Source organism: Passer domesticus, chromosome 10 (assembly GCF_036417665.1).
Source record: "Passer domesticus isolate bPasDom1 chromosome 10, bPasDom1.hap1, whole genome shotgun sequence".
In the NCBI taxonomy this organism is placed as follows: Eukaryota; Metazoa; Chordata; class Aves; order Passeriformes; family Passeridae; genus Passer; species Passer domesticus.
The window spans coordinates 11,691,741-11,813,636 of record NC_087483.1 but is presented as its reverse complement, the minus strand read 5'-3'; the positions used below and the strand labels follow the sequence as shown (position 1 = coordinate 11,813,636).

Below are 121,896 nucleotides of genomic sequence, written 5' to 3'. Positions count from 1 at the left end.
TCCAGGAGCTCATAAGGAAAAAAAAATCTCTTTTTAGTTTAGCAGACATGCTCAGTGCCTATTTGCTTAATTAACATCCTCTCACCCAGCTTCCTATTTCAACCTTTTATGTGGGCACTGCGAAGGAAAAGTGGCTGTTCCTGCACAGCCATTCTCAGAGCTGAATTAATTTTGGATTCTCTGCAACTGTGTGTGGTCCCAGGTGGAAAAAATGGACCTACAGGAAACTTGCTGCTGCTGCTGCTCTGAGCTTCCTTTGTTCAGGAATTTGTCTGGTGACTGAGGGTGTGGCAGATCACAAATTCATTCCCAAATGTTTGCAGACATGAGCTTTTAACAAGATATAAATTATTTGGAGAGGAATAGTTGAACCAACTTGGCAGCTGGAACATTTTAAATTAGTGTTGATGATATGAATATGCACAATTATTCATTTATAAAGTTCTGGGGGGAAAATGTGTGATAAAAGCTTTCTTGAAAATGGCTCCAAATGGGGAATAACATGTGGAAATTAATTGTCTGTAGTATATTTAGATTAATTACTAAGAAAAATTAGGGTACACAATAACATTCATTTCAGAAAAAATATAATCACAATCAGGATTTCCTTCTTAAATGAAGGTTTGTATTAATTTGTTTTATCTGAGTATTATATATTATATACTTATACCTGAGTATTTTCTTGAGGAATTGTGTCCAGCAGTAACTCCTGCAGTCTTTAAAGGTTGCTACACATTCTTCAAACTGTAAACAAATTACAGCCATTGCCATCAACCACTGAACATGGCATCTGCTGTTCTGCCAGGGCTGAAAATGTGTGCACAGATGACACAGAAATGTCAGTCTATGTGGGCTCTGCAAAACTCTCAAAAGCAGTACCACACAGGCCTGGTCTGCATGTAAAATTAAAATCATATAAATTGCAATGGGGTATTTTACTGTCAGTATTCTTCTCATATTTTCAAGGTGTGTGTTGTGCTTTTGTGTCCTGTAAACCTAGTTTTAGCATGTCCTCTGTGTTTGTCAAGAGGGGTAATCATTCAGCTTTCGGGAGGTTTGTCAGGAAGATGCAGCAGGACAGATTAGTTCTAGGTGAAATACCTTGTGAGAAGATGGGCAGCTGACAGCACTAACCTCAATTCTTTATGTAGCTCAGACAATCTGTTGATGAGAAGCTCCTGTAAATACTTTTTCAAAGTATTGTTCACCATGTTCTTGAGAATGCCTCAACCGGCGATTTAAAAATATTAATGTCAGTACATTAATATGTAATTAATGCAATAAAGTATTAATGTGTTAGCAATTCATTTACAAACTAACTAATGATCAAAACCCACATCATTCAGGTGTGCAGAGAGTCAAAGTGGAGTGGTGTAAATGCAAATTACTTCCAGACACGGGCCACCATCTTACCTGAGGTGGCTACAATTCCCTAAGGTGGGAATTTGAAAACCACTCAGTTGCCTTGTTCCTGTAATGACACAGCTGTTGTCACTAATTTATCAATGACAATAGATTAATTTGGAGCTGCTAGGCAGGTGCAGTGATCCCTGTGCTGCTATCCAAGTGCAGGTATCTGGTTTTACAGGGACTAGGGTGTGTTGGCTGCAGGGTGTATTGAACATGGGTTAAAATCCATGTTTGGGCTGCTGCTGTCGTGTTTCTTACATCAGGTACAGCTACTGTGACATCTGTGGAAGTTGTTAATTAAACCAGAAATTTCAGATTTTCATCTTTTCTGTCTCCTTTATTACGCTTTTCTTTAGGTTAACAAATTCTCTACTAGCAAGCCAGGGACTCACTAGTTTGGAGTTTTTCCGGAAGTGTCCACAATCACATTTACTACTCACTGTTTTAGCAATAAAACACACTCAGATATGCCTTTATCGTGACACAAAATATTGCTGTCACCCACTCACACAGGTGAGCATGACTGGTAATCAGAAAAAAAATGTAACACTCAGATCAAATTAGTCTAATAATACAACAAGGAAAGAAACTCCAGCTCCCTGAGAATTTTCCTAACCTGAGGACAAGATGTCACCATTTTCTACAGCAACGTGGCAGCCATAAAGTCTAAAATATTTATTTCTGGTATGTAGAAATTTCTGTTGGAAATCAGTTTTATGGTTTTCTAGTCTGTGACTAGATAATTTTTCTTGCTTGTGATTACAAGATTTTTTGACTCAAGATGCCACTTGAGGTGCAAACATAAAAGCTGTGTAAATGTAAGGTTTTTGAACTGAGCACATAATTGTGGAGTACAAACATATACTGTGAAAGATTTTCTGGTGAATTAAATACATTTTAAAAAATACACCTAAGGGAAAAAAAAAACCTAAAACCAAGCCTACAGCAGAATTTCTGTTGATTAAGAGGTATTTTATTCCAAAATTCTAAATATCAGAATCAAATCAATAATTACATTTTTCGGTTTACCCAATCATAGTATTTTGAAATTGTATATATACATAGAAAAATACAACCTAATAAAAACACTCAAATTTGCATTAGGATGAAAAGAATGAGTTAAAAAGCAAACCATAGCTATAATAGCTATATATTTCATATCAGTACAAAATTACTGTGCCACAATACCCACTTCTCTGCACAATTTATAATTTAATACAAAATAAGGTGACTTTAAATGTATATTGCTTTCCTTAAATGTACCGAAGACCTTTGAAACAAGTTCATAGTAACTTAAAATATTCCCATTTTTGCTGCAAGTATTTACTGCATGACAAAGAAACATAAAATGCAGCACTCTCGTTAGTATGTTAATTTTCTGCTTGTGCAAATAATGCTCTACTGATTTAATGCACGAGCAAACACAAGAAAAAGGCAAAAAAATCCATTATGAAGAAATAAAATCTTACATTTTCAGCATATTTGTATCATAGTAAATACAGGTTTCCTTCATGGACTAGAAAAGCAAAACCTGTACAAGGATTTTATAAGATGCAAATGCTGCATGAAATCTTCCATTACTTTGCAAAAGCCAAGGGTCAAGTTATTCACCTTTAATGCAGCACATCTGGAGAAAGTCATGGCATGAAAGGTTAGATTTCCTGTGCTATGTTAAAATTCTACACATTGGGAAAAAATAGACCTAAACACCACAATCACACAAAACAGCAGTAGTACTACAGACTCAACCCCATTCTTCTATAGTCTCTAGTCAAATTTTCCACAATGGCCTTCAAGAAGGTGGTACCAGTTCTGAAGAACTCAGGAGTTAGTAGTGGGTAGACTTTAGAATACACACCAAGCTTCACCCAATGTGGGTGATCAAAGACTTCCAACGGCATTAATTCATCACCTCCAGTGAGCACGCTGGCTCTGTCATGTCCTCACACAAAACCAAAAACACCACGGCCCTTCTCAGGCCAGCAAAGCTGGGCAGAGGACTTGGCAGTGAACCAGGTCAGCCCATGGCATGTTGCACCTGGGGGCTGGAGGCTGAAGACTCAGTACCAAGGAGTTCAGATCCCACAGGAGCCAGCAGAGCTCAGCAATAGCCACGATCCCAGCTGTGGAGTCAGGCTGTGACAGGGGCCATGCCAACGGGGCACTGACAGCTCTGCACGCCTCAGAAACAAACCAAAATCATCTCACCTGGGCCCTGCCATCACCTTTTCTATCTTTTGGATTCCCGTTTTTCTGTAATAAAACACTTTTTTTCCCCAACTCATTAACAGCCAGCAGCATTGGGCACAAAGAATCCTGTTCAAAGGGCCACGTTAGTCTGGACCAAAGACAAAAACTGGTTTTCACCGGGGTAATGCTGCTCTGAGGCTGTTTGGGAGGGTGTAGGAAAAAATACTGCAGGGCTCTGTCAGGGTAACCAATAACAAACCCAAATGCTGCAAAAATCTAAGTGCAGCACGATTCCGTCACATCACCAAGAACATGCCGATTATAGTTAAACATTTTCAAAATACCCTTTAAGACTATTTAAGTGTGGACTCAAGTTTAGAAACAACTAAATATTTAATACCTTTGCTTGGAATAAATGTTTTATAAAGAAAGACCACACATAGTAAACTTCAGAAAGTTTCCACAAGCGTTATGTGAATTGGAGATCAATGTGTAGATCAAGATTTAAAACAGAAAAAACCCTGACAACTTGGCAAACAATGCCAGCAAACTTACTCAAAGATTTCAAATTACATTGATAAATATAGCCCATATTTGACTTTAAAGTCATGCTTAAACAAAAGCTATTTCCAAAATTTCATAGTTTCTTGAAAGAAATGAAAACCTATAAATTAGGTTCCTTGCTTTACATTTTCTAAATATTGTCAAATATAGCAATAGATAAGATGCATTCTGTAATATAAATCACTTTTCAATATTGATCATGAGATGCTGCATTAATTGTAAACTGAAGTACTTACATAATTTCATATTTCATTATAAAAGATATAGCTCTTTAAAAATGTTTTTTTTGTCTAAATAATTACATAGCTGTTGATTTTATATTCATAAAAAATCTGCTCCTGAAGCATAGCTCTCAAAAGAAGGCTAATTTTCTGTTACTGTACTTGTATTTTTTAAATGCTTCCAGTATGCACCATGTGCATACCAATTTTGACTCAAAGGCATTAATTTCATTCTAAAATACCTTTTCTAAAGTTTCTCTAAAAGCTTTGAGATCATTCTACAGTACTTGCTGTAAGAATACATCAATGCCTTTTAAGTCAGTATAAAATTTATATTGACACAAGTACATACATAATTTGGAATCTTATTGCTAAATCTAGAACACACTATCAAAAGTTTCCTGCACCCCCATTCAGGAAAATTTCCAGTTTGGAATCTCCCTGAAACACAAATGCTACTTTAAATTGAATTTGAGGTGCTATATCTATGCTCACTAAGTAACCTGTATACTCCATTTACATATGCTACTGTGGTCTTTTTAACCTAACTGGAAATTAATGGACAAGGAAGAAGCAACTATTTGTTCTCATTCTCCAGCAGAAGGCAAGAAATAAAAATCACTTAAATAAGTCTTTATGTAACTTCAAAAATGGAAGATACTTTCTATAGCTACAGTAGTTGTACCAATAAAATGTACCTTCTTATCCTGAAAATCAGCAAAGAGTGTTTCCAGTAAAATTAGGATGCAGTTAGCACTGACATTAGCAATGCTATCCCATGTGAGCAGGAGGGATCTTGACCATGCTTTTTGTTTAAATACTCTTTTTCACCTCCTAATAAAGCCTACACATGCAAGTAGTCTAATAAATTTCAAGTCACCACGGAGTGTACATGTAATGAAAGCACACACACAGGAATTAGAGCTATAATCTGTCTGGCAGTCTCTTAAACCTCTTACCCTACTGAGATTAAGACTGAGTAAAACCAATCTCCTTGCACACAGATCATCAGCTGGCACAGCGTGAGAACCACAAGCCCGTGTAAGGAACTGAAGATGCTGCTCTACCAAAGTCACATTTTGAGGCCAGGATCAAAGCCTGACTCCTGATTCTCTACTCCATTACTAGTAACAATACTAAAAATAAAGACAAAAGCAAACATTGGCCACACCGAAGACCTTGAAAGTTCAGCGAAAGCGGAATCAGAGCCCTATACCCTTTCGTGTAAACTAATTTTATCTAAACAAACAGTCTAAACCCAACCCATGTAAATGGATAAATATGCAAGCCTATATCTGGTGAACATACTGGCCCCCCCAGCCTCAGTGCTCTGTCCCTGAAGGACTCAGATGCCATCATGGATCAGCAAGTAAGAATGGACTTAACAACAAAAGCCATTGGTGGATTTTAAACCTCTGAAAGGATGCAGAAATCAGAGTTGAAACAAACTGCTCATTTCAGAAAATTCTGGGTTTAGTGGGCACTGCTGTATTTATGGCAGAGATGCAGCTATGGACAAAAACCCCAAGGTAAAAAACCAAACCAGAGTTTTTGCCCTTTCAAGAACTTGTCTACATAGAAATCTCACTGGTGTAAGTATAGTGGAAGTCTTCCTTTGTGTACCTGGCTGCACGCAGAGAGTTTATAGTGTAATTTATTCTCTTTTTGGAAAAGAGAATAAACACATCTCATAGAAGGCACCTTAGTAATGGTTCAGGTATGTCCTCTGTAGGATCTGTGCAGCCTGTGGTTGCAAGCTGAACAACCTCCTGCTCTGCAGTTCCTTGTCCACTGAAATGCATAGACAATGCTCGTGTCTCAAAAGTGTAAGAAGCTTCCTTTACTACACCAACAGTGAGGGAAATAAGCTGAGAGTGATGCAAAACTGTGGCTTTAAACCACTGACCTTTTGGTATGTTCAAAAACAGCAATGAATCAAAATTCTTAGTGTCTTTTCTGGTAATGAAATGCATTGAACATAATGAAATGTCTTGTGCAATGAAATGCCTTGTGCAATGAAACATGCAGGGCCTGAAACAATGAATGAATCAAATTAAACAGGCCAATGACACAATGAATGAGTGAAGTGAAACAAGCCAAATCAACCTTTACTTTTTGAACCCTTGTGCACTGCCAGCTCTTCCTTTCCTCACTTGACTCCCTGTTCTCTGAGCACAGGAGGTGAGGGAGGTGTGAGTGTGGCTAAAGTGCAGGTGTAATCCAGATCCAAGGATGTGGCTGGCAGAGAGACTGGTCTGAACAGCCCCTGTGTCACTCCATCCTGCACCTGGGCATGGTCAAGCAGGGAAAGTGAGGATTAACAGCTTCCCTACAGTGCACCAGGTAACCTGTGTCACACAGTGTTCTGCTAGAAACCAAAATACAATCCAACTAATTTACAGCCTTCACCTCAAACCCTGCACAGGTTTGACTTGTGGACATCAAGGTTTTTCTCAGACATGTCTGTTGGCAGCCACAGCCCAGCACCTTGTCCCTGGCAGGGCATGAATGCATCCGTGGTGCCAAGAACTCTGTGAAACACCTGGATCCTGCGCTGTGGAAATACACAGCAGAGTCTTGGGATCTTGCCCTGAATCTTTTCCCCAAGTCCCACAGAAAGTACATCAGCCCCAGATTTCTATCCCTCACTTGGTGCTTGCAGGCTCAATCCCTACAGAAGAGATCCAGGACATGGACAACAGTAAGGTCTAGAGGGAAACCACAAGACACATGACTGAGCAGGCAGGGGAACAGGTGTCAGCTCACTGAATATTTCCTATTTCTTGAGCAGGAGAAAAAAAATCATCATCAGAGCTAATGGGTAAAGAACATTCTTCAGTACTGTAAAAGAAGCTACATTCATTTTTTTTTCTTTCTGTGCAACTGACTTTCAAGAACTAGGCAATGAAATGTAGTGTACTCCAACCAAAACCAACCACGGAATCCAGGCAGCACCTCTGGAGGCTGTTGGCTCCAAGGGCAAATCTGCATAGCAATTCATGGAGAGTCAAGTCAGTACATGAACCAGAGAAGATGATGTGTCCTGTGTCCCAGCAAGCAGAATCCCAGCACTGCTGTCCCTGGAGTGTGTCCCACGGGGTCAGTGCAGATGTGTTAGTGGCAGGCAGGAACGGCGTTAATGCAGGAGGGGGGTTGAAGTGTTCTGCCCTTGTTTTGCACGTGCTGAAGCCGCCTGAGACCAGCAGCTCTGCAGTGGTGAGGGTTTGCTCATGAAAGGGGAAGCCAATATTTGTAACCAAGATGTAGGCAAGTGTACATTTCAGAATGTCTCACAGATAAAACTCTGCTTAGGCTTCTGATGTTCCCTCCCCGTTCTCATGCGGTTGCAGTTGCTCTCTTTCTTGTTCTTCCTGAGGTGGCCTCACTCGTTTGAAAAAGCCCATCTGTGGTTCAGAGAACAATTAAGAAATTGGATTGTGACTTGCAAAACATACACACATCCTTTTTTTTTCCTTCATGATCAGATCTTAACTGATTAAGCTGTTTTTTAACTCTTGTCCTCCACAGACAGTAAATATCAGTTGAAAACTTAAACTGGGTTCACCTCCATCACAGACATGCTCTTTTATTCAGCTTCTTCCTGACAAAGCTGAAAAGCTTTTACAGTCATTCCAAAAACTTAATTGATTCAGATGATTAGGGGAGCAAGGCATTTCTGCAAAGTGCTAGTAGTGTATGAAATAATACATCTCTAGTAGGGAAAAGCAAACGATACAAAACCCCCCAGACACAGAACTTACCCTGTACATGACAAACACTAGAACAGCCAGGAGCAGTAACCCTGCCAGGACGGCCAAAATGATAACCCACACTGGCACAGGCATGGGCTGTGGCTGAATGCCCCATGTAATATTTGTAGCAACCTGATGGAAAAACACAATAAATCACATTTTGCACCAGAGTGACATGCTGAGTTCATCCATGCAGTTTAAATCTTTTATACCATAATCCTATCATGATTATAATCTTAATCCAGTATAAATTACTTTTTCTCTCCAGAATGAATCAAAAGCCATAGATTCTTGGTGACATAAAGACTTTACTAACCCAAATTTAATAGGATTTTAAAGTTAAATTATAGTAGGGGGTTGGGGATTGTTTTGCCTGGGTTTGCCTTTTTGCAGTCAGTGATAATATGGCAACATGTCTTCTGTAATTCTTGATGATGTTCAGTAAAACTGAAGTAATCTGGAAATGTTTTGGAACTAGAGAAAAATAATTAAGGGCTTTTCCTTCTTTGTTTTTTTTTTTTTTTTTCTTAAAAGGCAGTATACTTTGAAACAAAAAAAACAAGTCCACAAGGCTTGAGAGAAAAAAACCCCCAGCTAATAACAGGCATTAGAAACCATATTCAAAAATGAGTTAATCACAATAATTTTCTGCCTTTTCCTTAAGATCTCTTAATCCTATACTGCTTACAAAAAACCTTCAATTTGGCAGCCCAGATAAACAGCCTATATCTTCCCTTCTGTTTGCACCTTGTCTCCTTTCCCTTTGAAACCCCCTGAGGCACAGAAGGTCTTTTTGTTCCACCCTCACATATACAAATTTCGTATATAGTGCTTTATATAATATAATGAAAGTTCATTATTCAAGCTGTGCTACTACAGTTAAAAACAAATTTCAAGCAAAATATTTCTCTAACAACAATGGCATTTAACAGGAATGTGAGGACTGTTCACCAAAATTTTTTTAATTTTCAATTAAGACTTTCAAGCCACAAATATTGTCAGCTCCAGTCTGTTTTGCCCTCAACTGTATGTGTACAACTGAAACAAATACATGAAACAAATAGCTGATAAAATTAAAATTATACCAAGCCATAACTATGTTATTCAACAATAACTGTCTTCGCAATGATTTTGATGTGATTGTATATGGTAACTCAAGCTGAATGCAAATGACTTACAACTGTAGAATTGTGAATATCTTCAAAGGAAAGGTTCTTATAAGGGAACTCTATAACACTGAAGGAAGCAGATGATTTGAGAGAGTAGGAATGATTCTGATTTTCTTTCTGCGTAAGAAAAACAAAATTAGTATTGCATGTGGGTACAAAAATCACTTTTAATGTTTCAGAAGCAGCAACAGAATATTCACAGTCACTCACATTCATGAAAGTTTGGGTCCAAAGGCGTGATTTTAAATACAATATTGCACTCTTTCCCCTCTCCAGGTGGCCAACTTGACAGACAATCTTTAAACAGTCAGCAGTTCCACAGCCCTGTGTATAAAAATAGGAAGGATGTTCCAAGTATGAAAATATTTGAAAAGTCCTTAATGGCATTACTTTACCCATATACCTACACTGGCAAAGCACCACAAACTATTAAAGTACATTAAAAAATCTCCAGTATTGGATAATTACTTACAGCTTGCAGTTACCAAGACAGTGATATGGTAATTTCCGAGTAGAGATTTTTTCCAATCATGTTTAGGGAGGAAAAAATCTTCCTCACACTTGCTTTTAAGGACTCATAGCAGCACAGGATGTAGGTGTGTCAGCAGCTCAGTGCTGGGAGCTCACCAGAGTGTGCACGTCCCCCTCCACGGCAGCCAAATCCCTGCGGCTGACGCGGTGCTCACGGTGATCCTCCCTGCCAAGGGTTTCATTCCTGTCATCATCCTTGGAGGCAGAAATCTAGCACACACCAAGGGAACACAAACAATGACTCAGTACATTGCAGACTTCAAGGTTATACCCAAGAAAATACCCAACTGGAAGTTTCTCTCTTCCTATCCTAGCTATTCTTCAGACACTGGCTGAAAATAAATCACTGCAAATCATAGAGCAGAAGCACAGGAACTTTGTACTTATATATTTACTGAAGTTTCTTTTTGGTTATCAAAGATACACAAGCATTCTTTGTTGTTCTATACACTGAATATGTTCCCTCAGTCCTTTTTTTGCTGTTGAACTAACATACTGATTTCTTCTTGAACTAACATACTGATTTCTTCTTGAACTAACACACTGACTTCTATTACGTGTTCTAAACTATCCTAGAAGTCAACTTCTTACACTCCAATTAAACTTGCTGGGCTTTATCTGGTGTTTCTTTGCCTAGTCCAGCCCAGGAAAAAGGAGTTTCTTCTGCTCTGCAAATCCGATGTTTTGCTGGCAGTGATAGCTAACCCCTATTGTCCTTCGTGACCTTTGGAAGAATTGATAAATTCATCCAAATTGGATGAATTGATCCAGTTGGATACATTGATAAATGTAATATAAAAAAATAATAACCTTTTCTTCCAAGAAACAAAACCCAGAAAATTTACATAAAGAGTCCAGAAGCATTTGGTTTTAGTTCATGACCACATTCATTATAATTCTATTGCTTTGGACTTAGAACTCGTATAGACAGCCTTGAAGTTAAAAAAAAAATAAATTAAAAAAAAAGGAAGAAAACCCCACAATAAAAAGAAACAAGACAAACTGATCTTTGAGTTGACAATTTTCAGCTGCTGTTTACCTTATATTTCACCTGCTATATACACTGACAGGTAGTGTGGAAAAGTGTAGACTAATTTGTCAGCCACAGAGCCACAGATGAAAAACTATCTGAATTTGTCATATTCTCAGGGATTTGGCTATTTTGAGAGCTTACAAAACAACCAAACACACTTCATTCCACTCAAAGGGAAAGTTCTGCTTACCTTAATTTTCAGTGGGTTGATTTCCATGTCAGAAGTGCAGTTCATGGGACCATCAATTTCATACTGCACAATGTACAGCAGCGTGTTGTTTTTGTATTTGTAAGGCCACTGCAGAGTCATCATCACCTTGCTGAATGCACTTGGGCCATTGTTTCTCAGCTGATTATGAAAACAAAATTTACAGATGTAAAAAAATAACGCTACTCTCTCTGTTAATGTGCATATAGCTGTTACTTTATATTTGAGCCACAAATGTGATACTGTCACTACCCCCACCCCCAACCACTTATGGCAACAGCATCAAAACTTTACCTAGAAGTGGTAAAATTTTTAACTATTAATATTCACACAACTCTCTCGGTAAGTTTTGCTTAATTACAAATCTAGATTAAATCTGTTATAATTCTTTAAAGGAAATTGTAAATAATTTTTTTCACAGCAAAAAACTTCAGGGTAGTGATTCAGAACAGATAGAGTACAATAATTAACAGCCTTAAGCCACTGCCTGAGCTCACATTACTTCAAATGTTTCATCTAGATTTCAAAAGGCAATAAAATAAAATATGTGCAGTTATGTAGGTAATCAACCCCTGTCACACTAATTGCAGGCATTCCAACCCTTCTTGGATATACCAGTAATTGGCCCAGCATTAAAAAAATAAAATCTCTCCATACATGCATGACAAAAGAAAAAAAATCATAATTTACTCCAGAGAAAAGCTACACCGAAAGATTTATTTTCCTTTATCACAGAACCATGTCACAGAAATCAGCAGTAATTCCACACCTCATAGATGTGCTGAACTAGAGGCCCAATATCATCTTCTGTTTCAGGATTCTCCTTGGGCTGCCAGTTTGCAATAGGAAGGAATATGTGATCAGGGGACGACACACTAAACAGCAGAGCAAAGGAGTTGTTATTAGCAAGCATGAAAAAATAAATGTGATTCTCTAGGACATCTAAAGGAAAAAGAAAATCAGCATGCTTAAAATACAATCTCCACTTCTTCATCCTCTATATAAATCCTGAAAGAACAGAAGTGGTTTAAATACTAAATGTTCAGTTCTGTTCTCTATGTTAAAAAAATATAAAAAAAATATAAAGGACACATCCAAACAAAACCAGTGTGAAATATTGTGATAATGATAAATATTGATGCTGTACAGCCTTAGCAGTACAGTCCTAAGAGTAATTCAGCCCTGAAAGCAGTGAAGATACCAATCATGCTTTTCCAGTGTGCCATCCCCCAGCTCTCAGATACTGAATTCCTCACAATAATGAATGTAGTGGAAAATTTAAACAATTATGACTCAGGAATCCAAGTTAACTGGTTAAGCAAGAGGACTTTTAGGTGGGAAGTAGAGGTGATGGAGCAACCAATTCATTACATATTAATACTATGCTTAAGACTGAAGGTGAGGACATTACAAACTTAAATTCCATAGAATCTTCAACTTTGGTTCCAGGGGTTTTCAGATAAAACCCCAGTCAGTTTGTGGAGGAGAAAAGTGACCTGCAGAATGTAAAACTGCAAACAATAGGGGTGATTTTTTTCTTCTTCTAAAAAATATCTCTAGTAATGGAGGCACAGTATTCCTTTTCGGACTAAACTTTGTAATTATTTAGAATTATTTAAGATCCAAAAGTCCAAAGGCTGGCTAGAGAAAATACTACTGTCTTTTTGATTAAAAATTCCCTAAACCTTCCTGAAAACTTATGCAGACCTGAAAGGAAGTTCAGTGAACATAGAGAAGCAAATGTGCAAAGCTCCTTAAAAGTGTTTATTAAAATAGCATTGCTTACCCTCTAATTTCAACAGCTGCTGAAATAGCAAGGTCAGCCTGATAATATGCTACTGGGCTCAGGTTGTCATACAGGTTGGAACTGCAGGGAAAATAAAAGGTAAATTCTTAAATGAAATAAGGAAAGTATTTAATTAAAAGAAATCTCCACAGTGAAAGTAATTGTATTTAGCACAGGATGACTCTGAGCCCCTGTGGGAAAGCACAATTGCTAAAAGCTAAGGACCAGAGTACAGCAAGTTGTCACCTAAATGCATGGAGGCCCACCCTCTGCAGAGTCTGGGGGAGCCCCAGCAGGGAGAGGTTGGTGAAGGACACAGAGTTAATGCTGACTCTGCTCTACAGCTGACATGTGAGAAAATACAAGGGACAATCTCCCCTCAAAGTAGTGCTGGGAGCAGAATCTTGATCTCCTTCGACACATCTCATTATTCTGTCCCCCTAACCAAACATTTTCCTTTACAAAGAATCCTGAATCTTCCAATTATTCTCCACTGCTGCTGTAATCAACAAACTCCTGCTCTCCTCCTGACCTGTAAATACCTCACTCTTTCAGAGACTGGACCTGCTCTGCTAGGAGCTGAGCCAGCACTGGAGATGTAGCTTTGTGAGTTTAAGACGAGCAGTGTGATCCTTAAAAGCTGTCCCAGCTAATCCCCTGGTGATGCCTGTCACTGTGAACTGTGATTACTGTGCTCCATGGCACCACTGCTCACCCTTCTTGCACCCACGAGCCATGGGAGGAATTGTCTTCCACAAAAGGCCTGAAACACTACAGGAACTTCCCTTCTCTTCCATCAGGAGACAAGCATGACTTGAGCAATTTCTGACCCTGTGACAGCAGCTGTGACTGCTGCTAGCCTAAGGAAGGTGACAGACACCCCAGAGTAGATCACTTTCTGCAGAGAGCAGTCCCATGCCACTGGCACACCTTACCAGCTGATGGAGAAGGGCAAAACTCAACACACAGCAATGGGAGATCAAAGAGATATTTCATGTGCCAAGGCCTTTGACTGGTATGGGAAAACACTCCATCATTAAAATAGAATGGCAGCTTTAATCTTTCCTAATTCCCACAGATGACAAATGCATATATGGATGAGATTAATTTATTTACTACATTAAAAAATAAAGCCCTAAATGGAAAAAAATAGTGGTTTTGGTCCACCACAGAATAAAAACAAACCAGCTGTATTCGTACTGTCCATTAAAAGCAACATAAAACTGCATTGGGTAAAGATACTCCTAATGATCACATCTCCAACCTTAAATATCATCTCCAGAAGTTACAAATTCAGATTTATATATCATATTTATATGACAGTGCTCATCTGATAACTAACAGGAACAGGAATACTGTTTTGTTCCATTTAGTTTTCGGGCTGGCTGCTGTGATGGTTCACTGCAGGCTGCTTCTGCTCTACTACCCCATACACTGCCTGCCCTGAAAGACTCTCCTCCTCTAAATACATAAAGTTCTGGTTTTACATCAGAAGGAATTCTGAGTTCAAGCATCAGTTTTAAAAGAGGGCTATAAACCCAAAGTCATTCTGTGGCACCACAAGTGTCACCAGAGCACAATGATACGCACTACAAATATTCTTTTCTTCTCCTGTATTTTAGGATACCTAACTCAGCGTGGTTATTTTTCAAGCCATTACAAGGCAAAGACAAGAGAATTAGGCCAGAGTGATACGGTGTGGTTTGCAGGCTATTTACTGTGTGTGTCCTCTCCCAGAGGAGGTTCATCCTCAGAGATTTCCATACCTCCGGATCTGCAAGTCAAACTTGACAGAGGTGTCCATCTCAGACTGCTGGTGCACGCTGAAACGCAGGCCAGCTAAGAGCTGGGGAAAAAAAAATCACTGTGGTTCACTTGGAAGCACAATAAAACACAAAATAAAAACTTCTCAATGCTATTAGACTACAGTGAAATTGCTTGAGACTCCTGGTGATGACAGAACACACAGAACTGGTAAATTCAAGTTGTCCAGTTCATCCAGGCTGGAAATGGACTGCCCTCTCTTTAGATTACAGCCAAGGCATCACTGCCATAAAATACAAAATAAAAAATTGCATCTTGCTCCCCGCCCTTACTTCAGCCATTTCTACACATAACTGAGCCATCCCAGGTGTTGAAAAAAATATTGTAATCTAAAGAGCAGGGAACACATTAATGATTCAAAGTTAATTCCAAGGTTTGGTCTAGGTCAATTCATATTTGCCTTAACATCTGTGCAGTTCAGTTGATATACTTCAAAAGACATTGGAAATACCATTTACTCCTCTATACAAGATGGCTCTTGGAAGAAAAGCATCATGAAATTTTTATAATTGTGACTGATTTTCACTTCATTTCTTCAGAAAATAAGACTAAGACTTACTATGTCATATCACCTTAAAATCTGTCTCACTAATAATTTTTTTAATTCTTCCAATTTCAGCTACATTTGGTGGAATTGTAGAGCTTTCAACTAGACAAAACTCTGTCCTTTCTCATGAAAGTAGGCAGAAAAGAGATTAACTAAAAGAAAGAAATATTGTGAGCTAGCTCTTGATTATGTCCTAAAAATACATATCAGATAAATATAAAAAATTCATGAGGGACCAAAGTCAATTAATTCCACTATTTAATGAATGACTCCTTTTGATTTGCATCCCAAAACTCACGAACACTCCTTCCAGCCTTTAATTTAGCTGAAAAGTTAAATCCAACTACCTCTGTACCTACCAAACATGGGCAGCTAAATGTCAGGTCTAATCTTAAATTCCTGGGAGAAAACTTCCTGCTGTGATTAAGGAAAATGCCACCTGCCCCCTGGGTGAGCTGCCAGACACCTATTGGACCAAACCTTACCTTAGTTCCTGCTTTCATGGGATTTCCCAGGTCACAAACCACCATGCGAGTCTGATTCTCTGTTTTAAAAGCACATGACAGTCTGGCCAAAGCCTGCAACAAACCAGAAAGGAACACTAAGGAATGTCCTTCTTTACATCTGAGCACCTGGATGAAAGTCTGGAGAGAAAACCTAGATATGCTGTATTAATTTTAATATAATTTCTCAGTCAAATAATAAAATGAAATGAAATCTGAGTATGGAAGTCTCCAAGGAGAAAAATATTTTTGATACAAGACAGACCTGATTTCAAGGTTATAAAAGAGAGGGGCTTTGAAAAAAAAACAGATCACTTTTTCAGTGCTTTGCCCTAAGACTGAAATAACAGAAGCCACTAGAGATTTCCAGAGCAGCAGCTGAAATACGACCCCTCAAAAGCAGCTGGAATTTTACCTCGTTGTTGCGAACAACCCCGATGAAATCTGCCTGGGGAGGAACAAGGACGAAGAGTTCTGCTTCATAGGCTCCCTCCCCCTGGTTCTGAGCACTGACAATCAGGGTCAGGGGATTGTCATCACCAATGTAGATCTGCTTCTGATCACTGCAAGAAAACAGCGTGAAAATGAGGAGACATTCTGAAATTTCAGAAAGACAGTGGAGAAATCTGGAGGCACTGCCTTTGTTTCAGGAGTGTCAGGAGAGCTCTAAGGTACTTTTAACAACCCCTGTGTCTATAATAACAAATAGAGTGAGCATCACATGTTCTTTTATAAGAATCTTGCCTGTAAAACCACAAAACAAAAAAAACAAACACCTTTTTCTCACAAGGAACAAATCATTATGGGCAGCTAAATCCCCGTGCACGTTTTGGATTACAGGCCAACTTTGCAGAGGTACAAGCACATATTTATAACAAAACTCAAGGGAAGGCTCAGCTGCACAGAACTGAGCCAAGACCTGTGCAATACCTTTGGTTCCAGACACAAAGAGATTGTCTTAGCAAATAATGTATTTTCATTTCACCAACTACAAGCATGCATCAGGGTATCTGCACTGATGTCAAATGTTACTGAGGTGTTTGCAGGAATTAGTGCTTGTGAAGTGTCCTATCTACAGTGTGCATATGGCTACAATGCATTAAAAACCAGATTATGAGATAATACAGTAAGAGAAGTTTTAGGCCACACAAAGTAAAAAAAAAAAGCTCAGAAGCATTAACAAACTACCACTGAAAACTTGTTTCTTTTTTCCAGGTTTGATAAAAAATACTGCCAATACCAACACAATTTTTTTTTTATGCATGTGACAAGAGAGCCCTACTCCTCCCGTTGCTGGATAAAACCACAGGTTCATGTGTCTATCTGATATTAAACAACAGAACAGAGATACAGCTAGCAGTGGTTTAGTCTCACTGTACATGTCTAGCTAAGCAAATAAATAAATAAATATGTCCTACTTAGAGTGGAGGCTGGGGTGGGAGTGGGAGTGGTGCATTGCATGCTAAAGACATTAGGTTCCAAAGCAGAAAATAGGTTTTCATTACAAGTCTGAGTTTAGATTGCATACAATGAGGAGTCCTGCTTATTTCAACACATCCCTTAAACAAAAGTATTACCAGCTACTGAATTTTAGACTTCAAGTAGGGAAATTGCTTTTCCTTGTGTTTTTGTCAGGTATTTACCTTTCCACTGACACCTCCAGCTTTGGTTTGCAGATATTATCATCCCCACAATCCAGCAGGATATGGGCCTATGGAAAAATCAAACACATACTGTTGTAATAATTCTTTCACCTGCTCTAGCATACATTTTCTAAAAATAATACTATTTCACCAGCACATTAAAAAAATTCCACATAGCTGGTTATGAAATGTTTTCATGTCTTAGAAGAGAACAAATGAGTTTTTATATGTGGGGGACACTGTGCCTCATCCTGCCCTACTGCAGTTCTAGGACTTAACCTTCACCATCTTTCCACAGTTTGAACAATCCTTTCATATTAAGGGATTAATGCTCTTTAAAACAAGTGTAAAAATTTCTAAAAAAGTGCAGAAATAGAAAAACTATTTATATTACCTTGATAGAACTATAGGGGAAAACATAATGTCCATAGAGCAGCACAGTATGAGAATGGATGAAAGCGTTCAATATTAACACTTCCAGGAATACTCTAACTGATTTTCTCCCTAAAATGAGCCAGTGTTCTGAGCCCTCTCATCCCATGCTGTGTAAGCAGTGTACCTGTCTGCTCATGTTAGCAGGAGTGAACTGGTTGAGGATAGGGTGCAATCCTGTTGCATCTGCAGCTGTTCTGTAGTCCAGACGATATTCCATGAAAATAGTAATGGGAGTCAGCTTGTCTCTGAACTCAGATTCATCCTGAGGAAACCAAAGTTTCAATCACAATTCAAATGTAGTAAAGATGCGAAAACATTAAAACTTCTGAGCTCTTTTCAAAGCAGAAAATCTCTTGTCAGAAAACCTGCACAATTTTAGCGGGAACATGCCTGTTAAAAACATGGAAAGCTGGAGCATACAGAAATATTAAGTCATGGAAATTCAGTAGAACCTAAAGGCTACACAGCTCTGCTCTTTCCTGTCAGACCAACCTCAGTCTGCATCTAAGATCCCTCAGAGATACTCATCTTTGGACTTACAATTTTTCCTTCCTGAAATTATTACTTGGAAGTTGCTGACTTTCATGCTGTTCATTTGAAATCATTCTGCTTATCAAATATTGATCCTGCCTTTCAGAGAACTTCCAAACCATCTCTTAGCTTTACATGTGCCACAAATTTGCTCAGTGTAAACTCTGCTTCATTTCTGAGACTAATGAAAACTGCAGACTCCAGCACAGCTCACTTCAGGATCTTATTTCAGAAGATGTCTTCCATGGGCAGAAACTTATTGATTACCCATAGTTTTAAACTGGTTTCACACCCCATTTTTGATCATTTCATACAGGTCATGTGTCATTACTTTCTTTATGAAAATATCAGGTGGAAATGTGCAAAATCTTTATTAACCCTGAGGTCTGAGATGTCTAATTCCATTTATAACCCACTCACAAAAGTCAGGCCAAAGAAAGTATTACCTACCCTCCATGAATCCTTAATGATTGCTAGCATTTTTATTTGGGTTTTTTTAATGGGAAGCAAGTATTGTTTATTTTTTATTTATAAGTGCTCAGAGATAAATCGGAGCTGCATAGAACTTACACAGCTACACACAATGTTTCTTCTACTGATTAAAAATTTTAAATTGTGTTAGCATCTGTTTACATTTGTGGGGATGAATGCAGAAAGACTGAGAAAAAGCAAGCTTAGTACTTCAACATTCTCCATCTCCTCTGCTATTTGCTTATTTTGGCTTGTCAGTTGCAGGTCCATATCTTTCTTCAATTTTTAACCTTTAAAGTAGAGGGGACAACCTCTGCTTATGGACTTTCATGTTCCTTGGAAATTATAACTAATTTGGTGCCAGGATGACTTATTCAGCAAGTCCAGAACAAAGTTCTGAATTGAATTTCCAGTGCATTTAGGGACCAGGACCTTAGCCACAAGAAGGTTCACCATTCATGCTGTGACAGCAGCAATAATTCAGGACAGATGTATGGTTTTAGTAATTTCAGGTCCATCCACTAAAAACAAAATTTCTCTAGCATATTTTCTTGCTTTTTTTTTTGTTTAAACCTAACACAATGAACTTGTAACACACAAAGCACCAAAAATGATTTGCCTAAACGTGAATGGCTACTTACCCTCAAGAAGGCGTCGAGTTCCTCGCAGTTCATTTTGCCCCCCTTTGTAATTGTCATGTTCTTGGAGTGGCTGGGCTGTTTGCTGTGCAGAAACAGAGCTCTCCTGATAGCTCCTTTCTGCTTCAGCTTGTCCAGCAGCAGCTCCACCTGGAAATCTGGCCAAGCCAAAGGGTTTGGGTAAGGGATATTGAAATTGAGCTGACCACTCATTTCAACTACAACACAAACCTAGTGCTTGCCCCTCTTAAAACCTCCAGTCCTTCCATGTAAAATCTGCCACTACATTAGTTCTCAAGCACTGCTGCTGTCCTAAATTGGATCCTGCTTTTTCCTTAAACAGTGGAACTATCTAAGAACACAGATACTTTTGTAATTTGTAATTGCTGTAGAACTGCAAGAACTAAAGTTAGAATTTTTTCCCCTAGAAAACTTAAAACAATCTTGCACATAACATTTGTATTTTTAAATACTATTGCTAATCTAATTATTTGAGATATCTGATATAGATAATAAAACTTATAATACATAACAGATATTCATATGAACCTTCCAAAATCACACCACCTCTGTACTTGCCATAGAAAATAAGGACAAGATTCTGCAAGGAGTAGACAAAACCTGATTGCAGCAGTCTGCTTGTCACACTAAAAAATCTCTTGGAGACAAACACTTGTTTGAAACAATCTTTTCCTGATTCTGATCTGAGAATCTGATGAAAAAAGTCACTGCTGTCAATCAGAAACTGATGATCTCAATAGGATGTGACAAGTTCCCTGTGGCTTGTCTGTATCTCTCAGGCCTGGCAATACAAATACTTGAATATTCTTGTCTGAAATTCCCCTCAATGAGTTACTGTAAATTCTGTAAAACACAAAGGGCTTTCCAAGACTGGTTAACCACAGAGTTGAACATATGTTTAAAGTCTCAGATATGGTAAAATGACTTCTACACCACTACATCCAAAAAAGCCTGCTGAAGAGTCCCATAGATGTACGTGACACCCAAGTGGCAGCAATGGCTGCAAAGGGCACCCAGCTGTTTGTCATGAAAATAACAATGACCAGTGATTTTTTTCGGCAAACAATACAACAAGATGTCCAATTTTTAAATGAGCAGAACTTACTGAGTGAGTTCGGGAGCTTTCCTTTGCCATCTGCCTTTAAGCAGAACTTTACTTTGAAGCTGTTTGGGAGGAAAAAAAATTAATTACACACACTTTTTCTCCAATTTTCTTCTAAAATTCCTCACTATTTATTTCTGTTCAGATGTAGCCTCTTTTTGAGACTCTAGCTCATTCCCAAAAGCTATTTTCTACTGATGGAAGAGAAACTATAATCTATTAACAAGCAGACAGAATTGCAGGCACTGCAAAGCTTTGGAGTCTTGACTCATCTAGGGACAATCACCTGTGGACTGGAATGTTTATTTCTGTAATCAAGTGGGTCTTATTTTTAAAGCTATCATACTGAGCCTGAAAAGAAAGTTAGCAGTAGGAAGGGAAAGTGGGTTTGGATAATAGCCTGAGAACCTGAAGCAAAATCAGTTTACAGAGCAGATCATTGCCCCACTGTGTGTGTTAGTGGGTAAAAACACTGCAAACACCATGTGGTGTGCTGACATCCTGGGAAGACCTTACTCTGCTCGACAGAGACACCTGGCAGTCTCTGCAGGTTTGGGACTCAGTCTGGCATCTACTAAAGACAGTGCTGCTCCTCCAACTGCTGTCAGAGAGTTCTTATTTTGTATTGTATGTTCTTTCAGAAATATCTGTGTTTGTCTTTTTTTTTTTTAATTAGCTGACTAGACTTCCTGAAACCTTTCAAAATTAAAACCCAAAATGTCCCTCCCCTCAAGGAGAAACATAGATATTCTGCTTACCAAGAAACTTTTACATCTCCCAGTGAACAGGCTTTGTTTTCTGGGTTAAGAATGGTTGGATTAACTTCCAGGGCAGCATTTACTCTAATAACTGGTCTTGCCCTGCAAAGAAAACATTCTCTTGAAGAGCACTCAACACCATGTTTGACAATGCCCCCCTATCAAATTGTGCAACATACCCAAACACACAGTATTTAGTGAAACCACAAGAAAAACAAGTAACCATTGACTAGATGAAGCTTTTCTGTGCCCTTTCATTTCCATCAGCCACAACATGGACAACTGTGTAAAGAGGAAGTCCTATCTGCTTATAGCACAGACCAATATGTTCTCCCAAAATGAGCAAGCTGGGATGAGAATATCGGGATTGCAGTGCAATAGCTTGCAGCTGTTGTGTCAGAATCTAGAAAACTGTCACTCAGAAAGCCTTGAAGACAGCTTATTTATGTTTTCTCCTTACCACATATTATTGAGGAAGATGAATTTTAAGCAGCAGATAGCTTTACTCATTAATAAAAGCAGTATAGTGTTTTTTCACCTCCAGAGGTTTGGACAGTGGAGTGGCAGATTTCCAGACTTCCCTGATCCTGCTTTCTTTGGTAGCTCCAGAACTCCACTGAGCTTTCACTCAGGTACAAGCACAGAAGGACCCTTACCTGTACAGAACAGCTGTGTCAACACCAAAGGCTCCAACAATCAAGTCTAGAAAGAGAGGAGACACATTACACATTACAACTTGCTTTGTGAATCGTGCTGTTTCTCAAGGGTGGGGCTGCTACTGAGTTATTGCCAAGTGCCACTTGGAGCAGAGGACCTGGATATCCATTTTTGTCCACGTCTGTGGCTCCTTTCAGTGAGTACCCAAAGCTGGGGGGCATAGTGCGAGCGGCCCACTGCCCTTCCAGGACCTGGGATGGGATGGCATTCAAACCACTGGCTCCTCCATTGTAGATATACACAAGTCCTCTCTTGTCCTCTCCACCATATGGTGCAGCAACTGCAATATCTGAAAACCAAAAGAAGAATCATCAACGTCTCCAGACACAAATTAGAACATATTTATGCTTGCATCAATCAATAATTTCTGGTATTACAGCTTCAATGTGTGTCAATAGGGAGGAAGTGCAACCAGCCTTTAAAATGCTCATCAATGTTTGTTTATTACTCTTTTATTTGTTCTGATTTTTCTTATGTTATTGAATGCTGTTTTTTCTACAAAGTATAAATGTTTAACAAGAACACGTCACAGCCTTTTACGGGGAGAGGAAGGACAGAAACAGTTCTAGAAAAACTTCTCCACTTTGGTGACTTTTTTGCAGTAAAATCACATGGATTTGGGATGCTTTTGAGATTATTAAAACAAGCAGAGTTAGTCACTGTGGGTGCCAAACCACAAAACTAAGTGTAACTCTATTCCCATTCCCTTTACATGCTCGTGTTCCTCCAAAGGGTGGGACATATTAATAATTCTGGAAAATTTAAATCATCCTAAACCAATGGTAAATATTAAAATCCAGACTATCCCAGTCATGGCTTGGCAGCATGCTTTATGGAGATCTTCCCGTTGGTGCAGTTATTCTATCTCTTAAATTTAAAAGTACTCACTGTTAATGATTAATAAATGGCAGGAAACAAAATGCTAATTAGACTATCTGTAAGGGCAGCTTTAAAAGTGCACCTATGATCTAATTTCAACATTTCAACAGACAGTTCAGTATTTTTTTTAATTAGGACCTAATATGAAGCATTACTTGGAATAATCACATTTCTCCTTCTTCTTTTCTGAAATTTAGGAAAGTTTGATGAAAAGAATAAGGACTCAAAAGTTTACAGTTCTGTATTTTTGACTCCTATTTACAAAATTCATGAAGTAAAAATTTCTATCTTGCACCATACTGTGATGGAAGGCATTTTAATTAACACTCCCAAAATGAGGCAGAACAATAAGACCCAAAGCAAACAGACTAAATAAGAGCAAAGCAATTTCAAAGAGGCAGGTTTTGCTATGATTCTCTTTCCTACAATGTATTTCAAATGTAAGTATAGTGGAATCAAAAAATGTTTAGGATAAGCTCATCAAGTGACTGGAATTTTGGCTGTCAGCTCTACAATGTCTTCTGTAAATAGCTGCAGTGGCATTGCATTTTCACACTGGTTCTACATCCAGCAACTAAAAAGGTCCCTTCCAATTTCAACTATGCTGGGAAATTATGACTTCATAAAAAATAAATTAGAGCTACCTGGGAATTTGAAGTAACCATCTATTGCAATTTTTGATCTTACAGAAAACACTTAGCTTGCAAGCAGAATCGAAAAAATGAAGATTTTTGGTGGAACCCAAATTCCCACAACTCTTTAGGAAAAACTTGAGTATAATGGGCATTAAAAAGTGTTCTCCCTAGGATTCCTGGAAATCTCCATCCCAACACTATGTGATTCTTGTCTGCTTTATTGGTTTTGATTCCTATCAGAAAGTAACAAGAAGCTTGGGCAAAGGGTTTGAGAGTCTCAGCTCCAGTTGTGTCAGACTCAAGTTTCTCTTCCAGTTACTCACTCAAGACACTCAGCTCTTGGTACATTTGGCTGTAGCTGCTATGCAGTATTTCCACCAGACTCTTCCATTTTGAATAATAAATTAATAAACCAAACCCTACTCTTTTCTCTGGAAAATCTTTTTTATATGAACATTTTTAACCAGCAATCTGAAATCAAACCTTTTCTGTCATCATTTTGTGTTTCTAGAGAGGAAAATGGTCTTTAAACAACGGAAAGAGGAAAATTATGAAGATGTCTGTGGCTGCATTTCTCCTCACAGAGAAAAGCAAGGCACAACTTCCCAAGGATATTTTCTGGGAATCACAGCGAGGAACTTCAGAGAAAGAAGAAACAATTATTATCTCAGTTTCTGTGCCTGTTTTTGTGCCAAAGCAGAATGCAATATGGAGATTGTTTACCCAAAGTGATGGTGTTTTGTTTCCTTGGCCTATCAGGGCCAAGTGTGTGTGTGTGTGTGGGGACTGTCGGCTGAGATTCTGTGCAGTTGTGTGCAGAGTTGAGTGCTTGGCAGATCCAGTTTAGATGTAATGTAATATAGTGTAATATAATATAGAATAATATAGTATAATCAAGTAATCAATTAGCTTTCTGATATCAGTGGAGTCCTCCTCATCATTCCTCCCTCGTCGGGGGTAAAAATATCTACTATAGGTGTCCTAACAGGTCACAGTGGAGGGTCAGGTATTTTATTGTAGTTCCTACTGTGGTCATGACTTAGAAAGCAATCAAGTGGTCAGTGTAAGAGCTAGAGCAGTCCATGCTGTCGTGTCAGTGGTATAGTCTCAGCTCGATGCATCCATGGAACTCCTGTTAGCATTCCTGGGAGTAGCATACAAGCATCGAAGGGAGTCTAGACCTCAGCGTCCCACACTCGCTCACGGCTACAGCGCCGAGTGTTTGTGTGCAGGATCCACATTCCCTCTGCTGGCTGGGCTCCCTGGATGCCTTGTGCAGGCTGACCTAGAACACAGGCTAGACTGAGCTAAAGAATAAAGTAGGAGGCATCAATGGATCCACCTTGGGTAGCACAAGAGCCCAGCCAGGGCTACAGCCAAGGTGAACTCAAAATGGTCACAAAATGGACAGCAGGTCACAGGGTCTCTCAATTTTATAAGTTTGATCCATTTGCATATTGGAGTTAATTGTCCAATTACAGCTTTAGCTCATAAAGCCCCATCCTTCTTGTTTTTCTCTCTTCAGCCCATGCTGTTTATGCTCTTGAGCCTGAAATTTGGATCATTTGTCCTTGGTCCCCAGCTAGAGAAGGAATTGTTTTGTCTCCCCACTCTCTGAGGAGAGCTCACCATCCCCTAATATGAAGCTCACACTACACACTAAAGCAGCACAGAATCTGAAAAATACAAAAGCTAAGACCTGAGGCATCACCCTTCACAACCAGGAGGTCCTGACCAAGAATCCACATCCTACCATTGAAGCCATCCTGATCCAGATCCCCCAGGGGTGCGATGGAGCTGCCGAACCGCGCAAAGATCTCAAAGCCGTTCAGCTTTGCTGTTTGAAACCCTCCTGAGGCTCGCTGAAGGCAGATGGTTACTTGGCCAACCTCCTGAAGCTTCCCATCTGAACTTCGATCCATAAAAAGAGGGGCTCCAATAAACAGATCTGTGTAACTGGACCAAAAAGGACAGAGCTCTTCAGTAGCAGCAGGAAAATTCATTCTCTTCAGCACCTGTTAGCTCAGCACTGAAGACAACACTCAGATGAAAGCTAATTATCTTTAAATGCAACAGAAGGCAAATATTTATTGACCAAGTAAGCACAAATATACAAAAATTTAATGGACCTTAAGCATGTGAATATATGTATTTATGTAGATAAATACAAAAGCAAACCTACAAATGTTACAACAAATGTGGAGTGGTAGAAGAAGAGTCATGCAGATGTGTTAAACCAGCAATGAAGACAGAAATCTCGATTGTGGGAAAGACCTTTTAATAAAAGCAATTTTTTTCTTTCCAGAAACAAGTTGGGTGGCATTGGTGAGAAGAGGGAGAAGAGGACACTTACTTGTCCCCGTCGATATCTGTGGCAGCCACCGAGTACCCAAAATAGGCAGCCATCTGGAAAAGAAAATTCAAACCAAATCTATGAGTTGTAATGATACAAACAAACAACTTTACACAAATCTGTATACAAAATATATCAGGGAGATGATAATATATGCCACAGATTTTATTTGTTCCTTTCTTTTTTGTTTCTTTTCCATACTCTGATAGAAAGCAAACCCATTGGCTACTTTTCCCATTTACCCTTTCATGATCCAGTCTCTTTCCCAGCTCTCAAAACAGGCAGCATTTGCTTTATTGAAATAAGATTAGAATTCCCACAGGCTTCATAAAATGTTGCTTTGGCAATCAAGCCAGTAATATACAGACTATTATCTAGTACCCTAAATAGTCTTGCAACATAGGAAAGGCTTCCTGGTCACCCACCACACTCAGCAGAGCCACCCACCTGCTCTCCAGTGAAGTTGTACATGGAGGACATGTTTTTCCCATTGTAAATGGACACCTGCACGTGAAGAAATACACATTACAGCATACCAGCAACAGTCACCTTTTCTATTTATTGTAAAGTTTAATGTTGTACTGTAAAGTTTAATTTTTTACCATGCCCAGAGTTCTTGCTGCCCGTGGGACTCCTGACACAAAGTCTGAAACATAAAGCAAGACACAGATAGCAGTCAGATCCCAAGGCACAGTGTCTGCTGAACAGAACAGATTATTCCTAGCACTTGATGCATTTCCCTCTGCACTGTACCATTGAATTTGAAAGATCTGCCCAGCTTATTAACATGATGTTCTTAGTGAAGCAAGGGGCTTACCTTCAATGCCATCACCATTGAAGTCTCCAACAGCCACTGAATAACCTGCAGAGACAAGATGTGGCTTTAAAAACCTTATTGAACCTTTCATTCTCTCTTTACATTGTGTCTCTGTGCACAGTCCTCCTCTCCTCATGTTAAAATGCACTGGTATAAATATTGCCTTGAAGCAGCTTAGACTATGAAAAACTCCAGGAGTGGTTGTAACTCATCAGTGTCCAGGAATTTAAGATCAGAAGATGAAAATTTTAAAATTATCATCCTGGGAATTGTCCTTGCTTTTTTTCTGAGCCTGGTTAGACATACATGAAGCAAAATGATTTCCCACTCCTCATTGTTTTTCTTCTAAATCATAATTCTTTAACATTTTTATTTTGTTTTGGTAGGTTATTTAGAAACAGCTGCTTTTAAATAACAAACAACTACCTATGTGACTAACCTCTCATATAAAAATCATACATTTGCCATTCCCATATTCAGCCTGAATCACAGAGCACATAAAATCATGAAAATACTTCCATTTATTTTGTCACTGGGTGCTTTTTGAATCAAGCCCATGGCAAAATAACTACAATTCCATCATCCATAAATGAGTGCATTTTCAGGAATGTCACTCCCTTGCTATCTGCTAGATGTGGAATTGTTAGATGTGTGATTTAGATGCAAGCAGGAGTGTTGCAGGCGGAGGTTTCTCCTTTCCCACCACGTACCCAAGTAGCTGTCATCAAAAGCAGCACTGGCAGGCCTGGTTGCTAGCTGGTCATCATACTTGGTGCTGTAGACTTTGGAGTCATACTTTGCCACAATCTCTGTCACTCGATCAGAAATCAGCTGGCCTAAAGAGAGAGAGAAAACAGCTGAAAACCACAGCCAGAACTCACTGCCCTCAAAAGCAGCAGCTCTTCCACAACACCGACCAGAGAGGGGCCAACTGCAGCAGAGCCAGGAAGGACACAAGTGAAAATATGGATCCCACTCCAGCAAAAACTTGTTCACATATTGAATCAAAGGCACACACTGCAGAGGCCAAACTAAGGCAAGGCTTAAAAGGCAAGGCTGAGACATCATGATTGTGAAGAACTGAGCCCTCTGGGTGCTCCTTGCTCAAATACCACAACAGGAGAGCCTGTTTTTGCAGACAAGAAGCCAATAAAATGAACAAAAATGAGATGAGCAAGGTGTATTGCCATGTTCTCCATTTTTACTTTCTCAGCCACTAGGTGGTGACTCCTTTACATTCTTTTCTTCGAGTCTAAATGAAAGCTTGGATCACCAAAAAACCCTATTCAGAATGGCATTTACTTCACATACATATTCATGTCTGTATGAAGGGAAAACTCCTCCAGCAACTCAGCATATGTGGAATAAATTTTAGGATGAAAAATCTTGCTCTCAGAAGCATACTATTGTCTTCTATTCAGAGCCAAGTGGGCTTTTTTGGTAGTAGTAGAAGAGGATGAGGTTGTTTTGGCAGAAGGAGTGTCACTTTTGCCAAAAAGCAATAAAATTAATACAGAAAACTAATTCATATGATACTGCATCTGCAGTTTAGCTTTAATCATTCAATTTTGTTTGTAATTTAATACACAGGACTGGAGCAAGCCTCCTGTGCTGCTGCACCTACATGTAGGCTGGCATGATACAGAAAATCTATTAATAAATGTTAGAAGTTCCATTAAAAAGCAGGCAGCAGAGTTTGGCAGCTGTGTCCTGATTACAGCAGCACCAGGGAGCTGCAGTTAAAGGCTGAATAATCCTGAATCCCCCAAGAGCAAAGTATAAAGGTAATGCCAGGTAGAGGTAAAATGTGCCCCACAGCACAAACCAGTTAAGACAAATGCAAAACATCTTTGCCATCTGAGGAAAACAATGAAATTCTCTTTAGAGGGGATATTTCTCATTGAAAATGCACTCTTTGTGTGTCAAATTATGAAACATGCACATAGCAAAGCAAAATATGCTAAAGGAAACTTTTCCTGCTGATGAAAACAAATCCCAGGTTACAGGAAAATGCCTTTATAAGGATCATGGAATTACTTAAAACAGAAAGGACATCTATGTTATTATTACTATTACTACAACCATTATCTCTGGTTGCCTTGATTATTCAGGAAATATTCTTAAGGACAAAGGAATATTTCTGTCAGTTTTATTACTGACAAAGACTCTGACAGCAGCTGGAAGACTGTGGATCAAAATGAGGATAAAGAGAAAAATCATAAAGGTCATCTTCTCTGTGACTTAAATGATATATCTCACCTTGCCAGTAAAAACTTCCAGGTCCTCCAAGCAGCACCCTGTCTCCCTTGGAAGGGAAGAAAAAAAGGAAGACAGAAAGAAAAATTAAAAACACATGAAGCACATCTAAAGCCAGACAGCACATCCTATGTTTATGGGAAGAAATCCCAGGCATGTGCATCACTGCAGCCCTGCTGACCACCACACATTTTCCTTTTTGAAAGAGTGATTAATTAGAAATGCATCTTGCAAAATGCTAACAAAAACCTTCAGTGACTATTTCACCCATTTAGAATTCTAGGCAGAATTCTGCTTTTATTTTAATAGACACTGCTTCCCCCATAAATGTATGGCAACAGGAACACAATTAGGAGAAAATTCAGTGTTACATCATGTTTTAGGGACAGTACACAAAATAGTGCCATCTTTTGCCTCTGCCATTTTCTGTAAGTTATCACTAGAAAAGCTTGATTCAGAATAACTGTGATGTAATTCCCCCACTCCATATTTCTTGGCACAACTGCAATTCACAAACCATTTTATGAAACTTTAACCACATTAGCCATTCCAGGGCTGGGAATTTGCTCTGTAAGTATTGAATTAGGCCATAGGCTTTGCTGCATAATTAAGCCTCGTATTCAGGTTTTAATCCTAAAAACTCCTATATTCACCACTCAGAAAAATCTAGGTCAGACATTTGGAGATACATCCTGGCTTGCCCACTCTAAGGTTTTGGATTAGAGCCCAAAGTTGGTTTTAACCAGGCCTGGAATCTGCACAGTGACCCTGAGGCTGTGTGCAAAATAACCCAAACACTCACAGCCCTCTCCTGCACTTGGCAGTTTCCTCTGGAGGAAAATCAAGAGTGGCCCTGGGCAAAGAGTGATGGGATATGACCTCATCCTGAGATGTGAGAACCCAAAAAAAGAGCACATCACAAACTGGGGTCGCGTGGTCTTAACACGCCCTGACTCTGCCCAACAATTTCACTGTACAATATAAAACACCATAGTATCTTCTCAGATCTGTGCACAGTTTTATTGTGCTTGGATTTCAAAAGTAATTGTGAATTAAAAAAAAAAAAAAAGAACTAGAACAGGAAGGGAAATACAGAAGAAACACAAGTCAGTAAAAAAACCCTGTACTTCTGCTGGCTGATGAGAAAATCAAACATGATTCACAAGCACATTGTTCACCAGCTCCCTGAGCTGTTATTCCTTAAGAAGTAACAATAGCTGTGCACCAATCCCATGTCTCAAAAACCCTGAGTATCACACTGAATTCACTTGAGGACCAGCTGCAGCAGAGGGGTATGGCAGGCAGCTGGGAAAGCAGATGATTTGTTCAGGACATGGTTCCTACAAGAGGTGAAAGTGAGCTGCTGTGAAGATGTAAGGAAAAACAGGTTTATAAAAGCTCTTTCTTTAAGTGGTTTCAAGATATTTTTTGGTTTATTTATAAATTTTGTTTGGTTGTGGGTTAGCTCCCCACCAGGAAGAGTGACATTTGGTTTCATAATAGCTGTGATTCTAAGTGCTCTGTAGCAGGAGGTTTTGCTAACTTTCAGCTGTCTGCTGACCCACAGAAATGACAAAAAAAATGACATACCTTTGTGAAGTCAATGCTAAATCCACCTTGACAAAATCCCTGTCCATCTGCATCGATAGTTGCTACCAAAGAAAGAAAGGACAGAAAAGAAAGAGGAGAAAAATAAATAAATTAAGTATTATCAGTACTCCATCAGCACAAGTACTGCAGATACTTTTCAATGCATCTCCCAATGTAAACTTGCACTTCTAAACTTGAACCTTGGAATACTTTTCTACTTAATCAGTATTTTCTCTTTATCAACAACTCCCAACCAAATGCTGTAACAACTTTAGGGCTGGCCTAACAGACATGTAACATTAGCATGTGTTCTAGCCCAGCACACTCAAAGCAAACAGCAATCCCATATTCCTTTCAAAAGTCTTGAGGAAAACATATTTGCAATTTCTATTCAGGAAATAAGATACCTAGAAAAGAGGGGATAAGTTTTTCTTTGGGTATGGAAAAGAAAGCTGAATTGGCTTAAAACAAAAAGAACATACCTGGCTGAAAAAATATCTCCATACTGAGACTCATCCCAGCAAGAATTGTTATGGCTGAATCAATTTTAGGATTATACAGCTTCAGAGGAGAAATGCTGGGAGCTCCTTATCTGAAAGTGTGACTCTGTAACAAGCATGATTTAATTTAATGCTTGCTTATTTAACTTGTTATGGTGGACCAGGCTGGATTTTATTCTCGCTGTTCACAAATGATTTTCAGCAAACAAAAAGTCAATCCTAACTTCAACATCCAAGTTTTAGGTTATAAATTTCTAAATAATCAAGCCCAAATAGAGGAAATGAATGCAAAGCATTTGGAAAATAAGACTCCAAATGTTCAACAGTTAATATAATTTAAACAATGCATCATTACACATGTATGCACACAGGGACATCAGAACCTATTTTTGCAAAACCATGTCTTCTAAAATGAGCTTGCACCTTGATGTACTTGAATTATGATAAAGTACTTGAGACTCATATGAATTCCAGGGTTGTTTTTTGAAAAAGCACTTGCTACAGAATTTTGCTTGAGTGATTACTACAGAATTGGTCCCTTCAGCAACAGAAGCCCTCAAGCCCAATGATACTTGGACCTAAGATTTTCCTCTGGCCTACAGTAGTGAAAACAAGGTCTGCATCATGGACCTCAACTGCAGGAGAATTCAGATGTCTGGATCTAGTTTCTAAGTTTTGTTCTAATTGCTGCACATGGAAGGGAGAAATAGCTGTAAAACATCCTGCTCCAAAATGTACACAAAATGTAACACAAGAGGAATTCCAAAGAGAAAAGCAATGTAAGAGTCCTATACTTACTTGACCTGCAGGGAGCATATTCCACAAATTTTGACCCAGCAAGCAGGTAACAAGTTCCTACAGGCTCTCTCTCTTGTTTTGTTTCAGTTCTCCAGTGGTACAGTGGGGCACAGGCCTAGGGAAGAACACACAACAGTGAGGAAACAAACTCCTCTTCAAAATATTGGTGGGTATCAAATAATACAATGAAATTCCAATTTTCTACAGAAAAGAAACAAAAAACCCTAGCAGATGTATCTTGTGTTATTAGAGGAGATTTATACTATCAGCAGTGGGGAAGAATTACCATCAGTTTGTATTTTATAAGTAGCCAATTTATATCAAGAATTTTAGAAATAATATTTTCTTAAAGCAACAGCTGTGAAGTGTTTATCAAGAATTTATAACACATTCTAACTTCATCAAACTAATTATACTACTTTCCTTAAAACTATAAAAAATACTCCTAGCTTTGTTTATAAGGAGTTAAGCAAAGCCTAGCTAAGAAATTCTGAAGAAAAGACAATTCATGCTGATTAGTGGGATTTTCTTTAAATTCTAAGTTATCTGGATCTCTTCACATTTTCTTCCACTGCAATATCTCAGTACTGATGCATCTGGAGGACACCAATGACCTACCAGAATTTTATCATTTTGGGATCTCACAGAGGCTCCAAACCACTGATGAGACTTAAATTCCAGCGGATCATCAGGGGCAAAGTCTCTGTTACCTACAAAGAAAAAAAAAAAAGCAGCATAATTTCACAGGAACCTGTACAGTAAAAATGAAAAAAACCAAAACACACTAAGCCATTGGTTTTGATGTATACAGAGAAAACCAGGAACAGCAAAATTGTAGAATATCACACTTTGATGGAACTAAAGGCTTTAATGGATTTAAAAATGATTTATTAGTATTTTTTTTTATATCAGGGCCCAAAGCAGCTATTTTTGCACACAGGGCATTGGTACAATGCTGGTTAGTTGTAAGAGCTCAAAGTTTATAGCATGTTTGACAGCCACACAGCAAATACCTCATAGCTGAGATATTTGACTTGCAAGCAGATTACAGCACTGCTCAAGGAGCAGAGCCAAAGCCCCGTTAGGACTGATGCTTCTAAAAGAAATATTGCCTCGATTAAATTATGTGAGCTTTGGCTAGAATCAGGAATGAGATCCTTCTCCCAGTTCCAGCAAGTGGTAACATCTCTAATCTGAGTGTCACTGCAATGCACAAAGCAGGCAATTTGCAAACTTAAAGGATATGGGGAAAGAGAGCAAGTTAAAGACTGACTAATTGGCACTGATGTCTGTTCCATGATGCTGGCTGGTAGGAACAAGTAGTATTTCTGCAGATGTGAATGCTAAAAGTTATAGAATTATTTGGTGTTCCTTGTGTACTTTCATTGGCAAAATGAGGAAAACTTTGCCAGCATAATGAGAAAATTGATGTAAGACTTTGGAAAACATACCTTTGCTTAAAGTTCCCTAACTGACTGGTTTAGAGAGCCTAAAACTCCAGAAATTGATGAGGAAACAGCCACACATCTCTTGCAGAGTGCCAGGGGATCCCCAAACCCAGCCCTGCTATGAATCAGTGACTGTGGCCACTTGAACCAGAATTTCCCTGCTTGTTTTACACCTTGTAAAGAATGCTTTGTCTGCAGAGACTGTGTTACTTCCTTTAGGAAAGTCCCATGGAAAAGACAAAAGAGATTTTAATCTGCCCAGTCAGCCAAAACAAGCAAGTATCTGGACTATTTTTGCTCTCAGATTAGAACTACAAAGAAACCAATGCTAAGCACATTGCAACACAGAGAACTGTTGTGGTTTTTTCCAATATCATCAAAGGTGAGTAAAACCTCCACCTCCCTCTGTCACCTCCCCTCCATCTCTTCCTGGGCTGGCGTTAAAGGCTTGGAGGGTCAGCACATCTGCACAGATTCATGTACATTGAACAAAAATCCTTGCTGATGGTCAGCACATCTGCACAGATCCACATACATTGAACAAAAATCATTGCTGATGGTCAGCACAGCTGGACAGATTCACATACAACCTTTATACTCTCACCCTTGCAGAGGCTAAAATGTAGCTTGGAGACCTGCATGTCACCTTTTAATGGTACAGAAAAACAAACCCAGATCAGGATGCTTTCCAAATAGGGAACCATCTTTGGAACACTCATTTTTTCTTTTCCTTGTCTTTAACTATGAATATCCACCCACAGACAGTTTTGCTCAAAGGCAGACTGGATGAGTTTCAGATGAAGCTGCCACCCAAAGGGGCAGTAGTTCCCATTCTCTCTTGTCCCTGCTGCCTGTGTCTCTCTTGGCACTACTCCCCTGGCCACATCATGAAGCACCTAAGAATGAACCCTCCTAAAAAAGTATTCAGCAGGATGAGGTTCCAACCCAGCTGGCTGCATGGGGAGGGGAGCAGTGCTAACCTGCTGGGGAGAAGACAGCAACACAAGGCTGGGAATGATATCCTTTTTGGCACCAACAGGGATTTAAAAGTGGTTAATTCATCTTTTAACCACACCCAGGGTTACGTAGCCCGGAAAGACATATTTGGCTTCTGCCCTCTTCTTGTCCAGCTACTCTTGGATACAAAGAAATGTCTCAGCTCTACTTGCCAAACACAGCTTTAAACAATGTTAAACTTGGGGATAAGAGTGGTATTTTATACTTTTCTGTTGGATACTTATACAGCACTATGTATGCATGGCAAAAATGAAGGCTGGTACAGCAGTTCCATAGTGTAAAGCAGAATCCTATTGCCCTAAGTACTATAAAGTTGTCTAGGATGCAAACCTCCCTTTTAAGTTTAAAACAACAGGTAAGAAGTAGAAGGAAAGGCTGTGTTGTAATAGGGAGTAAGCAGCAATTCTGCATTATCAACCTGATTTTATCTCAGCTGTTAAGGAAATTAGCTCCTTGAAGTCTGGGCTGAATAATAAGAATAAAAAATACAATAAAAAGAAAGCCAAGTACTGGTTACTGGTGCCACCTGCCCATGGTCTGTGCTGACTGCTCTGGAGAAGAGGGCATCCAGCAGAATAACCAGCACAGGCTGCCCAAACAGCTCCTCTCTGCCTTTTCCCTATGCACTCTTCAGCTGCCAAGAAGGATCAGTGTCCAGGACAGCATCTCCCTTGGTGTTTAGGGGACAAAAATATTTTTTTTACAGTATTCAAAAGCCCTGATTCAGCTCTAAATTGAGGATAATATTAGAAATCTCTATGCTTTCAGATACAACCAGAAGCTGGCACATAAAAACCCCAAATCCCCAAAGCGGAAAACAAACGAACATGACCACAAAGATGTTTATGTGCCAAATGGAGTTTATGTGCCAGATGTCATGACTTCAGAAGCCAGCATCGTCATTTCTGAAGGCCTGAACAACAAATGAAGAATTCTTACAAAACCCCACCACCCCACAGAAAAATGTGTTCCATTAGGCAATTTGGCAAGACGGGTTTTATTTATTTATAGCACCTCTATTGCAGAAACAGACTGCAAACATCTCAGTCAAGTTGCCCCCTGTCAGTGCAAACATAACAAAGCAAGATGTGCTACAAGGCTAAGATGCCTTAGATTGAGTTTTTCTTGTATTTAAAGCTTCTTTAGAAGCAAAGTGAAGGGGTCTTAAGGAGAGGGCCTTGAGTTCAGCTTGAGCATGGCTGCAACACTGGAAAGTGAGTGAGGACAGAAGATCTAGATCAAGTGGAAAGTATGCACATTGGAAACACTGAGAGATGTCTCAGGTAAAAAATTGATCCAGGCCAAATCTGACGTTAACTCTCCATTAGAGAAGAAAAGTAACCATTTTTTTTTACCTATACTCACTCAAAATTCTCCCCAGGAAAAGCTGTGCAAATAGATTATAAGCCTTTCTCTCAGACCCAAAGAGAAACTAATTTTATGAGGAATTCCGGAAAACACCCACTCAACAAAAATCCCCTCACTTTAAACAAGAAACCATTTGAGTTTTTCTTCATGACTGGGAAAAACAAACATTAAAACACTTAAATGTGAGCCCTCACTGAAGCAGTTTTAACCACAGTTAAATATTGAGCTGTACCATAAAGTAGATGTGTCATGGGAAGGTACAGGACTGACGTCAGCATTTCTGTTTTATTACAAAGAGTCTGACTTGATTATTATTTTATTTTTGTATATTTATTTTGTAGTAATTATATATACATATATTAAAAAAAAATTTAAAAAGGAATGAGCCTTCCCCCAAACCCTTTAAAAAACAGTACCTACCTTAAAAGAACCAAACTATATTACAGGTGAGATTCAAGCATCCAGGGATTTATAAATCCAGCCCAATGCTTTGATATATTATAATCAGCCTTAGTACTATAAGGGTTCTTGTAGGCTTATTGTATTTCTTGTAGCCTTTTCTTGTATTTCTAAAATTTCAGAGTATTCCAAAAATAGCCTACACATGTCTTTAAGCCAATGATGTACTTTTTAATCAGAGAATCACAGAATGGTTTGGGTTTGAAGAGACCTTAAAGGTCATCTTGTTCCAACCTCTCTGCCATGGGCAAGGACACCTTTCACTAGACTAGGTTGCTCAGAGCTCCATCCAACCTTGCCTTGAAAAAGCCTTTAAAAAGGCATTCAAACAAATATATCTAGGCAGGACAAACTATATTCTGACTAGATTTGTTCAAGAAAACATTCAGAGTTTTTACACAATGCCATTTGTCAGACTAAAATGCAGCTGCTACAGGGACTTGCACTTGATGGGTCACTAATTCCAGGATTATGTCATATGACCACGGGGTATTATTTCCTACTTGTAAAGGCAGCTTCTGCCCTGGTATTTCCTTTGCTCCTTCTGATTGTAGCAGGCATCACATGATGATTTTACATGACTCTTTCCATAGGGAAAAAGGGCTGACATGTCAAGCAACAGCGCTGTGTCTCACTAGGTACTTTCTAGCTGGAGGAGATGGGGTAGTCAGGGCAAGAACAGAATTAAAATTAAAACAAACAAACAAAAAAAAAAGGTGTGTTGCTGGTGGACCAATGGAGCACTGTCTCTTTGCTATATTCCATAGGATTTGAATTTATAAATGAAAATTAATGTGGAGAGATGCTGGGTAGAAACTGCAGAAAAAGAAAAGAAATCCATCTTCCAAATATAATAAAAAGATCACTCTTTTTTTCAGTGATGGATTTCTTTTGACCAATGACCTTTGGATAGCTGGCACCTTCTTTTCCCAAGGTAAATGCTATCAGTTACAGGAACAAAGGAGTTACTAGGAAAGTCCTGTTATTGAGTAAGTGGATCCAGTTGTAACTTGCAGCCCGCCTGTTTTTATGGTAATGAACAAACTGAATTAAACATCTACCCCCATCTTCAGACAGACTTAACAGAGATGAGCATGAGTCAAGAGGCACTGAACTGATGCAACCTGGTTCAGTGTCATCACGCTAAAAACACTTAAGAAGTTGTAAAATGTAAATAGTCATCCAACTCACAGACCTCTTGTTAAAATAAACCTCTTTGTAACTATGCTGATTCCATGGAAATGAAGTTGCCCTTCTAGGTAAAAGGAAGCCAAAAGAAAGACAAAGCTATAAAATATGCAAGAGCCCTCTTTTCATAATAGGGGAACTCTATGCAGTGTCAAGTACCTTTCATCTATCATTAAAACCAAAATGTGAGCGAACACAAGCTCATCTTGAAACTGCCCGTGCTGGGAGGCAGCTGATGCTTTAGCAACCTTGCTTTGCCCCCAGTGTTTGCAATGACTCAGGCAGAGGGGAATACAGCCCTTCCCACTACTCCCCTTCCCTCTCCCGAGGTATGAATCCCACGTTTTCCCCCGGGCAGTGCTGGAACAAAAGCATCTTTTCCCTTGCCTAATAGAAGTAAGCCGCCTTTCTTTTCTTTTTTTTTTTTTTTTCCACCCCGTCATCCCCCTGCGAGCCAGCCACATCCACACAGAGCCAACAGTGTTCATGCAGGACTCTAACCTAATCACTAAAGCATGAGCAGCTCTCTGCTGTCAGCTCTAACAGCACGGGGAGGAGTTTCCAGAGGTTCTGCTGCTCTCTCCTGCATGCAGAGCAGCACTGGGAGGCCAAGGCACGCTCCAGTCACCCAGCACAAGGAAAAGGATAACAACCAAACTTCAGGGGGACTGAGCTAATGAGAGGTTTAGCCAGATAAAAATCAATCCATTTCACTCCCAATCAATGAATGGTTCTTCACAGGATTTATTGCTTTATTGCTGATGAAATCAATGGCCTCTGAGATTGAAATTCCCCTGTGGATTCTGTGGTGATACCAATAAAGCAATCAGCCAAAAATAAAGCAGCACTTTGTTAGAACAAGCTATTTTCAAAGAACACTGACCTATCCTCCACTTCCTTATTTTTTAAGTGGAAATGGTGGCGTTTTGAACAATTGCCTGTTTTGCACAAATGATCAAAATCTCCAGAAGGGAAATGTAAGCTCGTGGCACCCTCTCCAGCCATAACTTCATCAGCAGATCTCAGCCGGTGCAGTGCCACAGCTCAAAGCTGCCTGAGGCTGTTAAAATACCCACTTCAAGCTAAATAGGTCACAGATAGATCCAGCCATGCCAAACTGGTGGTTTAGGCTTCCAAACAAAGCCTCCTATTGTCTAGGATCACCCACTTGGGGGATAGAAAAAAAAAACAAATCTGCAAAGTAAGGAGTAATCAGGAGAGCTCTTTACAAGGGCATTTCCTTTGAAAAGTCTCCTTCTCCTCTTTTAGCACAAAACAAAATATCCAGTCTCCAAATAATTGTATCCAAAAGCATTTAAGAACAAACAATTTCTCTAAAATTACTTTGTTGCATCAAAGCATGGGAAGGGGGAAGAGGAGGGACAGCACAAGGGTCAGTGATAAAACTTTCTCCAGGCAGAGGCCACACTGAATACTTTTCCCAAAGCAGCAAAAACACACCACAACTGAGCTGAAAACATTTGAGATGCTCCTAGTTTCTAGCATCAACAGCCTCTGCAAGCTTGAATTTTGAGATCTGCTGCAGAGAATGAAGGCAGCAGGGAAAGCTTTCCCCAGGAGAAGGAATGACCACTCAGCCATGCATCCCTGGTTTACCACAGGTCTCAGAAAAGCAAAACAATCCATTGTCTGAACAAGCAAATCTTCCCGGGCTAAACACGAAATCTGCTCAAGAAATCTGCAATTCATTAGCATAGAAGTTCAAATTGGTTTTTATGAGCATATTTTCCTTTGTAACAGTTCGTAGAGCTGTCTGCATTTCATCAGATGATTCTAAATGCAGCAGCTCTGGGGGCAGCCTCGGGACTGCCCTTTCTGGTGCTGACACAAAGAGCTACAATTTCAAGCATCTTGTACTGCAGCAGATACATTTCTCAATTAAAGTTCTCTTTAAAAAAGCAGCAGGTAGTACAATAATTTGGTCAAACTTTTATGAAAAACCATAGACACATGAGGAAATGCTATTTCTACCAAATCCCTTCCCACCATTCTTGACTGATGACGAGCTAGGACCCCAACAAGAAAATAAAATAATATAAATAATTATGAAGATTATTTCTTTTTGGAAAGCAAGCACATAGGAAACTTGTGATTCATACTAATTTGCCACATGTGTAGCCTGATTAACTCCAACTGGTTACATGGGTCTTCTGAATAATTTTTTGTTTGTTGGAATGAGAACTCAGAATGATCCTCTAAAATTCCAGGGGCAGATAATGGAGGTACTTATCTAGACAGTTAGCCAAGTGTGTCAACCCTGCCATTCCACGCACGCCTAAATGTAAAACACAGAAGTAAAAACATAAAGATGATGTGTTGATTTTCCTAAAAAGCACATTTGGCCACCCCTCTGCTCACTGGTTTTGTTGTCTGGCTCAGTGAACTTCTGAGCCTCCTGCTGCACGGAAAAAAAAAATGTTTAATTTTATACACAGAAAATGGAGAACTACACAAAATAAATTTAACTTTTCAGGAATCTTTTTCCTGAGGAAAATTAGGAAAACACTGCTGGCAATGTCTGGTACTGTCCACAAAAAATTTGCTGTGGCAGTCTGTGAAGGAGAGGGAGACTGATACATCATTAAAACAAAAGGGTTTGGACCTTGGCCTCAGAGCTGATCAGAAACAGAAAATGGGCTGCTGTATTAAGTACATTCCCTTCAGGGTTTACCCACAAGAAATATGTTTTTCCTGGAAAAAGCTGCTAAGCAGCTGGCAGAGAAAGCCAAGTGTTAAGCTTTTCAAGAGAGGAACCACGTCTCTGATCAGCCTGGTAGAAAGGGCTCAGCCAGGTGTAAAAGCAGTTTTTCCACTATTTGCTTTCCCAGATACTTTCTTCTCCACAAAATTCAGAGCATTTCCCTATTTTGATGGATTTAAACAAAAGTTAACTAAATTTTTGCTCACAACATTATCCAGTGTAGAGAACAGATAAGAATGAATGGAGATCAATATTTACCTTGAGCTACAACCTGTGATTTTGGTTAATTTGAATGTAAAACATCTTGCAGAGGGGAAAGGACTTATTATCACTGCTTATGTTCATGAAAATTTTGAAGAATATGCTATCTTGAGAATATAAATTTCCCTTCAGTGCTTGTCCTGAAAAAATAGGGCCTCCTACACATTCTGAAAGTTAACTGGGACAAAGGGGAACAATTTCAAGTATTTTACATAGCAATTCAATTGAAATTGTAGTCATGCTTTGTCACTTGTAGAAAGAAGTCAAGATATAGAAGAAAACCAATGCCAGAAATTTTAGTTTTGTGACAGAGGCAGGTTCACTGCTGAATTAACAAGGTAAAAAAGAATAGGGTGAGAAAAGTATTAAAATCAGACCTGTTTCTACCTAGACTTGCAGGATAACCTGCTAAAATAACAGCAGCACTGCTTCATATTTCAGTTTTGCAATAGGACCAGCAGAGCTGTGCAGGTTAGGAAGCTTGCTGTTGTGCTTGGGCCCTTCTTAACCTACTAGCTTGATGTGCTCCTAAAAGCAGAAGCCAGCCTGAAACACTTGCCTGGTGACATTAGAAAGCCTTTTTTAACAAAAAAACTATTCAATTTCTAGCCCAGTGACACAAGCACATGCAGCACAGCCATGTGCACCCTGAACTTCAGGGCAGACTCTACCACACACGTCTGTCATGCCACTTTCACATAGTCACAACTGTGTTAAATCAAAGGCAACTGATGTCACTGCTAAAAGGCTCAGCAGCCCCACAGCAAAGCATCTTTACATTTGGGAAGTGTTAATGTGCCATAAAAACATTTTGCCTTCCAAAGCCACCATATATACCAGAATGTCAAAAGCAATTATTGTAATGCGCACAGAAACACACAGACAGAATATTCTGCAGTGAATTTTCAGTGAGTATAACCACTGTGCTGAGAGATCCAGGACAAGGGGAGATTCCCTTCCACAAATTCTCCCTGCCCATGGCAGGGGGTGGGAACTAGATCATCTTCAAGGTCCCTTTCAACCCAAACCATTCTGTGATTCCATGAAATATATTGCTGTTTTAAATGAGAAAATATGCTATGAAAGAACTTAGCTTTTTTAGATAGAGGTTTAAAAATTATAACAACTGCTTTGTTATTATAAAAAATTATAATAACCGCTTTAATCAAACTACTGTTCAGTTTTATGTTACAGGCTGATGGGAAGGGCATGAAAAAGAGGGAAATACATTGTGTACATGAAATACATTGAAATTACATGTGTAATTTCAGCATGAGAGCTACATAAATGACATTGCACAAATGTTCTCCTACTGCCCAACTCCCATCCTGACAGAGCTGAGTGGTCACCCACAGGAAGGAATACACAAAGTAGTAAATTCTGCAGCACAGGAACTATCAGCTCTGTGACTTATCGCCTTCCTCCAGGGCAGCTGGGGTCAGGGTAAGTGCAAGTAAGCAAGCAATGCTGCTGAACTTCAGGGCTGGAACAACTCTTCCAAAGGTTATCCTCCAGCAGCTGGTACCTTCCCTCCTGAACTACAGAAGAGCTGTGGCATTTGATCACATAAATGACCATGCTGCCATGCAAATATGATGTTAAAGCCAAAATCAAGAGCTAGAAAATAAAACCCAGCCCTGTCCAGCCAGCTCAGCATGGTCTTTGTACAGATGGGGAAGAGAAATGGACTCATAAAGCTGCAGAAAAACCTAAATAAAAAACACGGAATGTTTAAGAAGGAATTGTCCTAATTAATAGTAATAGAACAACATACAGAGGAAGAAACCTTGCTCGCTGGACCTCTGTAAAACCCTAGTCTCATATTTATTTGTGATACAAGACAAAGGGACAAACACAGCCCTACCCAGTCAGAACAAGGCTTGTTCTTTCCTCCATTCCTTTGCCACTTTAGCCGCTTGGGCATTTCCAGCTGTGCTACCTGGCAGAAAGGAGCAGGAGCAGGAATAGGGTCATGACTCCTGTTAATTACAGGGCATCCAGATCTGCATGCAGAGTTTGGCAAACAGAGGAAAGCCACAAGTACAAGCATTCTCATTATTTTCACAGGTCAGATTTCTCACTGGCTGTAAGCAATTAGAAAATAAATAACTCTGAAGAAACACATCTAAGCAATGATGCAGAAGTTGGTTTTTCCAGTGAATCTGGGAGGAAATAAAAAATCTGCCTTGTATGGCAGGGCTAAGCAATACCTCTGGAGTTACAGACGGTGTTGCACAAATGGATGAGCCTGGATTGCTGCAGAGGCTGCATTTAGTCATCTACAAAAAGCCCCTTCACATCAGCACAAGTCAGTGGTCAGATCTTCCACTTCCTGTTTCCCAAAGTGGCTCAGGAGCCTTCCCTAAGCCCTGCTCCCTAAGGAGGCGGGGGCAGGCAGGAGCAGCAGCTCCCAGTGCTGGCACTGGCTCTGTCACCAGAACACAGGGAATTGAGCATTGTGTTAAGCACAAAGAAAAAGACATGTTTTTTTTTTTTTTTGTCTCAGGGCATTTATTATTTTATCAAGCTGAAATACAATGCCTCTTTTCACCAGGATAATAATTGACAAATGTATTATTCCCCCATTCATTGCCTCAAAGCTGGAGTGAGTTAAAGCATGCCTGAAAGAAATCCTCTTAAGCTTTTATGACCTGCTATTTTTACTGTTAAATTTCAAGCAATTAACATGCCTGTTCCTTAAAGGCAAATGAGGAGCAAAACACTGTCTGTTTGCCCAGGGGCACATCCCTTAAGCACAGACATGCAGGAAAGCAGTGTGGCCTCTATCAACTCCACCTGGCACATGGAAAAGCCTACTGCAAATGTTCACTGTATAAACTCATAAATGCACTGTAATTAACATTGGAAGATGTGTCTAGAACCTACACGTGTGGCTCATTTTACCCCACCAGAAGTTTTTGGCTGCGATATTAATGATGATTATTAACTAGGAACACAAGATTATTTCTTAAAAGTACCCAAACAAACAAAAAACGCACTTGTATTCTGGTAAACAATAAGCCCAAAGAACAACAACAAAAAGAAGATAGTTATAATCTGGTTTTGCTGCCTTGACACTGATTCAGAAAAAAATGTCAGACTTGGCAGATTATTGGAGATTTTTAGTAATCTGACAGATATGCTCCTATAGAACGAGATGAATGATAAGTGAGTGAAAGAATGATAACGACTTGGTGTTTGTGGGTGCCATTGAATACTTTTTTCCTTTTTGTTTTTTGCAAGAAAACTGGTGGTTTTTACAAAAAGATACGAAGATTTCAGAAATCTGAACACTAACAACATTTTGTGGCATAACTTGACAGTGAAATTGGAAGAAGGGCTTCTCCACTCTACTGCACATGATTTTAAAAGGCCGCATCAATCTAGGAACTTTTAGGCTGCCAAGTCAAAATACTGGCAGAAGCAAGAATGAATAACAACCAACCAGACCTTCAAGGCACAGGTGTTTCCTCTGCCTTACCACATGGGTCTTTGCTAATCCCATGTCATGGGGAGGTTTTTCCGCTGCCCTGAAACATGCTGTGGAAAACAGGATTCAGCACGGAGTGGCTGGAGCAGAAAAGCACATGCAGTGCATTCTCATGACCTGCCACAGCCTGTGGAAATCACTGTGTGCACCAGAGCATGAAGAGTGACTGAAATGTTTCATGCCCACACTGCTGCTGCTCAGCTCTTCTGTGCTTCAGCAATGGGTAAGGAATGCCTACAACCTGAGTGCTGCTATCATAGAAGCCACAAACACTGTGCAGCTATATCTGAAGGGGAAAATTTTTAAAAAGACATTTTTCCACAATTTTTAGGCCATATTCCTGGTTTCAGATGAAAGTTCTGGGTATTTCTGCCTAAACCACCTTTGCAGATATTGAAAATATCTTTCCTCGTATGACACGATCTTAATAGGAAGAAAACCCCTCGGGGTGCATTGGGAATTAGGTTGCCAACTGTTTTAGGATTGCTGAAAAGTACAGAGGAGAAATATAAATAGGTTAACATGCAAGAAGAATAATGTTTGCTCACTCAGGCTTTCAGCACATACCAGGGACAACAACTCTAAAAGAGAGGGGAGGAAAAGGAGAGCACAAGCAAGCCTTGACTAGCTGCCAGTCAAAAACCAGCCGCATTCACACTGACCATGAAAAAATCCATGAAACCTTTCTGCTTCCCCACAGAGGGGGCAGGGACACCCCATCAACCCCACAGTGACCCCCAGGTTACCTGTGGCATCAAATACAATGGGCTGGCAGTTCCTGTTGGAGTTCCAGTTGCATTTAAGCACCTGCCCTCCCTCTACAATGTTGTGCTGGCTCGTGTTGGCTTTCGGAGCTCCCACCAGAAGATATGTCCTGCAGGAAAAAGGAGAAGCAAAACAAAGGTTTCAACACCTAAGGCACAGCTGTTAAAACTTTGTGACATCTCAAGAGTTAATAAAGCAGAAGTCTTGCCTACTCTGATGTAAATCCAACTCGAACTACTCCCAGTTACAGAGAAATTCATATGAGGTTCTCTTTTCTGCATGCAAAAGCATGCTAAAAAAAACCCAACCACCCATTTACCAAAAAAAGAGAGAGAAAAGATATGACAAACTTAAAGTATCCAAGCCTCTTTAGGATTATATTGTAAATGAGAGAAACACCTTTTATATTATTTTTTCCTTTCAAAAATATGTACGTGCACAGCAGAACAGGAAATTGTGCACTTCTGTCCCTTACAAAAGCCATCAGGTGGCACAATTTCTGTTAATTTTGTGAGTAAGGGTAATTCGAGGAAGTCAGTCAAAAATGGAAACAATGTATAAACAAAGCAGCAGCGCTGGGGGAGCTCAGCATGGACTGAACGTGATGAGTCAGCCCTGCCTGAGCAAGTGCTCTGTAAAAACAATCTCCAAGTGCCAGCCTCCCCGCGCCACAGATCTGCATGCTAATGAATCCTCACCCACACTCATTGCACAGTCATCATTTTCTTATTGGCATCTGCTGTGCCTTCCTGCATCTCTGCTTCTACAGACACTTGCGGGGTGCACCCCGAGCAGGAACTGCCTCCAGACTGTTCCTGCAGGTGGCAAAATGCAGGTGGCAAAATTCGGAAGTGTCAGGGCAAGAAACAGACTGAACAAGGCTCTTGGTGTCTTCCAGGAGCCCCAGCACCTCTGAGACACACTTCACTCACCAGCACTTGACTGAGAAAGTCAATGTGAAGCATGAAGTCATGCTTGGAGGACAAAACCAAGTGCCTCCTTTCATCAGGATCAGTCTGCTCTGTCTCTGCCCTTTGGACTGCTTAAGAGGGAATGCAGCCTGCAGGAGCAAGTCTTGTCAGGCACTACAGCTCTCCAGCTTGGAAAGCTTGGGTTAGCTGAACAAGCTGCAGGACTGGTTGGAGAGAATGTCTACAGGCAGGCAAATCCAGGCTTATCAAACTTGCTCTGGTTTTCAGAGTCATCTCCAGGCTCCTTTTTCATAAAGAGATAAGCATAGGTATAAACATGCAGCACCTCATCAAAGCTCAGCTTGCATGAAGACCTACCAGTTTTCAACCTCTGAGAATTTTCAGAACCTTAAAAATGCCCTGGCATGGACCCTGATAGAAAATCCAGGCTAGCTGGCAATCCATTTGTTTTCTTTAGTTGCCATTCTTAGACTGTCTAGATTTTTAGAAAAGGAATTTGAAACACTTTAATCAACATAAAATCAGCTCTCTGGGCAGAACAGAAATGCTTAAAAATGAACATTATAATGCCAAGTAAAGAAACATATCAATTTTTATAATTACAATCTATTAAACAAGTGGTAGCTTACTTCCCATTTTACTCCTGTCCCACTGACTTGTGAGAAGTCCCCCAAATGAAGCACTTGTTTAAAAGATTTATTAACTCCCATTCCAATAATATATTTTAAATTTTTCTTAAGCTAATATTTGTGATGAAGTTTATTAAAAAGATTACAAATAAAGGAACCCTTATATGGCTCCACAAAGGTCTTTTCCCCAAGTAAAAAAAATGCATTTTCACCATCAGAGACCAAGCAAGCAGATTTTGTCACAGCTCTTATAATAGTATGCAAATTACCTAAATACTTAGAAGTCTCTAATCCACATACTTTAGGAAAGAGGGAATAGAAGGACAATTGGATTTCCATGGGAATACACCAGCTATGCTTTGGTACTGCCAATTTCCTGAATCATGTTCCTGATCCATCCACCCCATCCCAGTGCTGGGGCAACACTGGAGTGTTCTGGCACCTCTGGTGTGCCTTTCCATGGGCAACAAAGAAACTGGGGCTCCCATGGAGCTGCATCCTGGACTATCAAGGGCAGCTCCTCTGAAGCAGAGGGTGTGTGACAAACCTGTGCCAGCTGTCAAGGAGCTGTGCTCCTATGGAAGCTGTGCCCACGGCCAGGCACCCTGACACAACACCGCTTCCACTCCTGGAATGGGATTTTCCTCCTGGACTTCTAAATATGCTTTAGTTTGGCATCCAGCAGGTCAAAATAGACTGTGAAACAGCAGCTTGAGTGTTCAGGGACTAACAGCATGCCTTTGTTGTCAGGCTAAGCAATCCAAAGAGCTTTAGCCCAGCGAAACTGACTTAATCTCTGGTACTGATGTATTAAACAGGTGATGAATAAAAGCTCTAAAACAGGTGAGGAATAAAAGCTCACCACAGCAAAAAGAAAGACATAGAAACCACATGACACCCCATATGCCTGGACACTGCATACAAGTATTTCTGGCTATTTCAGGAGAAAAATGTCAGTGTCTATAGGCATAAACTGAAAACTGAACACCACGAGAGCCTGTTCCTGTGAAAGCTGCAGAGCTACTTGATTCAATTACAAACTTTAATGTAAAATAAAGTTCTTTGGTTAGAAGGTACAAACAAAATTTTAGTGATGACAAAAAAAAAACAAAAAAAAAACAAAAAAAAAAAAAACCAAAAAAAAAAACCATAGAATTCCCTTTGAAATATACAGAAGCTTTTCATGCTGCCTGACAACCACACTGTTTTCTTTAACAGCAGTGCACTTGGAGGTCAATAGTTCTTATAAAAATAATGGAAAGGTTCCAAATAGTGATTTCATGGAGAGCTGTGTCACATAATTCCTTATCAGAAAGCAAGGAAGAAAGTTTATTACATCCATTTACCAGTCTCTTGATAACTCTGCAGCCACACATGCTGACTTAAAAATAAAGGGCGGGACAAAAATAGAAGCTTTTTTCTTTTAGTACCAAGACTTACAGGATTAAGATAGCAGAGAAAGATGGTGCAACATGTGCAAGTTAAGACAGGATGGCTTCTAATATATGTAGGTAATAAAAAAACGCAAACAAAGCCAGATGATGTACAGCAGAAAGACTTACTCAATAGCTGTACAATTTGCTTATAAAGTTTCACAAGCTAAAGATTAACGGGGGAGAGAGAATATCCCTTCAGCAGGATGAAAGCCAGCAGCTTTTCCAATCTTACAGCCCTTAAGATGGGAGAGGAGTGGGGGGAAAGCGACAAAAGCTGGATGTTACTGTAGCCCGCATTTCAGAGCCAGAGCCTGATTCATTCTGGCGACACCGAGGCTGTGCAGTTAGCGACTCAGTGAGGATTCAAAGGTCTGAAACGCAACAGCGACTACACACTGCCTAATCTTTAACATGAAACGGGAACATATTCAGGAAGCAGACGCGGAGAGTGCTTACATGGAACTTTTCCTTCTCTAGACTCCTCAGCAGTTTGGAGACTGGCACAGACTCACCACAACTCAAACACAGCACTCCCGCAAAGCACACTCAAAGAGAGAACAGTGTATCTTCTGAAATGCCACGGGACACAGCTTCAGCAACCAAAACACCACAACTACGTCTTTCTACACTGTATTCACCACCACCATCATTCGCATCAGACCAGGCTATGCGGAGAACCCCGCAGCACAAGGTTCCCGTCCCACCGCAGCCCCCGGCCGCTCGGCATCGCCTTTGGCTCCCCGGCCAGGGCGTCTCGGCCGCCCCGGCGGGGCAGGGATGCGATCTGTCCCTGCCGGCACCGCCGGGGGCTCCATCCCCGCTCGGGGCCTGAGCAAAGCCGCGTCCCCTCCGAGAGCCGCCCCGGCTGCGGAGAGAGCGGGGGCAGCTCCGCATCCTCCGCCCGCTCTCGCCCCGCGCCGGGGCAGCGGCTCGGTGGGGCACAGCACGGCACGGCTCGGCACGGCACGGCACGGCTCGGCACGGCTCGGCACGGCGCGGCACGGCTCGGCTCGGCACGGCGCGGTGCGCACTTACGAGAAGGGGTCGGGGGCGAAGAAGTCCACGGCGAAGCCGAAGTAGCTGCCCGCCGGGCCCGAGTAGACGGCGGGGCGCTCCACGTCCAGGTTGAAGGCGCTGCCCGGGGCCAGCGCGGCGCCCAGCAGGAGCAGGAGCGGGGGCAGCACCGCGCCCAGGCGCGCCATGGCCCGGCCGCGCTGCTCCGCGGGCGCGGCTCTGCCGGGACGCGCCGGCCCCGCGCCTTTCCCGCGGCGGGGCGGGGAGCCAAGCGCAGCCACTTCCCCTTTCTCGCCGGGACGGGGGCGGCAGGAAGGAGAGGCGGCATCATGTGGTGCCGGGGGCGGGCCCTGGCCGCTCCGCGCCCGGGCCGCCGCTCTCTTCCGCCGGGAGCGGCCGGCACCGCCCGGGGCCGCGGAGCTCCTCCGGGCATCCCGCTCTCATCTCTGCCCGAGCTAAAGGCTGGAGCAGGGTCAAGGAAAGTGGTCCTTGTGGCCGTGGTGAAGCCCTGGCACAGGTTGCTCAGAGAAGTGAGGCTGCCCCGTCCCTGCAAGTGTTCAGGGCCAGGTTGGATGGGGCTTGGAGCAAACTGGGATGGTAGAAGGTGTCCCTGCCCATGGCAGGGGGTGGGATGAGATGGCCTTTAAAGCCCCTTCCACCCCAAACCATTGTACCATCATCATATGAAGGAGTGCTAAAATTTGAAGAGGGGGACACATCCGTGCGTGGTCTTAAGTCTGTTTGGTGAAACCTTTCTGAACAAGTCTTTCAGGAAAGCAAACAATGCTTTCCTGAAAGAAAACAAAGCAAACTGTTAAGCAAACAATGGAGCGCCAGTGTGCACCCAGCCATGCAGAAAGAAAATTCTGATTTTCAAACACGTAGTCGATTAAATGAAGTAATTTTAAATCCCAGGATCCCAGCATCTCCCCAGCCACAGGAATGCCGAGCAGCAGGTGCAAGGCCGGGAAGAGGGAATCTGCAAATCCTCCCTGATGGAGATCTCTGTTACTGTTGCACCCCTGCACTGCCCACCTGGAGAAAAAGCACAGGGGCAGCTCCAATCCCTTCAGCTGCACTTTGCAGCTCTTGTGTCATCTCTCACTGATAACATTTTAGCGCTATCATTCTGGCTTAGTCAGATGCAGCCTCGTCCTCCTCAGCCCATATAAGAGTTTAACATCTGCTGAGTATAGCAGTCTCTCAGGTAACAGAAAACACACTGCACACCTACAAAGAGCAAATAATTAATATTAATTCAAAATATTATTTTCTACAAATTAATATTAACATTTTAATATTAATATTTAATATATAAGAGGACTGGTGTTTATTGCCACCAAAAGTCTAAACTTTTTGCTTTCCTCATTGTGAGCATGATAAAAAGCGACAGAACAAATAATGACGTTTCAAGCCCTGAATAAAAGTTTAAAATACCATGTTTACCAAGGGACTGATTTAGTCTAATGGGAATCCCAAAAGAAAAATATTTCTACAATAAGCAGAGGAAAACCCACAGGAACACCAGCTACTCCTGTGTTCCATTCACTTGTTCTTGCTCTTAATTATCATTTCTTCAGGAAGCCACTTAAAAATTCTATCAAGAAGGGGGGTTCCTATACATGAACTTGATACTTGTTGCTAAGTTTTCTAACTTTGCTGCCTCCTCAACAGGTTAAAAAGAAACCACCCAACCCAACAAACACAAACTCCACATTACTTTTATTGTTATTTACTAACTTATCTAAGGGCTTTTGTACTACAGACCTGATCAAAGCAAAACTGCAGATGAGTTAATAAGTTTCTAAACTCTAGTAAATAGGGCAATAAACGAAAAGAGTGGTTTATGAGTACTTTGATCAGCAACTTAGGGAAAAGGAGGATTGATTTTTCTCTACTTGGTTGCATAACCTGACAATGTCACACAAGCAGCAAAAGATAAGTTATCTTTAGGATAGTAGAATTTTTTTTTACCAAATTATCAATTTTGGCTTCCTAGGGATTGTATAACCTCACAACATCACACAAGCAGTGAAGGATAAGTTCTCTTTAAGATACTAGAATTTTTCTACCAAATGATCCGTTTTGGCTTCCTAGGGATTGTAAAATCTTACAATATCACACAAGCAGCAAAGGATAAGTTACCTTTAAGATACTAGATTTTTTTTACCAAATGATCAATTCTGGCTTCCTAGGGACTGTATAATCTCACAATACCACACAAGCAGCAAAGGATAAGTTACCCTTAAGATACTAGAATTTTTTAACCAAATGATCAATTTTGGCTTCCTAGGGACTGTATAACCTCACAAAAACACACAAGCACTGAAGGATAAGTTATCTAAGATACTAGAATTTTTTTACCAAATGATCAATTCTGGCTTCCTAGGGACTGGCTGTGCAGCACTTCTTGCTGTTGGAAATTTCAAAGCCAGTCCACAGGAGCGCCTCAGGGGTACTCATCCCTCATCCAAAGGCTTTCCTCCCTTTCAGAGGGCTGTTCTTTGGCAGCCGTTCCGTGCCCCTTTGGGCTGGCCAAGGTGAGGTTCCTCGCTGCCCTGAGTCAGCTGCCCGGGGCTGAGTCACGGCTGCGGGAGGAAGCGGCGGCGCTGCTGTCTGGCCCTAATTCACAGCACGATGGGAGTCAACCCGTCTAGACAGCCCCGGAGCCGAGGCACAGCTCCCTGTAAGGCATCACAGCCCCCAGCCTCCACGTGGGAAAAAGAGAATTAAGTGTACGGGCTTGGGATGCACTTCTAATCAAAGCCAATCTTACTGGAAATGAGGGAAAGCGCTTTCTGTTACATGAGAAGTTGAATGATTGACTCCATTGCTTGCATCGAGCTAGCCTGGCTGACAGGGTATCTGACAGAGCTATTGAGGTATCTGTCTGACAGAATCCTGGACAGAGGAGTGAAAGTCAAACCCAGACTTTGCTCTTTATGCAGAGCAGCAAACACCCTTCCAGTGAGGATGTGATTTTCTTTCCTAGTTGGTTTAGTTCTCAGCATGACTAACAAATAGATAAGGAACAGCCAGTGAGATCATATTGCAGAATGTAAACAAGTTAATTATGTGTTTCCATATTTACTTGTTACCTGTAGCTTTCAGTTCTCAGGCTAAGATATCCAGTGGTGAAAATCAACAGCTGAGAAGTGGGCAGGACCCGGATTCCTTCTAAGCCACCAAACTTTTTGTCTGCATTCAAAACAGCATACAATCATTTTGGAATTGGTTGGAGTCTAAAGACTTCAACTCTATCCAACAGATCCAAGTCATATTTCTGCTACAAGTTACTGGTCTTGTTAGTTTTTATTCAGACAACAAGCCATTAACACAGCTGAATAAAACTTCACAAGATGCAAAGCACTTTTGGTAGGCAAGTATTGTTTTTTTGCTATTCCTGAGTGTCCAGCTTGTAGTAGAGTATTTCACAATGTTTCTCCTTTGAGTTTCCACCTCATGACATGAAAGGCAGCAGCAAGAAATGGACAAAGTGCCACAATTCAGTAGAAACTGCAAACGTGCAAACCACTGTGGTCCTACTTCAAAGGGCCAGCAAGGGGTCCTGTACGTGAGCAATAAACTTCAGCCTCTAGGTGGATTCAGTGCTTTACAGTACCAGCAGAATGAATATCTGCAGCAAAGAAAGGATCACCACTCACTTGTTCATCCAGACAACTATTAGTGTCCCAGAAAAGCCTTCATCGATGTGAGAGATTTAGTAAATATTTTGCTCTCGTGCCACAACCAGACATGGACTTTCCAAGAGGCTTAGCTGCTCTGAACAGACCTTTTAAGAAGCTAACTCAGTTTCTAACAAGGTAATAGAAAACAAAGTAAAAGATGGACTTCACATATTAGTTTGCTTTGGTCAGTTTCTGCCTTTTTATTTCTATTTTGTTTAATACTAATATCTTTGTTGTTCATTGGGAAAAATCAAACATTACATCTGAAAACTGTGGAAGCATTCAGTGGCAAAACACGAGGAAACCACTAGAAATGTTTAGGCTTGATTTGCTGTATTGCTCCTATGAGCAATGCACATCAGCCAAATCTCACTGGGTTGTTAGCAAAAGCTGTCCTTAGCCCGGGGCTATGGGGCAACGTTTTCACAACAAGGGTATGGCTGCATTTGTTCTCCCAGCACCGAGTCTGAGATCTCCCAGATCAAAAGGAAGTGAGCTGTACCAGGTTTTTTTCTGATTTGCTCAATACTGATAGCTGTGTTACTCCAGCGTTAGTCAAAGTCTTTCTGCAATTCCCTTTTTGTGTTTTATAGAGCGCTCATTACTCACCAGGCCTTTTTTTTTTAACATTAGGATTTCATAGCACCAAATTCAGACAGCACTGCTTGATTTACCCAAGGATTCATACTTCTCCAGTCTGACAAAGTTGGTCATTATAAATCACATGTGACTCAGTCTTAGCTTCACAAAGCACTTCAGCAGATTACCAAACAAATAAATCCAGATGCTGCTCAGTAACACCCTCAAAGACTTAGATATTTTAAAAGATATTTTTAAAGAGTACTTCCCCCCTAGGACAAAAACTTTGACAGGAAATAATGCAACACGGGAGAAATGGATCAGGAAAAAACCCAAGCAAGCTCCACAGTATTCTTTGCACCACCTCTCTGAAAATGTTTTCAAAATACGTGTGCATACAGAAGATGTAACAGAGACAAAAAGCGAAATACCACCCTGCTCTGTTAAGGAAGAGGGTGTGGGAACACACCAGCCCAGAGGGAAAAGCCTGGGAAGTCACCACACCTACCCCAGAAGGAGTGCAGTGCTCTTGGGTAATCACAGTGACAGAGATATGGGGCTCTTAGGGCTTCTGGTGGGAAAGGTCTCAGGAAAGCTTTCCAGAAGGGGATGGGGAGAATTTTTTAATCTAGAGAGCATGATGGAACTAGCTTTGTGCTCCTAGAGTGGGAAAAGAGATGAAGCATTGAAATTAACAGGCTGTGCACATGTCTCACATGGAATATTTGTATTGTGGATGGAAGTTCTGTACTTCTGCTTCTCCATTCCCACTGAAATGTCTGACCTGGCACAGCAGCTGTGCAGCCCATGAGATGGAAAGCTCCCATGTGAGTTCCTCCTGCAGTGATTGTTCCTTTACAGGCCAATTCCAACACCCAGAACTGCACTTCTCCCCAATCCCCCTTCTGCCTGTATCCAGCAAATCTTGTAAACACAGCAGTCACAAGGAGTACTGGAGTGCTAACAGTACACTTGATTAAACAAAGAATCATCCCTCCCATCTCTTCAGCACTCTCTCCTCGTTTCTTTCTGCCTTTCCTGGAAGGAAGGTCCACTGCTTGCTGGATGCCATGAAATTTAACTCGATATATCTTTTTACATTCACAAAGACACTCCAGAACCTGCTGCTTTTATGCAGGTCCCTGAAGGTGAGGAAGACATTTATTTATTCTGCCATCATCTTATTCTTAGTTACATCTTAATCTCCTTCCTAAGAATCTTTCTCTTCTTTTGCCTGCCACTGCTTTCATACTATTTTAGGTACTGTCATTTCTGCTGAGTCCATCATCCATGGCAAGTGTGCACCCAGGTTTTATTTAGAAAGTGGAAGTGCCTGTGTCTGGCAGCAATTCTTGTGGAACAGTATTCTGCAGGGACAAAGTGAAACAGAGCACTTCCCCTCATACAGGCTCTATAGGCACAGAGCATGGGTCACTTTCTAGTTTGTTTCCATTTATGGAAAATTTCCAGATGACAAGAGGCATTTCCTAGGTTTCTTACATTCTTAACTGCTTCTGGTTATACAGAAATACCAGAGACCACTGCTTCCTGTTGTATCCCTGAGATATTGTTATCCTGTCTTAGTGTAAATCATCTCCTATTTAGTACAAATGACAGCTTCTTATGTACAACTTTTGAATCTTTCCACCAAACTTTGTAGTTTTTTCTGGGTTTTTATATTAATTTTCTGATTTTTTTTCCTATGGTGTTTTTACAACATGCATTTTCAAAGGAATCTAACAAGGCTCAGACTCACAAAGCAGTCTGTTGGTTTTTTAATTGATCATTCCAGGCACATAATGCCACATCTGCCTTGAAGCATCTGTCCTCCAGTGCTCCTGTATTACAGTAATGCTTCCACATTCCTGCTGAATGATTTGGAACAAAAACAAGTTTAAAACTTTCAAATTCCCTGGGAAAGGAATAATTCTTTAGACTGCTCTGTGCTTAGTAACAAGCTCAGACTTTAAACATGTTGAAGACTTAGATAACAAAATAATAACAGGATGCAGAGCAAGTAGGATTGAAAGGCAGTGGAGGAACAAAGACAAGTTCCTTTGTATCCAATACTCTGAATATTCTTTTACTCAGATACAAAAACACTAAAAGATGGTAAATACATGATCTGAGAGATATTTCCTTCCCCTTGTCCCTCAAGAAGCATTTCAAGTGTTTGAGCCCAGGCATTCTCCACGCTGACACACCAGCACAGCCACAGCTCCAGCCTCTTGCCTTCAGAAGACACCTTTACCATCTTACAGCGTGCCCCAGAGTTCAAACTTCCTCCCTCTTCCCCCAGCAGAAATGCCCCTTTCTCCCCAGAGAACCCCAACTCCCCCTCACTCTCACACTGAAGCCATGATATTTTGATCCTCTGTGTCCAAGGAATCCTGTCCTGTCTGGCATTAATATTAAACCAAAACATGTCCTCATCTATAAAACACTGTACATTGGTGACTATGCCATTGTTGAGTAACGTAACAAAACTTCCCTCAAGCAATAAAACTAAACATAGACCAAGACATAATCAGACCTTTATCCATTCCAGACCTTTATCCTTTATCCAACCCAAGAGGGTTTGGCCAGGGCAGTGAGGGCTGGGGGTGTTTGGTTTGTTTTCAAATTTGTCCTATTTGCTTCTAAGCCATCAGCCTGCCATTGCCAGGGGTCACTCCAGTGGAGTGCCAGCTGTGAAAGAACTATTCTTGCATCTATCAAACAGAAGTTAATGCTGACAACAATTATCAGTGGTGGAAACTACAGACACTTCCATGCCCTGAATAAAGAGCACATTGAAGCTTTTCCATTTTTGTCCTCTTGGGGGAAGATTCCTCATTCCACTTGTCCTGGCTGCCCTTATGTACAAAGAATGGGCAATTATTCATGTACAGCAACTGCTGTGCAGAACTGCAACTTGGTATTTGTGTGTGGAAGGCACTGTGTGGGAGCTGCCATGTACAGAGTACAGACTGCCACTGACAAGAAAACGACTGAAGAGCTCATGGTGTAGGGCTGATAGTGCTGGCAAAGTGCAGCTCTGCCACCTCCCAGGTGCTCATTCAAGGAAATCGCTCACAACAGTGAGACCCTTGCAGCTTATAGTTCTAATTTTGACTTCAGTCTGTCAGACATTTGAAGAAATAATTTTTGCTCTGTTCCTTCTGACCAGCTTTCCTAATCCTCCTTGTCTCCATTTGATAAACAAATCCCTGAAGTGTTTGGAGTCATGTTAGGAAAGCACACTGCTGAGGATACCATGCCCACAGGGAGAAGGCAGCAGCTGCCTCCACAAGGACTGCTGGGCTAGCTGATATGGATTAGAGAGGTCAGTCAGAAGAGCCCCCCTTCCCCTGTGTTTATACTCAGCAGAGGGAGAAGACAGCAAAAAAAAGTCATGAAGAATGAAGATTAATGGTTTCTTACCTAGAAACTTGGCTGTTATCTGATTTTAGGAAGGCATTAAATTGCAACTATAGAATTTTTGAAGTGGAAGTCAATTTTTTTCTGAAGCAGTCTACTGCTCCCAAATGAAAGAACTAAACTATCTGTCATGTCAGAGATCACTAAGATTGAAAGAAAACAGTGATTGAGAGCTTGCAATGGATTTTTATTACTGTGCAGAGACCAAACTACCACATCCTCTTTGATCCCATCTCTGCCTTGTGTTCAGAGCACAAGGGAAACCAAGGAACAAAACATATGTGGAGGTGGAACACAAAGAGAACAAAAATTCTCCTAGAAGAGCAATCCTGTCAAAATGCATTGCAGAGGCCTGAGAAATAGAAGTTATAAGCTGATTTCCTGCAGGAGATATGCTACACCTCTATGATGTGCTGAAAGACAGTTTCATTCAAGCACAGGCCCAAGGATGCCGCCTCCACAGAACACCTTTTTCTAATGGCTGATGGCACAAAGAACGTTGTTTTGCCTTGGGAACCTTCCATAGTAATTTTTGCTCATCTCTTTCCTTCAGGATTGCTTCTGCTGTTCTCCTTTTTGAAAGGAAAGCTGTGATGCTTTCTTTTCCATGGTTTCTTTCTTTAATTTAGTAGTCTGTCTCATTTCTGAAGCCTGATTGGGTAACTCAGGGAATGCCTCTAAGTTTTAAGCCAGCCTTGCTCAAATTTAGATCCAAATGCATTACAACACTACATTTTCAACCACAAATGTAAGATAAAGAGATTACATCCAAGGTCTCTTTCCCTAAACACAGATGAGATGCTGCTGCTGCTATTTTATGATTGAAAGAACTGATTATTTTTGGCATTCATTTCAATAATGTGCTATGAAGGAGCCTATTGTGGTCTCATATTAGAGCTCTAACATCATAAATGAATAAAACATCTTGGCCTTATTGCTAACACCAGCAACAGCTGCTCTCTGTAAAAAGACAGAGCATCCATTGAAAGGAAGAACTAAGTGTGACAGGCAAAGCCAAGGTCACTTCCAAGCCTGCAATACCAGTGTGGGGGAAAAAGAAAAGGGCCATGTGCACATATCACAGTAAAAGCACTTCAGGTGATCACAGCTCAAAAAAAATACACCTGCTACCTAACCAGAAGCAAAGACTTCATTCAAATGCTTCATGAAGCATTTGCTTCACCAAAGATTCTGCTTACTAGAAGCCCATTTGTAGCAAAAATATCAAGTATGTCAAGAGAAAGGTTTTAATTTTGAAAAAAAACCTGTTTCTAGCACTGAAGTACATCAAGACACTGCGTTCTTCACAAGTGAAAGACATCAGCTTCTCTTTTTTCACCACCCTTCTCTGTCTGGCATTAAGTCAAAGCAAAGCACAGGATACGACCTCCTGGAAGAATCCAGGCTAGCAGGAGTCATGCTCCAAACAAGATGGAGCAGAGGTGTGGAACTCCCGAATTTCCAAAAGCTGGTTGGAAAGTTAAGGAATTCAAGGGGGACAGAGGGAATGCGCTCTGAAGAGAAAGGCCCCACAGGCTCCATCTTGCAGAGGAAATGTTCCAGATTAGGAATTGTTGGAAGCTCTGTAAAAGAAGTGCTCCTGAGCAGTGCACAGGCCTGTCCTTCTCCCACCTCTGTTCCTCAGGTGTCTTGTTTTGGGAGTACCATAAACAATCCCTTGGTCTGACAGCACAGCTGCTGTTACATGGTTTTTGCAGCTCCTCTGCCCTTCCCACATCCCATTTTTCCAATTCTGTTCAATCCTTATTCATATTATTCAGGGGGTAATTGCTCCTAAGACACTTCAGGTGAATATGTATGTGAAATTTGCATATGAGAACAATCCCTTCCTGTCAGCTTAGGGCTGTAATAATTTCACTGTGAGGAAAACAAAGACCCAGCCTTGTAAGATTTTTAGTTTAGTTGCTTAAACACTCTGCAGTTTTAGTAGGTTTTTACAAAGCAGCACAAGGAATAGGAATAACAACTGATGTTTATGAAACCTCCAAGCATGTTATTTGCAAGATGTATAAGCAAGCTTACCAAAATTAAGCCTGCATTACTTACTACATTCAGGTAATTTTTAAAAGGGGCATTAGCATTGCAAAAGAATTAGAATTTAGCATTCAGAATGTCTTGAATTCAGCATTCAGAACACAGTTTGTGACAGCTGTTATTCCACATCCAACTAAACTGTGAAAGAAAGCATTAATAAAAACATACTGATTTGAATGTGTACATTCTTTCTGTAACCAACACATTAAACAAACACAATCTATTATGAGAATACTAAATTGCCACGTTAAGTACCACTGCTTGGTCCCAAGTTTTATCAATAATAAAGCCTCCTCTTGATAAAAACAGTTGGAGAGCACTTTCCATTAAGAAATGGCAACATTTCTATTACAAACAACTCACAGATAATGTAATATTTAAGGTCAGTCTGGGCAGTTAATTCTAAATATTTTTCCAGGCCTTTGTGAACAGTGTTCGTTACCAAAACCAGTAGGGAGCTGTGAGTAACAAAGCAGTGGCAAGCATAAAATTTAATCACACAGGCTTTAAAAAACTCCCAGAACTTCAAAGAATTTAAAGCTAGCCAGTTTCAGCAGTTCACACAGTTTGTGTGTGTGACTGAAATGGGATTTTAAACACACCAAAACTGAGAACCAACCATCACTCTACTCCCACAGCAGCCAATACCAGGAAGCAAAGGCATGGGTTTACTGCAGCACCTTTAACTGCTTTTGTCCACACAGATGTCCAGTACCAAAGATGCTTTCAAGGCAGTGTGTTCCCTCAAGGGAGCTGCTCAGGCCACAGCTGCATTTCTCACCTAAGTTAGGAGCACCACAGGCCAATACAAACACTGGCCCAGGCTGCAAGGGATAGAAAGCAAGTTTATTGCAAAGGTGTTTCTGAGCTGGCTTGTGATGCTTTACAGCCTGATCTCCACACAGCAAGTGTCCTGCACTTTTAACAGTGAAATACTGTATTTTTGATCCATGCAGACTGGGTAGCCACTGAAATGAAGATTAATTATTTTTGCATTGAGATTGTATCTCATTCTTCCAGAAGTGACTCACTGACTTTTATCAGAGTAATTTCAGAGGAATTATCAGTAATTTATCAGAGGAAATGTGCATCAGTAAGAACAACTTAGTGACGCCACATCCAAGTGAACTCCCTTCTATCACACTGCTCATTTCCTGAACATCAATAACTCACCTACCCAAAGCAACGCCTTGGCATTCATTTCCAACTGAGATTTATAGACTGAAACCCCATTAGCTACAAAGCCAAGGTTCTTTAAATGATGAAGAACATTTAGCAGCCCCTATGAAAGCAGAAGGAACGTGCAGCAGCATAGGGTCACCCACCCTCAGAAGTCTGAATGTTCCCTTGCCAAAGGGCTCCCGAAGAGCAGTCACTGCTTCCATGGTGGGAAATCTGGGCAGAGGAAGCCCAGCCAGGAGCTGTGCCAGTGTAAGTGGAGAGGAAAAAATAGTGAAAACCAAACAGGGACAGCCAGCTATTGTTTCCTGCCCACGTGAAGTCATCTGTCAACAGCTGCTGCCTAGGAAAATCAGGTTTTCTTCAGCTGGCTTACAGATGTTCAGTGGGTTTCAGTGTTCTGCAAGGTGACTGTCTGAATGTTTAAATGACACCTGTACAAAGGAGTTGTGCACCACAATCATCCTTTTAGACCCAAAAGGGCACACAGACACTCTCTGCCTATCCATCAGGGTTTTATTAGCTGAAATTAATGACTCACCCTGACATTCCTCCACTGTAAAACTCAAGTACAATGAACAAAATGTTGGCAAAGATTTAAGCTATTTACATCAGTGAAACAGATAAGTATTACCAAATGAGTATTAGATACAATAAACCAACCCCTAAGACACAAAACATAGCCATTTTCTTCCTTGATAATGATTAAATTACTTTTATTCCCATTTAAAATATACAACTTTGAAAAATTATGCAACATACATTCAAATGAATTGCATTCTTAAGTGTCCTGATAGCCAGGTATTCTATTGCTGGCCAGTATAATACAATAATCCATCAACTCTTGTTTATTTATGGCCACAGGAGAAAAATCTGCATAAATAAACATTTATATCTGATAGTGCAGCTTTTCCTTAAACACTTACATTTAGAAGTCAATTTCAGTAGGCCTCTTTCTCCCAAGCACTGCTTCTTGCTCCTACAGGAAAAAACGAATTCCACAAAGATCCCAAAAAAGGCCAACAAGTCTAAGTCTGCTATTTTAGAAATAGCATTCAGGAGTCAATTCAGCAGTGCCAGAAATAACCAGTAAAGCTAATATTACCACCCAAAAGTTTGGGAAAACTCACTAACAATGCCATAACTCCTACTGGTCTGGAAGTAGTGATTTAAGAGCTTGAGAAAAATCAATACAAAGGGCATCATCAGTACAGCAGGAGTGTGGCAGACACCACGGGGAGTATGGCAAGGAGGAGCAGCCCCCAGAAAAGCACCACTGCTGAGAAGTCTTTGTGGCAGACACTCAATCCACTGGAAAAGGACACAGTGACTTGAATGAAGTGCACTCTGCAGGGCACAGCACCTGAGGCAACTTACCCCTGTACAACTTCCTGTAATCTAGAGGACACCAAAGGGATGACAGGCATGTTTTGGACTGTAACATCCCTGCTCTGCAGAGCCTGAGGTCTTCACTAATCTACAAAAGACAGCGGGGAGAGAATGAGCCTGGAACAGCAGTCAGTGATGTATAGCAGGTATTACATCAGTTAATGGCTGGGCAGGGAATAAGAACAGCAAGGGAGAAAAGCTGGCTGCTGAGTTTTACACTGCATCAAGAACAGACAAAAAAATTGTAATGGCAGGTAGCCCAAATGTAACCGAAGCCAACACCATCACTTCTGTATCAATACTGCAGAGAAAAACATCTACCACTCTATCAGAAAACCCAGCTCTTTACAGTTTGATATGATAGCCTAACTTAACAGAGAAAAATCAACACAGGTATTTTAAAGTTGATGATTTTTATTTACAGATTTATTGGCAAAAGGTGGTGGGAAAGTTTAAAACATTTTAAACAGAGGGCACTGTACTGGTATTGTATGAAATATCAGTTCACAATCTTCAGTATCCAGCTGATCAAATAAAGCTAATCACCACTTAAAGAAGCATAATCTGCATCAGCTCCATTAGAGTACCCTGCCTAAAAACCACTTCAGGCAGTTTCTAAATCAACACAATCACTAATAAAAATGCAGTTTTTGTGAAGAATGTATACTTGGATTTTTGTACTGTACCTGATGTCAAATTTCCCACTTGCATACTGGCAAAGCAGTTACACTTCCTACTCTTAGCTGGAAGTTTTAATCTCACTGTCTGCAAATTCAGCTGTCGGGTAATTCTGAACTACTCTGAACGTTTTACTGTGAGCATAGCCAAGACTGGAGTAGATGAGACTGAAGGAGAACATTCCTGGTATATCACGTGCCCATCATATTCAGCTGCATAACCATAAACATCTTGTTTAAGAATTCTATTCAAAAAGAAGAAAAAAAATGTAGTCAGTTTTCACATAGGTTTAATTCCTCACTGGAGCTTTTTAGTTCATTCTTCTAAATCAAGAGTGTTTAGTTCTTCTTCTAGTTCATCCAAGTCCTCTCCAGTAAAGAGATTTTCATCAACTGGAACTGCATCAATGACTCCATTTTCCAATTCCCCATCTCCATCATTATCTTCATCTAAATCATTTTGCTCGCTGTTGTTTATATCACCACCAGAAGCTTCACTTAATTTATTATCTGAAAACAAACATAATTCTTAGGCATTTCAGTGTCACAAGTTTCTTAATCACCAACTGAATTCACAATCCTACTATACATGCTTTCAAATTTTGAAATTATGAAGCTACTTTATTTGAAATTCACACAGATTTACATTGGCCAAATTCCACGTACCTGGTTAATATGCAAGGCTGGATAATCAACTATGAAAACAGGTTGGAAAAAATAACAACTTACCATCTTTTTCTACTGAAGTGTATGTGCTGAATCTCTCTGGACTAGCCACTGTAATACCAGTCTCCTCCACTGCCTTGGGGACATACAAGTTCAAATCTACATCATTTATGCACACAGGGTCTTCTGTCTGGAAAATAGACCAAGATACTCTGCATGAATTACTTTTCCACAAAAATCCTCACTTCTGCAAGATGTCTACTGTCACACTCATACTTTCTGAAAAATCCCTTCGCCCAGGATTCTTCTCCTGGGAAGCTGAGAAGCCGGAGAAAAAGGAAAACAATTATCTGATTTGCTTCTCCTGTGTTTTGCTGCTTTGGAATGTGTTTGGAGATGGTTTCATTGGTTTTTGCTGTGAATTGTTTTGACTCATTGGCCAACCAGTGCCAAGCTGTGTCGGACTCTGGAGAGAGTCACAAGTTTCATTATTACCTTTTTAGCCTTCTGTAAGTATCCTTTCTGTATTCTTTAGTATAGTTTAGTATTGTTTAATATAATATAGCATCGTAAAATAATAAATTAGCCTTCTGAGAACATGGAGTCAGACTCATCATTCCTTCCTGCCACAAGGGACAAATACAATAGTCTACAACATCTGTCACCTTCAACAGGAACCTTCCAATAAAATATACTCTGTGGCAGTATTGAAAACCAAGCCAATTAATTTCATTGTAAGGGCTTTCAAACTGACATTTTTCAAACATGAATGCAATTAAAACGTTCCTGGATTTCATCCTGTTCCCTTACCTCATCATCATCTCCTGCTCCTTGAACATAACGGGTGTCATCTGCTTCTTCATCATCCGCATCAACCAGCTCTGGCCGGAACTCAAATACTTCACGTCCACTAATCTACTCACAGCAAAAGACACCTTCAGTTATCACTTCATGGAATTTATACTGCTCACAAAAACCCACAAACAAACAAACCACAAAAAAGGAAACAAAAATGTCACACAATAATAATAAGCAAAACAATTGCAGGTCAGCTACCTCTTCACAAAACTTTATCTACTTGCTCTACTTACATGAAGAATTGGACTGTAAAACTTACCACCAATGCTTTGCCAGCTTTAAAATCTGCTTTCCTCCTCTCCATATCTTGCTCAGCCTTATCAATTTTTTCTTGTCTTTTTCTTCTCTTCCATGCAATAAAACACTCTAGAGTAATTTTGGTAACGTTTGGTCCTAAGGCAGCACGCTGTCCAGAAAAGAGACTGATTAATGCTAGAAACTCTTTCCAAAGGCTATAACAAATTGGATATTAATTACTTTTTTCTAGATATTAACTAAAAACATTTCTTTCCAAGTCCCTCATGAGACTCTTAGACTGTTAAACACACAGCAACTTAACATTTGTCTCAACACAGAATTTTCCAGTTAGTGAGATGAGTTGGAATGGAAATCAATAGGTAAAGTGCAGGAGAAAAAGTAAAGACAAGAGCTCAGCTCTGCTCAAGTGACACTGCCAAGCAATGGTGACAGAAAGAAGCAGAGCAGCAACACCTTCAGAAGGCCTTGTGCTCTTGGTGTTAGTGCCTCATTAGAGAGCTATGGAGACACTGAGCTGCGGATGAGAAAAGCCACAGGAGCAGTTGTAATGGATAAATGAGAAACAGCAGTTAAGAAATAGAAGCCTCCTAAAAAAGGGTAAGCAACAGCTGCACTAAGTATGCAGCTATAGTTAATTCTATTCACTAAACAGTAGTGTCTGAACAAAACCATGAATCAATGCTATGCATCCTTTGCCCTCGCAAACATCTAATAAGATTTTTATTATAAACAAACAAATTTTTTATGTGTCTCTTCAGAGTAATGAAAACAACTACCACCAAAAGATACCTAACAACTTTACCTCTTTTTCTATTAGATCTTCTAATGAAATTTCATCTTGCTTTTCTTCCTTCTTTTTGTCTTTTTTCAACACAAAGCCTGGAGGGAGGGCATGGCGATACATACAGTTGTCTCCTCCACCGGGACAGACCCAAAACCATCCATATTTGTTGTTCTCAATAGCATCAAGGAAGTACTTGCAGACCTGTATAAAAACAGTGGTTGTTAGCACTGTGTCCTCTTTCCATCCCCAGCATTTTATACACCATCTCAGAAACTCAGTCCAAGTAGCTGTGCTCAGAACAGAAGGAACACGTGAAATGCATTGCTACTTAAAACAGCAGACAAAGTAGTGCAACTGAGTATCTAAAACTCATGTAGTCAACAGCTTTTTCTCCCTCAATACAACCCAAATAAAAAAGACAAGATGACAGAAGACTGGCAACTCTGCACTTCTGTAAAACCAACAGCACATCTCTTTTTGCTCACCAACGTTAGAGCAGCTTTAAACAACACAAATTGCATCTGCCTCACATGTTGTTAAACCTTCCAGCTCTGGATCCTGAGGTGAAGATGCCATCCCAGGACCTTTAACAAGCAATTCACAGTATATATTTAGCCACAGCAATGGCAGATTTAGGCTGTACCAATAGACTATTTAATTGCTTGGTATTGAAAATGAGGTGAAATAGTCCCAAAGAATGAAAGAGGGATTAACCCATTATGCCATTTAGTGCAGAGTTAAAAAATACTGTTGAACTTAGAGACCAGGAATTACAAATTACTCTCAATTCCTAAATTATGTGAAAATTTAAAAGCTTGTAATGCTTGTATGTCACTCAGTACATAGACAAGTCAATACATATCACAGTCACTGCAATAACAGATTTCACTAATCACAATACTTGGGATTTTCTAAGCAATTAGGATGTATCAGATATACTGGTGAAACCTTGAGCATTTCTATAAAGCACTTCACCTACTATCCATTTGTAATGTACATGAGAAAACCTTTTATGGACTGAAAAGAGCTGTAGGGTTGTGGTATTCTTTGTGGTTTTGGTTTTTTAATTTTTAAAGACATTACAAGAAATACAATCAGGCCAGCCGTCTACTCAGAACATTATTATTATAATATTCCATTCTGAATTTTTACATCATGATAAAACACATCTAATGCCAGACTGCACTGCACTTAATTCCTTCTAGCAGAGCTCAATATATATATAAAAAATGAATTAAAAAAAGAAGACATACTATTTGGGTTTTGGGTTTTTTCTTTTCCGCCTCACCATGCTTCTTGTTCACCACTTCTTCCAGCTTCTTCTCATCCCAGTTGTCCATTGTATCTAGAAAAAGACAACAGATGGTTTCACAGAAAAATCCAAATACTGAACATTGCCAGCAAGCTGTTTTTCTGCCCAGTAACAGTTTTAATATGCAATTCTTACATTTTAAGTAGCTTATACAAGGGAAAATAAATTCAGGATCTTAAAATAATGTTTTCAAACTCCTATGCCACTCAAAAGACAATTACCTCAAAAGCCCTAGAAATTTTGATTTTGAAATGCATAAAGTGTTTTTCAGTTAAACACTCAATAATGTGTCATTCCATCTGTACAGCACTGAGTGTGTACAAGGGAAAAGAAGAAAAAAACAAGAAAACAGAACTAAATAGAAGGTTGGAGGGTAGCATCCAGAAACACAGCTAATCTAACTTGAGGCTTGAAAGAGATAATACCAAATGATCTGTGTTTAAGTTAAAAGAAGCTTCCACCAAAATAAGCAAATCACCAATGACAATGTTAGTAGTGAATCTGTGGCATCCCATCAGATACATTTAGGATGACAGAGGCTAAAATTCAAATAAAGACTGAGACTCAGGAAATGTGAAAAAAAACCAAGTTCTATAAAATCTCTAATCCCTGCTAAATAAAAGTAAAATCCAGAGTACTTAGCCAACAAGTCATCTGGGGAGAGAAAGTCACAGAAAAAAATCCCAAGTACCCCTGACTGTAGAACTGTGCACATTTGGCCAAACACTACTATCAGTTCTGGAAGGCAGCTCTGGTTGCTCATTGCACTTCCCACTTTCCCTTGTACAGAGCTTAAAAGAGAAACAGCAACTGCAAGAAAGGTCAAATACTGCTCAACTTGCAACCTGTATGACAGAATATGTGACACTGCCATAGTCACTGTTCTTCAGGATCATAACCACAATACAGAGGACACTTAAACTTAAAATTCCAGTTTCAGAATCAGAATACATTAGCAGTAACTTTCTTCAACTATTATACCTTTTTCAAGGTCTTCATCTCTTGCATCAATGTAGACACTTCGTTTTTCACACTTCCTTTCCAAGGACAAATCATGAGAAAATTTGCACTTGTCTCCTTTAGTGCACTGGCCTTGCTTGAAGAAAGCACAAACTACAGATTTTGGGTCAGCACCTGAGTGAAGAAAGTTCTTATGTTTTAATACTGTTTTTAAGCAAATGTTATATATTAGAAATTCTGAGAATATTGACATTAAGTAGAGAAAGAAAACAAGTTTTAAAAATTAAGTTTATTTAAAGTGTTCATGGTAAGTACATAATTCATGTTCTAAACTCGCCAAATTTATTTTTACTGCACAGAATTGATATTAAGTATCAGATCTGCCACTAAACTATTTAAAGAAATAAATGTGGTGTGCCTGAGCAAATTACTCATTTGTGTATTACAATACATCAGAGAGATCATTTTGTGCAACTTCTTCCCTATACATGAAGCTATTCTTGCCTGTGGTACACAGTAAAGCATCTTCTGGATGTCAGCCTTTTCCCAACAGATCAACAACACACTACAATAAATTACAGTAATTTAACCCACACTCACTCAGGCCACTTTCCTCCTTTAATAACAGAGCTGATCAGAGACCCCAAAATAAGCAACTGTTGTTCTAGTATGAACTATTCAATCATCCTAACTACAAGTTAGGATGTAAAGTAAAAATCAAATCAAGTAAAAATCATCCTACTAAAGAATCATTTGACCATCAGGAGGTCATTAGCAATGAGAGAAGCAGGTCTAAGTTTATTTATGAGACATGACTAAATCAGAAATACTTTACTTGTATTAATTAAGTTTTCATGGAATATTTTAGGGTTGAGTTTTTCACAGGATGCTTCACTTTTGGTTTGACTGAAAGTGATTTCAGTATGTACAGCAACACCTGTTTAAAATGTCATCTAAACATCTGGATAATATTAGTTTTCTGAAATAACTCAAAGTCAAAAACTGCCTGATTTAGAGAAAACTTATACAGAAAGCTGTAGGTCACAAACAGAAAAGTGTCCTTTGTTGCTGATTAGTGCCACAATGAGTAAATATCAGGTTTACTTCAAATATGTGTAAATCACACCTCTTTTGTCAAAAATTATTGCACATAAACTGCAGAAGATTGGTCAGTAAAAACTTGGTAACATCACAAAATTTGTTTGCTGAATAACCAACCTCAACAGACACCCAAACCAAATGCTACTGCTAATTATGAGGTCAGATACAAGTAACTGGAAAGTATTTCCAGTTCTGATCTGAGTACAAGTCTTCTGTTAAGACAACAGTTATGATCTTATATTCTTTCTTTGGATGTTCACACTTCCCTGTTTTAAACAAATACCATCACAAACACACTAAAATCATGCCACACATCCAGAAGTATCTAACTGATGAATCAGAACACAGCCAAGTATCTTCAGCTGTGCTGATAATATCAATGTAGCTTTTGGTATTCTAATGATCTACTGACCCCAGAAGACTTCCCAAAACAATGTCAAGTCATGACTGACAAAATACTTGGTACACTAAATGGAGGAGGAAATAGTCACATCTATTTCATTAAAATTCTACTTCAAAAACAACTGGTGTTTTTGAAGGGTTATTATACCTTAAGTACTTATATGAATAAGAAAACATAAATGAAGAGAAATCTCTTAGTCATACCTTTGCTAATTTTCTGTGCAGCAACCACAGGCTTGAAGAGCTCATTTAATTCTTGTAACTCCTTTTTCTTATCTTCTTTCTTTAATTTCTTCTCACTTTCTGATTGAGCAACCTATAAACATAAAAGCAGGATATCAGGACTTACTGCACATTAAAATAGCCAATCATTCAAAATCAGCTTGCAAGGGCAGGAATGAAGCAACCTGTGATGCCTGCAAGGCTCAGAATTGCTGCTCTGGTGTGTGCAGATGGTGCCCTTTACTGGCCTGTCCCACAGCAGGGACAGCAAAGCATTTAGCACAGTAAATCTGCCAGAGAGGAGAGGTGCTGGCAGGTTCCTGTAGCGTCACAGTGACCCCTACTGCACCTTCACTGGTAGGAAAGCCAATGAGAGGCATTGAAATTTCTCTTTTTGCAGTGCAACTACTTCTAGGTCTGCAGAAAAAAGCCTCTCGAGTCCCCTACATGTTGCTTTGCTCTTTCTTCTGATCTATACAACAGGCAGGAATTCCAGGAAATCTGTCCACAGAAGTTGGAAGTGCTTTTAGAACATTATTTCAGCTTGGATCATCTCAACGTATGAATATTTCATTGCTTAACTAAGGACCAAAGAGAGGAAAACAAGCTCATCCAGGGAAGGAAAACTGCATGTATAACAAAAAAAAATAAACCTTACTCTGCCTCATCCTTCTTTGGATAACCCAGAGCAGGTGTGTGTCTATACCAAAATGGGATGAAAACACACGAAAGAGGACATGGGAGAAACATTCTTAGATAAGATAAGAAGGGAGGTTTTAGCAAGGTGGGGCTCCACCTCTTTTCCAAGGTAACAAGTGACAAGACAAGAGGAAATAGTCTCAAGTTACCCCAGACAATGTTTAGATGAGATTTTAGGAAACATTTCATCACTGAAAGGGTGGGTCAAGCACTGGCAGGCTCACCATCCCTCTAGGTGTTCCAAATGTGAGGATGTGGCACTTGGGAACATGATTTAGTTATTCAGGCAGTGCTGGGTTAATGGCTGGACTCAATGATCTCAGAGGTCTTCTCTACCCCTAAGGATTCTGTGTTGATTTGACTCTGGTCCTTATGGGAAGCCAGTGAGACTAACACCACAAAAAAGGATGTGGGTATTATTTTCTAAAATACAGTGTAATATTAAAAAAGGAGCTTTGTTCTTCTGGTGAACTTGGCAAAAATACACCAAATTGTTTTAGAAAGGAATTAGTAGCTTGGCTAGTTTTTCCACTCACAAATGCTATTTTAAATAACACACAGACCCACCTGTGTCAACTACAGAAAACTGTACTTTAAGAATGCTTTTGTTTATCTTCAGAGCTCTAAAAGCTTGAAGATGAAGCTTGTCTTAAAAACAACCCAACAAAAAAACAACAAAACCCCCCAAAATATAAGAAACAAAAATACCACAGAAACAACAACAAATCAGAAGAGGAGAAAAAAAACAAAACCAAAAGGACCCACCACCAAAGCTAAAACTCTGACAGCATTTCCATTTTAATCTCATGACATGAGGAAAATTGTTTTAAAAATTCTTTCTCAGGGACAATCCTAACTGAAAGCTGTCTTATAAGATAAGAGAGGTATAATCAGGTTTAAAAATTTGGTCCTGACATCCAACAGTGGGTAACTACCATCATTTGAGAAATAATATTATTTTAGGCTGGCTATTTTACATCTTGGTATTTGTATACTTGCCACAGATCAAGGATTTTATACACAAGTTTCAGAACTGTTTGAACAACACCAATGATTTTGAAGTGATATCAAAGAATCTTTTCCACAACAAAAAAGTATTAGATTTAATGACCCAAATACCAAGTTTACTTTTCAAGTTGGGCCTGCCATGCCAGCTCATCCTTGTTATGCACGAAATTCATCATGACATCATGAACTGAGCTAATGCAAATGTTATTATTTTACAGGCTGATTCACAGCACAGAAAGCTGTGTAAATATGTAACAGCTTGCTTTCCTAGCACTGGAGGAATAAGAGACCTGGATCATTTCCATTAAATCCATGTTTTCCGGCTGAGCATAATGTAAACATTGAATCTCATTTTATTTCCTCATACAGAAAAGCCAAGTTGCACACAGCAGATCAAAATTTCAGGCTTTTTGACCAAAGAGTTCACCAAATAGATGGAGACTGGCAGACTTGTACCCACTTAAAATTGTAATAAATACTTCTGTAAGTAGAAGAATGAGAACATATAGGTTCATACTTCTATCTTCTTTCAACTCCAGTTTTAGTAACAACTCTTGTTAATTTTAACTGCTCACTATTTTTCAAATAAGGTGGGATTAAAGAGAAAAAAGGTGCAACTGTACTTTGCTGACAGCCAGTATCTACAATTTCATTTCAGGTACACCTTAAACTGAATTATGCTACTATCAGAACACTGTGGAGACAAATGCTCACCCTGACTAGTTGAGTTTGGATGGGATGCAGTTCTTTTTCCACAACAAAAGCCAGCCAAACAATAAACTAAAACCCAACAAACCCCCATACTCTGTACTACCTTCACACAGGAACATCATTTACAGCATGACAAGATTTGCACAACTGTTAGCCAGAGCTGTGCCACTCACAGGAGGCAAGGAACAGCTCAGCTGTCTTCTCCTTCAGCACCTGACCTTCTGTACACAGAGTGAAAGATGGTTTGACTCTGCAGTGGGGAAACATTCCACAGTAAGTGCTTACCTGACGTGGATTCTGCTGCCCAAACTTAACCTGGTGAGTCACAGCCTTGATAAACTTCTGCTGCTTTGCACCTTTTTTATTCTTTAGGCCAAATGTTTTGTCCTAAATCAAGAGATAAACACAGCCATATTAATTAAAAAAAACCCAAACCACCAAAACAACAGAAACCCCCCCTGCCACTCCTCTCAGGCTTTCAGTAAAACACAGATTATTTCCTCAAGTAACACAAGAAACATTATGGACAAAAATTAAGACTCCTCATATCATCCAGAGGTGGATTTCAGCAGAAGCCCCAGAACGTGGCCCCCGTGTGAGCTGCTGTTTCCATCAGCAGAGCTCCTCGTGCCCGGTACCAGCGTGAGAGGGGACACAGCACTCTCAGCCCCTCAGGGCAGCAGGACAAGAAGTTTTTGGAGCCTACCCAAGGAACAGCTGAGGAAAACAGGACAACTGATTAGCCACAGCTACTGCTGGTTTCTCTCCAATCCACCTGGAATCACTCATTACTTCCATCTTCAACTATTCAGAAAGGCATCCATGTAACAAACATCACTTTTCTATTACCACATGTGACATGCTACTTTTTCTTTTCAAGTATTGCAAGTTTTTTTCTTTTCCAGCTGTACTAATCTGAAGTTAAGTCTTTATCCTACATCAGATCAGGACAGGTGTCTCTACTTCCCAAAATCCACTGCCTGAAGTTTCTGTTTACTGCCTAAATCAATTCTTCCTCGGTATCTTCAGCTTTGCTGTTAAGGAGAAGTCTCTATACCAAAAAAAAACCCCAAAAAAACCAGCTTATTTTCACATGAGTAGCTAAGGCAGAAATTGTTTTTTGTAACCAAAACATCTGCCTTAAAAACTTATCCATGCCTTTGATTTGATACCACCATTTTCCTCCTTGAAGGAAAAAGTAACAGATGTTCATCCAGTGAAAACAGCTCAGTGCAAATATGGTTTTGGAAATCTAACAATCCAAAAGCATATTACAAATTAATTACAAAGTAAACAGGTCCAAGTTTCCAGACCCATGCTGGTTTCACTTACAGCATGTTCCCTGTGAACAGCAGCTTCTCTGTTACTTGCTGCTAACTGAGAAGTCAAAATAATTAGTGGGGAAAGAAAATTTATCATTTACACACTTGATTTCCACTGCAAGTACAGCATGGAAAATATAATCCCTGTCCACTTCATTTATATAAGAATCTATTGTTAACAATCAATGCCAGCTTTTCCCCTTTCAGCTGCATTTCTTTGCGATAAAAAGCAGAATTTTTCCGGGGCAGCTGCATTAAAAAAGAACCTCAGGAACTCCAATGTCAGGACCAGACAATGTCGGGACTCCAATGTCAGGACAAGACCAACTGCTCTAACCTGACCTTTCCAAAAACCACAGGAACAACAAGCCACAACCTCAGATTTCAAGGAACACGCTCATTACACGGGTATTTCACCCGAGCAGCATCCTTCACGCCAGTAATTCAGGCAAATATTTAAATTTCTGGAACTACCCTGCTTGTACCCAGCATAAATTCACACACCCCTCTAGCAGGTTTTTTTTTTGCAGCAGCTGGGGCACACACGGACATGGGGATGAGCACGAGAAAGGGCGAGTTAAAACCACAGCCCAGCAGGGTCGGCACATCACGCTCGGGCCCGGCACGGTCCAAGCAGCCAGCGCTGCCCGGGCACAGAGAGGCTCCGGCCCGTGATCCCTCCCTCAGCCGCGGGGAGCGGCAGGGCCCAGCCGGAGGCCGCGGCGGCCTGGGCCTCCTCACCTCGATGATCTTCTCCTTCTTCTTCTGGTCCGCCTTCTTGCTGCCCCCCGCCGGCTGCTGCTGCTTCTTGGGGGGCATGGCGGGGCGGGCCGGGGCGGCTCCCGCGGGGGCTCGGGCCGGGCAGGGCCGGGCAGGGCCGGGACGCGCTCGGGCCGCGCCGCCGCCGCGGGGGAGGCGCAACGGGTGCCGCGGGGCACGCCGGGAACGCGCCGCCCGCCGGCCAATCGCCTCCCGGCAGGCAGCGCGCGCCGCGCGGCGTCGGCGGGAGGGGCGGGGCGACTAGCGTCACGGGTGGGGCGGGGCGAGCCGCGTGACGTCACGGGGCGGTGTTCGGGGCGGGGAGGGCGTGAGGGGATGGGGCAGTGCTGAGCTGTGCTGTGCTGGGCAGAGCAGAGGCGATGGTTTCTGTGTGAGGGAATAGGGCAGGGCTGTGCTGGGCAGAGGCGATGGTTTACATGTGAGGGAATAGGGCAGGGCTGTGCTGGGCAGAGCAGAGGCGATGGTTTCTGTGTGAGGGAATAGGGCAGTGCTGGGCTGAGCAGAGGCGATGGTTTACATGTGAGGGAATAGGGCAGGGCTGAGTTGGGCAGAGGCGATGGTTTCCTTGTGAGGGAATAGGGCAGTGCTGTGCCGATCAGGGGTGTCCATGTGAGGGAATAGGGCAGTGCTGGGCTGGGCAGAGGCGATGGTTCCTGTGTGAGGGAATGGGGCAGCGCTCTGCTGGTCAGAGGCGGGGACTTCCTTGTGAGGGGAACGGGACAGTGCTCTCCTTGTCAGAGGTGATGGTTTCCTTGTGAGGGGAAAGGGACACTGCTCCGTTGGTCAGAGGCGATGATTTCGGTGTGAGGGGAAAGGGACACTGCCCTGCTGGTCAGCGGGGATTTCCGTGTGAGGGAGCGTGAGGGACAGTGCTCTGCTGGTCAGAGGTGATGGCTTCCATGTGAGGGGAAAGGGACAGTGCTCTGCTGGTCAGAGGCGATGGTTTCAGTGTGAGGGGAAAGGGGCCCTGCTCTGCTTGTCACAGGCGGTGGAGGTTTCCGTGTGAGGGAGGACGGGCCTGCGGGTCATGTTTGTTGCAGAGCCCAGCGCAGTCTGAGCTTTTGAACTCTAGGAAAAATGTGCAGGCTCAATAGATTTATGAGTGTTAACTTCTTCGTCCAGGGGTGGGCTTAAAGCTAATTGTAATGGTCTTGCGGTGCAGGAGGATCCATGTTCAGGTAGGAATGTGCAGAAGGCTGTACCTTCCTGTGCCTCGGCCACTGGGGAAAAGGAGTTTGGGATTAAAGGAATACGTGTGCTCCAGAAACTCCAGAGAGACCCCAGAGGGGTATGGAGCAGAGGGTTCTCTCCCTTTATTCCAGTAAAATTGATTCTTGCATGACTCTGCTGTCTTCTTCAGGGACAGTGGCTTTTTGCAGTGTGATTTCCCACACGCTTAGGATTGTGAGAAATGGAGTTCGGGATAAAGAATTTTTGTAAAGTTCAACGTGGGATAAAATAAGAGACAAAAATCCAGTGCTGGGGTGCTCCTGGCCACCAGCCAAAGAACACACTGCTATATACAAACTGTTATCTTTATATGGTTACATTACCTCCATAGTTATGTGTTTCATACATTATTCAAACATTCTCGCAAAATTTCTGATGCTTTGGGAACTCCTTTGTTTGGCTTCTTCACACACCGGCTTTTCTGCAGGAGATCCTGTTCATAAGATCAATATATTTTATTTCTTCTTGTGTCTCCATCCTGCTGTTTCACATCCTCTGATAAAGATTTAGTTTGTCCTTCTCAAACTTAAGATGATATTCTTTAATTGTCCTCTATGTTCTGGTTTGTGTCATGGTTATCTTAGTACTATAAGCAATACTTAAGCTGATTATATCATATTAACAAGCAGGTAAAAAGAGTTCTAATTTGTACTGTATCTAAATACTTATAATCAATATCAATGTGCAAAAGCTGATACCTAAATGCAAAAGCCAATGTTATCTGGTCATTTTTAACAGGATCTGCTGCTTCCTGAAGGACACACAGAGCAGACAATTAAATGTCAGGGGGACAAACAGCACCTCCCAGGCTCCATCAGGTGATCAATAAATCCCAGTTCAGCTGCTCGCATGGGACATCTCTCCCCAGGGAAGGGCTCACAGCCCCAAGCCTGGCAGAGTTCAGGATTTCCTGTGCCAGGCTGAGAGTTGGGATGTGATGAACCATATTTGTGGCATAAAGTCAAACAAAGTAGAACACTAAGAGTTTTACGTCAACAAGAGGAGGAGCTTCTCAGCATGGAGGGTGGCAGAGCACTGGAGCCAGGGAGGAGTCTGCCTCTCTGGACACATTCCAATCCCACCTGGATGTGTCCCTGTGCCATCTGCTGCAGGTGGCCCTGTGTTGGCAGGGCTGTTGGACTGGTAATGTCCTGGGGTCCCTACCAGCCTTGTGATCTTTCTAGAACCCTTCTGACACAGAACACTCTGGGGCTCTCAGAGTAGCCATACCAGCCACGTGGCACACATCACTGCTTGCACTCTCAAAAAGCATGGAATGCTTTGGTTCTTCAGTTTGCAACCTACATAGTCTGCATGATACTGCAAACAATTCCAAATCTTGTGGTGGGAGCCTGACACAGGAGGAATTGAGTCTAAAAATGAGCCCATTTTGTCTGAGCTATTGGGACAGCTTGCTGCTTTATGTCAGTCCCACTCCTGCTAACGTCACTGATTCCACTGTAAGATGGGCCAAGCCATAATATTTTCTTCACCTGTGAAATTTATTTCATTTGTGGCATAAGCCGCTGTGTCTTCCAATTCAAAGAAAAAATTATTCCCATGTTGTTGCCTCCTTTCATTGTGATCTGAAAAAAATTGAGAACATTAAGATTATCATAAATACAAAACATAATTAAAAGATTAATCCATCTAAGCCTGAAGAACAGTATTTTATTTCTGGTTTCTAGAAATGTATGCAACTTGGTTCTAATTTACATCCAGCATTAGATTTAGAACTAGCTGAAGCTAGAATTATGAGCTAACACAAGCCAATAGTGTCTACAATATTTCATTTAAAAAATCCTAACTAACCACAGAAATATCAGGCTCAATATAATTCGAGCTTCTTGACTTTTTTTCCACCTCCTTTGCTATACCTCAAAAATTAAGATTCTTACTCTAGTTCTTCTGAACATTGCTTGCTGTATGAGTAATTGAATAAATGACAAGTGGGCAGTCCCAGAGCTCACTGAGCTTTTCTAACATTGTGTTTCACCATGTCACGCATGCATCTGCCACAATTCAAATAAGCCCAGTTTAATACATTTTCCTGTTCTTCCCTCCCACACAAAAACCAAGCTATGCATTTCTGCCAAGTGAGAAAGTCAAGTATGAACCTACAAAAACACAGCCAAAGAGCTGTGGAACACAAAGCAAAGTCTCCAGATCCTTCCTCCTCTGTCACAAACCAGCTGTAGAGTTGTAACTCCTACTCACCTGTGTATTTCTCTTGCATTTGAACAATACAGGCAAGAATAGACTCATTTCATCTTCTTCATCTCCGCAGCTCCAAATTTCTATATTTGTGAAAAAAACAGCACTTTCAGGCTTTAGCCCTCTGACAAAGATTGTTGAAATTAGGAATGTTTACCCTGGGGAAAAAAAAAAAAAGAAAAAAAGAGCTCAGAGAAACTTATCCTTCTTTGCTGCTACATGAGAAGGGGTTGCAGCTGGGGGGGAGGGCACATATCTTAAAAAAAAAATCAGAAAAGAGAAGGCAGACTCAAAATGGGCCAAAGAACGTTTAGATTGGATATTAGAAATAATTTCCCCACTGGAACATGATGCCCAGAAGAGCCATCTTCCCTAAAAAGATATGAAAAGTGTATAGACACAGAACTTTAAGACATAGTTTAATAATGGACTTAATGATCTTAAGGGTCTTTTCCAAAATAAATCATTCTGTGGAGCTAAATAAAATTTCAAATCTCTTAAAAAAAGTTCTAACAAAGGCAACAGGAAATCACTTCTGCTCTTAAAGAGGCTGTCTCTAACATAGCTTTTAAAAAGGAGGGTAACCTGTTCAAACCATTACACTTTTCCTCAAGCTGCCTTATTCTCCAGTGGAGGGTTTTATAGGCAAAAAAACCTCACTTAATTGGTTAAGTCAGCTGGAGACATTCTGGCTAATGAGGGGAGCCACCTGAAGAACATTATGGATAAATCCATATCTGAGATTAAGGAAGTGTGCTCTTGGGGGAGAGGGCTTAAATTCCTGTTGGAAATGGTGTAGAAAGTGAGTATTGCTGTGGTACTTTGCATGTCAGTTTCTGTATATGGTTTTTTATTTTTGTTTATAGGCAAGGCATCCTGAGGAGAGGCTGGATTGGGTTTACTCAAGTCCATCATGATGAGTCCAGGAGCACCCACACATTTACATTGCTGTGGGAGCGCTCTGATGCTGTCCCTGGCTCTCCTGGGGATGTTTGGGGTCACAGTTTGTTCCTATGGTAGCCATGGCTTTCTGGGCATGTTTGGGGTGCCTGCTCTTTCAGGGCACTCTGCAGAGCACCTTTGTGGCAGAGGGAGGCCTGAGGAGGCTCTTGAGGCTTAAACTGGTTTTGGTAGGATTGCCTGTCCTGAGGAGCTTCCCCGGTGAACAGGGCTGTGGTGGTGGGTGAGTTACTCATGCCCTGTGACCAAACCAGAACTTAAAACCCCTAACTCTCTTTTTTCCACCTGTTTTTACCCTTAAAATGTTCAAGGTCATTACAGGAACAGCCATAAGGTGTCACAATTGCCCCACGTTCCAAGTGCCTGTCCCAGAAACCGGTGTAATTTGTACTCTCAAACTCTGCTGTTATTTACAGAGTGCTCACATGGGTTCACGAGTTGTAAGTCAAGGTGCTGAAAAGATGTATGGTTGCCATGCATGTGTATATCAACTTTAAAATTAAATTAAGCTTTACAAAAGGTCTTTCCACATCAGGAACAAGGGACAAAAAAAGGAAGTGGAAAGCTTCTGGTTATATAAATAAGGTAGAGTGTAACAAAGTAATTTTGAAAACTGCAGGATTTGGGAAGAGATTTAATGAGGAAGAGCTGAAAGGATGTAAACATGCACTTTACTCCCTGAGGGTTTTTTCAAATGTCATATTCTTGCACCAGCATTTACTTGTGTCTGGGACAGGACTGGTGCCTGTAAGGAGATGTGGAGATGAACTGTATGCAGAGACAAGAGCATGGTTTTCCCTGGATTTGCAGGAGGGTAGCAGCAACATCCTTCTGGGAGTTCTCTGTGTGGTAGCCTGGATTTTCTCAGCAATGTTACAAGGTGTGATGCTGCTTTTAAAGGGTTTGTTCTCTGGGAATTTTGTTCTCTGAGAATTTTTTCCCAATCAAGGATGTGGTGTTCTAAGTGTTCTCTCTATGTATTAATCTGGATTCGGGTTCTTGGACCTTGCTCTGTGCCTACAGAAGAATACTAAAGAGTTATGATGTCTATAGAATTGAATATTACTAATTCAAAAGTGTATTTGAAGTTAAAATTGCCTAAACATAAAAGAATAAATAACGTGCTTTGAATAGGAATTTACATTATTAATCAATCTTATAGTTGTTTATAGGCTTTTATTTGGATTTAAGTTAGGAATAAATAGTATCTGAAATAGATGTTATCTTCGTGGAAATGAAGATTGTTTTAGCTGTAAATGAAGTAGAACAGAACTCATCTGAAGAATATCATTTAAGAAAGGTCAGATTCTTACACTTGAAAAGACTGGGGACATGATTTGCTCAACCTGAGGATGATTCCAATAATGCTGCAGACTCACTGAGGAAAATGAGCAGTGTCTGCAGTTACACAGCATGGACATCCATGGACTTTGGGTGCTCTGTGGTCCCTTCAGCATTGCACAGAGTTGAAATGAATCTCGAGGGCTTGTAGCTGACTAAAGAAAGGAAATAGAAACTTTGACTTTGATATACTTTTAAATCCAATACTGTGGGTGTCTGGTTGGTTGAAACAGAAGATGCAAGGTCTAACACGAAAGTGACATTTATTTACGTTTTTGCATATGTTGATCCAGGCAACTGTGTTGTGTATATTAAACCTGAGACTTGTGTATCTGGTCAATGTTTATGTACCTATTCTGAAGGAGATGGGGAAAGAAATTGTGTATATTTCCCTTTCTCTTTGTGTGTTTATACTTCTCTTTTTTAATACAAACAAATATTTTTCACATGCTTTTAAACATTGAATAAGTCATGAGGCTCACATTTAAAATGAGTTTTATTTTTGGAGCATTCAGAGCTTATTTGTGAATCTGAATTAGTGTACCCAGTAACCACTTCCAGGCAAGCTGCAGTGTGCTTCTCCTCTTGACATAGAACATGAATTTTTAAGAAGTTAGCTTCTTAACTGACTTCGTTCTTCTCACTATTGGAATGATAAAACAGGTAGATCTAATGATGGTCTTAATCTGGTGATTAAGATTAAGGTCATTGTTGTGAAGTGCAGTGCGGAGATCAGTGGTGAAAATAATTTTTTTTTGGAGGTGCCATTTTACAGCGTTGTAAGATTAAAGCAACAATAATCATGAATTGTTCTTTGGAAATTAGCTCAGCAAATGCTCCTAATGAATGATAAGCCATCCTCTTTTCCCTTAATACTGAAAAAGAGAAAAAAAATGTTGGAAGAGGAGTGTCTGGAGAGTAGTGAAGAAATTGAGGGCATGGTGGCAGCAGAATGAAATCCAAGGGGTTTTGGTTGAATCTTTATCTTTGGTAGCAATAATAGCCTGGTATCTGTGGTTCTACAAATAATGGCAATAATATTTCTGGGTTCTGCACTTGGTTGCCAAGTGGAAACAGCAGTGGTGGAATGTTGGAGTGCCAGGCTGTTTGTGTGCTCATCGTGGGGTGTTTGTGGTGTTAGGGCGTTGCCATGGCTGCAGTGGGATGCAGGCAGCGTTTGGGGTGAGTGTCCAGTGCTGAGCTGGGCCCTGGGCAGAGCAGCCTGGTGGCTGAGGGCAGGGGGAGGCCTGAGGAGGCTCTGGAGGCACCAAAAGCTCTTGGCAGGATCAGCTGTGCCAGGGAAGCCTTTCTGCAAACAGGGCTGTGCTGGGTGAGCTACTGGCACCCTGGGAGCAAACCAGGGTGTCAAACTCTTAACTTGCTGTCAGACCTAAAGAACAATTTGTTTCTTTCTGGATGATGTAAATGTGTTGTGAAATTGCCAAAATTTCCTATGCATGAAAGAATGACTAAAGGAGATATTTTATATAGGAATTTAAATTATTAATTAATATTAAGTATGAAATGGTTGCTTTTATTTAAGGTTCACATCTGAGACTGTCATCTCTTGGTTCCAGATGTTTTTGTTGAGTGATCTGGTTTGTGTCATTGCAACAGCAAAATCAAATGCTTTTTTAGGTGATGGTCATTAGTTGTCATTGGTGTTTGATTTAAAAGGTCTTCATTGCAGTGCCTTTCATAAGCTGATGTATATTGGACACAATAGCAGTGTTCTGTGTTGCAAAGAAAGCATTTCAGTAATGCCATGGGCATTGGGGGAATGTATGCTAATTCAAGGTTAAAAAAACCCTGTTTTGTAAATGTTCATAGTCTAAATACCTCAAGATTTCCTAATTTAAAAATTATTAATTCATTTGTTAATTATTTGTCATATATATTGAAGTAAAAAGATATTATTAATAATATTTTATAATAATTAAAATGTATGAATTTCTATATTATATTTTGTAGTTATGGTGTTAAATTTTATGTCCTAATTACATTGCTTGGGTAAGTTTATGATTTATTTTAATTTTTGATATATCTAATTTGTAACTAATTTTAATCTGTGAAAAACATAACATTTATAGTAGAGTTTCAGTAAATGGTTTTCCAGGTAAATGTAGATATTATTTTGCTTCTATGTAATCTCTTTGGATGTAAGTTGAGGATAAATGGTATCTGAAATAGATGTTTTCAGAAGTGAAGAAGATTCTCTAGCTGTAAATGAAGAAAAACAGAATTCACCTGGAGAATATCAGTTAAGAAATATCAAAGCCTTACACATGGCAAGTGTGGGGAGTGGTTTGCTCACCTCAGGATCATTCCAATGATGCTGCAGTGTCGTTGAGGAAAATGAGCAGTGTCTGCAGTTACACAGCACAGACATCCATGGGCATTGGGTGCTCTGTGCTCCTTTCAGCACTGCATGGAGCTGGAATGAACCACGAGGGCTTGTAGCTGATTTAGTAGGAAAGGAAAGAATTGTATTGACTTTGATGTACTTTTAAATCCTGTCCAATACTGTGGCTGTCTGATTGGTCTAAGAATAACGTATAGGAGATCTAAGTTCAAAGATGGTTTTTCTTACTTTTGGTGCACTTTGTGCAGGTGTGTGTTAACTCTTAATGCTTGTATATCAGTGTCTGTTTATAAACCTGTTCTGAACCAAATGGGGAAACACTTTCTCTTAGTGTAGTGATACTTTCTTAATGCAAACAAAATGTTTTCAAATGTATTGAAACACTGGAATAAGCCATGTGGCTCTCATGTAAAATGTGCTTTCTTTTGGAGTGCTTAGAGGTATTTTGAGAGTGTGAATTTGTGTAACCTGTAACTCTAATGGAATATCCTGCTTACCTCATTGTTTGACCAATGTTATTTGTATTGCAATAGTAGTGTATCTGTGAAAAAGAGTGTTCTAGAAATCAGTTGCTTTCATGGTGCACTGTGGTTTATAAAGGACATTTCAGGTACTTGAGACATGTTCTGGTACTAATGATATTTGTTTCGTCAAATGATTTCTTTAGAGTTCTTGTAGGTGGAAATACATATTCTGTCAAGTGTAATGAAATCATCTGAAAAGATGGCTTTGGGTCTAGAGAGGCTTGACTTGTGTCAATAGGGCCTTGTGGGCAAGGATTCACTGTAACTGGTAGCATTTGTCATTTTCCATTTAATTTCTCAGCCACAGAATACTCTTATTCAGAGAGTGCCAAGCAACAAATGGGTAAGTCCAGTATGAAGTTATTTTGCATTATGTCTGTCATTGTTTGCAACCATGTGGTTTTATTCCTTATCCCCAGGAGAAATGCAAAGTTTGTAAATGCACAATGAGCCCTGTGAGATCAGGAAAATCTTGATATGGAAAAGGTTGTGTCATTGTCATTGTAGGCTGAATCAGCAATTTAATTCTGTGCTGGACACACAGGTGAGTGTTTGCTGAGCCCATGCTGGGTGAGGCTGGGCCATGGGTGGCTGCAGGAGCAGCATCAGGTGTCAGGATTGCCCCAGGCTGCAGGTTGGTGTCCTGGAGAACAGTGTCACTGCTGGTGACACCGTGCTGTCATTGACAGAGTGACAGCAAGGGTTCATGGGTTGCTGCAAGTCATATGGTTGCCATAGACATGTAGATTAATTTTTCAAATGAATGATTGCTTGAAAAAAAGTTTTTTCTTAGTAGGATTGAAGGCCAGAAAGGAAAGTGGAGAGCTTCTGGTTAAAGCGTTGAATCTTATATTTTGAAAATGTATGTTTAAGAATAACATTTTCTAAGTGGAAAAGAATAACTAAATGAGGGGCTATTTTTAATAGTAGTTAAAACAATTAAGAATGAAATGCATGTTTTTATTTATAGTTTGCATCTTATCTACTCTTTGTCATCTGGTTCCCAAGTTGGTTTGAGTAATCAGGTTAAAGTGTCCATGCAAGAACAAAATCAAATGCTTTTCACATGATGATGATGATGGTGTCAGTGGTGTTTGGTTTTGAAGCTCTCTGTAGCACTGCTCTCTATCAGCTGGTGAATTATAGGGACAGTAGCAGTGTTTGCTCTTTCTAGGAAAGCATTTTAACAATCCATGGGCATTTGGGTAAATCCAAATAGTTCAAGGTTATAAAACTCTTCTCTAAGTGTTCTTAGGGTTTCAAGAGACAGCCAAGAGCAGTGGTGTGTGTGGGGAGACAGGATGATCTGCCCAGGCCAGCAGAGCACCTCTGAGTATGTTGATTGTGTAACTGGAAATATTGATAACATTTTAATGACCTTTATTGGGGATGAGAACAATGAATGGTTTGGCAAAAGGGAGAGATCATGCTGTTAGGCAGAATAAGTGGGCCCTTCAGTGAGCTGTGCTCATGCAGAGCAGTGTGGTATTGCTCAGTGCAATTTCAAGGTTTTTTTCTTGGGAGCAAGAGTGTTACTAGGTCCTTTCTGAGAGTAGCTTCAAAAATCAACGTGAATATTTGGTATGACTCTTTGACAAATAAGAACTGAGTGATGCATAAGTAAGGTAAAATATGGTTCTATCAGGGGGCATCTTTAGTACCAGTACTGGTAAATTTTCACTTATCTGGTCAAATTACTGTGCAAAGATTTGGAAAACAATAGGATGAGTTATCCAGGGCAGAGAAGAAATAATCCAGAAATGGAAGTAATTTGCCCCTTGGGAGAACTTATCTATGACAGTGACCAGGTTGGAGCCTGGGTTTGTTTGGATTTTAATAGTATTGGTTTAAAATTGAAAGTGAACTGAAAGCATTTTTACTTGGTTTTATGTGCTATGTATCGATATCAAATGGAAATCTCGGTTACAAATGCAATGTGTGGAAATTTTGAGCTAATACAGAATCTGTGATTGTGATTAAGTGGAGGAGTGAAAAACATAACACTTATATTAGAAATGCAATAATTTTTTTTTCCAGGTACATGTGGATAATCTTCAGGGAAATTGTGAATTAATTATATGAAAAAGTTTTAGGACTAAATGGTATTTGAAGTGGATTTTATCCTCCTAGAAATGAAGATTATTCTCTTAGCTGATTCAGAGATGGTTGCCCTTAGAATGAAATCAGTGGGGTTTTGGTTGAATCTTTATCTTTGGTAGCAATAATAGCCTGGTATCTCTGGTGCTACAAATAATGGCAATAATATTTCTGGGTTCTGCACTTGGTTGCCAAGTGGAAACAGCAGTGGTGGAATGTTGGAGTGCCAGGCTGTTTGTGTGCTCATCGTGGGGTGTTTGTGGTGTTAGGGCGTTGCCATGGCTGCAGTGGGATGCAGGCAGTGTTTGGGGTGAGTGTCCAGTGCTGAGCTGGGCCCTGGGCAGAGCAGCCTGGTGGCTGAGGGCAGGGGGAGGCCTGAGGAGGCTCTGGAGGCACCAAAAGCTCTTGGCAGGATCAGCTGTGCCAGGGAAGCCTTTCTGCAAACAGGGCTGTGCTGGGTGAGCTACTGGCACCCTGGGAGCAAACCAGGGTGTCAAACTCTTAACTTGCTGTCAGACCTAAAAGAACAACTTGTTTGTTTCTGGATGATGTAGAAATGTTGGCCAGTCTCTGTAAGCCATCTGTGTTAGAATATCCTCCTTTCCTCATTGTTTCACAAATGTTTTTGTTGTTTTTTTTTTTTTTAATTGTAATAGCAGTGTGTCTATCAAAACTAGAGTTCTAGAAATAAGTTTCTTGAAGGGTGCAATGTGGTTTATAAATAACATTGCAGGTACTTGAGACCTGTACTTCTGGTACTAATGACATTTTTTCCAGAAATGGTTTTTATTAGGTTCTTGTAGGTGGGAATGAGTATTCTTTCAGATGTAATGAAATCATCGAAAAAATGGTGTTGGATCTGGACAAGCTTCACTTGTGTGACGAGGGCATTCTGGGCTTGGATTCACTGCAACTGGTAGCGTTTGTCATCTTCCATTGAATTTCCCAGCCAGAGAATAGGCTCATTCAGAGAGTGTCAAGCAACCAATGGGTAAGTCCAGTATGAACTTATTTTGTATGATATCTGCCATTGTTTGCAGCCATGTGGCTCTCATGTAAAATGTGCTTTCTTTTGGAGTGCTTAGAGGTATTTTGAGAGTGTGAATTTGTGTAACCTGTAACTCTAATGGAATATCCTGCTTACCTCATTGTTTGACCAATGTTATTTGTATTGCAATAGTAGTGTATCTGTGAAAAAGAGTGTTCTAGAAATCAGTTGCTTTCATGGTGCAATGTGCTTTATAAATGACATATCAGGTACTTGAGACATGTTCTGGTGCTAATGATATTTTTTTCCTCCAATTATTTCTTTAGAGTTCTTGTAGGTGAAAATAAGTATTCTGTCAACTGTATTGAAATCATTGAAAAAATGGTGTTTGGTCTAGACAAGCTTCACTTGTGTGACGAGGGCATTCTGGGCTTGGATTCACTGCAACTGTGGTAGCATTTGTCATTTTCCATTTAATTTCTCAGCCACAGAATACTCTTATTCAGAGAGTGCCAAGCAACAAATGGGTAAGTCCAGTATGAAGTTATTTTGCATTATGTCTGTCATTGTTTGCAACCATGTGGTTTTGTTCCTTATCCCCAGGAGAAATGCAAAGTTTGTAAATGCACAATGAGCCCTGTGAGATCAGGAAAATCTTGATATGGAAAAGGTTGTGTCATTGTCATTGTAGGCTGAATCAGCAATTTAATTCTGTGCTGGACACACAGGTGAGTGTTTGCTGGGGCCATGCTGGGTGAGGCTGGGCCATGGGTGGCTGCAGGAGCAGCATCAGGTGTCAGGATTGCCCCAGGCTGCAGGTCGGTGTCCTGGAGAACAGTGTCACTGCTGGTGACACCGTGCTGTCATTGACAGAGTGACAGCAAGGGTTCACGGGTTGCTGCAAGTCATATGGTTGCCATATACTTATAGATTAATTTTTCAAATGAATGTTTGCTTGAAAAAGGTCTTTTCTTAGCAGGACTGAAGGCCAGAAAGCAAAGTGGGGATCTTCTGGTCAAAGAGTTGAATTTTATATTTTGAAAATATATGTTTAAGAATATCATTTTCTAATTTAAAAGAATAACTAAATGAGGGGTTATTTTTAATAGTGGTTTAAACAATTAAGAATGAAATGCATGTTTTTATTTATAGTTTGCATCTTATCTACTCTTTGTCATCTGGTTCCCAAGTTGGTTTGAGTAATCAGGTTAAAGTGTCCATGCAAGAACAAAATCAAATGCTTTTCAAATGATGATGATGATCTCAGTGGTATTTGGTTTTGAAGCTCTCTGTAGCACTGCTCTCTATCAGCTGGTGAATTCCAGAGACAGCAGCAGTGTTTGATCTTGCTAGGAAAGCATTTTAACAATCCATGGGCATTGGGGTAAATTCAAATAGTTCAAGGTTATAGAACTCTTCTCTAAGTGTTCTTAGGTTTCAAGAGACAGCCAAGAGCAGTGGTGTGTGTGGGGAGACAGGATGATCTGCCCAGGCCAGCAGAGCACCTCTGAGTATGTTGATTGTGTAACTGGAAATATTGATAACATTTTAATGACCTTTATTGGGGATGGGAACAATGAATGGTTTGGCAAAAGGGAGAGATCATGCTGTTAGGCAGAATAAGTGGGCCCTTCAGTGAGCTGTGCTCATGCAGAGCAGTGTGGTATTGCTCAGTGCAATTTCAGGGTTTTTTTCTTGGGAGCAAGAGTGTTACTAGGTCCTTTCTGAGAGTAGCTACAAAAATCGATGTGAATATTTGGTGTGACTCTTTGAAAAACAAGTCCTGAGTGATGCATAAGTAAGGTGTAATATGGTTCTATCAGGGGGCATCTTTAGTACCAGTACTGGTGAAATTTCACTTAAATGGTCAAATCACTGTGCAAAGATTTGGAAAACAGAAGGAAGACTTCTCAAAGGGAGAGAGGGTAATCAAGAAATGGAGGTAATTTGCCTCTTGGGAATGCTTATGTGTAACAGTGACCGGGTTGGAGTTTGGGGTTGTTTGGATTTTAATAGTATTGCGTTAAAAAATGAAGGTCAACTGAATGCATTGTGTATTTCCTTTTATGTGCTATGTATTGATATGAAATGGAAATCTAGGTTACAAATGGAACTGTGCTTTGGAATGTGTAGAAATTTGAGCTAATACAGAATCTGTTTGTAAGTAAATTGGAGCTGTGAAAAACATAAAAATTTATAGTAGAGATGCAATAATTTTTTTTCCAGTACATGTGGATAATCTTCAGGGAAATTGTACATTAATTATATGTAAGTGTTTTAAGACTAAATGGTTTTTGAAGTGGATTTTATCCTCCTAGAAATGAAGATGATTGTCTTGGCTGATTCAGAGATGGTTGCCCTCAGAATGAAACCCATGGGGTTTTGGTTGAATCTTTATCTTTGGTAGCAATAATGGCCTATATCTGTGGTTCTACAAATAATGGCAATAATATTTCTGGGTTCTGCACTTGGTTGCCAAGTGGAAACAGCAGTGCTGGGAATGTTGGGGTGCCAGGCTGTTTCTGTGCTCATCATGGGGTGTTTGTGGTGTCAAACTCTTAACTTGCTGTCAGACCTAAAAGAACAACTTGTTTCTTTCTAGATGATGTAGAAATGTTGGCCAGTTCCTGTAAGCCCTTTGGGTTAGAATATCCTCCTTTTCTCATTGTTTCACAAATGTTGGGTTTTTTTTTTAATTGTAATAGCAGTGTGTCTATCAAAACTAGAGTTCTAGAAATAGGTTTCTTGAATGGTGCAATGTGGTTTATAAATAACATTGCAGGTACTTGAGACCTGTACTTCTGGTACTAATGACATTTTTTCCAGAAATGGTTTTTATTAGGTTCTTGTAGGTGGGAATGAGTATTCTTTCAGCTGTAATGAAATCATCGAAAAAATGGTGTTGGATCTGGACAAGCTTCACTTGTGTGACGAGGGCATTCTGGGCTTGGATTCACTGCAACTGGTAGCGTTTGTCATCTTCCATTGAATTTCCCAGCCACAGAATAGGCTCATTGAAAGAGTGTCAAGCAACCAATGGGTAAGTCCAGTATGAACTTATTTTGTATGATATCTGCCATTGTTTGCAGCCATGTGGCTCTCATGTAAAATGTGCTTTCTTTTGGAGTGCTTAGAGGTATTTTGAGAGTGTGAATTTGTGTAACCTGTAACTCTAATGGAATATCCTGCTTTCCTCATTGTTTGACCAATGTTATTTGTATTGCAATAGTAGTGTTTCTATGGAAAAGAGTGTTCTAGAAATCAGTTGCTTTCATGGTGCAGTGTGCTTTATAAATGACATATCAGGTACTTGAGACATGTTCTGGTGCTAATGATATTTTTTTCCTCCAATTATTTCTTTAGAGTTCTTGTAGGTGAAAATAAGTATTCTGTCAACTGTATTGAAATCATTGAAAAAATGGTGTTTGGTCTAGACAAGCTTCACTTGTGTGACGAGGGCATTCTGGGCTTGGATTCACTGCAACTGTGGTAGCATTTGTCATTTTCCATTTAATTTCTCAGCCACAGAATACTCTTATTCAGAGAGTGCCAAGCAACAAATGGGTAAGTCCAGTATGAAGTTATTTTGCATTATGTCTGTCATTGTTTGCAACCATGTGGCTCTCATGTAAAATGTGCTTTCTTTTGGAGTGCTTAGAGGTATTTTGAGAGTGTGAATTTGTGGAACCTGTAACTCTAATGGAATATCCTACTTTCCTCATTGTTTGACCAATGTTATTTGTATTGCAATGGTAGTGTATCTGTGAAAAAGAGTGTTCTAGAAATGAGTTGCTTTCATGGTGCAGTGTGCTTTATGAATGACATTTCAGGTACTCGAGTCATGTTCTGGTAGTAATGATATCTTTTCGTCTGATGATTTCTTTAGAGTTCTTATAGGTGCGATTAAGTATTCTGTCAAGTGTAATGAAATCATCTGAAAAAGATGGCTTTGGGTCTAGAGAGGCTTGACTTGTTTCAATAGGGCCTTGTGGGCAAGGATTCACTGTAACTGGTACCATTTGTCATTTTCCATTTAGTTTCTCAGCCACAGATACTGTTATTCAGAGAGTGCCAAGCAACAAATGGGTAAGTCCAGTCTGAAGTTATTTTTTTCTGTGTCTGTCATTGTTTGCAACCATGTGGTTTTGTTCCTTATCCCCCAGGAGAAATGCAAAGCGTGTAAATGCACAATGAGCCCTGTGAGATCAGGAAAATCTTGACATGGAAAAGGTTGTGTCATTGCCATTCTAGGCTGAATCAGCAATTTAATTCTGTGCTGGACACACAGGTGAGTGTTTGCTGGGCCCATGCTGGGTGAGGCTGGGCCATGGGTGGCTGCAGGAGCAGCATCAGGTGTCAGGATTGCCCCAGGCTGCAGGTTGGTGTCCTGGAGAACAGTGTCACTGCTGGTGACACCGTGCTGTCATTGACAGAGTGACAGCAAGGGTTCACGGGTTGCTGTGGATCCTATTGTTGCCATATACATGTCGATTAATTTTTCAAATGAATGTTTGCTTGAAAAAAGGTCTTTTCTTAGCAGGATCGAAGGACAGAAAGGAAAGTGGAGACCTTCTGGATAAAGAGTTGAATCTCATATTTTGAAAATGTATGTTTAAGAATAATGTTTTCTAATTTAAAAGAATAACTAAATGAGGAGCTATTTTTAATAGTAGTTTAAGCAATTAAGAATTAATTGAATGTTTTTATCTAAGGTTTACATCTTCTCTACTATTTGTCATCAGGTTCTGTTTGTCATCTAATACTGTTGACATCCCACTTTGTCAATTCATTGTGAAAGGATTTTGAAAGCAATACCGGCAGTATCAAGTGGAGAGAAGAACCAGTCCAGAAATGGTGGTAATGTGATCTACTGGGGAGCACATCTGCAACAGTGAAGAGATTGGAATCTAGGTTTGGTTTATTTTGGTATTGTTCTTTTTCCTAAATTTTGTGGATAAAATTCAAGGGAATGCATTATGTACTTGCTTTTACATCCTATGTATTGATATCAGATGGAAATCCAGATTATAAATGGAGTTGTACTTTGAAAAGGCTGGAAATTTTATGCTAAGTTAGAGCCTGTATTTTTAACTATCTTTCAGCTCTGAGAAACATAACATTTATGGTAGAGATATAGTAAATGGTTTTCCAGGTAATTGTGCATCCTGTAATAAAAGTGCAAGTTACTTATGTGTGAGATACTTGGATTCCAGATAGAAACAAACTCTAATAACCTGCAGTGTAAAGGTCATGGTAATGGATTTTTATTTTCTAATCTAAAGCTCACATCATCTCTTGTGAGCCTGGCAGCCAGACTCTGTGCTGCCAGGCTCACAAGAGATGATGGTTATCAGGCTTCTGAAATGCTCTCCCATTTGATAAGTGCAGCCAGGAACTCTGATCTGTTATCTCTGTAGTTGCTCAGTGTCTTCATTACAAGAATCTGTCTCTCTGGTTCTGTTTTTGCAGTAGTTCTGATAATAGCAAGAAACTAGTCAAAAGTTGTGCCTCCTTTAGCTCTGAGCTGTCACAAATCTGATTTCCAGCCATGTGGAATTGTTCAGGCAGTTGTCTCTAGTTACTATTGTTCAGCTGAAGTTACTGGCATTTGGGTTTTTTTGCTACTTTAACCCACTCCTGTGTTAGCAATGCCTTGCAATTAAGTAATGATTCTTTCCTCCCATTCCCTGTACATTCTGTCCTCTGGATAAATACTGAGTAGGAAAAAATGTGAAACATATTCCACTTCATCCTTGCCATGGTATGAGTGACTCTCTTAAAAGATTTTAATCTCTGTAGTACAGCAAGAATATTTTGTATTGCATATATATGATGAAAATGCTCGAAATTTTCTTTTGGCCAACTTTGTGGATGGTTTCTGCCAGCAAATCATGCAGAGAAGGGTTTTATTGTGCGTGCAAGTTCCAAGTTTAATTATCCTGAAAAAAAGGTGATTCTACCTGTATGAGAGTCCAGGCTGGCTTAAGTACTATACTGCAGTCCATGGTTTCTTACAATATTCCTGTCAGTTCTGTAGCTTTACTGTATTAGAAATTAATGTCTCTGTAGTAAGCTGAAAACATTTGTTTAATTTTTTTATTTCAAATTTCCTCAAATCTTTGGTGCAATTCTTTGCAGTTTGATTTTGGTTTTTGTAACAGCAATTCTACACCCTGGTGTAATTATCAAAGAAAAAGCTGGCAGAGTTAAGTTTGCTTTTATTCTGCTTGTTGGTAAAGGGCCCTTGATTTCCTTATCTTCCAGTATGCTTTGTGCATACCATGAAAAACAAGGTGCTGTAGGTAAGGGTGAGCAGGCTTTCTGAATTTGCAGCAAACAAACACCTTTTCTGTAAGTGGGAGGGAAGTTGCACGCTAATGCAAGAATGACCCTGCAGTTATGGGTACTTGGTGCTGTCAGTAAAGGAACTCCAGTGATAGGAGAATGTGTAAATCCAGTTTTCATACACATATGGCTGCGCTTGAAGTGTTTCTTGAAGTACTGTGTGAAGTCTTTGCATAGGGAAATATGAACAGTTTATTTTCCTTTCTCTTAATGTATTTTTTATTTTTTTTAATGCTAAAAGGAGGTTTTCACATGTGTATGAACAGTGGGATAAGGCACTAGGCTCCTATTTAAAATGTGTTTTAGAGCATTTGACAGAATGGCTTTATTTGTGAATTAGAGAAGCCAGTTCCCAGTAACCTCCTTCATAACCAAGCTGCAATCTGTCTCTCTATTCACTTAGCATCATAAGAAATTCATTTTCCAGCACTAAGCTTTTTAACTGACTTTTCTTTCTTCTCAGTATTAGAACAATAAAACAAGATCATCTAACATTGAGTCCTATTCAGATAGTTGTAAAGTGCAATGGGCAATCAGTGGTGACATCAAATTTATTCCAAAGGAGAGGCTGTTTTAGATAATGTTATATAATATACAATAAAGCATGAGTAATTTTATTAAAATTTGCTATGAAGATGCTCCAAACATATGGGGAGCCATCCCTCTGTCCCTTAATACTCAAAAAGAAAGAAAAGTTGGCAGAGGAGCTTCCAGAGAGTAATGAAGAGATTAAGTTTGTAGCAGAATGAAATGGATAGGTTTTGAGTCTTCACTTTTGCTACCCGGGGTAGCAAATTTCTTTAATTTCAAGATGAACCATGGACAATTCAGACTGACAGTTCAAAAGACTGTTGCTGAAGGAGAATGGCTGAGCATTCTTGGAAAAAAAAACTTTGATCCTAAATCCAGAATTTGCAATAGTATCTACACCTGAAACTTTTTATCTTCTTTTTTGTTTCAGTTTATATTAATTGCTGTCATAAATCCTAGTGTACTCAGCAAAGACTACTTGAATGTGTTATCTGGAGAATCCATCAGACCTTTCTGAATAGGCCAACTGTAGAGCATATCAGCAAATCAGCATCTCCTGATTTTGATGTAATTTAGGGAATATGGAAGAAGTTCTGACCAAGGCCAGGGGAAATGGTGATTTATAGAAATTATAAAACAGAGGGGTTTTTGTGCCTTGTCATGATTTCTAGAAAATATAACCAAAGGGGTTTTTTTGTGCTGAGTCTGTTCCTTGTATGCTTGTCTTGGAGCAGAATACCACAGCCAGCATCCAAACTATGCAGAGCCCCAGAAATGAGTAGTGCTTGTAGTATTTGGATCTTCTTAGAGCAATTCAGGAAATACTGGTAGATATTTTGTGTGTGCCACTTCCCCTGCCCATGGTGCTTCCAGATGTCTGCCTTGGGGTCAGAAGCTGAGGAGCTGCTGTTGATGTGGTATTACCTTGAGTTGCTAAGCCACTGTGTGTCAAAATCATATTTTCTGGAAAAATCCCTTTGCCCAGGATTCTTCTCCTGGGACAATGAGAATCTACTGATGTTCTCTAAACATGAATTTAGAGGCTGTGAAGTTCTTCAGAGTTGTATTCTTTAAACCAACATAAAACAATATTCATTTTAAGCAGAGTATTTTTGTTTCCATGAGTTAATGTGTTATTGTCAGAGTAATAGTAATGTGTTATTATCAGAGTGATAATAATACAAATTATTATTTGCAAATAAATAATAATTTGGAAAGAAACCTTGTCACTAGTGTTATGCTGCAGAGTTGAGCTGCTTATGCTAAATATTTGTTTGCTTAGATGCAGGATAGAGTGATACTGGTCTATTATAAAAATACATGTAAATATTATATTTAACATAAACACTTTCCATTGCTCAGTTCCACCAAATGTCTAATTTTCTACTGTAGCTGGAAATTTGGTCTGTAATTCCAGCATGTTCAAACTTTTTATGTAGCCACTTACATGAAATTTCATGTATGGAGTACTGTTGTAAAGAGCACATCATGAAAAAATCTTGCAGTCTGACTTCTCTTAATGAAAGCAATACAGAGCTGGTGGGGAGCTTCTCTGTGAGGCTGTTTGGGAATTTTCTTTGGTTCCTGGTTTTCTTCCTGCTCCATGATAGTGCAGTCAGGAATGCTGTCAGGGTCATTCTGTTCAGAGGTATGTGTTGTTCATCACTCAGCAGCAGTCAAAGTCATCTCCTGTGGACTCTTGGCCAACATCAGCCATTGTCATGTTCTCTCTGATACCACTGTGGTCATTGTGAGTTGAGAATTCAACCTTAGGAACCTGAAATTTGGCATCCTACTTTGTTTGTTTAGATTTAATTTTGGACATGGAATTTCCTGCCTTCTTCCATGATGTTGGTTCTTTGTTAAAGAAGAATTTCAAAGGCTGGTGGCAAATAGTAAATATAGTTAAGGGAGTGTTTTTTCTAAAAATATATTTTTTCTTCTCCGTGCCGTATTTTATCTAGGGAAAGAATGTCTCTCTCAGTTGGGTCATTTAGAAGGCACATTAAATATTCTTCTGTAAGAGGGAGAAATTAAGTATTTTCAGTCAGTTCTGTCAGCATGTTATTCTATTCCATTACTGAAAGGAAAATGTTTCATAGTTCACTAACCTGCCTAGATGCTGCTATGGGAAATTAACCTTGTAAATCAGCGAGCATTCTCTGCGGCCACCTGATCCTAGATTTCCTTAGTTTTGTTAGAAATTGCATGGCATGAGATCATCTGTAGAAAAATGTATTTGGAACGTGGTTCTGCAGTGTGTTTAAGTGAGTGAGCAGGTGCTGCAGACACCTGCTGTGCTTGCTCAGCTCTGCCCTCCTCACCCTGCCCGGGCAGGTCACAAACCACTCCACAAATCCAAGAAATAAATGCCACTGCATCTTTCTTATATAGGACAATGGAGCCTGTGGAGGTCATGCTGGTTTCTTAGAGGGGTTATAAGCAGCTTTTGATGAAAGTAGAAAATAATGCCTATTTTTAGTTATTGCTTTTAGTTTTGTTTGCATTGTCTTGCGTACTAAGAATTAAATTGTCTACTTCAGAGAGTTGGTTTTAAATTTGTTGTTGCTGTGCTTTTTCTGTGTATGTAAATTCTTGATGGATGTTATTTAAATTTGGATTTGAAAACTGAAAAATACTGAGGAAGCTTTTGAAAGATTTTTATTAACTTACACTGATGTGCAAGGGAAAGATTGCATTTGTCAGCATAAATATTTTGTGTCTAGGCATGAATGCTTTCATGCCTGCTTTGCAAGGTTTGGTATGCATGAAATAATTTGAAATGGATTAAGTTATTTTATTCCCATATAGCTCTTAGGAAAAATTTGTGCTTTCCTTTTGCTTAGCCATTTACAATAAAAAGCTTGGTTTCATAGCTTTTCTTAGTAAGGATAAATGAAGAATTAACACGGGGCTCATTATCTCAGGAAATATGTGAATCGTCTTGCTAGAAAACATGAGATGGAGCTGCTTGTAAACCACAGAGTGAATATCCCAGCATAATTGTGGACTTGCAGGTCCCCCATGCTCAGTCAGTGAGGTGAGGTGTGTATGCTCCTGGCTGTGAGCACATGAATTGTACTGTTGCTTAAATTAGTAAACTCATTCAAATGTTAAATGCCTTAAGCACGTTGAACTGAAGTGTTTCTTAGGATGAACCTCAGCTCAGAAGAAAAGCTCCCATAATTTTCTCATGTTTGGGGAGTGGGAAGTTGCTTAATTCATTTTGTAATATAGCATGCACTGCAAAGGAAAGCAACAGCTGTGTTGTGCTTGTGTCTCTATAGATTATAAGTTAAAATTTACAAGGAAATAATTTTATTTCAATATTAACTTGCAGACCTACTGACTAGTGTAACAAAATCGGTTTCATCTATCAGTCTGACCAGAAAGCATTAAGACTGTCATACTGATGTACAGCATCTAATCAAAGGAAGAACACCCAGTTTCAGATTAAGATAATTAGCACTTCAATGTTTTGTAGGACAATAAATCTTCAATGTGTTCTAAGTTCTTTGATATTCCAGTGAAACAATAATCCCCTAGTGGATTTAGTAGGATAATTTTATTATTCCTTTCTTCTCAAGGATGATTTGAAAAGCAAATTATAATTACTATGAATGTTGGCATTACAGTTAAAAAAAATTCTGAAATATAACACTGTTTTGATGTTATAAATTGTTTCACATTAAGATCAAAAGAGAAGAAAGTCAAAACCGTATCTAAGGGCTAGGGCCTTCTTATTTTGATGAAAAATTTCCAACCCCTGGGTTGCAGGTACACTTCATATTTTTTTTGTATAAGCATTTATGGACTCTTGTGTTGTTAGATCTTACACTCTGTGCCAAATTAAAGGTTTTGAGTGTAATTAGCTTTTGGTGTTTCTCTTGTAAGGACACACTGCATCCTTGGTATTTAGAATTTTGCAGTTCTAATTTCAACCCTAAAGTCAGAAATTCTGTGCAACGTAGGGTAACTCAGGCCCGGTAAAAATAGGAGTATTGTGCAAAGATGTGAAAATGGTGCTCTGCTCCTCCTTCAAAAACAGACATTATCAAGAGGTTTCCCTGCTTGGCCGTACTCCTTACCATTTCTGACTGAGTCAGAAATCCAAGGAGGACTCTTCAGGGAAGTTACTGAGGTGAGATGAGATGCTCCTGATAGCTTATGGCTTGCTGGATTGCAAAATGCATCCCAAGGTGAAACATTCACTTAGAGTAACCATCTCTCATTACTTGCATTGGTGAAACCCTCAGTTCATGTTTGCAGGGAAACTGTTTTCCTAATAAAATCATTTTGCTGTGAATCAAAACCAAAAATTTACTATTATTCCTGGTTTAGATCAATTTATGATAATCCTAAATACTTTTTCAAGTTCTTTCTCGTTTTATTTCCCATGGAAGTTTGAGTTCTAAGAGGAGAATGTCATATGGTTCTCCTAAAAAGCAAATTTCCAAATCATGAATTTTTAGAAAAAATCAGAAGCTATAAGTTTTGTACTAGAAACAATGTTTTATACATATCCTGTACACAACAGTAATCTTTATATCATTTTTGTAAGAGTATATGTAGCTTATACAAGTATTGCTAGGGAGTGGAAGAAAAATGCTTAAAGATTTGGTGTGTTTTGAGCTGAGTGTTTGTGCAGGACCATCTTTACAGAAGAGAGATCATTCCAAGTTGTCTTACCTTCAAACTACCCTTGTTTCTTTTCAAGTATTGTTTTAGGTCAGACAGATGTTTTATGAAATTACTCTTTGGTTGGTGAAGTCAGCATGACTCTGAGGCAGCTGGAGGGGGAAATTCTAACTTTGGCTGCTTGTGCAGAGCTGAAGGTTGTCCAGGGGGTGTTCTCAACGTGGTGCCACTGTAGTCAGCTGCTGTGAATCTACAAGTCCCTTGGCACCACACGTTCAGGTGTTTTTACTCATATATCAATGTACAGATGGTCAAGTCATGGGCAGGTGTTACAGAGGGAATTAAAAGAAGGCTTTTTATTAGCCCATATGTAATTTTTTTTTCACATTAAAGCTATTAATGTGCTGTATCGTGATACCACTGAAACCTTTATAGACTGTTTATTCTCTGCTCTTTTCTCCCTGAAATCTCTTAATGAATTTTTACTATAACAGAATCAAAATTAGCAGTGGGTGTGTCCTTCGCAGTGTCTTGGGCTACTCTTAGGTGCACAGATGTTGAGGAAGCAGCTGGTAAAACAGGATGCGATCTACAGAGGTCACATTCACTTTTGGAAGTTTTGAGTTAATCTTTAATGTCTTATGACTCTGTCTTGTTTGCCAAAATCAAACTGAAGGTGCAATATAGGTTTAAAAGGAAAGGGAATGTGCCTTTGAGATGAGTCAATGGTAAAAGTGTATCTTTAATGTCCCACCTCCCCATGTTAATGACATTTTTTAGCAAAGGCTAGAAAGCCTTGATTCACTACTTTAACAGATATGTGCGGTGTGCAGAGCAAAATATTGTGTGCTGTGCACTCAAGGAGATAAAATATTTTTTTAAATTCCGTTCAGGTTGCCATGTTGCATCTGATAGAATGGACCTGTTCTCATGAAGGATTAGCACAGGTTTAAGGCATTGAGCTCTGTGTTTCTGTGCTCAGGTAGCCATTCTCTGTCACTGCAGAGTTTCAGTGCAAGTTGATCTAGATGGCATCAGGTTTTTATTTTTGATGGGGGAAGAAATGGCAAGGGAACAGCAAAAGGAACAACTTGATTTTAATGCTAAGATACTGTAAAGATGGGAGTGAGGAAAGCAAGCTTGCTTTTCTTTCTTTGCTGTTGGTTACAGAAAAAAAAGCTGTCTTTTTTTTCCCCCTTTCCTTTTGTTTTTCCTTCTGGCTTTCAGTAAATGACTTAGGTAAACCTCAGTCTTAATGTTGTGCCTTGATAAAATACTTGGGATAACCAGCTTTAAATCATGTCTTAAGAGAACGATGGAAGACATTAGAAAATAAGTAATCTAGAAGTGGAAATGAAAAAAGTGAATTCTGTGATGTAGGGGTAATGACAGCAGGCAAGTTATGACATTAACTATAAAAGCTTTTGTATTTTAGACTTATTTCATTGTTTAATTGGAATTTGATTACTGGCTGAAGAATACTCTGGTTTTCTTATGGATAGGTGATATGCAGTGTAAGACTATGTGTGGTGAGTGATGATCAGAGGTGGAAGGAGGACTAGGGAAAAGGATAATCAATGACAAGAATAAAAACAAGGACAAAATCAACAAGCATACCTACTGAAAGGGTATGATGCTATAAGCTTTGATCTGAGGCACTGCTTTTCTAAGTTCTATTAATATTCATTTTGTTAATTATAAAGTAAACACCATTCATAGGAACCATTCTCATTATGGTAAAGTATCTATTTTTCATTCATTAATAAGGTTATTTCTGTTGTTCTCCTTTAATTCTGCACTTTGATTCTGGCTTTTTTGCACTTCAAACAATTTCAGCTAAAGGGCAACACAGGATTTTTTTAACCATTCTAAAGAGCATGATAGTGTCCAACAATTAATTTTTGTAACTAATGATAATATTTCATGTGTCCAGTGGGAATGAAAAGGTTGCATTGTGATTTTGTGTAGCATGAGGGGATGTTGAAAACAGCAGTTAGAATATAGTTTTGTACTATTTTCAAAAGCAAAACTGTGACCTTACAACTGTCAAACACTATAGAATTCATTAAATATCTTTATCCTGAATAAAGTTAAGGTGTGGTATTCAGTGAATTTAGTGGAAGTTAGAGCACATTGCTACTGTACAATCCCATGCCTATTGCAATTAGAAAAATAATGAAAGTTTAGTTACTCAAAATGCAGTTTTCGTTCAGTTTGGACTTGTACTGTGGATACTTCATAAATTATTCATATTGGAAAATAATTGGATTATAGATGGTAAATTTTTAGAAGCTGAAGCATATTCTCTGCTTTTGACTTTAAATAAGAGATATCATATGCAAAATTATTTTTTCTGAACCCCAGTTGGATGCCTTCATAGTAAACCTTACAGTTCTCATGGTATGAAACTGGAAGGTCCTATCCTGTCTCTTCTCTCTAAATTATTGCTGTTTAGAACTTTTATTATTATGGGTTACTCAAATAATCCACAGGAGTAATGGAATAGGCATGATGATATGGCAGTATCTTTTTTTATAATTATTTAATTATGCTCTCTGACTTGAGAAAGGAAAATATTTAAGTAATATTCTTGGACTAAATCTTGAAATCAATACAGAAGGTTACACATGATTTCAAATGTGTAACATTTGACTGTATGTTTGAAATACATTAATATAAGTACATGAAAATATTCCAATGACAATAATCATGGCTGTAGTTTATGAACCATGGGCTGAATACTTAATGCTTTATAGTTAAAAAGTTTTTGGTAGGCTGTCTATTGGTAAGGATGTAGAGAGATTGCTCACACCATCTCTGTTTGCTCTGAAATCCCTTTGTCACAGCACTGATCCCACATGTTGTATGGGTTTGCACTCCATTAACAATGGCTTCTGCCTTCTGTGATGGGACAAAGAAAAACAATTGTGTTGAAAAAAACTATAGTGGGCTAGGCCTTGTCCAGATGTGGATTTCATAGCATATCTGATCCTATTTTGTGTTCTCTGTCTGCCTCTTTGGACTGCCCTTAGGGTGAAATGATGGCTGAGACAGAACAGCAGTTCTGCCTAAGATGTTGTACTTCATCATACTCACAGGAGTCAAGGGCAAAATCTGGGAGTAGAACAAGCTGTAAAAAGCTGACCCAGCAAAGAAACTTCCATTGATTTCCCCCAAAGGGTTACCTGAGCAGACTGTTGATAAGCTTGATCTTTAACTCAAATATTCCTTTAAAAAAACCCACTTGGACTTGTTCAAAGGCATTTTCTCATGAATGTGTTCCATACCATAGCTTGTAGTGCAAATGATAAACTCCTGATGTGCAAATACCTCAGGTCTGGTCCTGCTAGAGATTACAGTTGTTAGCTGGGTAATGTATTGCTGTAATAGACACTCCACGTAATTTTGACAGACTGAGATGTCCTCCCTCATCATCTTCATCATGACAATACTTTATCTTTTATAGTGCTCTTCTCTCTATGATGGAAAGAGGCTTGGATTAATTATCTGGCAAACTGATGTGGTTTTTTTTCCCACATCATTGAACTTGTACCGTGGTCAGAAAAATATGTAAGATGATATAATTTTTCTGTGTCAAGCTAAATGCAAATGAAAATTGGGAAATTTTGCAAGTAAATTAAGACAGAAAAGCTGTGGTCTCCCAAATGCTTTGAGAACAAACCTAACTTTTCTTGGAATGGGTAGGAATTGAAATGTATCCTGCAGATGTCTGTAACTAAAAATGCATATATATCTTAAAAAAGGGCAGTCAAAATGGTCTTTGAATAAGGATCCACATAATCTCTTGTGTAAATAAAGTAAGAAAGTGTGGAAAGTTTGCACAAAATGCAGGACAGTAGAGGGGCATCATGTTATGGATTGCATATCCAGACTTTGAGGTGAGAGATCACCAGCTGCAAAACAGACCTAAGTCATAAAATCTACTTAGAGAGTAGAAAGTTGGCTTTTTGGTCAGCTTTTCCCACAGTCTTTTAGGAAACCTGTACAGATTTAAGTGTTGTTTTTGGGGGTGGTTCTTTGGTTATTTCTTTGTTAGTACTCATCTTACAATCTCTTTTGTATCTTTCTCCTTGACTTGAATTGTCCAAAGTAAACCCATTATGTGTTTCTTCCTTTCTGTTTGCTACTAGGCTCAGTTCCATTTCTCATTTAAGCTTTGGAGAAAAACAATTCATCAGCATTCAATTTACATGAGCAGGAGAACTTCTTTTTAAGTCCTCCAAATGTACTTCTTCAAGATCAGTAGATTGTGTGGTTTGTTGTAATTGCTCAGGCCTGAGGTTGGCTTCTTGCATTGCCATCGTGTTCCTCTGGTGGTTGGAATTTAGTCAGATATTTCCTAGGATTTGCTCCAGATAAAAACTGCTTCCTTAAAAGAATAAGGCTGTACTTCCACATGCAAATAAGGATTTGAAAGAGAAATCTCGATTGTAAATTATGTTTAATGTTGTGTAGATTGTCATAACCTCATAAACATCATGATCATAGCATGGCATTACGGAATTAATAATCAGTGAGTCTATTAATCCATTTGCATTGTAGTGTAGGGTACTTTTAAGCTTAAAAGTGGATTCATGTTTTAAATCCACTTGACTTTCTAAATTAATTATTTAAAACATTTATTTTATGTGCAGTTGGTATATATGACAGTAAGTTATTCTGAATTTCTATTTTTACATAGGATTTTTTTATTTGGTTTTGAAAAATGACTGTCCATTGTAGATGAATTATGGTGAGATTTTAATATCCTGCTGAGGAGGGAAAAAAACACCTCATATAAGTGACTGTGAAAAGCAGTTACAGATTCAAGATGCAAAGAGTAGATGGAATAATTCTCTTTCTGTTGAAAGAGGTGAGTGTGCATAAGTGTAAATTAGCTTTAGCATTATAAAATTTGAAGTAGTGTTTCTTCTTTAATTATTTAAATCGGTCTTCAAATCTGGTAGAAGCCATGCTTGCAAGTAGCAGGAAGCATGTACTTCAGATCTGTGCATTCTGTCTTTCTAATTATATTTGGGATAAGTTTTATGTGTCTAGATAACTCATTTGCAAAAGTTACCCATGAGGGGATCATCAACACAGCTATGGCATGTAGAAATGTCTAAAATATAAGACTCCAAATAGATTAAAAATAGCAAGAATACTCTTGAATGAAAATAAGTTCTTGAAGGTGAGCTATCAAACAATTTTCTCTGCATGCATTGCCTAAAATAACCCTCCTGCCTTGTATTATGCAAAAGCTAAGTGTGAACTGTGTTGGCTGGATAAGAGAATTCTATATAATGCACCTTTCCTTGATTTCCTGGACTTCTATAACACCCAAATATCATGAGTGTTTTGTTGGTATTTTAGAAGTCATGATGCAGTTCTGATTTATAATCATGGCTCAGGAATTATCTTGGCAGTCTTGTCACTGATTTTAGTGAATGTTGATTCTGGCCTGTACCCTATTATTCAAATAGTATATAAACTTCTGTAGATAATGATTTTGAGCTAATTTTTTAAATGCTGTATAACTTAGAAAATTATACTTGGATTCATGCTTTGGCTGACTTTTTACTTGGCTATTATGTGAATAGAATAATTATGCATTTGTTGTTTAAGATTTGATGCTTGGGTGGGCTACCACTGTTTTGGTGGAAACTCCATTTTAGTTGTAAATCATTTTGGGGAGAGGGGAAGCATTTAGCAGCTGTTTGCAAACTTGGTGGCATCTTCTGTACATTGTGACTTCTTTGCTCTTAGGTGTGGCTTGTGGCTTTGGTGATGAGGTGGTGGAAATAGTGAGGCAGATGAGGGATTTTTCTCTAATTGTCTCCAAGGTACAGCAAGTAAATTTTGAAACACATACTTTATTACTACGTAGCCTTTTACTTTGAAAAAATATTGCTATGAAAATATACCAGGCATTTTGATACTTATATAATGGTTAAGAAATTTCTGATTTTACCATTCAATCAGCAATATATCTTAGATGTTTACAGTGATGAATTAAAAAAATAATGATGAATTACACAAGTGGTGGAGGTTTCTGCAATGTGATTTTATTTGAGGTATCATGCAATAGGGCTGTCAGGATAGCAGGCTTTTTTCATGGGCAATAATCCTTCTAGGCAACAAAAATCCTGCAGGCAATTTCATAGAGGTGAGCGAGTTCTTTAACTGACAAGGAGCTTGTGAGGCACCACAAGAAAGCAAACACCTTTACTAGCAATCAGTCAGTTGGTACATCAAAGCAGTAATTAACCTAAAACTGGCAGAGGAACACATGAATGTGAGGAAAATGAGGAGTACATTTACCTGTAGCTCATGTGTTTCTTCCAAATTTGCACTAGTAAGAAATCTGGTCTGTTTTCTTAGGGTATGTTTTAGAAGGTTTTCTGTATATGCAAAAAAAAAAAAAAAAAAAATCCAGAAATTCAATGTGTGAAGTGAGATTTGTTGACTCTTTTTTTGGCATAATCAATTGAAAGTATTTTTAATATAAAGGAAGATATCTTGAAAGCTTCCTGGAAAAGTATGAGACAATTCTGTAATAGTTGTTTCACATAAGGTTTTGTAAACCATGTCATGTAGCTCCTGTTGCTATAAATAGATGCTAACTGCTGCACTGTTGAATGCAAAATAGAGTCAAACTCCTGAAAACTGAGATTACCTGTATTGTAATGATTTTTTGATTTCATTGCAAAATTCCTGTAATTCACACTTGATGTTACCCAGAATAACAATCCTTTTAGACTGTTAAAAATATCAAAAGAAAGCCTGCAAATTAGTTTTGTCTGGGTGGTAATAAGCATTCATGGAATAAATAGATGGGTCATGGTTAAACACAATGGAAAGTTTTAGATATATCTATCTATCTAAAAAGCTCTGGCTTTTAGGTAATTTTCTTTTTCATTTTCCTGCATAACTGATGGCATAGAGTGTAAAGTGTTTTTCCAGAAAATTGACATTGTAAGGAGATAAGAGCCTTGTTGAACTGCACCGTAATTTTCTTTCTGGACGTAAATAATCCTGTATTACAGTCTGTGTTATAGACTTTGTGTCTTTGTAGGTACAAAGTTGTTTACTGTTTTATTTAGAAGCAACAGTGACTAATTTCTAGTATTTCTTGAAATGGAGGGAGAAGGGTCTGCATCATTTGGGATTGATTTCAAGTGTTGTAGCACTAAGGGTTTAAGGTATGTAATTTGCTACAATTCCTTCTAGTTGATATGAACTATATAAACAATGGACTAGTTTGTTTGGTGTTGAATTAAGCTTGTAAATTAAGAAGTCAGGCCTGCTTTGACTTGTGTGCAAGGTTAGTGGGGACAGTTGAGTGGCAGTGACTCAGGACCTCCAACTGGAAGGCAGAGCGCTTCTGACGGAGCTGGATTTTAGGTGGGGGTAGAGCTTTGGTCTTGTCTGTTTGCAGTCACTAAAAGCTCCCTGTTTTGACTGGTAAACATTGATTTTACAACTTATGTGCAAAGCAAGGTAGTATTAGTATCCTTTTAGTGAGCTGAGAGAAATTGTGGTTCATATCCAAATGGTGCAGTAGACAGAATTAAGTGTGTAGACTCAAACATGTGATGTGGAAATCCTCCACTACTTGGTTGTTTAGCCTTGCTAGTTACCAAACAGGTGAATAAGTACACAGTGTAATTGAGCCCAAGTCTCTTCCTAGGTAGATCTCATTGAACCCACACGGGTTTCTCCCTCTTCTGTGCAATATGCTAATAGACTGGCTCCAGAACATGGACTGCATTTTATTAAATTTAGTTTATTAAATACCAGGGTTTGATATTTAAACTGTACACAAGTGGTGTATGAAGTTTTAATTGAATCCTAGATCTTTATCTGCTTGTATTCTCTCAAACCTTTCCACTGCCCACATCAGTATAACTTTCAAAACTTGTTCTGCTGATGTTGAGCTGGGATCCTTGCAGTGGTAGGAGCTGAACTGACTGGAATCATGCTGGGGTGCAAAGGGATTGTTGGTTCAATAAGGAGATTGAGTGCATGTGTGCATTTATATAGAAATGATACATATATACCTTATATATTTATTCACTCTTGTAAGTAAAATAGTTGGACTTAGAATTGTAGTAAGTTGTTGAAATGATAGTAGAAAGAACATGGGGGTTTTTTTTCTATCTTACTTGTTATTTTTTTCATGGCAAAACAGAAAGTAGATTGCTCAACAAAGGAGAAATATGGGTTGTCAAGTGGCAATCTACTTAATTTCCTTTTTGTAAAAATGTATAAAATGTTTTGGATTTGATGTACTTTGGGAAGAGGAGTGGTGGGTTCCTAGCAACAGTCAAATCTTGTCTTGCTCTCCTTTTCAGTGAAGTGCATTTTCTGAAACTGAGTGTGGTGGCATACAGATATTGTTGTGGCCTTAGGAGCTGATTACTTACTGCTCTTTGTTGCCAAGTGTCATTGTACTGTGATTCTGTATCTGAATGTAAGATTTTTTTACTTGTTGACTTCTTTCTGCTAGGGTTGATATTTAAAACATGAAGTTTCTGAAGCCAAAAGTGTAAGAAAAATGCAGTGCATATATTTAATAATCTTCTGGCACTGTTAGGGGATAACTATTTTTCTCTCAATTTTTTTTTTAAACTGAGTTTGGGTATCAACTATATTTTTAATATTAGATTGTAAATTCTGCTTTTAGCAATTCATTGCCAGTTTAGCATCCAGCATGTCTGTGAATTCAGTCTTGTTATGTTTTTAGAGTAGGTAAATTAAGTCTAGCAAGCAGAGGAAAACTAATGAGGAAGCATTCACAGAATGCAGAAATTGTGCCTGATATGAAGTAAACAAGTATAGGCCCTATTCTTTATCTACTTTATAATTTTGAACAAAGGAAAGAAAGTTAAACCCAAGCATGCTAATATGGCACAAAGTTGATCTAATTAAATATTCAAAAGATAAATTATAAGATAAGTCCAGTGGCATTCAAACTGGCACCAAGCAAACAAATACCAAAGCCAAAACCTCTGGGGAGAATAGTGAAAGGCCCCAAAGTTTTGTGTACAGAGTTATAATGAGAAGTGACTTTACAAACCTAAGTCTAGTGTTGGCAGCTGCTCTAATTCTGTAGAGTCCATCAATTTCCTCAGTGCAGTGTTATCACGGATGCATGTTTATAATCTAAATAATCTTGGACTTCCTCCTAATTGTTCTGACTTTTTTATTGTGTGAGAAACAATTCTGGGCCTTGCTCTGGTTTTCATAGCTTTGTTGTAGCACCTTTATGTGATACCCACTCTGTCCAGAAGACCAGGGAAAAGGTCTACTTTTTTGGCAGTATTTCCTGAAGTAAATATCTGTCATGTATTGGTCAGGCATATCTGGATTTTATTAGCCAGAATAACCCACCTGGCTTTCCTTGTAGCTTGGAAGGTAATAAGTGATTAACAAATCTCCAGTAACTATAAATTGAATTATCTAGATATACTGAGATGAGGGTTCAGTATATCTCTGACTTCTCAGAGAAGTCAGAGGCTTCAAAACTGTAAGAAAAGCTCTTGAATGTTGGCCTCTTAGATGTGCATGTGAAATGAGACACAGGAAGGAGGCAGCTCTTAGGAACAGAACTATTCCTGCTATCCTCTATAAGCCTGCCTAAGTACTGCTTTCCCTTACTTAGGGTGATAACTCAAGCTAACACCTGTTGGATGCCATTGTATTTTCATGGGTGATTTAGAGATTTGCTGCCCATTTTGAGTGATCTTGTTCAGAAATTATTTAAAATGTTCAGTAGTGTAGACAGAAAGTCAAGTTAGAGCTGCTGTGACAGTGCTTCCATCATCTGTCAGCATCCTCTGAGTGTCATGAGCTAAACCTTAAATTTTATTTGAACTGCCTGATGTCTGCCACGGGGCAAGATATCATTGCTAGAGAGAAATCCTCTCATCTTCTGTGACTACATCCCCTATTAGATGTAAGAACTGTTGGTATCCAGAGGTGAATTGCACTGGACCTTTACAAGGCACAGGAATCATCCATCCATCTCCCCATCAAGGAAAAGGATTCTGAGCAGAGAGGGCCCTTTGACTCTGCAGTGGAAACTGCTTGCAAAATCTTGCTCTAATAATAAGGTTCTGTCTAAAAACTTTTGCAGAGGAAGGTTATTTATGGAAATTGTCAGGTGCTCACTGCTGTGGTTGTTCTGGTATTTGGACATCAGGTTACAAAAAGAGAAAAACTACTGTATCAGTATCCATGAAGTGAATTAGAAAGTAGATTAAAGGAAAAGTTCAGAAGTCAAAGCTGGAGAGAGGTTCAGATTGCCATGCAAAATTTTAGGGAAGAGGGTCATAATCTTTCTGAAATATTCTGTGCATGTTCTCTCTAACTAATACATTGGGTCTGTTAGACAAAACCAGACAACTAATTTTTAACACAGAAGGACTTTGAGGACAACTCTGACATCCAGAGGAAAGAAGAGGCCTTATGAAAATTAGAACCACTGCTAAAGTATAAATGCTGTTTTGCTAGTGAGAAATGTCAGTGAAATTTAAAATATTGTGTATTCCCGAGAAGTGTCACTACAATAAATCCTCTTTGTGGAATAGATATTTCACAGTTGAAAGGTAGTGCTGTGCAGTAGTCTGTTGTTCTGGTACTTAAACTCTTCAGGGAACAATTCCCATAAGGGGGTGACATGTGAGAAATGAATTTGTAATGAATTTTTAAAAATTGGTGGCCAAGAAATGTATCATCTATATGATTCAGGGAGAAAAAAAGGAAAGCAAGAAATGCTGCGAAATAGACACATTCTTTGTACACACCTGAAAAGAGACTTGTATGTGATATCCAGGCAGATATCAGCTTTAAATTTTGTTTAGTTAAGTAACATCAGTATTAACGTACAGACCTTTATCTGCAGAGGTGTGTTCAGGCTTCAAATATTTTCCTGTCCATTTGTTTCAATTTGGCAGCATGAGATCAAAGCCCAAGGCTTTACACCCTCATTTGTGCCCCTGGATGGATGATCATTGTTTCATACAGAAACAGGCAGACCTGAGAAATAGTGAGCTGATACATCCATTGCAGGGGATGGAGACAGCCAGCTAGATGATAATTTGATAATTTTGATAATTTGCTTACAAGCACCTAATTTTGATAATTTTCTTCCAAGCACCTAATTTTTCTAAGACGGTGTTATTGGCTCTGTGTACATGTGCCTCTATGGCTATAACTGCAAACAGTTTAGTCTGAATAGTATTTATAGGTTTTATTGTTTCCTGCTCCCTCTGACTTTGTGGTGCACAAGTGGACCTAAATGCCTTAATAATGAATTATTGCTGGGTAGTTAATCAGCTTCCCCTGCTTTAGACAGTTGCCTCCCAGAATTTACCATAATTCACCTCCATCAGCCAATACCCATAGACATTAATTCCCTCCTAATATTGTCAAGAAGATGTCAGGTAGTACTGAAAGGGTGTGATTGCATCTCTTGGATCTAAGCAAAATTTATTAGTTTTTTGCCTCTGTTCTCTTTCTACACATTTATCTTGCCAGTACCATGAGCTGGACTGAGGACACATCATCAGGGTGCAATCAGGAGCAGGTCTGTCCAAGTGAATAGTAAATTCAGATTTGCAATGGGAAATGAGTAATTCCCCAGCAGGCAAGTCACAAAACCAGGTACTGACAGCTGGGGCAGTGAAAATTCTCCTTTCAGTGGCCTTATTTTAAACACCAAGATGAAAATATGCTTAGAAGGTGCAAATAATGTCTGCTCTCATTTCAGTCAGTGAAATTTGCTCAGCTTCGTCTAGGAGCACTGGAGATATTTTTGTATTTCAAAGTGCATATGACTATTTGCCCAGTATTTGGAAAAGTAACTCAGATTTTGTGTTTCTATTCAGACCCAAAACACTTTGATATTTGTTTATTTTATTAGTGTATCAAAGTTCATTAACACTGGAAAAAGTGATCCTGTTTCTTCAATTAATAATACCACAGTAATTGCCTGCTTATTGATCTTTATTTGGATGCATCCCTGTCCCTATGGATCAATGTGTTTGAAGATGAAGCGAGGTAGAACAGCTGAAGGAAAAGGCCAAGCTAAATATTCATTGAAATTAACAGGACTCTTCCCTTTGACTTTAAAGAAAAAAAAAATTAGTCTAATTAGAGACAATTGAGGTAAAGAGGAAAAAAATGAGACCCTTTGATTTGAACACACTTTGGAGCAGAGCATGGAGAGATATAAGAATGTGGGATGGGAGAGAGGGAATAACAATGTTATTAGGCAGATAGCTGGTACTGCAATATAGGCAGATCTAATAAGTGTAGGAGGATAAGGAAATAACTACAAAAGATAATATTTGAACACTTTATCAAGTTTGTCCTCCTGGTGGTTGAAACAAATTTTCTGCCAAGGTCTTGTGGGAGCTGTTTCTAGTGAAGGGAGCACACAAGTCATGAACAAAATGAAGTTCTCTGAATAATTCTAAGTAGGGCAAAGAATTAGCCCTTCACCATCATGCCTGGATTTGGATCTGGGGAGAATCTCCATGGAAAAAGATTGTGGAGTGTGGTTGTTCTGAAGGAATAATGTCCAAGGCACCCAAAAAGCTGCGTTGGCTGATGTTGCCTGTCCTGCCTCCTCCCAGTATTTTCAGTCCGTGTGTCAGAGCCTTCCTTGGCACGTGAGACATTCTTTGAACTGTTGAAATGGTTCCTTGGGACTTCCTGTTTCTTGGCAAAAAAGTAGGAGCCATTGTAAATTATCATGATCCACAATCCTTGATATTCTCCAGGTCATCCCCATGCATCTTTTGAGGAGGAAGAACAAATCTAATTTCCTCCACTTTCAAGGAGTGTGTCTTGTGTGTTGTATATTCCCTTCAGGTGCTTGCCACCTTTACTGAGGGTGAACTTGTAGGATTTGTTGGTATAAGGATTTGTTGCAAACTTGTTCACAAGAAAAATTGTGTGTACCTATTACAATTTTACATGAATTAGAGATTTGTCAAAGGTCAACAGAATAGTGTAAGTTGAAAATAATTTTTGAGTGTAGCAGACCAACCTCTGCATGCTTCATATAAAAATACTTGTAAGAACCTTTCACTTTTTCATTTATCATTATGTACTGCTTCTGTTTACCATAAAAAAGACCCCACAGAACGTATTTGAAGAGGGTGTATTTGATGTATTCTTTCTTTTTGAAAGAAGAATAGTTTTATTGTTTCTTTTCATGGCATGTTCTTAGTTACCAGATGAACAACATTTTCAGAGGAATATTCAAGCAAGTGTTATGTGTACAATATACAAGTAAATGTACACTTACTTTTGGCAATCCTTTAAGAACTAGAGACTAATCTTAAAGTAGGATCCCTTTCTTTCTGGGTGTATCACTTTTATTTATTCCCCCAAACAAGCTGCAGCTGTCCCATGTTACCCTGGGAGGAGCAGCTCTGGGCCTGGTGCTTCCCCAGGAGTTTTTGGCAGCTGACTCTTGATGAGTTAATTTGGTAATTATGCTGCTGCATTCCGGATCCCTAAAAGATGTCTCCCACACACCTGAATGTTGCAAGATTATATTTTATTTCCATATTTTCCTCTTCTCTGTCCATGATCAGCCTTTGTAAAGATAAAGAAGAGGTTTTAACACCTGTTACTTAATTAAATGGTGACCATATAGATGTATCTATATTAAATGTTTCTGTTAGATACTTTGGAGACTTCTATTTTGCTTGTGTGTTCTTTACTATTTGCAGGAAACTTTCAAACTCCTGATGGGCCTTGAGTTCTTTTCAATTCTTGACCAGACCATGCTTACCCTGTCTTTCTACTTGTTCTCCCTTTAATTTTAGCCCTTAGCGTTCTAAACAGCATAGTTTTATTATCTAAATTATAAATATTTAAGTTTATAAATAACAGAAATATTTATTGTACATTGTAATATAATTAAATAAATAATATAACACAGCTGGTGTTACTCCTCAGGAGATCCTCGTGGTGAAGCCAATGAGGCACAGCTGTAACCAGTCAAGGGGTTTGATTAGAGACAGAAACGGCTGCTGGTGGACCTGGTGCCTTCACAAGGACAGAAAGTTCTAGAGCTCCTTCGTTTTGCCACCTTCGCTCTTGATGGTAGGAGAACCTGATGGAGTGAGTGTGAGGTAATGGTACCTGAGCTTTCACAGTCTGTGGGTGAGTAAAATTTGGTTTGACTTTTGTTGTTATATTGGACAAGATATTGTAGCTGATCTGTCAAACATAGTAAAATTGAAATAAGGGCCTGCAAATGATTCTGTAGGAAGAAGTGGTTAATGAAACAGCAAAAAAAGTGTGAGCTGGCTACTGAAGATTGATAACACAGATATTTTTGTCTTTGTTTTTGCAGTAGTAATTCCATGTGTTATACTTTAATGTTTTTCAGTTTAGATTGCTATATGAGTATGAAGTTTGTCTTGCTCTCTCTTTGTTGGGCAGCTTTATGGCCATGATACTGAGTAAATGTTAAGCTTATATATGCTGATTTGTACTGGGGATTATTTGTGGGTTTTTTTCCTGCTTGAGGAAGCATTAGCAAACATGTTTGTTTGCTAATGCTTCCTCAACCATTAGCAAACAAACATGTGCTGCATTGTGCATAAATATTCCAGGTGGGAGCAGGCCTTTGATATTGCCTGTATTTCTGTTATAAAGCAGATATAAGTGATACAATTCTGCTTGCTCTCTCAATGCTCCTTTTTTCTGTGGGTTACTGTTGGGAAGGTGTTTGGCTGAGGAATTCTGGATGTGTTTTGTGAGAGTGTGGGAAGTAAAACAGCAACTGGTGGAAAAAAGCTCCAGGACTCATTTTCACTTGTAATAATAGTTTCTCTTTATGATATCTTTGTGTTTATTCTGTTTGTTTTCTCACTTGAAATGGTAGTTTTTGTTTACTTAAATGGGTTCACATTTATGACCAAAGTTTTTTTCTTCTTATGGTTCAGATCTTATTAGCTTACATAAAAATATTTCTTACTGTAAAACCTTAAAATACTTAGTTTACATAGGACTAAACAGTCTCATTTGAAGGAGCCTCCTTTCAAATTGAAGTCCTCCTACTCCTAGAAATGCCGAAAGTCCTCTGAACCCCATGTTTGTACAGGGAATTATTTAAGAAATATGCTTAATGAAATTAAAAATATAAGAACATATCTTTGATAATTCATATTTTAAAATATATAAAGATTAAATAATTGCTTAAAATAATGTAATAATTTAAATACATTTTGAAAGCTTTACTTACAAACTCTTGTAAGAATTTGCTGATGTGCAAAATTTCCATGCCAATTCTGAAAGCTGTCGGAGACAAGGGAGTTCTCTTATGCCTTTTCCCTTTCCTCCTAATGAGTAGAAACATGGCTATTAATTTGCTATGAGTGTGGTAACTCCTCCCAGCAGTGCTAAAGGATCACAAGGGTGACTCAAAATGCAATTTTTAACTGTGGCCTGTCTTGTGGCTGTGAACATGGTGTTCTTTCAGAAGATGAGCTGTTTGGTGATTGCAACTCGATGCCTGCTAGCTGGATTTTTGTTTATTTGGCTGGCTGGAAAAGGCTACTGTATTAACAGCAACTAATACAGTAGGGTTTGCACATAAAATAGGCAGAGGAGAATGCAAAACTGAAGTGAATGAGTTGCCTCTCCTGTTCCATTTTTGGGGGAGTGGGTGACTCATTTCTTGAGGGTTTTATTTCTAAGAGTTGGATTTGACTTTGTTGATATTCCTTTCAGAATCTAGATTTTCTATTTTGGCTTGTATTTTCCATGTTGACTTGAATTATCATAGTGTCAGAAAGTCAATATGCCTTTGTAAGTAAGTAGTTGTTTTGTACTTTGTAAATAAGAAGTTTGCCAAAGTATTTTTTTGTGCCTGAGTCCAGAGAAGAGAAATGGAAGAAAACGAGTGTAAATACTGTTGCAATTTGTCTACTTAAAAACTCTTTTAATATATTTTTTTACTGCACTGATTGCTGAATTTAATCAGAGTCCAAATACATTTCAAACCTCTCCAGTGTTAGGAAGCTTGGAGATGGCAAGTTCAACATTACCTCATGTTGTTGGCATGGTCTCTTTCCAGCAAGGCTGAATGGCACATGAGAATCCACTTTGTTTTTCCAGGAGAACCAGTGTTTTATGGTATTGTGGAAAACTTCAAGTCATTACTGAGCCAAACCTTTTTCAGTTTTTTTGTTTTTGGTTTGGTTTTTTTTTTTTTTTTTGGGTAAATGAATCCATAACAACAAACTGTTTCAACTGATTTCTTATGCCAGTTCTGCAGGGGATGTTCAGATTTGTTGATGAGCTCAGCCTGCTTGGAAGAGTGCAGGCTGTCCCCTTTGTCATGACTGGGTTATTCCTTTGGGACTGTGAGCTCACAAGGAAATGTCCTTCAGCTCTTACCCTGACCTAGATTAAGAATATTATGGCATAATTGTTAAACTTTTTTTTTTATGTTCTTTGTGTATTTGTAGACTTGTACTGCTGCTGCATAAATTCATTAGGAACCTTTATGAAATGCCTGGCATGGTTGTGGAAATTGAATTTTGCAGGTGTGGATTGGTAGAATTGCAGTTTTCCCTGCAATATGTTTTAGGGTTTTTTTTGTGAGACTTTCCCCACTATTCACCTGGCTGTAACATGCATAAGTGCCTAATTGAGCATTTATTTACCCGTGGCAAGTCTGTTGTAGATAAACTCTGGAAACTGTACACCTCCTGGCTCTATTTACCTTGATCTTATTCCATAAAATATTCATGCTGGTAATCTGTGCAGCTCAGAGGCACTGAAAGATGATCTGCAAAAAGAGGGAATTCTTGCTCTGAACTCTATGGAGGCCCTCAGGAGTCATTCTGATTCATGTCTGGGGATTTCACAAGGATTTGACATGCTTGATCTTTAGCTTGTAATTAATTGTCAGAGCTGCTATCAGCTTTAGAAATGGGTTTCTACTAACTGGCCAAAAATAGCAGCGTTGGTCTTTGAAACTGTTGCCTTTTATGTGTGAAATCAATTGCACCAAGAGCATGTTCTTTTCACGAGTAACAAAAAGGATCCTGTTCTGTAATGTCATCCCATTTGTCAGAAAATGTTAGCACCTCTCATTTCACGAGGTTTTTTTCTGTGCATGGCAAGGATGCATTAACTTTAGTCATGTGCAGAAAGAAATCTGCAGTTGAGTATTCCTCATAAAGTTACTAGATAATATGTGATTTCTCTGTGTTTTAACACTTATTTGAATGCAATATATTAAGCTGGTCAGATGAGGAAAGAGCTCTTTGGCTACTGAAATTCCTCTTGCCACCTCTTCTCTCCTACTGTCAGTGTATGTCTGATAGATTAAAAATAACTTTTTTTTTTCCCCATTTTCCTCTTTGTTGTAATGAAAAGAATAGATTCTGTTTAGGTGAGCCTTTCTTCCTCCATGTAAACTGATGCTTGGTGAAGAGAAAATGTATGGCAATGGTGGAAGCTCAGCAGAGCTTCCTGCACCTGCTGCACTGCTCTTCATACCCTCTATCCGTGGGGAAGGAGGGTTGGTGGCAGTGTCTCCTTTAGGATATCTATGTGCTTTTGTTCATAGCCTGGCTCTGGGAGGGTTATCTGGTGCTCCCACCCCATGGACTGGCCCATAGGGAGCCTAGGAGACTCCAATTTCTTGCTTAGCCCAAGGAATCCAAGGCACCTAAACCATGGGAATGTGTTTTGTCCCCTCAATGTGATAGGCATGAGCAAGGTGTTATCACAAAAACAGGATGTGGACCTTGTTAGGCCTGGCAGATGTTTTAGTCCTGGCTCTCATAGGCTGAATGTGAGAACCAAATGCATGCTGGGGGTGTAGTGCATATCCTCAGAGGAGAGAAGGTAATTTGACAGCTCACTTTAACAATAATGTTGACTCTTCTGTCATCTGTTTGTTGAGAATGTGGCTTTTCATATGGAAAACTGAGACTTTTTGTAGTGAAAATAAGGATTTCTTTTCCTAGTTTTTTCTTTTTTTCTGGCTTGGGTTAGAAGAGAGAAATATTTGCATGTAGCATTTATGTGTTTAATTTCTAAGCTTTACTTGGAAATTATGAAAAGGTGAAAATACATAGGCATTATTGAGGGAAGAAAGTGTTATTGTTTGATGTATTAAACTGTTTTTTCTTTCTGAGAATCTGTGTTTTTGGAGATACCAGGCAGTACTTTTTCCTTTAGCAGTAACAAGTGCTGCTGGCTGTCTCAAGAGAAGCCAAAAAAGGCAAGATAAGAACTGTTCAGATAAGATAGGTGTCACTTCTGTCAGTTCTCAATAGCTGGTGAACCAGATGAGGAGTTGCACAAAATTGAAAAAAAACAAGCAATGTTGCTCTGTCCCTGTCCCCAAAGTCCAAAAAAATCCTCTCAGTGCCCTCAAGCTGCTGTCTTAGTGAAGGGAATCTTTTCCCTTGAGTGGAAGTTTAGAAAATGTTTTGTTGTACTGGTTATGTTAATTAAAGTGATCTTTGTTTCACAAGACAGGAATTCAGAGGGCTGTCCTGCTCCGCATAATTGCCTGTCACAACAAAGTGAATATATTAAGATGGAAAACTGAGATTGGTGTAAAATTCTGTCTTATCTGATCTGCAAGGTATATCAGCAGTGTATTTCATAGAATTTGATTGAAGATTTCAGGGAGTGCCTGGTGTCATGTGAGAAGGCTTCTTTATGGAAACTACTTGGTCTTTTCCTATTTATATTGGTGACCCAACAGTGATATTTTTTGTTGCTTCCTGTAGCAAACCAGGTGTGAAATGTGCATGTACCAGCACTGCTTAAGCCTCTCTGGCAGTCCCATACGGTAGTGTGCTTTTAATAGTGGTTGGTAAGATGACAGCATTTGCTGCCAGTCTGTCAGGTGTCCATGTGAGGTGGGTTGGTTTGAACCCCATGGACAGGCCCTGAGCTGGGTTATCATTGCTTATGTACACAGATACTTGTTATTACAAGAGATACAAATAATACATCCAGGAATTTGGAATGTCTGGGACATTTTATCTTGCTCCTGGAGGAAAAGGTCAACCCCTTCACAGCCTGTTTCTCTTAAATTGCAGTAAACCCCAGCATGGCCTGAAGATGGTTCAACCCCCATTAATATACATCAATCCAGATCTGGCATGGGGTTTTAGTTCTGTACATAAATACATAACTGTAGATGGATATTTAACTAGTTCTAGTGTAAATATAAATATGCACATGCTTAGACATGTGTATGCATGCCTACAGCTGCAGAGAAAATTTACAACAGGCAAAGGACTTCCTGATACAATGAAATTAAAGGCTTTGCTAGCATCTTAGTTCCCCATTTAAAACTACTGAGAAGTAGAAGAATTTGTATGAATGGCTTGAATTGGGATTTCAAATAAAACTGTATGGATAGTCAATATGTACTCAATTCTGAAATGTGAAAGTCTCTATAAAGATCTGTTCAACTGTGTTTCTATATATATATGGGTTTTTTTATTAGGGTTTGTCATTGTGCAGTTTTAGGAAGGTTAATATTTAGTGCAATTTAGCAGTATTAAGGAAAACAATTGCCTTAAAAGAAGAGATGTCTTCATTGTATTAAGAGGAAAAAATAATCTTGTGTCAATGGTATGGACTCTTATCCTTCTGTTTCAATATTCAATTATTTAATTTCTAAATTTTTGGTGCATGTGCACTAAATTCATGTGCATATGAAATTGGTCTCTTCAGTTAAGTGATAGATATTTTTTTAAGTCTTGCTCAATTGCACATTCAAGTTTTTCATTCAGCTTCTGTTGGCTTGGCTGGGTCTGCATACACAAGTGTATGAACTGAATTATTATTATTAGCAAGTGCTTGTTCAGTTTTCCCACTTCTACGGTTTGTGGCCTCGAAGTTTTTCTTGTCTGCTGTCTTTGCAAACCAGTTTTTCTGCAGGGTTACTTTAAATCACCCAGTGATTTAAGTAACAAACCTGAGTGTTACAAATGTATGCACTAAGGAACGTGTTTTGCTTGTTATGGCCATCAAAATAGGTTTTACATGTTGGAGGTTTGATAGTATAGCTACAGTTCTCAAATCTTGCTTTTGCCATGTCCTTGAGTCCAATTTTTAAACATCACAATGAGTTACTGACCAGTTGGCATTTAAAAAATGTGGCTCTTTATCCTCACAGGCCCCTGTAGTCTTTGTTTTGATAAATACTTGTCCAAACATCCCCATTACTTATTCTTGAAGACATAAAATGTGACACAGGGTGCTGTGCCCATTATCCACCACCTAGGCTTGTTTGGGTTTTTATCCTTTGGTACAAACCTCAACCATTTTATTCATTGACCTGGAAAATGCTTTATCAATATATTAAGGTCTTTTTATTAGTGTGGGTTTGCTTTTTGTTTAAAATCAAAATCAGGGAAATGTTCTGTATTGTATGATTTATATGGTTGGCTCTATTCCAGAGGAAAGCTTAATTGTTGAAAGACTTCTGAATTCCTATTTTCTGTTTTTTGAGTAGTCTGTGCTGAGTTTGAGCAGAATGCAGGATTGAAGGAGAGCAGAACTGACACCAAGTAAAGCTCTCTTGGGAAATCTTATTGCAGTTAAGCAAGTGCAGCAGGATTTGAGCAATGCTGCTTAGTGCATTTGTTCATGTGTGGATCCCAGGGTGCATGAGATGGGACCTGTCATGGGAGCCAGGAACTGGGAACCAAAATTGTTTAGAGATGTGTCTGGAAGAGAAGCCAACTCTAATCTGCTGGTTTCTGGTCACTTTAAAGGTACCTGGTTCAGTCCTGACTTGTTCAGTTCAGTTTAGTTCTGTCTTGTGCTGGAGCAATAGTGGGGTTGCCATTAAGAAAGAGATGCAATGTGCTATTCCAAGCACTTTACCTTGGTTTTAAGTGCTGAGTTAATTTTTTTTTCTTTTGGGTAACAGTGGGAGAGCTTCATGTAAGTCTTGAAACTGCTGGTAGTTGAAAGGTTTTTATTTATTCAATCAAGGCAGTACATGTTACAGAACTGATATCAATGGGATCAGGGCTGGAAATTTTTTTTGCTAGAGATCAACATGCTTTGTACTGTTGGGAGAAAGTGGAGATTGCTTTGCCAGCACCATCTGGGAACCTCTGCTTGGCTATGTGGCAGACAGACCTTTTGTGAATCAGAGAATTGCCTTTGGGATAAAGCCTCTTGGTGGCAGGCTTTTTTAATCTGCTGCACTGACAGAATTGCTCCATCTTGTCCTCTTAATGCAACTGTGTGTGCCAAATGTGCCTGACGGGATCTGTATCCAGGAGAGGAGGAAATGGTGATGCCTCTAAAAGGTGCTTACTTTCTTTTGTGAGACAAAATAAACTTTTGGTGGCTTTGTGGGCTGCAGCTGGCACTCTTGCGTTGATATATCCTACTTATATAAATGTAATGAACACTTTGAATTTATTGTTAAATAATGGAAATCTTGGCTATAACTTGCAGAAGCAAACAGTGTATGCTGTGTATATAATTGTCTGTTTCCTTAAAAATAATATTTTAGAGTCTGTTGTTCCTAAAGATGATGGCAGAGATACCAGAACCACACCCCCAGTGCTTTTCAGGGGTGGTGAGATGAATGCAGGGTTTTCCTGTGGCCTGTGGAAAAGGAGGGGTGATGAATATACTGAGTTGCATGAAATACTATTTACAGAACTTGCAAAGAAGAGCTTAAATTGTTCAAACTCTGTCCTGAAGTGTTTGTGATTTAGTCTCCCCTCTCTGAAGAGTACTTAAGTAGTTTTTTTCTTGTGTGAGGAAAGGTGTTGAAGAAAGAAGCAGATATGAAGAGAGCAAGCTGAACAGGCCAATAATGCCAATGGCAAGTAACGTCTTCAAAGTTTACCTGCAGCTTGTAAATTAAAAGTGCCAACTCTTCCTTGTGCTGAAGTCAAGCAAGCAGTCACCAGACAAAAACCTGGTGACTGCAAGGAGAGATGGCAGACATTTTAACTGCTACCTTTTTCCAGAGGTCTTGAATTAATATACTTCCTTCCATGATCCAGAAATGTTTGTACACAAGTACTGAAGGCAAGCTGCAGTTAAAGTATTTCCAGTGGTTTTCTTTACTGCAGCTCCAAGTTGATTGGAACTGTTATTCTATCTATCTGCCTTTGGAAAAAAATGTGGTGGTTTCTAGCATAAACTAAATTTCTCTATGGAAATATGAGTGACGAAATTGAGGCTTGAAAATGTGACTGAAATTCAGTCACAGTTTGAGCAATTAGCAAGGCACTGAAATGTTCACATCTAAGCAGCATCTGATCCTGTAGTGCTTGGAACATGTTGGGTAAGGGAGACTACAATGGAATCCAAGTATTAGGGGAGACTTGAGTGGAATCCAAGTGTTAGATGTATTTGGGCAGTGGCATCATTCTGAGGGGTTTTAGATTCTCTTAGCCACCATTAGTACCCTAGTACAGTTCCTGCAGGCAGTGGTCTTGTTTGAAATACATCAGAACTTAATTTGTCCTACTGAATATAGGGAAATGTGGTATGAAGAGAAGTGAGTGTGGTTTGAAATATTATTCCTATCTTTGTGGAAGTTAAGCCTTATGCTGGTGAAAAGCCACCAAAACAACTGTTAGACTGAAAATAAGCAATGGGATGAGATGTGGACTTTTGATGTAGGCTGCCTCCCTGTTGAGGTAAAGAAATATTTCCAGATAATGTAGAAAGGGAGATTACCTTGCTGCTGAACTGCTCTGTGCCTGCAGTAGCCTTCAGGGCACAGTGCTGACCCAGATCATCTGTGCCATCTTTGTAGCCTGTGATTGATAATCCAGGTTTCTTTCTTTCAAGTGATTGCTGAAGAAAGTGTGCCCGAATTCCTTTAAATTATCCTGGTGACCAGTATTTAAACAGGAGACTGCACCAAACAGCAGCTGAAAAAAGTCAGTTGGATGATGGTGATGATGGGTGGGTGTTGTGGAGATGCAACAATTGTGGAGTACTGTAAGTCACTGGCAAGAACATGTTCTGTGCCACATGGACCCAAACTTAGCTTTTATTTCTAATTTCTAGCTTGAGCCAGCTGTTGTTTAACTGTCACATGTCCTTCCCTGGAGGGTGTTTGGTGCAGCTTATAATGCCATGGAGTTTCTGCAAAGAACAAAGTGGGAAGATGGACAAGGTGGAAGGTGCTGCAGTAGTCAATGGCTTCTCTTGAGGTTTATATGGTTTTCAATGCTTGTATTATTAGAAAGGTATAATTCTATGCATTTGCTTTTATTTAGACTAAAGGCAGGATAAACAGAGATAAATCTGCAAGCAATTAAAAGCAAGTTGCTGAGGAGCAGCATTGTTTTAAGCAGGTTCAGATGGGGCAGAAGTCATGATCCTGTTATGTTTTGGAAGAAGGGCAAAAGTGACACTGATAACTGAGGCCAAGTCAGCTGTGTTATGTACTGTGAAGTGTAGAGAAAATAAAACTGAAACGTAGCAAGCAGTTCACAATTTACAGTTCCACAAAATGACAAGAGCTGGCTGTAGGTCCATCAGTCATGTGGCTGTTGTGGTGTTAATGATTTTTCAATTGCATTGCTCTACAACTTCAGTCAATGAGACAAAATCTAAGCTGGAGCAGGTAGTGAATATCCCATAAAGGTGCTCTGGGCTTGACAAACTTGTATTTTAGAGACCAACTATGGAAAATTTTGAATCCATTATTGCCAAGAAGCTATGTGGCCCAAGCATTTCCTATCACTTTCTCAGAAATGCTACAAAGATTATATGCCTCTTTATTCTGCCCTTCCATCTTCCTCATTTTTTTTTTCCAGGCTGCTTTCATGTGTACATGCCTAAATATAAGTTGTCATGTGCATATGTATTATACAGGTGATGTGGATGTCTTGGGTTCCTGACAGTAAATGGTATTAGAGTGCATCTTGTTCAAAACTTTTTGTGTAAATGTACACAGTTCCATAGTTTTTATGCTGTCTATACTTGGAAAAAAGTTGAAGTGAGTTGATGCAGGTGTAAATTTCACATGAATATAGAAATGGACTTTAAAGAATGTTTTATGCGTGATATGCTTGAGAAATCTCCTAGGCTGAGTGACATTTTTTCATTTAATTCCTTGTAGAGGCTTTTGACTCATATTTTAGCTGAGAATTGTGTTTGGATGGCTGAAAAATTTTGTTTTAATGGCCATGAGAACACTATCAGTACTAAAGGAATATTCAAGATGGAATAGCTCTTCCAGCTGAAAGCACTACTGGAATAGTTTCAGAAATGAATGGTCAGAACAGATGATCTTTAACCTTTCAAATCCTATTTTTTTGTATGGTACCTCTTTGGATGGGAATGTTTTAAAATTGCTTTTAAGTAACCAAAAGCAACAAAACCTGTCCAAATAAGCAAACTCCATGTACTTAAAAAACCCAAACAAACAAATAAACAAACCACCCCAAATGAAACCCTATAAATAGAAGTCTCCCATCAAAAGGGTGAAAATATTAGGATGAATTCCCCCATGTAGAATAGCATTTCCAGTAACAAGAACTAATTGCTTAGAGCACCAAACAAATAATTAGTTTGTAGATTGAGCCCAGAAATGCTGATCATTATGTGCTGTCTCTTTGAAACTGGATGATATTTTCTTCTGATCATTAAAAGCATATACACAAGCTATTTATGCAGCTGGTACTAATGACTTAACCTAAACTTGTAATCAGTCAGACTTTTCTTTGGCTGTGTGTCTGGTTTAAGGATAAATGAGTACAGGTGGTTTCAGAGTTAAGGCTGAAGAAGCAGAGTATTAGTCAGTATTCAGCTGCTCTTGACTGACCCACAATCAAGAAGAAAAGACCCCTATAACTAATTACAGAAATATTGATTCATAATTTATAATCACTAAATTAATTCCAATTCTGACTGGTAGATAAACTGTGCTTAATTCTTTATGGTGACACAGAATTGGTTCTGTTGTCTGATTGAGTAGCCTTAAAATATAATCCAGAAGCTTTGTAAAACTTAGATTTTTGTTGATTGTGACCTCTGTAAACCTTGCATTTATGGATTTTTTTTTCTGTCAGAAGTCTTCTTAAATTATTTTAAGTTTGTTGACATTATATCAACAATAATGTTAGACTTTAGAAATCCATAAAAATTGTATTTGGAGTTTAGTATTTTAAATATGTGTACAAAACCACATTGAGTTTGTGTGGGATTTCTTTTTAGATGTGATAGCAAAGTGTGCATTTATTCAGAGTGCATTTTACCTGGTGAATATGGTGAATAATGTTTCTGCTTTTAGTGATGGATCTAGTGCTCAATGAGCAGTTTTAGAACAAGGTTTCTTCAGTATCTACCTTAAAACAACATATCATGAGAAGTGTTAAGTTCTACATGGATATGAAATCTTTTGGGCAGCCCATTCTCCCTTGTAATTATTAAAGATTTGTATTTTTGGATTTCCAGACCCTGTTTTTTTCTGGTTTTTGAGAACATTGCATCTCTATCCTAGGTCCAGGAAGAAATCAAAACATGTTAAATACCAGAGAATTGAAAAGCAAAGGACAAAAATGTTCCTAGGCACATCTATCCCCTGAAACAGAGGGTCATGATGTTGTTGCTCTTCTGTTTTGAATGGGACTAGGAATGGGGTGGATAACAATTCTCTGTATTCCAAAATGATGACTTACTGCTGTACTGGTAATGTGAATTTTGGTGTACTAAAGAGTTATGTACTGGAGTTCTTCCTGATTTTTCTGACTTTTCCTGTGACTGGAAGCACAAGTGGATAGTATGTTTGCCAAATAATTTCCTTCAGCTTGCCTGGGCCTCTTAAATAAGTGAAACAGAAAGCAATTCCATAATACAGCTTATAGAACTGGGAGTCAAATTAGGCTGTTCATGTGGTGAACGGACTCTGCTTAACTTCAGAAGAAATAGTGAAGTATCTCTGCCTTGCTGTCTTTGTGTCTGAGGGAGGGTTCATAGG

The 121,896-nt window shown here is 39.4% G+C and overlaps 2 protein-coding genes and 2 long non-coding RNA genes across 4 annotated transcripts; 1 reads left to right on the top strand and 3 right to left on the bottom strand.

Annotated features, from left to right (window-relative positions):
* Positions 1-2,361: 2,361 nt before the first annotated feature.
* Positions 2,362-48,908, bottom strand: ITGAV (integrin subunit alpha V). Its single transcript, XM_064433771.1, has 30 exons — positions 48,633-48,908; positions 44,582-44,709; positions 32,501-32,592; positions 31,883-31,997; positions 30,585-30,646; positions 28,998-29,043; positions 27,449-27,574; positions 26,739-26,783; positions 26,524-26,567; positions 26,369-26,425; positions 25,922-25,974; positions 25,322-25,524; positions 22,152-22,343; positions 21,994-22,039; positions 21,338-21,439; positions 20,583-20,641; positions 19,460-19,614; positions 17,941-18,078; positions 17,382-17,449; positions 16,154-16,301; positions 15,721-15,813; positions 14,631-14,710; positions 12,865-12,945; positions 11,848-11,953; positions 11,061-11,219; positions 9,934-10,047; positions 9,517-9,630; positions 9,316-9,423; positions 8,147-8,269; positions 2,362-7,789 (listed from the first exon to the last, which is right to left on the bottom strand). Exons 1-30 carry the CDS (start codon positions 48,797-48,799, stop codon positions 7,694-7,696), a joined length of 3,120 nt encoding a protein of 1,039 aa, XP_064289841.1. The 5' UTR covers positions 48,800-48,908; the 3' UTR covers positions 2,362-7,693.
* Positions 48,909-49,078: 170 nt separating this feature from the next.
* On the bottom strand, positions 49,079-55,159 carry LOC135308601 (uncharacterized). The gene is made up of 4 exons (XR_010368982.1): positions 52,277-55,159; positions 51,710-51,809; positions 49,647-49,841; positions 49,079-49,158 (listed from the first exon to the last, which is right to left on the bottom strand). It is a non-coding gene; the product is annotated as an uncharacterized LOC135308601 (long non-coding RNA).
* Positions 55,160-61,318: 6,159 nt separating this feature from the next.
* ZC3H15 (zinc finger CCCH-type containing 15) lies at positions 61,319-72,806 on the bottom strand. Its single transcript, XM_064433772.1, has 10 exons — positions 72,644-72,806; positions 70,866-70,967; positions 68,145-68,256; positions 66,459-66,611; positions 65,419-65,510; positions 64,184-64,366; positions 63,383-63,529; positions 63,076-63,180; positions 62,329-62,455; positions 61,319-62,109 (listed from the first exon to the last, which is right to left on the bottom strand). Exons 1-10 carry the CDS (start codon positions 72,719-72,721, stop codon positions 61,916-61,918), a joined length of 1,293 nt encoding a protein of 430 aa, XP_064289842.1. The 5' UTR covers positions 72,722-72,806; the 3' UTR covers positions 61,319-61,915.
* A 218-nt stretch (positions 72,807-73,024) lies between these two features.
* On the top strand, positions 73,025-112,089 carry LOC135308598 (uncharacterized). Its single transcript, XR_010368981.1, has 10 exons — positions 73,025-73,569; positions 73,619-76,928; positions 84,188-84,401; positions 84,725-85,126; positions 87,225-87,438; positions 87,762-87,962; positions 88,436-88,686; positions 88,936-89,004; positions 89,141-89,309; positions 109,890-112,089. It is a non-coding gene; the product is annotated as an uncharacterized LOC135308598 (long non-coding RNA).
* The last annotated feature ends 9,807 nt before the right edge of the window (positions 112,090-121,896 follow it).

Bases quoted from the DNA above. Each gene is read 5' to 3' on its own strand.
- ZC3H15 (XM_064433772.1), bottom strand. From the start codon at position 72,721: ATGCCCCCCAAGAAGCAGCAGCAGCCGGCGGGGGGCAGCAAGAAGGCG. The intron at 63,181-63,382 runs GTAAGTTTTACA...TGCTGTGAGTAG, and splicing joins AAGCTGGCAAAGCATTGGTG to ATTAGTGGACGTGAAGTATT. The intron at 62,110-62,328 runs GTAAGTTGTTAT...GTTTGTTTTCAG, and splicing joins CACTTCAGTAGAAAAAGATG to ATAATAAATTAAGTGAAGCT.
- ITGAV (XM_064433771.1), bottom strand. From the start codon at position 48,799: ATGGCGCGCCTGGGCGCGGTGCTGCCCCCGCTCCTGCTCCTGCTGGGC. The intron at 31,998-32,500 runs GTAGGTCATTGG...GTTCTTCCCTAG, and splicing joins CCCAAAATGATAAAATTCTG to GCCTGTGCCCCACTGTACCA. The intron at 22,040-22,151 runs GTCCTCTGCTCC...CTCTCTTTCTAG, and splicing joins GGACAAAAATGGATATCCAG to ACTTGATTGTTGGAGCCTTT.